General features: G+C 36.3%; 1 protein-coding gene and 1 pseudogene across 2 annotated transcripts; one reads left to right on the forward strand and one right to left on the reverse strand.

The window, feature by feature from the left end:
* Positions 1 to 12: 12 nt before the first annotated feature.
* Positions 13 to 67,711, reverse strand: LOC306652674 (uncharacterized protein; the record flags this gene model as incomplete). The annotated part of the gene is made up of 5 exons (XM_079125434.1): positions 66,848 to 67,711; positions 11,949 to 12,041; positions 11,750 to 11,816; positions 4,007 to 4,133; positions 13 to 1,063 (listed from the first exon to the last, which is right to left on the reverse strand). Coding segments are annotated over exons 4-5 (1,085 nt in total), but the record flags the coding sequence as incomplete, so codon positions are not given.
* On the forward strand, positions 21,855 to 34,886 carry LOC306652672 (PRELI domain containing protein 3B-like; annotated as a pseudogene). Its single transcript has 2 exons — positions 21,855 to 22,000; positions 34,285 to 34,886. The product of its transcript is annotated as a PRELI domain containing protein 3B-like (transcript).
* Positions 67,712 to 138,051: the final 70,340 nt, after the last annotated feature.

Genomic DNA, 138,051 nt, shown 5'->3' on the forward strand with positions numbered 1-138,051 from the left:
CATTGGTAGGGCTTCTCTCCAGTATGAATTCTCTGGTGTTGAGTAAGATGTGCTCTTCGATAGAAAGCTTTCCCACATTCTTTACATTTGTAGGGCTTCTCTCCAGTATGAATTCTCTGATGACAAGTAAGGTACCATTTGTCATTAAAAGCTTTGTTGCATGTTGTACATTTGAAGGGCTTCTCTCCTGTATGATTTATCTGGTGTTTAGTAAGTTGTGATCTTTGACAGAAAGCTTTGCCACATTCTTTACATTGGTATGGCTTCTCTCCAGTATGAATTCTCTGGTGTTGAGTAAGGCACGATCTTTGACAGAAAGCTTTGCCACATTCTTTACATTGATAGGGCTTCTCTCCATTGTGAATTCTCTGATGATGAATGAAGTGTGATTTGCGATTAAAAGCTTTGTTGCATGTTGTACATTTGAAGGGCTTCTCTCCTGTATGATTTCTCTGATGTTCAGTAAGTTGTGATCTTTGACAGAAAGCTTTGCCACATTCTTTACATTGGTATGGCTTCTCTCCAGTGTGAATTCTCTGGTGTTGAGTAAGGTATGATTTTTGATAGAAAGCTTTGCCACATTCTTCACATTGATAGGGCTTCTCTCCAGTGTGAATTCTCTGGTGTTGAGTAAGGTATGATCTTTGATAGAAAGCTTTGCCACATTCTTCACATTGATAAGGCTTCTCTCCAGTGTGAATTCTCTGGTGTTGAGTAAGGTATGATCTTCGATATAAAGCTTTGCCACATTCTGTAAATTGGTCAGGTTTCTTTCCATTATCATTTCTCTGATGGTGAATAAGGTCTGATTTTGCATTAAAAGTTTTGCCACATTTTTTACATTTGCACAACTTCTCTCCAGTATGAATTATCTGCTGGTGAATGAGGCATGTTTTTTGATAATATAATTTCTGTTGTTCACTCTCACTTAAAGTTTTCCATATTGTCCTGTGTTGTAAATAGTCAAGGTCACCCTTTCCATATTTTTCATTAATCACTTTTTGAAATATATGTCTTATGCCCTGGTCTGGTAAAAATTCATTGGTATTATGGGATGTCATTGCTGAAATAAATGAAAGTTTAAGAAAATTACTTAGTAGACTGGGATGAATATATTTTGTATATATAACAGGAAATTATAGCAGAGTTAGCAATGTCAGGACATCAGCAGTGTAGCAGACTAGTAATGCAAGGTAATCTTTACTTCAGAAACATGTTACATAAAAATGTACAGTCACAAATATGTTATAAAAATTACACAAATTATTGTAGAGAGCATAATATCAAAGATGACTATATTTCTAAGGAGAGCAATATAGTATAGGGAAGGAATGTATCTTTTATCAACCAAAGTCTTTCCTCCTTTCTTTCTTATATAGCATTGTGCAATTAGGAAAAAAAATCTATATGCTGCTCTCACTCTCAGTAGAATAAGGGAAATATAAAACATACACCAATATTTCTGGCTTCTTTGAAGATTGTGTGAAAACTGGTTTCTGTCTCCAAAGACACAGAGTTCTGGAAATAATGGGTAGATTTTGGATGATAATACAATGGATATTCAACAAGTTTTAAGAGGGTAGGAAATCTTAAGAAGAAATATAGGCAAAATTTTAAAGAGGAAAATATATATATGTGTCTAGAAAATTTTACATGAAAACAAATTTGAGAGACAATAAAACCCTTGCACAGCCTATGACAATATTACTTAGATGATGCCAATTATTTTCTGATCATCAGAGAATAATGTTAGAAATCAAAAGTGGAAAAGATGTTCAAAAATCCACACATCTGTGTCAATTGATTGAACAGTCTTGAACATAATCTTTTTCCAGAATTGAAAAATGAAATTAAAAGGCCTTGTACTTCTCAAAGTTATCTTGAGACTCCATGTAAATATCCCTAAAACTCCCAATGATATTATTTGCAAAGACAAAAAAAAAGAAAACTTATTCTGAAATTTTATGGAATCTCAAAATTTTATGGATATATCAAAAATATTCAAAATAAAAACAAAGTTGGGAGAATGTTGTTTCATGATTTGAGAACAGTAAAAGCTGTAAAATTTAACTGGTAATAGTGACATCAATTAAGACAGATGGACTTAGTGAATTCTGAATGTAACAGGGCCTCGCATATACAACAAATTAAGACATTTGAACACAAAATTTTATTACAGCATTAATCAACAGAACTACTATGAGGAAGCAAACCAAATATCACTTGAAATGAATGGATGGAGCAATTTGGAATATAGAAACCACAGAATATTTTTCAAGTTAAAAAGTAATAAATTTTTGCAAAATCTATAATCAGGATAAATCTTCAGTATATTATGTTAACAGAAATATGTCACTACCACAAAGAAAAACATGAAAGAACTCTACATATATAAGACAACTAAAATAAAAAAAAGCAAACATGCAAAAAACCTTCTGAACAGAAATGAGTAAGCCATTAATGATAGGACAAGACAGAAATAAGCACTCATTTACATGGAAATATACTTATTGATTTTTGAGGTGTAAGCATTCTATAGATATATTTTGTGACAATTTGAAATAATATTGCTGAACACTATGCATAATATAGTGGGAGAGAAAGTATTGTTTTGTGGTTTTGATCACAATTAAAATTTCAAACATATAAAAAAAGAATTGTAAAATGTTTGAAAGGTACCTTTAAAATACTATGGTCTTCATCCTATAAATAAGAACAAATTCATGAATTATATTTGGAGGGCATGCATATAATCCAGAATTACTATTGTAATTCTGAGGCAGGGAGGTAATAATTTCAATGCCATCCTCAATAACTTTGTGAGAACCTCTCTCCAAATAAAAATAGAAAGGGGCTGGTGATATAGCCCATTATTAGAGTACCCTTGGATCCTACCCCTATTACATTCACATATAAAAAAATACATTACTATGTACATACACAGGATAAAAAATCAATCTGGATAAAATATAAAATTCATTTAAATTGGTATACTATTTATACAAACAAGTAAAAGCATATAAAATTTTATTGGCAATAGAAACAAGAATCATGCATATTTTAATTCCAACAATTCCCTAGTTTGTGAAGTAATGGAAATTGTCATAAATTCATAAAATATGGACAAAAATAAAAGTGTTATGTGAAGTGAGGAAACCTCTTATACAAAATGAAATGTAGTCTATAAATTGAAAGAATAAAGGAAAGAAAAATTTAACCAACCATAGATATATTATTTACACTTTCATATAACTACAATCTGCAACTCTTACTACATACCAAAAAAGAGCATTTATTGTGAAACTTGACTTTCATTTTGCAGAAACTCCATAACAAGTATTTATTCATAAAGAGTACATGTAAGTGAATTTTAATGAATAAATATATGAATGATATTAAACTGCTTTAGGATATTAATTTATTAAAATGGCTTGACCTAGATTTCTCCAAAAATATCTACATTTTTACCTGGAGACCCACAAATAATAGAAAATATTTTAGATCATGTTGTCACTCACAAGCAAAAGGGAGTTGGGTGGTTAATTTAAATTAACTGGGACATCACTGTAGACACACAGAAGATTTTAAAGAATTTTAAAACATGTTAATCTTAGGGCAGTACATATTCAATGATAATGGGAGAAATAAACCTAAGTTTCTGAAATTTTTTTCTGCTAGATAACTTCTCCATAACTATTTAAAGTTTGGCTTCTTCCTTAAATTTTGGGCCTCTCAACTGTGTCTTCCTATAACTGTATGCTACAATATTTTATATCATTGAATCCATATTCTAAAGAGAAGGATAAATAACATACCAAGAAAAAGAGAGATTAAAGACTAACAGGAATGTCATTAACATTTTATTTATACCAAAAGTGCCCTGTTTTTCTTGAAAGCACAAATCTGAAACACATTCTTATAGAGAAGTTCCGAGAAGATATTCATCAAGGGAAGAAAATTAAATAATCATAATTAATTAAAAATTGTGAAGGGAAGTTATGCATACCCAGGAAGACCAAGTTGTTGTAATTCTCTAACATCACATCTGTATATAAGTTTTGTTGAGCTGGCTGAAGGCATTTCCACTCCTCTTCTGTGAAATCAATGGCCACATCCCTGAATGACAACAGTTCCTGAAATAAGAACAGGTACATAAATAATACAGAGGAGAAGGAAGCAGCCTAAATTTCATCTGACAGTGGCTGCAGACCATGGATCAACTGGAGGAGGCTTTCAAAGCATCAGGCCTTGGATTGCCCAGAGAACCTCTGTTGAAGAGGTGATTGTCTACTGTTAGCCTGCAGACCAACTGCAGACCACCAAGGGAACACCAGTTGCCTGCTGCTTGCCTGGAATTTCACTGCCACATTACCCACGGGATTCACTACACATAGCTGCCACAATTTTGAGACAATAGCCAGGAACTGTAGGACCTGTGGATGGACTGACAAAGCCCCATCTCCAACACCACTCAGCCCAATTGAATGCACTCTGCCACCAGGACTCCCAGACCAACTGATCACACCCCACCTCCAGGACCCCTGAACTACACAGACCATGCTGTGCTCCAGGACCCCTTCCCAACCAACCACACCCTGTCCCTAGGACACCCAGCCAACCACACCCATGCCCTGAGTGGCTGCTCCCCATTTGTCAACATACTTGCAAGCCAATGTGACTATCTTGGATTATCTCAGAAGTGGAAGCTTCCATCTTTAAGTGGGACAAATTCCATCCTGAGAAGCCTGCTGGAAACTGGAAACTCATTGTCATGTACCTCTCATGCAGCAGGCTACCAAAGAATGGGAAGTTTGAATAATACTTAACTGTTATACTGCAGGTCTTTTTTTTTTCCTTTTTGAAAAATTGTAAGTTTTTGTTTCTTTACTTTTCTTGTTCCGTTTTCCTTTTGTTTACCTGTTTCCTCAGAGTCTTTCTCTCACTTTTGTCATGCTAACAACCAACTTCTTTTGATTACACTTTCACACTTTCTACAATCTAGAACTTCTATATACTCTTTTCTTATCCCATTAACAGTTACATCCTACACCACTTTCCTTCCTCTTTATCCTCCATTAGAAACTGCAGGCCTTATTGCAAATCTTTCTCTTATACCATACATAATAATTGAACTCATCCTCTCTGTTCATTATGACAATATTGTTAATAACTTCAAAGGGGCTATTTGCTTTAGGGCTGCATACTATGTGTACTGGGTGCTGCTAATATTGATCTCCCCCTTAAAGAAGAGGTTTTGGAAACCTGTAGGGTTACTATAAACCTATAGGGGGGGAAACTGCAACACCAAAGATCTGTACTGCTAGAGGGGAAGATTCATGAACAAAATGAAAAAAACAAGGGAAGAAAATGTTCCAAACAAACCTGGATTCTACATTCAGAGAACCCAGTGACAGCATGGTAGAAAAGGATTTCAGAATATACATAATTAAAATGATTTATAAAGAAAAGGATGAAATAAAAGAGCAAATGCAGGTAATGGAATGATCACTCCAATAAGCAGTTGAAAGAGCAACTGCAGGAAAGAAAAGATCACTTCAACAAAGACATAGAGATTCTCAAAAAAAAAATGGAAATCCTTGAAATGAAGGAAAGAATAAACTAAATAAAAACTCAATGGAAAGCATCACCAACAGACTAGATCACTTGGAATAAAAACCTTCAGATAATGAAGACAAAATATTTAATCTTGAAAATAATGTTGACCAAATAGAGAAGATGGTAAGAAATCATGAACAGAACTGCCAAGAACTCTGGGACATCATGCAAAGACCAAATTTAAGAATTACTGGGACTGAGAAGGGCACAAACATACAAACCAAAGGAATGATCAACCTATTCAATGACTTGATATTAAAAAATTCCCCAAACTTGATGAATGAAATGGAAAATCAAATGCAAGAGGGTTATAGAACACCAAATGCACAAAATTACAACAGATCCACACCAAGGTACATTATAATAAATATGCCTCATATATAAAATAAAGATAGGATTTTGAAGGCTAAAAGAGAAAAGCATCAGATTACATATAGGGGGAAACCAACATGGATATCAGCAGATTTCTCAGCCTGGACTCTAATAGTTAGAAGGGCCTGGAACAACATGTGTCAAGCTCTAAAAGCAAGTGGTTGCAAACAAAAAATCTTATACCCAGAAAAAGTAACCTTAGATTTGAAGATGAAAAAAAATCATTCCATGATAAACAAAAGTTAAAAAAATTTACAAATAGAAAGCCCGTGCTACAGAACATTCTCAACAAAATATTCCATGTGGAGGAAATGGAAAACAGCAAGGTAGATCAGCAAAGGGAGGAACTACCTTAAAGGAAAGACCAATCAAAGGAGATAGCAACTCAAGTTAAAAACAAACCCAAATGACTGGGAATACAAATCATATCTTAATAAATTAGTAAACAATAAAATGACTAGGAATTTATTAGCAAATCATCCATCTCCATAGTTTGAAACAAATAAATTTTATAAAAGTAAGAGTAGAGAAAATAAAATCCTAAGCAAAAGAGTAAAATTAGAAGATATTAAAAATAAACATAATAAAGAATCACCAAAGTCAACTATGGTGCTTTTAAAAAGCAAATGAGCCAGATGTAGTGCAGTAAGCATGTATTCCAAACAACTCAGGAGGATTAGGCAGGAGGATCAAGAGTTCAAAGACAGCCTCAGTAACTTAGTGAATCACTTAGTAACTCAGAGAGACCCTGGTAAATTCAATAATTCAATAAGTAAAAATTATACCAATTATATACTATGTTATTGCATATATATGTATATATAATGATGTCTCATTTGAAGTGAATATATTCTGTGAAATTTATTGTAAGATGATTCTGTGATTTTCCAAGTACATGAGTATAATTACAAGTATCTAGTTAGGACAGATTAATACAAAGTGAGACCCTTTGATATATCCATTCCACTGTTGTACATCAAGTCTACCACTGACCAAAACACCATAATGCCACAATAGACTGATGTTAAAAAGTTAAAGCAATCAGTATAGATCACATGATAAAATTAGTACATGGTGGAACTCAAGACAAAACTCTTAATAAGTCTTTTGCTATTTAGACAGTTTCAAATCATAGAGATTGTAGTGTAGGAAAGAGGAAAAATGGTATTCTTTCCAAAGAAAAATGCTAGGATATGGGGATATTTGTATGATAGTAAAAATGCTATTGTATGCTTTACTAATAACACATAACCCATTTTCACATACTAAAAATAAATATAAGAATTATGAAAAGTGAACTATAAAAGAAAATATGAATATTCCAGAAGATGACATAAAATGTGAGATAGGATGCATATGGTGTTACAAAACCAAAATATCCAGTACTCTAGAGGCTAAGGCAGGAGGATCACAAGTCTATGACCAACCCAAGAAACTTATAAAAATGTGTCTGAAAATTAAATTTTAAAAAAGAGCTGAGGATATAGCTCAGTAATAGAACACCTGTTTCAATCCCCAATATCAAAAAGGGAAAAAGAACAACAAAAAAGTTATTTATTTTCAAATAATATTTTTAAATTCATAAATTGTATAATATTAAAATAAAAATTCCATTCATCAAATGATTCCATGAAATGGTACAAGGACAAATGACCTAATTACCTCATACATAATGAAACACTTATAAGAAGAAAACTACAGACTGCAAAAAGAAAAGCAGGCAAGAGACTTGAATATTCACTTTCAATAGGCCATGTATAAGTGTTCCATAATCATGAAAAACAAAAAAAAATCTTTAGAAACTAGGTAATGTAAAATAAAATCACATCATATACACAAAGTTAAATAGTATTGAATATGTGGAAGAAAGGCATTCTCATAAAGGGAAGATATAGTTTAAACTGCTATTATCCATGTGCAGAATTTTTTTTAATCAAACATACATGATACTCCACCACCAGAAACAGAGACTGAAATTGCAACAACTGTACATATGAAGACATAACCATATTCCTCCTGAGTTGAAACCCAGATGCATGGTTAAAGGGGATGTATATTTAGGAAGAAATAAATAATAAGTTGTTAAAAATAATGGTTCTAGAAGTTAGAAACATTTTTTTGTTATATTCAGTTTGACAAATACTAAAAAGCATCAAGCATATTTTATAAAGTTGTCACAGGAATGTTGTATTTCATATGTAAGAATATTTTAAAATGTGCAGAATGAGAAAATAAAAATACACAGAAGAACATCAAAGAACCAATTGCTCAACTTATGTATAGATGGTAAAACTATCATAAGGAAGACCATTACTCCAAGTCAACTATAATAATACCTCAATGAAATTAAAAAAGGGAACAATGCAAAAACATCCAAAATTCTCCAGGAAGTTTTTACTAATTATAATATATATAATTAGCCAAGAACTCTCAGAAATATAAAAGGAAATTACGAGCTATCATTACCTGATACTAATGTATGTTATACAATTATAATATTGTAGTAATATAAAGACTAAGAAATCACAATAGAGAAAATTAGATAGGTAAATCCATATGTATCTAAATATTATTTTTGTTGTTAAGTGCAATAAAAAGGCCCATATAAATACAATCATATCAAGAAAATTATTTAACGTGAATGAATAATACAATCCAACCAAAAGATAGATATTAGAACTAGAGGCTCAGACCACTGGTTGGGATTGTGTGCAGAATGTGTGCAACACTGGAATTATACCCTAGCACCACCCACCAGAAAGCAGAGATTAAGAGGAATGATTATAAAAATATAGCAAAATATGAACCTCCTGATTCTTGACCCACTCACAGATATGCCAAATCAATATTTACTCCTGTTTTGAATCTGTCTTAAACTTATAAATTAATTAGAGGCATATAAAGCAAAAAAACTACCATCAGATGAGTAGGAAAGGTTGGGTTATACAAGTATATTAGCATTCTTCGGGCAATGACCCTTATGACTGGAACAGGATATTTAAATCCACTGGTCCTCTGAGTAGAGGAAGACAGTTTGGGTCATAAATATAGCACATTTAATTCTAAATTTCCTGTAGTTTGAATTTTAATTTAACTGGTGCACAAAGAGAAAGAGAGTAGATATACATTAGTATAAAGATCATAGAAAAGGAGTGGTTTTCTAGGAAAATGTAAGAGTCCTGGGTTTTATTTCATGAGACCAGGGAAGAAGAGTTAAAACTCAAGGGTCCCAATTTTTTCTAAGACATTTGTCACCATAATCTGCAAAAGGCTGTTGCTAACAGTTGAGCTTCTTTCTATTCAGCACCAAGGAGTTAACAAGGGAAATACAGTCCATGACTGGCAGCCCAAATGGAAGTGAAGTACTCCATGAGCCCTCTCCCTCAGCTCACCTCACTAATAACTCCAGGACTAAGCAATTCTTTCTGTAAGGAATGTGTCTGAAACTCAAATTTTTCCATTCAATGGACTATATCCTAAACCTCCAGACTTTGGGAGCAATGACAAATTCACATGCGCATATCTCAGTATATCACAAAGAAGAGACTCCATATTGGTATGCAAACATTTCCATGAGCTAAAATCCCCACAAGAAGCTAAGAAAAAGAATTCAAAGAACAGATCCCTGTTTATTTCTAAAATAGGATCACATCACCTTCTTTCAGTGAGTATAAGACAGCCTCGATTCTAACAAACTTGCATCATAAATATAGTGCAACATTCAACTATAAGAGTTTCTGTGACTTGAGTGCAGCTGTTAAAATGGCTACTATCAAAAAATGAAAGAATAAAAAGTTCCCCAATTATATGGATATGGAAGAAAGAAACACTTTAAACTGCTAGAAATTAATTTAGTAAAACCAATTTTTAAAAAGTCTTGAAAGTTGAAAGTTCTTTAAAAACTAACAGAATAATAATTCTGGATGCATTTCCAAAGTATTTGAAATCAGTATGTTAAATAAATGGTTGCATTCTCATCTTCACTGTAACAGTATTCACAGTAGCCAAGGTCAGGAAAAAACTGAAGTACATTTTGGATGAAGGGTACCCCAGGAGATTTCTTCCAGCTTTAGGGCACTCAGCTACTTCCCTGAAAATCTATACTCCTTAAATTAAGTCTGCTATCTAACAAGATAAGGCCCAAGTACTGATATTCACTAGATTCTCAAGGGACATTAGATGTGCCAGCTGTGGGATCCTCATATCAGATAGTTCTGAAACACAGTACCAGGAAAATATCAGAAAGAAAAGGAGAACTTACTCACATAATTTCCATCAGGGGAACATTCAAGACAAAGATATTTTGACAAGGTATCTGGCCTTGGAGAGACAAAAGGAGAATACAAGCACATAGTTTTACAAAGGTCAAGTGATTTTTCTCTACTTTTCTATCATGTGAAATTCTCATAAATAATAAAAACAACTGTCTTTTTTCTATGGTACTGGGGATTTAACACAGGGATGTGTTAAATATGAGCTACATACCCAGTCTGTGTTTTAAAAAATTTGAGACAGGTGTTTCTAAGTTGCCTCTGCTCAACCTAAATTTTTGATGTTGATTTTGGAATTACAATCTTAGCCACCTGAGTCTCTAGGATTTTACACATTTTTCATTGCACCCAGCCAGAAAACCAATCCTATAGAAAGTTCTATACAGTTCTTGATAGAAAAAATAATGATAATTTTAAAAATAATGTGCTCATTTGAAATATAATAGAGAAAAATAATTGGTAATATTGAGGATAGGGGAAGTTGTTATTGAAAAGATGAACAGGGAGCTGAAATTTTAGGTTGGCACACACCTGTAATCCTAGCAATTTTATGAGTCTGGTCACAAGTTTAAGACCAGACTCAGCATCTGTTTCAAATTAAAAATAAGAAGTTCCATGGGTGTAGCTCAGTGGTAAGGAACCTCTGGGTTCAAAGCACAGTATCATCATCCCACAAAAAACAGAAAAATGAGCTCAGGAAGAAGGAAGACCTGAGAAATATACAGACTACAGATCACAACTCTCCTCAGGCAGGAAAACAATACATGGAGTTGTGATTCTGATGATCTTCTCTCTTCACAATCCACTACACAATCTGGGAATGTGCTGGAATACTGGCACATATGTGCTCAGATAGAAGTTCAGATAGTGGCTGAAAATATTCTGCAGAAAGATGACAGCCTACTGCTGATATATGCCCAACTTGAGTGGCAAGTGAGGACTCATGATTAAAGATCAACTCCTTATTTTGCAATTTGGCCTTAGACCTAACTGCCAGTCTGATATTTTTCTTCCTATGATGAAAGTCCTAAATGAGCAAGTGAACTTGGAATCAAGATAAATTTTGTTGACAGACATGGTGGAATACCCCTATAATCCCAACAGTTTGTAAGGCTCAGGTAGGTGGATTTCAAGTTCAAAGCCAACCTCAGCAACTTAGCAAGAACCTGTCACTAAATAAAATTTTAAAAGTTCTCAGAATGTGGCCTAGTGGTTAAGTGCCCCTGTGTTCAATTCTCAGTACAAAAAAAAAAAAAAATTGTGTCTAATTTAAAAGCCCAAACACCTCCACTACATCACATGACTCATACAGCTTTTCTTATTATTTTAGAACTTGGTTAGTGGCACTTATTAAATAAAAGCAGGATTTCTAAGGGTGTGTGTGTGTGTGTGTGGGTGTGTGTGTGTGTATAACTGTAATATATTTTGCTTGCTTTCTTGTATCTGGGTTGGAATGGACCATGGCCAGCATTTGGAGGGAGAAAACCTACCTCTGGTAGCTTTCTGCTTAAAGCTCCCTGCTTTCATTCAGGGCAGTGTCTCTCCAGATTTTTAAACCTTAGAAAAAATACAGATAAGAAATTGTATTTTTCACCTGAAAGAAAAGCAGGTAAGAGAATTGCCTGTACCTTTGTGCATATACAGAATAAGCACATACATTCCATATAAACAAAACCTTTTTTTTTATACCTGATTGTTTATGGGGATTCCTTTCTAGGACCAGGAAATCCTGGTTCAGTTTATAACACGGAATGACACCAGCCAGATATAATCTGAACCCTCCTGTACAAATCAGCCAAAAAAAAAAAAAAAAAAAAAAACCAGGTCTCTATGTCATTTTCTAAACATAGCTGATAGAGGGGCATGGAGCAGACAACCCTTTTATTAGGGACACAAAGTAAAAGCAGTTCAAGGAAACACAATTAGTTGTACCACCTTGAATGACCAGTGAATTGGAATTTGGAATTCAGACAAGGAAGATTCAAACTTTTATGTTGGGAATATAAATGACATTGATGCCTACAGTGAAAATGTTATTACATACTTTGAAAAGAAAATTCATGTGAATGGCAGATAATGATTAAACAATTAATTTCTGCAGTGTTTTCCAGGTGGTTTGTCAGCCATGGCCATACCACATACATGTATTACTAGCCTCCATGAAAAGCATTTTCCATCTGTGTTCTCTAAAATCATTTCCCATTATAGAGACAAGTAAACACAGGTTTCTGGATATTAAATGGCAACTCAGTTGCACAGAGACAGAACCATATAAAATTTCTTCAAAGCTCCTCAAAGGCTGATTTGCTCTGTTGTAGAGGATGTGTCTGAGGAAATATTTTCACTCCATTTTGAAGAGAGAACCTACAGAAGACATTCCAGGAACAACACAAATATTTTTTCCTACTTTCATGTTAAGTAACTCTTCAAAAACTGAGCTATCAACCTAGATTTTTTATGAGGTAAGTGTGTGGAGATTAAAGGGTGCAAAAAAGCACTTTGCATGTCCAGAGTCTGAGTATGACTAAGAAGAGAAATAAATCTAAAAGGCTCATAAATTTTAAAGAAAATATATGGAATTATTTCTAAAAATAAATGTCCATTTGTTGTTATCTCTACAACATATCATTTAGAAAACAATAGATTATAATGCATATTTCTTGGAATGCCAATACTTATCCTATATGATTTTGTATTAAAGCCCAAAATCCAGATAAGACAATGCATGATTCACTGTCCAAAACATTAAAAAAAAAATCTTCAAGGAAGGAGTGGATGATTTTGTGAATGTGTCATTCAACAATTTACTTAACAATGATGTTGAGGAAATATATTCATTTTCCTGCCGCCATAGGGAAGTGAGATTTTCCTTACTTATGTATACTGTTAGAATTTCAAAAGATAAGCCCTAGAGTTTCTTTGAAATAAGCTCCAAATATAAAACATACAAGATATCCACAATACAAACTCAGGGGAATAAAAATGTAATTTTTTATTAATTAAATGCAAAACCTTTCATTTACTTGAGATCCAATTCTATATTCCTTTTTGAATACATTTTCTTAACTTTGAAGCCAGAAACCACAAAAGAAATGAAGGAAAATGCCTTGAACTGCCAATTAATACAGGGGATGTCTATATCTAAATCTTCAATAATCATAAAAAATTTAAACTCTAAAGGAATATTCAAAATATTTAGAGAAATATAAAATTCCATCACAGACAAATAATATTGATGATGATAAAAAACACATGAATATTTATAAACTCTAGGAGTTTATTATTATTTGTGGAGACTTTTGTTATTAAAGATATATGTTGCTCACTCTCACAGAGACTTCCTAAAATTGCAGCATATGTGACCATGATAACAGGTAAGAACAAAACAGTATTCATCCAAACACCAACCATACAATCCCAGGGGCATGGTTTAAGTGAATATAAATTTTGGAAGAGATAAATAATTATCTAGGAAAAATGGTTACTGGGATCCAAATTTTTAGTTATAGTATATTCACTTTAAGAAATAGTATAAAACACCATGATTAAGTTTTATATGTGTGCAATATGCATGTGATATTTCATATGCATACATGTTTAGAAAGAAAATATGTAGAACTTATGAGAAAATAAATATGATCAGAAGCACATGAAACACTCACTTACATATCCCATGTGTAGATGATAAAACTCATCATTACAAGGAAGATAATTTTCCCCCAAATTTACCGATAATATACCCAGTAAAGTTGCTATGTGCCTATATGAATGTATCACAGTAAATACTACTTCTATGTGTATCTATAAAGCAGTGATGTATAAAACTATAAATAAATGGAAGAGAGAAGATAGGAGGAGAGGGAAAGAGAAACTACTGGGTAATGAAGTGGAGCAAACTATATTCCATGCTTATATGATTATGTCAAAATGAACCCAAATGTTATGTATAACTATAGTGCAATAATAAAAAAATCAACATGCTTTACTTTTAATTAAATAAGAAATCATATACTTCTAAAATTCATCCACAAAATTATATACAATTTTAGCCACGAAATTTATCAATTATAAGAGCAAAAGGAGGACAAATGGGAGCGCCGAAAAGGAGGCCGCTAAGCACAGCGCTGGGACTCAGAGCAACCACTGGGGCTCCGGCGGCTGCCCAGGGGAGGAGTGGCGAGGAGAGCTGTGTGGACTCAGAACACCGAGGACTGCCCTGAGGAGGAGGAGGAGGAACGTGGCCGCTTGGGTTCGGAGTGACTGCACCAGAGCTACAGGTGGTTGCCAGAGGAGAAGCTCCGCGGCGAGCTGTTTGGAATCAGAACGACTGCTTCTGAACACCGGGGCCTGCCCTGAGGACGAAGAGGAGGAGGAGCGTGGCCGCTTGGATTCGGAGTGACTACACCAGAGCTACAGGCGGTTGCCAGAGGAGGGGCTGTGTGGCGAGCTGTTTGGACACAGACCACTTCTGAACACAGGGGCCAGCCCGGAGGAGTAGGAGGAGGAGGAGGAGGAGCGTGGCGGGTCGTTTGGACTCACAGTGACTGCATTGGCGCTCCAGGCGGCTGCTCAGAGGAGAAGGTGAGTGGTGAGTTGTTTGGACTTAAAGTGACTGCTCCTGAACACAGGGGAGCTGCCTGAGGGAGAAGCGTGGTGGGTCGCTTGGTCTTGAGTGGCCGCACCAGAGCTCTGGGCGGTTGCCCAGAGGACCCATGCAGTGGGTCACGTGGATTCAGAGCCACTCAGAGCGACCATTCCTGAACACCCGGGGGGTTATCTGGAGAAGGAGGAGAAACGGGGAGGGTCACTTTGACTTGGAGTGATTGATTGCGCAGGGCTACAGGTGGTTGATGGGAGGTGGAGGCACGCAGTGAGTTTCTTGGACTCCTAGTGACCACACCGGAATACTGGGTGGCTGTCTGGAGGAAGAGGCGTGTGGCGGGTCTCTGGGACTCAGAGCGATTGTACGGGGACCCAGGTGGCTGCTCAGAGGAGGGGCTGCATAGCCAGGCGATTAGGTGCAGAGCAGGGTCCCAGGATCTAGGAGGCTTCTTGGTGGAAGAGACGCACAGAGACAGGCTTAGGGCAGAGCGAAGGTTCCAGGCCTGCGGGCAGATTCTCTGAGGAGGGGCAGCCTAAGGAGATTCATCTGCGAAGGGTGAGGCTCCCAGGCCCAGGAGGTAGGGCCGGGCCCCTGGGAAATTTGCAGACGAAGGCAGCCCAGCCCAGGCGGTAGCTGTAAATTGAGGGGAACCTCTAGGAGGGAACTGAGCAGCGAGACCTCCCCACCGGGTGAGTCTTCCCTGCCGGGTGAGGTTTCCCCACAAGGACGGTAAAACCAGAGACTCAGGCCCAAACAGGCCTTGCCTCAGCCTGCAGCCTAGGTCCCCTTTGGATGACCATTGGTCAACAAGTGGAGGCACCTCTGCCCACTAGCAGGGATTATACCCCACCTGAAGGCCACCACTGCTAGAGAGGCAGCTTCCTTGTGGAGCACCGCATTATCAACTTCCTCCAAGACTTAAGCCTACTGAAGGCTAAGGGGGGATATATATAGAAACCTTCAGGGACATTGTAAGTCAATAGAGGAAATCTACAATATCTCAGTGGTCCACTGAAACCTGAACAATATGAGAAAACAGGGAAAGAAAGTGCTGCAAACAAATCTAGATGTTACATCAATAAAAACCAATAACAGCATGGCAGAAGAAATGACAGAAAAGGAGTTCAGAATGTACATAATTAAAATGATCAGAGAAGCAAATGATGAGATGAAAGAGCAAATGAAAGCATTGAATGATCGCACCAATCGACAATTAAAAGAGCAAATACAGGAAGCAAAAGATCATTTCAATAAAGAGTTAGAGATATTGGAAAAAAAAAAAAACAGAAATCCTTGACATGAAGGAAACAATAAACAAAATTAAGAACTCCATAGAAAGCATATCCAATAGGATAGAACACCTGGAAGACAGAACCTCAGACATTGAAGACAAAATATTTAACCTTGAAAACAAAGTTGAACAAACAGAGAAGATGGTAAGAAATCATGAACAGAATCTACAAGAACTATGGGATATGATGAAAAGGCCAAATTTAAGAATTATTGGGATTGAGGAAGGCCTAGAGAAACAAGCCAAAGGAATGAACAATCTATTCAATGAAATAATATCAGAAAATTTCCCAAATCTGAAGAATGAAATGGAAAATCAAGTTCAAGAGGCTTATAGGACTCCAAATACACAAAATTACAACACACCCACACCAAGGCACATTATAATGAAAATACTTAACATACAAAATAAAGACAGAATTTTAAAGGCTGTGAGAGAAAAGAACGAAATTACATTCAGGGGGAAACCAATACGGATATCAGCAGATTTTTCAATCCAGACCCTAAAAGCTAGAAGGGCCTGGAACAACATTTTTCAAGCCCTGAAAGAAAATGGATGCCAACCAAGAATCTTATACTCAGCAAAACTTACCTTCAAATTTGATGATGAAATAAAATCCTTCCATGATAAACAAAAGCTAAAAGAATTTACAAAAAGAAAGCCAGCATTACAGAACATTCTCAGCAAAATATTCCATGAGGAAGAGATGAAAATGGGAGGAATTATCCTAAAGGAATTGTCAAATAAAGGAGGAAACAAGTTGTGTCAAACAAAGAAATATATAAAATTTAAAAAATGAACCAAATGACCGGGAAACCAAATCATATCTCTATAATAACCCTGAATGTTACTGGCCTGAATACATCAATCAAAAACATAGACTGGCAGATTGGATTAAAAAGAAAGATCCAACAATATGTTCCCTGCAAGAGACTCACCTCATAGAAAAAGATACCTATAGAATAAAGGTGAAAGCATGGGGAAAAACATACCATGCACATGGACTCAGCAAAAAAGCTGGAGTATCCATCCTCATTTCAGACAATGTGGACTTCAAGCCAAAGTTAGTCAGAAGGGATAAAGAAGGTCATTTCATACTGCTTAAGGGAAGCATAAATCAGCAAGATATAACAATCATAAACATCTATGCCCCAGTGGCTCATCCATATACGTCAAACAAATCCTTCTCAATTTCAGAAACCAAATAGACCATAACACAATAATACTAGGTGATTTGAACATGCCTCTCTCACCACTGGACAGATCTTCCAGACAAAAATTGAACAAAGAAACCATAGATCTCAATAACACAATCAATAATTTAGACTTAACGGACATTTATAGAATATACCATCCAACCAAGAGCGAATACACTTTCTTCTCAGCAGCATATGGATCCTTCTCTAAAATAGACCATATATTATGCCACAAAGCTAATGTTAGCAAATACAAGAAGATAGAGACACTACCACGTATTCTATCAGATCATAATGGATTGAAGTTAGAAATAAATGAAAGAGTAAAACACAGAAACTTGTCCAACATCTGGAGATTAAACAATATGCTATTATATGATGAATGGATAACAGAAGATATTAGGAAGGAAATTAAAAAATTCTTAGAGGTAAATGAGAACAAAGAAACATCATATCAAAATCTCTGGGACACTATGAAAGCAGTACTTAGAGGGAAATTTATTTCATCGAGCGCATTTAATAAAAGAAGTAAAACTCAACAAATAAACGACCTAACACTACAGCTCAAAGCGCTAGAAAAAGAAGAACAGAACAGCACCAAAAGTAGTAGAAGACAGGAAATAGTTAAACTCAAAGCTGAAATCAATGAAATTGAAACAAAAGAAACAATACAAAAAATTGACAAAATAAATAGTTGGTTCTACGAAAAAATAAACAAAATTGATAAACCTTTAGCCACACTAACAAAGAGAAGACGAGAGAAAACCCAAATCACTAAAATTCGGAATGAACAAGGAAATATCACAACAGACAGGATTGAAATACAAAACATAATTAGAAGCTATTTTGAAAATCTATACTCCAACAAAATAGAAAATTTCAAAGACATCAACAGGTTTCTAGAGACATATGAATTGCCTAAACTGAAGGAGGAGGACATAAACAATTTAAATAGACCAATTTCAAGTACTGAAATAGAAGAAGTCATCAAAAGCCTACCGGGACAAGATGGGTTCTCAGCCGAGTTCTACAAATCCTTTAAAGAAGAGCTAATTCCAATACTTCTCAAAGTATTCCATAAAATAGAAGAGGAGGGAACCCTCCCAAACTCACTCTATGAAGCCAATATCACACTGATACCTAAACCAGACATAGACTCATCAAAAAAAGAAAATTTGAGACCAATATCCTTAATGAACATCGACGCAAAAATTCTCAACAAAATTTTAGCAAATCCCATACAAAAACATATTAAAAAGATAGTGCACCATGATCAAGTGGGTTTCATCCCAGGGATGCAAGGTTGGTTCAACATCAGGAAATCAATAAACGTAATTCACCATATTAATAGACTTAAAGTCAAGAATCACATGATTATTTCAATAGATGCAGAAAAAGCATTTGATAAAATACAGCACCCCTTCATTCTCAAAACGCTAGAAAAAATAGGGATAGTGGGAACATTCCTTAACATTGTAAAGGCCATTTATGCTAAGCCCATGGCTAATATCATTCTAAATGGTGAAAAACTGAAAGCATTCCCCCTAAAAACTGGAACAAGGCAGGGATGCCCTCTTTCACCACTTCTATTCAACATCGTTCTTGAGACTCTGGCCAGAGCAATAAGTAGACAAACCAAAGAAATTAAAGGGATACGAATTGGAAAAGAAGAACTGAAACTATCCCTGTTCGCTGATGACATGATTATATATTTAGAGGAACCTGGAAATTCCACCAGAAAACTCTTAGAACTCATAAGTGAATTCAGTAAATTAGCAGGTTACACGATCAATGCCCATAAATCCAACACATTTTTATACATAAGTGATGAATCTTCAGAAAGAGAAATTAGGAAAACTACCCATTCTCAATAGCCTCGAAAAAAATAAAATACTTGGGAATCAATCTCACAAAAGAGGTGAAAGACCTCTACAAGGAGAACTATACAACACTAAAGAAAGAAATTAAAGAACACCTTAGAATATGGAAAGATCTTCCATGTTCTTGGATAGGAAGAATTAATATTGTCAAAATGTCCATACTACCTAAAGTGCTATACAAATTCAATGCAATTTCAATTAAAATGCCAATGACGTACCTTACAGAAATAGAGCAAGCAATTATGAAATTCATCTGGAAGAATAAGAAACCCAGAATAGCTAAAGCAATCCTTAGCAGGAAGAGTGAAACAGGGGGTATTGCAATACCAGATCTTCAACTCTACTACAAAGCAATAGTAACAAAAACGGCATGGTATTGGTACCAAAATAGAAAGGTAGATCAATGGTACAGAATAGAGGACACGGACACAAACCCAAATAAATTCAATTTTCTCATACTAGACAAAGGGGCCAAAAATATGCAATGGAGAAAAGATAGCCTCTTCAACAAATGGTGCTGGGAGAATTGGAAATCCATATGCAACAGAATGAAACTAAACCCATATCTCTCACCATGCACGAAACTAAACTCAAAATGGATTAAGGACCTTGGAATCAGACCAGAGACCCTGCAGATTATAGAAGAAAAAGTAGGTCCAAATCTTCACCTTGTTGGTCTAGGATCAGACTTCCTTAACAGGACTCCCATAGCACAAGAAATAAAAGCTAGAATCAACCACTGGGATAGATTCAAACTAAAAAGCTTTCTCTCAGCAAAGGAAACTATCAGCAATGCGAAGAAAGAGCCTACAGAGTGGGAGAATATCTTTGCCAATCATACTTCAAATAGAGCACTAATCTCCAGAATGTATAAAGAACTCAAAAAACTCTACTCCAAGAATTCAAATAATCCAATCAACAAATGGGCTAAGGAAATGAATAGACACTTCGCAGAAGATCTACAAGCAGTCAACAAACATATGAAAAAATGTACAACATCTCTAGTAATAAGAGAAATGCAAATCAAAACCACCCTAAGATTCCATCTCACCCCAATTAGAATGGCGATTATCAAGAATACGAGCAACAACAGGTGTTGGCAAGGATGTGGGGAAAAAGGTACACTCATACATTGCTGGTGGGGCTGAAAATTAGTGCAGCCACTCTGGAAAGCAGTGTGGAGATTCCTTAGAAAACTTGGAATGGACCCTCCATTTGACCCAGCTATCCCACTCCTTGGCCTATACCCAAAGGACTTAAAATCAGCATACTACAGAGATACAGCCACATCAATGTTCATAGCTGCTCAATTCACAATAGCCAGACTGTGGAACCAACCTAGATGCCCTTCAATTGATGAGTGGATAAAGAAAATGTGGTATATATATACAATGGAATATTACTCAGCCATAAAGAATGATAAAATTATGGCATTTGCAGGCAAATGGATGAAATTGGAGAATATCATGCTAAGTGAGATAAGCCCATCTCAAAAATCCAAAGGACGAATGATATCGCTAATAAGTGGAGGATGACACATAATGGGGGGGAGGGAAGGGTTAGTGTTAGGGTTAGATTTAGGGTTAGGGAGGGGGGCAAGTATGGAGGAAGGAATTACTGTATAGAGGGTAAAGAGGGGTGGGAGGGGTGGGAGGAAGGGAAAAAAATAACAGAATGAATCAAACAACATTACTCTATGTAAATTTATGATTACACAAATGGAATGCCTTTACACCATGTACAAACAGAGAAACAACATGTATCCCATTTTTTTACAATAAAAAAAGAAGAGCAAAAGGAGTACTTCTCATTACCTGATATTCATGTACCTTGTGAAACTACACTATTACAATAATAAACAAGGAATCATAATATAAACTAAATCCACATATGAATCCATATGTATGTAAAAATCATATACTTAATTGCAATAGAAAAGTCTAGACAAATCAAACCATACCAAAACAATCTCAGCAAATAAGCTAGACCCTGTTTGAAATAAAAAAATAAAAATTACTAGAGCTATATTTCAGTACTAAAGTATTCTGAGGATCAACTTCCAGCAACATACAAAAAAAAAAAAAAAGAAAGAAAGAAAAAGAAAAAGAAAAAAGAAAGGAAAAAAAAATTTGCCGGAGGAAACGTGGTCCTTACAGACCACAGCTGCTCTCCTGCAGGAAAATGGCATGTGGAGATTTGATTACAATACTGGGCCCCCCTGTCAATCACCAACATCTGAGAAAATGCTGGGCCACTGACACACAAATGTGTGATAGTATTTGAGAATGTCCTGTAAGGATAAGGAAGGCAGTGAGGGGTCTCTGCCACTGACATGTTCTCCATCTGGATGGCCAGTAAGACAAAAGGTGCACTGCCCCCAAAGGAGGGCTCAGGCCTGCAGACTCCAGAGACTGCAGAGAGTCCTGGTTTGCAGGTCTGGTTTCTGCCACAGCCAGTACTGCTATTCCAACAGCCTCCCTCCCCATGCTTGTCATGCCACTGCCCACTCACCATTTCTGGGTGTTCAGGAGCCAGTCCTTCTCCATAGGTACCTCCAGCCCCTGCACAGCAGAGCAACCTGAGGATCCTAAGCAGGAGAGTGAAGCCTAGAGCTGAATGGCCGATATGGTGGACTCAGGAGAAATGGAGAAGGCAGCAGAAGCCCACCCCCAATTCCCTGTCAGCATACAGGATTGGACAGTTCTAACTGCTCCTGATTGGGCAGGCCTTCTGACCAAGCCTCTGGGGTATGAGACCAGGGAGCCTTTCCTGTGAGTGATGGTGAATAATAGCCAATGCACATGAATAAGAACAGAATGATAGGTTCTTCGTTGCAGTTTTTTTCTTGAAATCTGGGAATTGCATCCCACAGCCTCAGGCTGCTATTTTAAGACAATATTTTCTTCCAGAAGTGGGATCTAGTCAAACCAGCAGAATATTTGAATTTAACCTGGTTCATGTTTCCATTTCAGTTTATGGATTATATACACCAGTATATTATTCAGGAATGAAAATAATATAATGGTAATTTATATAATATGTTATTTAACTATTCTGCTCTTTGTTCTTGTAGGAGACAGACTAAACTTTAAATGGAACAACACCTTAAGGCAACACTATCCACTGAAAACAACACCTAAGGTGCAAGGGTAATTTAAGTATTTCTAATACTCATATTGACAGCATAAAAAAGAAAGAGTTGGAATTGATATAAATAGCATAATGCAGCCTTTTGAGAATATTACCTTCATGTGATTTATAAAATACTACCAATGAAGAACATGTACTTTTGGAACTATACCCTCAAGTTTGACTACTCCAGCATACTTCATTTTACTGTAGTCACATGCCAGGTTTGAGGGATATGGGTCCCCTGATGTCAGGGACTTAAAGGGCCTGGTCTCTCACTTTAAATGCTAGTGTTGAGGGATAGAGTTCCCTAAAAATATTGCTCCTCAGGCCCAAAATTATAAGAAACAATAACCTAAGTGGGAGCAGGAAGTTCCAACCAAGAAGTGTCCAAAAGTAGATCATTCTTTCTCATTTCAATCTGACCACAGGATTTTCACATTTCAGACATCATACAGCAGAAAAATGAAGACGCCTAGGGGTTAGGGACCCTTAGCCTGCAATCTTCCACAGTCCTGATCCTGTTTTCTAAATACATGAAATGTAAATTTATATTACAATTTGAGGTTAGACCTATTGGCCAAGATTTAATATATGTTTTCTCCTGTTAATGTATTCCCACAATTAATAAGTATGTGCACTGGTACTCAAGATAAGCTGTACCTGATTCCAAAACCATAATATTTACACCGATCACAAAACTCTTGCAATATTTCTTATTCTCATCAGACTTTGAAATTGACAATAATTCAAAAAAGCAGGATATGTGATATATGTATATAAAATCCACTCCTGTGTATTACATAGCACAACAGAAAGAGAACATTCTCATATAACTGTATCATCTTGGGGTTCCCATTCTAGAGTCCAGGGTATCCTGATACAGTTTACCTCAAGGGCAAACACCAGCTAAAATTTATCTCAACATACCTTTACATATCAAAATATAGGTTGATGTTAAATGTGTGGAAAGTTAAATCAAGGTTTAATTATAAAACAGGCTGGTATAGAGGAATATAAAGGACCGCCAAGCCCTATGTTTCCAATACAAAGTGGGACATGCACTGTAGAATCATGCAGCAGAATTTTTATTGAGGGCATAGAGCAAATGTAGGTCAAGTAGGAACATACAATTATTGGAAGTACCATAAAATATCAAAGAAATTGAATCTGGATTTCAGACAAACAAGAGTTGGCATATTGTGTCTGGGCATGTGGATGATATGAGGACCCTGAAGAAAAGGTTATAAGATTTTGAAAAAAAAAAAAAGTGGCGATATGTCAGAAAATGTTTAAGCATTATCTTCACAGTAACTTCAAGGTGTTTTGACAGTTGTGGGAGCAACTAATATTAATTATTCCATGAACCCTTGATCCAAATGAATCCTCTAAAATCATCCAATTGTAGAGATAAGAAAACACAGGTTTCTAGATATCAAATGGTTTCTCAGCATCATATGTCAGATTAACAACTGCCCAGGACATAACTGTATGAAATTCCTTCTAAGATTCTTCAAGTCTGGTTTACTCCTGTTATAGGAAACATTTATCTAGAAAAATAATATTCCTTCTCCATTTTAAAGAAAGAGCCTAGCACAAACATCCCAGGAGGTCCGTTTGAATTGAGACACTATTGTTTGCCCTTTTTTCATGTTAAGGAAAGTCTTCAGTAAGAGGTCAACCCAAGTTCTACATTAGGGCAAATGATGTCCCCAAAAAAGAAAGAAAATCAAGCTCAGGAGGAAGGAAGAACTGAAAGCCCTATAGACCACATGTCATGCATGAAAACAATACATGGCATTGTGAATCTGATGATCATCTCATTTCACAATCCACTACACAATCTGGGAAGGTGCTGGAATGCTGCCACATATGTGCTCAGATAGGACTTCAAGTAGGGTCTGCAGATATTCTGCAGGGATAAGACAGGACTTCCAGAGTCTACTGCTGACATATGCCCCATTTGACTGTCCAGAGGGGATTCAGGGCTGACCTTCTCCAGAAGAGGACCCAGGACTGCGGACACTAGAGACTACCACAGAGATTCCAGTCTGAAATTGCCAGTTCTCACCATAATCAGTGCAGCCAGTTTTAAGCAGCCTTACCTCTCAGTTTCAAGATGCCACAGCACACTCACGTATTACTGGTTTTTGAGGGGACCAGTTTTCTTTCTATAAGATCTTCCAGCGTCTGCATGGTAAAGCAAACCTGGTCCCCTGAATATAAAAGAGGGAGCCTAGAGATGGATATCAACACTAGCAGGCTCCAGAGACAAAAGCCACACCAGAGTGTCAAAGCCTGCTCCTCTTTACTGCCTGTGTGCTGGATTAGACAATGCTTACTTAAGGGCTCCTGAGTGGACAGGGCTTATGTTTTAACATTATCAGACTCATTTTTGTGAGTTTTCTAAGAGGTGGTGACATCAAATGCATAAATGAATGAAGTCACAATGGCAAGTTCTTGCTGTAGCTTTGTTCTTTTCAGGTGCTGAGAATTGAAATCCAGAACCTCAGGCTGCAGTTAATTTAAGGCAAGATTTTCTTGGAGAAGTGGGGTCCATTCTAGCCAGGAAGACATTTGCATTTAACCTTACATATAAGGCCTTTCAATTTGTGGATTATATGTGTCTATATGTTATTCATGGTTGGAAATAGTAAAGTGACAATCCTATAAAATTTCATTTAACATCCCTGCTCTCTTTTGTGAGAAAACCGATTGAACATTAAACTGGGAAGGAATCCCCTAAGACAGTAATATTTAATGAATATAATATAAGAGTTTCAAGGGTAATTAAAATTTTCTAGTATTCACATAAAAATAAGTAGTAGAAATTGAGTTTAATGACATAACACAACATATCCATAATGTGAATATTACCATTATGTGACCAACAAAATATTATCAGTTTAGTATATGTATTTTTGGAACAGCACACTCTGAAAACTATGTCAAGCCTCCAGAATATCTCAGTTCACAGAAACATTTTCAAAATTTGATAACTATGATTCCCCTGATCTCAGGAAGATGAAGGTCCTGACCAATCTTTTGTAAGTTATAAGTGAAGGATTCAGTACTTTGCAGTAGTTGTGGCTCATGTGTTCAGATACAAAGCTTGGAGTCTATTATTTAAATGCATTAAAGGCAAACTTTTTTGCAATTTGGCCTTAGACCTAATGTCCAGTCTATGACTTTTTTTCTTCCTATGATGAAAGCCCCTCAATAAGCAAGTGGGTTTGGAATCAAGATGAATTGTGTTGGCAGGCATTGTGGCACACACCTGTAATCTCAGTAGCTTGGGAAGCTGAGGTAGGAGGATTGCAATTTCAAAGGCAGCCTCAGAAACTCAGCAAGACCTTGTTACTAAATAAAACATAAAAAGAGTTGGGGATGTGACTCAATGGTTAAGGGCCCCTGGGTGTTCAATCCCCAGTACACACACACACACACACACACACACACACACACACACACAAAGATTCTAATTTGAAATCCCAAATACAAATACCTCCAATATACCACATAACTCAAACAACCTTTCTTATTAATTTAGGACTTGGTTAGTGACACTTGTTCAAAAAAGGATTGTGTGTGTGTGTGTGTGTGTGTGTGTGTACATACTATATTATATATATACATATATATCATTTATAATTTATTTACATATATATATTGTTTGCTGTCTACTCTCTGGAATAGAATAGACCATGAGCAGCATTGGGTGGGAAAATGTTCACTTCTGGAAACTTTCTTGGTAAAACTTCCTGCTCTCAGGGCAGTATCTCTCCTGTTTTTTTGAACCTGAAAATAAAAGAAATATTGGTAAGGAATTGTATTCCTCACTTAAAAGAAATTCAGACAAGAGATTTCTCTGCACCTATGTCATATATATATATATATATATATATATATATATATATATATATGTATGCCTATATTTTTGTATATGTATATATATGAAATATATATATATATATATATATATATATATATGCACATTTCATATACCTGATTGGTTATGGGACTCCCTTTCCAGGACCTAGGGAAGTCCTGATTCAGATTATAACAAGGACAGGCACTAGCTAGAAATAATCTGAACCCTTCTTTACCAGTTAGCAAATAATAAAGATTTCTAAGTCTTTTCTATACATAGATTAACATGAGCGATAGAGGCATGGAGCAGAGAACTCTTACTAGGGACACAGAAAAAAAGACAAGGAGAAACAAAATCAGTTGAACTGCCAGGTTCCAATTGCCAAAGAATTGGAACCTGGAATTGAGACAAGGAAGATTCAACCCTTAATATTTGGTAATGTGGATGACAAGGGTGGCTAAAAACATGTATTAGTGGCTTACATAAGAGCATTATCCATCTGTGTCCTCTAAAATTATTCTCTTTTTAGAGATGAGACAGCTCAGGTTTCTGGACATTAAATGGCAACTCAGCAGCACCCAAAAACTACCCTGAGACAGAACTGCATGAAATCCCTTCAAAGTTCCTCAAAGGCTTGTTTGCTTCTGACATAGGGGATGTCAATCTGGAGAAATATTATTTTTTCTTCATTTTGAAGAGAGTGCCTAGAGAAGACATCCCAGGAGTAAAACAAATATTTTCTTTCTTTCATGTTAAGGAATTCTTCAGAAACATCTATCAACCCAGATAACTTATGAGGGTAAATGCTTGGAGATTACATAATGCAAAAAAAGCACAACACAGGCAGAGGGTCTGAGTATGACTCAGGAAATGAAGAAATCTATAAGGCTTATAAGAAATTTAAAAGAAAAATTGTGTAACTATTTCTAAAAAATAAAAGTCCTTTTGTTGATATTGTCATAATATATCATTCAGTAAACAACCCTTTATTCATATTTCCAGGATTTTCCAGTTCTTATCCTATATGATTTTGTATTAAACTCCAAAATCCAGATAATAAAATGCATAATTCACTGTCAAAAAATTCAAAAAAAAAAAAAAAGAAAAAAAAAAAACTGCCAGGAAGAAGAGTGAATGTTTCACTGAATGTGTCATCCAACAATTTACTTACAAATAATTTTAAGAAAATATATTCGTTTTCCTGCAGCCATAGGGAAGACAGATTTTTCTTATTTTTTTTCTGTTAGAATTTCCAAAGATACACCCTAGAATTCCATTTGAAATAAACAGAAAAGAAACCTGCATTATATGCTCAGAAGAAGAAAAAAGGCAATATTGGGAACATGAGGTGGAAAGAGGTTTACATTGCCTATGTAAGAGGTTCTCAGGGCCTGAACTGTGATACTGTGGTTAGGACACTAACCATACTTGGCTCAATCACTATGATAACCTAGCCCCCTTCCATCCTTAGCCACATTTCTTGCCTCTTACTTTTTCTGCCAATGAATTTCCAGCCCATTGTTTATAATCTCTGCACATGTTGTAAGCCCATTGGGTCCAACAACTGTCAGAGATATTCTGCCCATTGACTGCTTGATGATATAATCCTGCCCATGTTACAATAAAGTTGATCAAGTTCTCTGAAACTGATCTCCGGAGGTCTTTTTTCAACTTCATTTCCACACCCTCCTCAACTATTTGGTGGGTTTCAGCTGGACCAAGAGACCCCATGAGGCAAATAATTTTTTAAATAATTAATACCCTTTTTTTCTTGAAATCAAACTCTATCTGCCTTTTTGGATTCATTTTCATATCTTTGATGCCAGAAACTACAAAGAAATGCAAACAAGAGCCTTGAACTGCCAATTAATACAGGGGATATCTGTAAGTGTTCAATAATCATAAAAAATTCAACATCTTTAGAAATTAGAGAAATATAAAATAAAATTCCATCAGAACTAAATCAAATAGTATTGATAAAGATATAAAACAAGTGAATACTCATAAACTGGAGAAGAGTTTAAGTTATCTAATTGTGGAAAGTTTTGCTATTGAAGATATATCATACTCCCCATCACAGAGACTCACTGAAATGACAGCATATGTGACCATGATAATGTAAGGACACAGCAGTATTTATCCAAATGCTTGTAACCAAGGGAAATGGTACAAGAGAATGTACATCTTGGAAGAGATAAATAATAACTTCAGAGAAAAATGGGCACTAAGGGCCAGTCACATTTTGGTCACAGTATATCCAGTTTTTAAAATAGTATAAAACACCTTGTTTAATTTTATGAGGTGTAATATGCACTGGTATTTCACATGTATACATGTTCAGAAAGAAGGTACATAGATTTTATAAAACAATGAAAATCATCAGATGCTCATTAAAGACTCAATTACACATCCCATGTGTAGATGATGAAACTCATCATTACAAAAATGAAAAATTTCCCCAGAATTAAAATATAATATATTCCCACCAAATTTGCTATGTACCTATATGAATGAATCACAGTGAATTCTACCTTTATGTGTATCTATGAAGCAGTAATTTAAAAAATCTATAAATAAATGGAAGAGGGGGAAGGGATGAGGAGAAGGAAAGGGGAACTACTGGGTACTTAAGTGAAGAAAATTATATTCTGTGCTTGTATGATTATGTCAAAATGAATCCAAATTTTATGTATAACTATAATGCAATAATAAAAAATTAACATGCTTTTCTTTTAATAAAATAAGAAACCAAAGTATAAAGTTCTAAAATTCATCCACAAAGTTATGCATAACATTAGCCAAGAAATTTCACAATTGCAAGAGCAAAAGAAATACTTATCATACCTGACATTCATATATATTATGAAACTATACTATTACAATAAGGAATCACAATATAAACAAAATTCATATATAAATTCACATGTATGTAAAAATTATATACTTATATTGCAATATTAAAGTCCAGATAAATCAAACCATAAAAAGGCAATTTAGCAATTTAGCTAGATTCTGTATCAAAATAAAAATTAAAAGTACTAGGGATATAGCTCAGTGTTAAATCTTCCCTCGGTTCAACTTCCAGTAAGAAAAAGAAAGAAAAAAGGAAGTGAAGAAAAAGAAAGTAAAAATGAACAATAAGTTAGCTCAGGAGGAAGCAAGGTTCCTGTAGACCACAGCTCTTCTCCTGCAGGAAAATTATATGGGGATTTGATTATGATAATGATCCCACCAGTCAATCACCAGCATCTGGGAAGACCCGGCTGCAGGCACATACCTGCCAGATAGTATTTGAGGCAGGGCCTGAGGATGCCCTGTGAAGATAAGAATGGTGGCAAAGAATATCTTTCACTGACCTGCTGTCCACTTGAATGGCCAGTAGGACTGAGGGGTACTGCCCCAGAGGAGGGCTCAGGTCTGTAGCCTCCAGACACTGCCCAGAGTCCCCATCTGCTAGCTCCTGTTCCTGCCACAGCCAGTCCCACGGTTCCAACAGTCTCCCTCCCCCAGTCTCCCTCCCTAGGTTCCTGATGCCACTGCACACTCACCATTTCCTGGTGCCTAGGACACAGGCTTTTCCCTAGGGATCTTCAGCACCTGCACAGTAAAGTAAACCGAGAATCCAAGGGATGAGGGTGAAGCCTGTAGCCAAATGGCAAAAATGGTGGACTCAAAAGAAAAAGACCCCAGGCCAGATTGTGGAAACCAGCCCCTCCTCCCTGCTCTCACTAACTGCTCCTGATTGGACAGGGCTTCAGACCGCACCCCCTGAGTCTGAGTCAGTGAGTCTTTTTTTTTTTTTTTTGAGTGACAGGAAGTATTATCCAATCCAGGCATTAATAAAGCAAGAATGACAGGTTTGTTGGTTGCACCTTTTTTTTTTTTTTTTCTTTTGAAGTCAGGAAATTGCACCTCGGAGCCTCAGGCTCCTTCTGTTTTAAGGCAAGATTTTCTTCCCGAAGTGGGATCTAGCTCAGTCAGCAGAACATTTGCTTTTAACATTGCACATAAGGTCATTTCATTTTATGGGTTATATCCTGCTTATCAATCATGAATGAAATTAATATAATGAAAATTACTATAAAATTCCATTTGACTTTTCTGCTTTCTGTTCTTGTTTAGGAGACACACTGAACTTTGAACTGGGAAGTAACCCCCTAAAGCAACAATGTCCAATGCAAACAACACGGAAGGCACAAGGATAATTAAAATATTTCTAGTATTCACATTAATAACATAAAAAGAAACAGTTAAAATTAATATAAATAATATAACCTGGCACATCCAGAATATTATCTGTGACTAATAAAATACTGCTAATAAAGTATTTGTGTTTTGGGAACTACACCCTCAAGTTTGACTCTATCATAACTCAGTTCACAGAAGCTATATTCCAGATTTGAGAGCTATGAGTTCCCTGATGTCAGGGACTTAAAGGGCCTGTTCTCTTTGTATGCTAGAGTTGATGGATACAGTCTTCTACTAATATTTCTCCTCAGACTCCATAAGTAGGAGAGACAGTGTCCTGAGTGGGAACAGGAAACTCCAACCAGGAAGTGTCCAAAAGTTGATCATTATTTCCCACTTCACACTGGTCATAGGTTCTTTCCCAGATATCACACAGCATAAAAATGAAGGTGGGGGAGCCCAGGAGATTAAAATCACATAGCCTGCAATCTTCCACAGCCTTGACTCTATTGTTTAAATACATTAAATGCAAACTTATTTGGCAATTTGGACTTAGACCTGAAGGCCAGGCGTAATATCTGTTTCTTCTGGTGGACAAACTTCCACAACTTATAAGCAGGTGGGCTGGGACTCATGATGAACTGTGTCTGACTCCAAAGCCAAAATACCTCCATTATATCACAAGGCTTTTTCAATGTCTTATTATCATCAAAAAAGCAGGGTTTTCCTGGTTATGCTCCAGGCATCCCTTTTAGCATCTCATGATCTTTTTTAGAAATATCTCTTATGTATCTTATTTTAGAAATATCTCTTTTATAATACTTTTTAGCATATTGCTTTTGGTCTGTAATACCTGCTGATTGCATGAGAGATCCAATATATTTATTAATTTGACATTGGTTTAAGATATTTTGGTAGATTTTAAAATGTATGAAATAGAAAAGGATAAATATGATCATATCCAATTGTGTTATGTGTACAGTGAACCCAGTTTTGATTTTTAATAATGAAATGTTTTAATTTAATTGCAAAATGTATACATTTTTCTTATGACATGTGTAAAATGTATGGATAAACTTGTGACAAATAAGGTATCTGTTAGGGTGTGTGTGTGTGTGTGTGTGTGTGTGTGCAGGTGAAGTGCTCGATGGCTCATTGTGCATGCTTGGGATAGAGGAGGAAATACTACTTTCTCAATAGGGGGTTACTACTTACAAGGAATCTTGCCTGATATTCAAGAAAAGGCATCTGCCTTCACATCAACAACTGGACTTGGACTGGAAAACTTTTGGTAGCCTGGCCAAACTCATTGACAGAGAGACTGTAGCACAAGAATCAGGCCCAAATTATTATTTCCCTTGTCCCCAAGTTTTAATATGCCATGTGTCTTCCTCTCCCCCTTCTTTTTTTTTTTCTCTTTTTCCCTTCCTCACGTACTATAAAACAATCACTGTGCCTTTCTGATTAGCATTGGTGATCTATACCAGGGTTCCTGAACTTCAGCATGATTAATGTGAGAGACCAGATGCTTCTTTGTGTTGAGGGACTTCCCTGTTTATGATGATGTGTTTAGTAACATCCATGGTCCCTGCCTAATAGATAACCTAGCACTGACACCTGCAATTTTTGATAGTTAAAAATGTCCATAGAAAGACCCAATGTCCCCTTGATGTGACCACTGCCCTGACTGACAACTGAGGCAGACAGCTAGGTTCACACCTGCAGTGGAGTTTGCACAGATGTCTCTGTGACTACATGAGGTCTGCTCAGGAGTCTGCTACTGCTCACAGAGTCTGGATTAGCAGGCCTTGCAGTGGGTTTTAGTATACATCTGTTGTGAGAGAGTTATTGACCAAAGGCTACCAAATAAAACCCTGGTCAAGAGAGGCTCCATCTTAATATCATGGTGGATTATCATGGAGACCTTTCAGTGACAGCAAAAACCAGAAGTCAGCAGAGGTATCTGAGAATAATTTAAAGAGTAAAATGGTCTTCCCTGTTATTCCCTTTCAGCCTGTCCTTCACCTTGAAATAACTCCACGGTGAGAGAATGAGCCTATTGGTGTCAGGCCTGCATCCTACAGTTTTTTCTTTGTACATAAAATTCCAAGTCTTCCTGTGTCACTGTAGCCCCTAAATAGGAGGCAAAAAGTGTAAATGGCTTTATTTGTGACTGAAGAAGGAGTGAGCCTCAGCTTTTGTCAAATTTACCCCAACATTTGTTAAAGGCATATGTTTCTGCTTCCCAAAACATCTCACAGAATGGTACCATCTGATTCTGGAATCCAGTACAGAAGTTACTCTCAAAACCCCTGCTTGTCCATTCCCCTGTTGAGCTGAGGTTCTTTCTCTGTTCCTCAGTACAGTATTGATAGGTAAATTAATAAAACTGTTATGATTCAGATATGAAGTATCTCCCAAAAGCTCATGTGAGAGAATATGCAAGAGGTGAAATGATTGGGATATGAGAATCTTACCCTAATGAGTTAATCCTCTTGAACAAAATAACTGGGTTTTGTTTACAAACTCTTCTTTCCTATTCTCTCATAATGTAGGGGGCATTCAAAAATGTGGGATAGGGAGTTCTACCAGCAATCTCTCTGTGAGTGCATATAGACATTTCATTCTTTGCTTTCAGACTGAGGTTTTGTGTCTCCCTTTCCTCCATAGCAATTCTCAAGGAGCTAACTGCTTCTCTGGTGTTCTCTCACTGCTCCCTGCAGATAAGCTTTATAGCACTAATTATACTGTTCTGTAGATGTCATTCTCAGTTTGCTTATATACTGTGCAAGGCTGTGGCTTCCGAGGGAGGATAGAATAAGTCATTCTTCTATATGAGTTCATTGCTGAGTGAAATATATAAGTGCTGTCTGTTTAGCTAAATATTTCCCAAGGATAAGATCAAAAATGTTAGATTGGGACCACAGTGCTGGACAGTAGAATACTGAGTTTCAGATATTATCAGATTCAGTTGTAGCAAAAGTATAAAATGTTCAAGTATTCCACATAAATAAGAAGAGGGAGAAAAATAATGACAGAAACAGAAAAACCTGCTTTTAATCTAGTCTACAAGGAAGTAACTTTGATAGTTTCCATTATATTAATTTTTACATAAAATACTTTTACTTTAGACATGCAATAAATCTATTTCAGGATCTGCTAATTTACAGCAAGCAACTGTATACAGATAACAAAAATAACAACTTGCTATTAATCAGCATATAGCATTCAAAGCAAACAGGCATGAAAAAATGCATATTTGTGCAGCATTGAAACCATATGAACAATATACTGCAGGGCAGGGGGAGGGATGGAGGGAAAAACTGTATATGAAACATTAGAGTTCCCCAATGCTTTAAATGTAGTGCACTACAGCAAGAATGATAAGAATAGAAATAACAGATCTATATACCTACCTAATAAAAATTTGCTGCTAGGTCTTTCAGTGGTAAACCAGTTGAGTATCTTCTGTAATTATTGTGTAATGACAACTTACTGAACTCAGCCTTAAAACTCCCTAGATATAAATAATGAATAATCTGGTACTTTTCCTTTTATAATAAATTATGCTTACAAGTTTTATTATAAGCATATACAGTACTGATCAATGTTAAAAATTTTTGTATTTAGAAACATAAAACTATAGTTAATAAAATATTAAATATTTATATAAACACAACCTATTAGGAAACCTTTAGCTAGGAAAATACAAACATTTAAGGAATCTCAATTTGGGATATTCTCTCTTGGGGCCTGATGGCTTCTGCACACTATATAGCCCACTGGGTGCAAGTTGGGTGGGACAGTGCCGGGGTGACTCATTGTTCCCCAGCATAGCTGGTACAGGGCTTGGGCTGTCTGCACCAGGAAACTCTGGACCTTGGAGCATGTCTTCAACCACCCATAGGAAACAATTATTACAGCTGCAATGCACAAATATCAAAACCCTATGAACTTCAATGTAGTTGGAGTTGATATGCTGGACAGACATATAGATCCCTCTGGAAAGCTGTGCAGCCACAGACTTCTCATCATACAGTTGGTAATTCCTTCCTTCCCTGAAGTCTCTTATTGGTGCAGCAAGAATCAAAACAACTGCAAGAATATTCTGTAATTGATCCTGTAGAGAAAACAATGGAACTTAAAACTACTAATATTCCCTTACAAATATTTCAGGGGATGAGAGACTTACATAAAAATTACATCCTTAATATGCAGAAAAGACAGTTCTGATTCAGGAAGCCATCATCTCTGTGAAGGGAGTCAGCCTTAGTTACCTGGAAGGGTTGATGACAAGCATGATATCTTCCAATGCTTGTAAAGTCTAAGAAGCAATGGAATGGGTAATATATAAATTAAATGCTGAGATCAAAGAGTTGACAGCTTTGGCAAGAAGAAGCATAAGAATAATGATGGTGGTGGCAGCATTTGTAGAGAAAAGAAAAAGTCAAGATATATCAGGTCCCTAGGTTTTTCCAAGCAGACAATGTATTTTATTGTCATTAAAAACTAAAACAATATTTTAGGTAGAATTTTAAAAATAATCTGGAGTAAGACTATATGACTTTATATCCAAACAAAGATACAAGACTTCTAAAATTCAAGGAATCATCTGTGGTTAGTAAGCTTGAAATGACTAATTTTTAAAATTCTAGTATTTATGTAAAAATTTAACAATTTTTTTAAATAGTACTTGGGAAAATTGGTATTGACATTGACTCTCCTTAAAATATAATTTTAACACTTTTCAGATTTTGTAACTGTACCTGACTCTGGACCAACCTCAGAATCAAACAAGATCACTTTGGTAATACAGAATAGAATGGATGCATGAGGGAACTCACTATAAAAGGAGAAATCATATAGTTTTAAAATACATTAAACTATATAAAATAATCTTCTATCCTAGAAACCATTGTTTTGATATGGTACTTACTGATAATTTTGGAGTTAAAATTATTACTAAGTCTAAAATATGACTCCAACATAAATAATATGTTATTGTATTAAAGAGTACTGAATTGCTTTGCCAACGTTTTGTAACTTAACAAAGGTGTTACTTTCCTTGAATTTGATTTAGCATGTAGTACTCTGGGCTGGTTATGTTACAAAAAAAAAAATTCACTACGTAAGTTCTGCAGCACTCTTGGAACACTGAAACAGAACAGCTTTTCAGCTCTTTTAGCATTTCACATTTGCCTAACTTATAAATGGCCATTATCAAAATAGTGGTTTTGAAATTGCTAAGGCATGATATGTCAGGTTATTTGAATATAAATACTTATTGAGGTAATTGTGACTACAAAACATCTTTTTTTACATGGAGAGCCTTACATCATTTAAAATTGCTCAGATAATGTCTTCATGTGAACCATAAATCTTGAGTACTTGAAGTTTTACATTATAGGGTTCCATTGTGAAGTTGTGAGGGCATTTTGGGAGAAAAAATGAATACTGGAGGATGGGGAATGGCCCAAATTAACCACTGAGTGAAGTTCACTGCAGGGTTTTTTTTTTTTTTTTTGATTCATTATAAACAAATGGGGTAAAATTCCTCTGGTTGTACATGAAGTAGACTCATACCATTTGCGTAATCATATATGTACATAGGGTACTGATGTTTTTCTCAATCTGTCCACTGCAGGTTTTAATTATGAGATATCCTTATTTATTTTTCCAGAGTGGTTGTGATGTAAAAAACAATCCAAAAAATGTATTTTATTTAAAAATATAGGGCTGGGGATATAGCTCAGTTTGTAGAGTACTTGCCTGTGAAGCACAAGGCCCTGGGTTCAGTCCCTAGCATGGCAAAAAAAAAAAAAGAAAAAAAAAAAAAAAGAAAAAAAATACACATACACACATACATACATATAAACATTTAGGTATTGAAATAGTCTTAGAATTTTTGTATTATACAAATAAGATCAGTATTGATATATGGAAAGGAATATCACTGAGCAATATATAGTGCAGAAGAGACATTTCTGACACAGATTTCTGATAGTTCTTAAAGATATTGATCAATATCATTATTCAGCACAAATGTGATTCAATAATTGTGGCTCTACAAAATTTCTTAACTGAATGTTTCAATCTTAAATATTGTATACTGGTACATATAAATTTTACTTTCTTTTATTATCTCCACATACCCTTTTATGTAATACATTAGAACATTCTAACTCAGTCTGCAAGATAATCCCACTATAGTTTTGCTTTTCTTTTTTATTCCCTTCATCAGTTGAGGACTGAAGCACATGAAATATTATGGAATAGCTTATTTTAACAGAGTACTTCAGTCAGTCTCTTTGGTAAACAATAATGAATGCTATATTTTCACTTATAAAATAATTATAGATGCTTCATTAATTGTAACATGCATGTGTTAAAGATGAACTATTATTCAAAACATTCACATCATACTCTGGCAAAAGAATTTAAATCATTTGTGAACAAGTTATATCAAGATCATATATAGAATAATATAATACAGGAAAGAGAAATTCAAAAAAGAAAAACATACAACTGTAATGGTATTAGTTCTGAAACAGTCTATTATTATTTAACAAGATAGTCACCAAGCTGAGGATATTTTCTTTCATAAGTATATCAGCTCTCTATTTTCTCTGTGAAATTCATCATGTTTGATAAGTAGTAATTTAGGGAATAAGGACATTAAAATATTCATGCTGTGGCTCTTATAGTAGATCAGCCTGCTTCACTGCTTTAAGAACATTTTTGGATGTTTCCCAAATTTTACCTACCAAAAGAAACTCATCCAAAATAATATAGGCCTTCTCAAAATGAAAGATATCAAATTCACACACACACACTGCCAAAATACTTGACACATAATTACACATAACAATGGATTATTTCCAGGGAAATTACTTCATTGTTCTGATCTTCAGTAGCACAGAATAAAAGAGACTAGCATATTGTTTGCAAACCACTGAAGGAAACTGAACATTTTAGGTTTCCTTGATAATTAGACTGGACAAATTCTTATGATTTTTTTCTTCTCTTTGTCTGACAGTGGGACATATCATTTCTGCAGTCTAAACTTTCCCTGATAACTGAAAAACAACATAAACTGTATGGCATCTGCTGGCCACAGATATGGAGGAGCTCAGCAAGGGTGACTGAGGGGAAAGCCTTTTTGCCTTACCAAGGAAGAGAAGATGTGTTCCTGTGGGGAGGCAGATTTCAAGAGATGAAACATCTGGCACAGTGAATTGCAATAAAAATGAGGATGGGTTTATGTGGGAAATATATCTAATTAGAAAAACAGGAAGAAGTAAGAAAGAAGGACAGGACATTTTGATTTTATAGCATAGTACCAAAAAGTTTTGGGTATCATATGTGTTTAATTTCCACAAGAAGTTTCATGGATTTTTATACCATTTGAATATAAAAAGAGAGCTCTATAAACTTACTTCTTAGTGTGGCTGACCCTCTTTTTTCCTATTCCTAGCACAAAAGTAGAAACAACAATTGTGAACTCTGGACAAAGGAACAAAAGAAATCCTACCCAAAGGAATTAAAGAATCATTAAATCAGGTCATAGCACCGGACTGGGCTGGGCACAGGTTTTCTTTCATAATTTTTATGAAGACAGGCCCCAGGGTGGTGGAGTAAAAATATCTTAACAAAAACCTGTGGTCTGGCTACATGCAGATGTACAAAACAGATACATTTTCTAGGTAATGCAAAGTGAGGAGTAATGAAGAAAGGAGAAACCTGAGAGTGGGGGACCCAAGTTTTGTGGATACCTTCTCTGGCTAACATCTGATTGTAAACAAATTTAAGCTAACAGAACTGAGATCTGAAGATTCTTGAAGACAGAGTTTCTGATGATTGACCTAATGACAATTTAAATAATTTATAATGTTTAAGCTAGATCATGAAAAGAATATAGCAAAGTTGTCAGTGCATGTGTGGGGGATGTGTATAAAGCAGGTGATTAATGGAACTGGACATTGCCTTATAAAAACAAACACTGCCCTGTCATTGTGAAGTTACCATTTGAGTTTTGTCATTAATAATTTCAAACTGCCCTCCTGTTGTATGGTTTTCTCTAGAAGTGCTAAAAGTTCACCAAAAGGAGGGATGTTATCAGCATAGAGTAAAGTAATATGGATCAATAAAGCTGAGGTTAAGGAAAACCCAATAGCTAAAGGATTCTCAGTCAAGTTCCATCAGACCTTTAAAGAATAACTAATGCCAATTCTTCTCCAATGATTCCATGAAACAGAGCAGCAGAAAACACTGTCAAATTTATACTAGGAAGCAAGTACCACCCTGATACCAAAACCAAAGGAAACAAAACTTCAGAACGATATTCCTGACAAACATAGATGTAAAAATGTTTTATAAATTCTTGTTGAATGACATTGCAAAACATTAAAAAGATAATGCACCATGATCAAGTGAGTTTCATCCAAAGTATGCAAGGTTTCTAAAAAATATATGCCAGTCAGTAAATGTTATTCCTTTTCTGGCTCATACACAGGTAATGGTAGGTAGGTTGTGGTGGTGAGGCCTGAGGAAGAACAATATTCTTTAAGAGGACATCTTCTTCAACATGACTAACCTGTGTTGACTTTCTGTTCATTACACCATTGGAAGTCATTGGGGGTTAATGTGGTTCAGCACAGACTGAAGAAATCAAGATTCTTGCTGAAATCAGCAAAAGTATATGAAACTTAGAAAACTTTTTAAGAATTATTGTTACTTAGAAGCTGGTGTAATGGTGCAGACCTTTAATTCCAGCAACTGAGGAAGTTGAAGCAGGAGGATTTCATGTTCAAAGTTAGACTTGGCAATTTAGCAAGAACATGTCTCAAAATAAAACATGAAAGGGGAGGCACAAGTTGATGGATTAGAGTAAGATAGCATATCTCCTAGTTCAGCTATCCAGAACTCAAGCAGTGGTAATACTGTTTCTACCTGAGGCTTAAAGTGAAAAATCCTGAGACTGGAGGGGCAGTCTGTCCTAGCTGAATCAGAGACTCTTTGACTCATTAAATGCATCTAAAAACAAAAGAACCCAAATGTACAGAATTACAAGAGACCCACACAAAGACAAGTTATTATGAAAATCCTTAACATACAGAATAAGAATAGAATTTTAAAGAATTTCAGAGAAAATGACAGGTAACATTTAGAGGGAAACAAATCTGATCTTAGTTTATTTCTCAACTCAGATCCTCAATGATAGGAGGTCTTGAAATACTATGTACCAAGCTTTGAAAGAAAAGTGATGCCAACCAAGGATACTATTTTCAGAATAATTAAGTTTCAGAATTTACAATGAAAAAAAACCCATCCATATTAAACAAAAGTTAAAAGCACTGACAACTAGAAAACCTACACTACAAAAGAGACAATAAGATATTTCATGAAAAAGAAGTGAAAACCAGTGAAGGGAAGAACAACACTAGAAGAATAGTTAATTAAAGGAGAAACTAATTCAGATATAAAACCAGAAATAACTCAAATAACAGGAAATAAAATCATATCTCAATAATAACATTGAATTTAAATGGTATAAATCATCAGTTAAAAGACATAGACTGATTGGATTCAAAACCAAGACCCCAAAATATGCTCTCTCCAATAGGCTTTCCTCATAGGAAAATACTAAAGGTAAAATGATGGAAAAATATTATTTACATGGAACTGTTATACAAGGAGGGTTTTATATAATATATATATACACATATATATGTATGTATATATACATATATATACATATATATATATATTCTTACATCAAATGAAGTGGACGCAAAGCCAAAGTTAATCAAAAGGAAGGAAGAAGGTCATTTTATTCTGCTCCTGGGAATTAGACATCAACAGGACATAACAATTACAAATATTTATGCCTTAAAAAATGGAGCATCTACATACATCAAACAAATTCTTCACAATTTCAAGAATTAAACAGAACACAACACAATAATACTGGGTGAGTTTAATGCATATCTATCACCAATTGATAGATCTTCCAAACAAAACCTAAAGAAGCTTTGGAAATAAAAAATATAATTAATAATCTAGACATAAGCAACATATATTGAATATTTCATATATCAATGACTGAATACACTTTTTTGTCAGAAACACATGGATCCTTCCCTAAAATAGACCATATTTTAGGCCACAAAACTTCTCTTTGTAACCACAAAAAATTAGAAATAATATTTTGCATTATATCAGATAATAATAAAGTGAAATTAGAAATCAATGATAAAATAAAAAATAGAACATACCCTAAAAAGTGGATAATGAATAATAATGAATGGCTAATGGAATACTGAAGAAATCAGAGATGAAGTTAAAAAATTACTTAGAGGTAATTGAGAATAGTGATGCAACATACCAAAATCTCTGGGACACTATTAGGGCAGTTCTAAGAGGAAAGATTATCACAATTAGCTCATTCAATAAAAGAATAGAAAATCACCAAGTAATTAATGTAACATTACATCTAAAAGTCCAAGAAAAAGAACAAATCAACTCCCAAAACAGTAGAAGAGAGGAAATAATTAAAATCAGTGCTGAAATCAATGAAATTGAAACAAATAAAATTCAAAAGGCAATAAAAAGTTGGCTCTTTGAGCAAATTAATAAATTTGATAAACTATTAGTCATGCTAATGAAGAAAGAGAGAAAATTCAAGTAACTAAAATTCATAATGAAAATGAAGTAGCACCAGACACTACTGAAACTCAGATGATAGAAACTATATTGAAAATCTATACTTTAATAAGACAGAAAATCATGAAATCATCAAAAAATTTCTAGAGAAATATGAACTATCCAAATTAATGAAGGAGGTCACAGAAAATATAAACAGAACAATTTCAAGCAATGAAATTGAAGATGCCATCAAAAACTACCACAAAGAAAATCCCAGGACTGGATAGATTCTTAGCCAAGTTTTTCCAGACCTTCATAGAATGTGTTACATTAATATTTCTTAAATTATTAAATAAAATAGAAATGGAGAAAACACTTCCAAACTCATTCTATGAAACTAATATCACCCTGATAACAAAACCAGATAAAGATACAACAAGGAAAGAAAGACCAATTATCCTGATGAACATAGATGCAAAAATTGTAAATAAAATACTGGCAAAGAACATACTAAAGAGATAGAGCACCATGATCTAGTGAGGTTTGTTCCAGGAATGCAAGAATTGTTTAACATACATAAATCAATACACATAATTCATCACATCAACAGACTTAAATATAAAAATTACATAATTATCACAATAGATGCAGAAAAAGCATTTGACAAAATTCAGCATCTATTCATGCTTAAAACACCAAAAAAATTAGAAATATTCCTCAACATTGTAAATATTACATATGCTAAAACAAAGGTCACTATCATTCTAAATGAAAAAAAATAAATAAATAAAAGTATTCCTGATAGAAACTGGAACAAGACAGGAATGCACTTTTTTTACCACTTCTATTCAACATAGTCTTTGAAAGCCTATCCAGAGCAATTAAACAAAATAAAGAAATTAAAGGGATATGAATAGGAAATGGAAAACTTAAACTATCCCTATTTGCCAATGACATAATTCTAAATTTAGAAGACTCTAAAAACTGCACCAGAGCTTCAAGTATCCATTAACAAATTCAGAAAAGTAGTAGGATATAAAATTAATGCCATAAATCAATTGTGTTCCTATACACCCTTGATGAATCAGCTGAAAGCAAAATAAGGACACTAGTCATTCACAATAGCCTCAAAAAATACTTGGAAATAAATCTAACAAGAATCAAACTACCTCTACAATGAAATCTATAGAACAGTAAAGAATGTAATTAAAGAAAACCTTAGAAGATTGAAAGAGCTCCCATGTTCTTGGATAGGCAGAATTAATATATCAAAATGACACACAACCAAAAGCATTATAGAGATTTAATGAAACTGCTATAAAAATTCCAATGATTTTCTTCATAAAAATAGAAAAGGCAATTATGAAATTTATTTGGAAATACAAGAGGCCCTAAATAACTAAAGCAAGCCTTAGTTAGAAAACTGAAGTAGGAGACATCACAACATCAGACCTTAAGTTATACTACAGAGCTATAGTAATAATAAACAGCATGGTATTGGCACAAAAACAGACATGAAGACAAATGGAACAGAATAGTAGACACGGAGAAAAACCTATATATATGAAGTTATCTCATAATAAACAAAGGTGACAAAAACATATACTGGATAAAGATAGACTCTTCAACATATTGTGCTGGGATAACTGGAAACCCATGTGTACTACAATAAAATTTAAGCCCTATTCCTCAACCTGCACAAAACTCAACTCAACTTGGGTCAGGGACCTAGACATCAGATCAGAGATTCTTTGCCTACTAGCCAAAGATATAGGCCAAACTGTCCACCATATTGGCTTAGGAACCAACTTTCTCAACAAGATTTCTAAAGCACAAAAAGTAAAATAAAGAATGAATAAATGGGATGGCATCAAACTAAAAATCTTCATCACAACAAAGAAAACAAGAACATGAAAAGTCTACAGAATGAGACAAATCTTTGCCACCTTCACTACAGTCATAGCATTAATATCTAGAATATATAAAGACTCAAAAACTTAACACCAAAAAAATCAATAAAAAGGCAAGGAAACTTAGCAAGCACTTCACAGAAGAAATACAAATGGTCAACAAATATGTGAGAAAGGTTTAATGTCTTTAACATTTAGATGAATGCAAATTAAAACTACTGAGATTCCATCCCATTCCAGTCAGGATGGCAATTATCAAGAATATAATAATAAATGTTGGTGAGAATGTGGAGAAAAATGTTCACTCTTACATTGTTGGTGGGACTGCAAATTGGTGAAACCACTCTGGAAAGCACTATGGACATTCCTCAGAAAATATGGAATGGAACCACCATTTGACCCAGTTATCCCACTCCTCACTAGATATCCAAAAGTTTTAAAATCAGCATACTAGAGTGATGGAAATCACTTCACAAGAGCAAAGCTATGGAACCAAATTTTGTGCCCCTCAACAGATGAATGGATAAAGACAATATGGTTTGTATGCACAATGAAATATTACTCATCCATAAAGAAGAATGAGATTATGCTATTTGCTGGTAAATGGATGAATCACTATCATGCTAAGTGAAATAAGCCAGTCCCAAAAAATCATAGACCAAATATTCTCTCTGATATGTGGATGCTAACACACAATAAGGGGTGGGGAGGGAAAAACAGAAGTTCATTGGATTAGACAAAGAGGAACAAATATAAGGGAGTGGCATGGGAATAGGAAAGACATTAAAATGAATTTTATATAACTGTCCTATTTTCACATATGAATACATGACCAGTAAAATTCTACATCATGTACAACCACAATAGTATCCTAATTAGAATAAGCTATATTCCATGTATGTATAATATCTCAGAATATACTCAACTGCCATGTATATCTAAAAAGAACAAATAAAAATGAAGAAAGGAACCTGGGGGAGGGAAAAAGAAAACACTGGGAAATGATGTATATTTTTATATTGAATGCAGGTATGAATATGTAACAATAAATCTCATCATTATGTAAAACTATAATGTACTAATAAAAATATGGAAATAATTTAAAAGTGATTAGTAGTATACATAGCTAATCAGCAAATCATTTCTATGTTTAATCACCAGTACCAAAAATAATTTATATATATATTTTTTCATTTACATATATAAATTTATATGTAAATACATATATAAAAATATATACATATAAATTTATATATATATGACATATATATAACCAATGGAATAGAAAACACAGACAAATCCACATAGATACAGTGACCTGACATGTGATGAAACTACCAAAAATATATATTGGACAAAAGAGACTTTTAAGAAACAGTGCAGCCACTCTGGAAAGCAGTATGGAGAATCTGAAGAAAACTTGAAATGGACCCACCTTTTGACTTAGTTATCCCACTCCTTAGTTTATACCCAACAGACCTAAAATCAGCAAACTATAGTAACACAGCCACTTCAACGTTTATAGCAGCTCAGTTCACAATAGCTAGATTGTGGAACAAACCTAGATGCTCTTCAACAGATCAATGGATAAAGAAACTCTGATATATATATATATATATATATATATATATATATATATATATATAATGGAATACTATTCAGCCATAAAAATAATATTATGGCATTTGCAAATAAATGGATGGAATTGGAGAATATCATGCTAAGTGAAATAAGCAAAGCCCAAAAAACCAAAAGCTGAATGTTTTCTCTGATGAGTGGATAATGATATATAATGGGAGTGTGAGGTGTGAGGAATAAGAGAATAAGTGGGGTGTGAGGAATGAGAGAATAATGGGAGAACTTTAGAATATATAAAAGGAAATGAGAGGGAGGGGGTATAAAAAATGGTGGAATGAGACAGACATCATTCCTTATGTACATTTATGATTACACGAATGGTATGAATCTACATTGTGTACAACCATAGAAACAAAATGATGTACTCCATTTATGTACAATGAATCAAAATGCAGTCTGTTAAAAATTGAAAGCTAAATAAAAATAATAATAATAAAAATTAAAGAAAGAAATGGTGCTATGAAAACAGGATATTCATATGTAAAAAAAATAAAATAAAACTTGATCACTATTTCTCACCCTGCACAAAAACCAACACCAAGTGGATCAGAGACCTAGGAATAAAACCAGAAACTACAGTTGCTCAAAGAAAATGCAGGTCCAACACTCCAATATATTGACAAATGCATCAACTACCACACAAGAGATAAAATCAAGAATCAATAAGTAGGATGAAATAAAATTTCAAAACTTCTTCAACACAAAGAAAACAAGAATGTGAATAAAGAGCCTAGCAATGGAAGAAAAACTTTTTCACCTTCTCCTCAGATAGGGAATTAATATACAGAATATAAAAAGAACTGGAAACACCATGAACTCCCCCAATTACTGAATGGGAAAAAATTCTAAACACACATTGCTCATGAGAAGAAATATGAATGGCCAATATATATATGAAAAAATGTTCAACATCTCCAGCAATCAGGAAAATGCAAATCAAAACTGCATGGAGGAGAAAGTCTATTATTGTCCCCTTGCTCTTTTCCTATACTTCAATAAAACTACTACATTCCAAAAGAACTATATCAAAATTTTAACTCACTCCACTCACAATAGCAATTACCAAGAATAATGTGAATAATGTGAGGGATCCACATATCAGGGGGAAGCAAAATATAGGAGTTTATTGGATTAGATACAGGAGAATAAATGGAAAGGAGGGGATAGGAATAAGAATGACAGTAGAATGAATCAGACATAAACTTCTATGTTTCTATATGAACACACAGAAGAATAGGAAGTTATAGTGCACTCAGTTGTTCCACTCCTCTGTATATATCTAAAGATCTAAAATCAGCATACTATAAAGACACAGCCACTTCGGTGTTTAAAGCAACACAATTCACAATAACCAAATTCCAAAACCAGCCCACATACCCATCAACAGACTAATGCTTAAAGAAAATATGGTGTGTATAAACAATGGAGTTTTACTTAGTCATACAGAAGAATAAAATGATAGCACTTGATGGAAAATTGATGAAACTGAAGAACACAATTTTATGTGAAATAAACCGGAGTCAGAAAGTCAAGGGTAAAATGTTTTCCCTCATATGTGAATGCTTGACCAAATAATGGAAAAAGGGGAAATCCAATGAAAATAGAAGAGACAACTGTGGAGTAAAGGAATGGGTTATAGGGAAGGGGAGGGGGACAAAGAGAGGGATAAACAGTAAAATGAAACAAAACTCTCTCATGTACATAAATGAAAAAATCACAGTGAATTTCAATTTTATATCTATAATGCACTAATTTAAAAAGCTAAAAATAGAAGACAAATGAATAAAAGACAAACTCATTGTCCACTCTTTCACTCTTGCTTTTTTGATACCTCTATTTCTTCTCCTCTCCCTCATAAACAACACATCCTATGTTGCCTCTACATCAGCCTTATTCAACTTTTGAAATTGCTAACTTTTTTCTACTCTCTGATCCCTTCTTTCCTCTTAACTCTATTTTTAATTTCTCTTAACACTGATTTATAAAATGTCAGACCCTACCACTAATGCTATAGCAACAGTTAATACACAGAAATTCATAAATAATACCTATTATTTGAGTTTATGACAGACATAATTTATGAGTACCTATTATTTTAACTGAAATTGTTGAGCTCACCATTCTTGTTTACTATGTCAACCAACATTGTAGATGTCATAAAAGGAACTAAGTACTTAATTTAATCCCATATATTATTTATAAGGGTTTTTGCTTTTCTTTTACTCCCCTAATCTGTGAGGCACTGTAAACCTACAAAATCACTAAAAGCTTGCAGAGTAGAAGCCCTCTACTTCAAATCCGTTCTAATAGATGAGTAGATACATAAACAATATGAATAAGAAAGAGAAAACTTCCACAACAAAACAGAATGATTCACAGTAGACTCCATTGACATTGCAGTGCAGGAAATGTCAGTGATGAAATATAGAAAGTTAATAGATAAGATGATGTAAGAGATAAAAGATTATGTAAAGAGTGGAATCAGAGAGAAAATAAAAGAAGTGAAAGATCACTTTGAAAAGGGGATAGTGATTTTGAAGTAGAATCAACTGGAAATACTTGAAATGGAAGAATTAATATACCAAGTTAAAAATTCAAACAGAATCAACATGTGTCTCACTTGTTTAAAATTAAAATAATTTTAAAAAATTAATGGAAAGCATTACTAATAGACTAGATCATTTGAAAGATATATTTCAGGCAACAAACACAATAACATTATTTATTTTTAAATATTGTGTGATAGACCTTTATTTTATTCACTTATATGTGGTGCTGAGAATTGAACCCAGTGCCTTACACCTTCTAGCCATGTGCTCTACTACAACCCTAGCCCCATGATCTTGAAAATAAACTTGATCATGGAGAAAAAAAATATTAAGAGACCATGAACAGAATTTTCAAGAATTATGAGATAATAATAAAAGTTAAAATCTAGGCATTATAGGGGTTCAGAGGTACAAATTAAAGGAATGCACAATATTTTCAATAAAATAATAACAGGAAAACTCACAAATTTTAAAAATGAAATGAAAAATCAAATACAGGAGGCATACAGCACTCCAAATATACAAAATTGAAGAAAACCCATTTCGAGGCACCTTTCTGCCTAACCTACAGAAAAAAAAAAAAAAAAAAAAAAAAACAGAATTTTTAGAGGAGCTAGAGAAAAATGGTCACATTTAGAAATAGACCAATCTGGATTTCAGGTGATATTTCAACCCAGGCCATAAAAACTAGGAGGACTTGAAATCATTTAAACAAAGTTCCAAAAGAAAATGTATGCTATCCAAGAATACTATTCCCTGGAAAAATAAACTTCATATTTAAGGATGAAATAAAAACCTTTCATAATTTTTGATAAACACAAGTTTAAAGAATTCACAATGAGAAAGCTGGCACTACAAAATGTATTAAATGAATATTTCATGAACAAGAAATGGAGAACATATCAAAAGAAAATCTAATTCAATTTTAAAACTAGAAATAAAACAAAATGCCAGGAAATGAAATTCATCTTCCAGTAATAATGCTGAGTGTTAGTGTACTCAATTTATCACTCCAAAGACATAGGCTGGTAGGTTGGATTAAAAAACAACACCAAACAATATTCTGTCTCCAGTGTCTCACCTCATAGGCAAAGACATTCACAGACTGAAGGTAAAAGGATGGTAGAAACTTATCATTCACATGGATCTCATAAGCAAGCAGGTGTTTCTAGTCTCATACCTCATAAAGTGGGATTCGAGATAAAGTTAGTAATTTGGAGAATGGCCAGGTAGAATAATTACATTTGGATTATATTAATTTTATCATCATTGTTTTCTTGACTCATAACACTGACCCATTGGTAAGAGAGATTTGATGTAAATATGCTTCCAAGAATATGGCATAAAATTCCTTAAACAGAAAAGAAAAAACTATTTTTATTATTCTCACTGAAATAATGTACTAGAGAATTTAGAAAAAATATTGTTGAAAGTCCTCTGTTCTCTGAAAAACACAACTTTATGCTAACTCTTCAATTACTTGTGCAAATGGAAGGAATGTGTGGTTTTATTTTTTCAGGAAAAAATTGGGATAATTAAAATGTGGCTTATAACAAGAAAAATCAAGGACAATCTTTTGAGGCTGAGCCCTCCTTTTTGTATACAATTTAGCAAACTAGTGCAACATATCTAGCAAACCATCCTCAGTGCCTTTTTCCTCCTCACATAGGTTGTTCAAGGAAGAACAGCAAGACATCTGTGAAATTTATAATCTGGTAATATTCATTCATTTCTATATGTATTTATTCAACCAAGGTACTCAATGTTTGATGTACTTGGGATAAAGAAGTAAATAAAACATAGTCTCTGTTGTCTGGGAACATCATGTTCCAGTGGTACTAAGACCAGTTTGCATCAAAGTATTTAATGTTTCTCCCCATATCCCCCATAGAAGAGCTCTCACATATTTCAGGGAAAAAAAAAAAAAAAAAAAAAACATTCAAGGTGATGTCAAAACCTACTCCACTCAGACCAAGTGCAGAGTTGGTGCAGCAAAACAAGATTGGAAATGACAAAGATATTTGCTGTTTGTTCTTTATTTATAATAAACTTAAAGTAAAGAAACTTGTGCCAGACCTTAGTAATTTGGTATTTGGTTTTGGCCTACTCCCCCACCCATGTTCTGTCTCTCTGTCTCTCTGTCTCTCTGTCTCCCTCTCTCTCTCTTTCTCAGTGTCTGTCTCTCTGTTGCTTTTCATATGACATTAAAAGAAAAAGCTTACAATCTTGTCTTCAGGTTAATAAACCTGAGGCAGAGAGAACTCTATTTGTATTATTTGAGCACTGAACACATCATTGGCTATATTCTTGCAAATTTCTATTTACAACATGAAGACAGGCAAATTTGTGCAATTGGGGTAACACCACACCATTAACCCATATTTGCCTTGTAGAAGGCAACAAAAAACCTGTTACTTATATCATGTTTACATTGCTAAGAAAAGCAGTTTTACCTCAGTACTAGAGTTAGCTGATTATGGGGGCATCTCTGCCCTGCTCATGAACTTTCCCAGAGCTGACACACACCCTCACCTTTTTGTGCACATCACTGTCAAGTATGGCTCCAGCCACAGAAGATGCCATAATTGAACTGTAACTATGTGCCACATGATCAAGTATAAATGGGGGATGGAAAACAAAAGAACCAATCAACTATAATTGAGGTCCTTGGAAAATTTTAAGAAAATATTTGTACTCATGTCAATTTATTACCATACTTTTAAAGAGTGTTAGTAAGGGGCAAGATGGAGTTCTTCAAAGTACTCCTATGTTTTATTACCTCTTTCAGTAGAAATCTACCTACATACTTATGATTCAGATACGTCATCAGAAAGTTACATTTTCTTGGGTATAGTTATTAAGTTTTTATAATTCCAAAGTAAATTTGGTTGGATCAACCACTCAAAAAGTCAGATTTAGAAGGGGCTATCTCTGGTAATTAAAAAGGGGGTAAAAGAAACAAAATAGAGAAAAGTTTGGGGGTATAGCTCAGTTGGTAGCATATATGCCTTGCAAGCACAAGGCCCTGGGTTCAATCCCTAGCACCACAAATAAATAATAAAATAAAAATAAAAAGAGGGTAGTGATTGAACATGATGTTACATATCTATAATCCCAGTGACTCAAGTATCTGAGGCAGGAGGACTTCAAGTTTGAGGCCAGCCTCAACATCTCAGCAAGAACATGCCTCAAAATTAAAAAGAAATAGGACTGTATGTAGTTTATCAATAAACTGATCCTGGTTTCAATTCCCAGTACAAAAAATAATGAGAGAATGGCAAATGCTATGTTTTTAAATCTCAGTGAATATCAAACTAATGATCTAATTGAAGATAAAACATTATTATTCCTCAAACCTTTATTTGAAAGGTTATGTGTCATTATATCTCAATGAACTCTCCCAGATACCCAAGAACAAATTAAGAAATACAACAGTCCTTAGAATGATATGGATTCTTGTTCTGAATTATATTTATTAAATTGCAGTAATTAACTGAAATGCTTTTACCCTTCAAAATGAGAGCCCAGGTCATCAAAACTCTACAATTCATTGGCAATGAGATTCTATAAATTAAATTTGAGGTTAGACTCAAAGATTTAAGGAATTAAACCTATAGGGTCTGAAGCAATATTATTCAAATTTAAGTTTTTTTTTGAGATCAGAGATGTTTTATTATAAAAACTACAATGAAGTAATAAAAAAGAAAAAAATACTACCATTTGCCCAAGTTAGTTTTATCAACTGATAAACCTACTTTACCCTTTTCGCACATTTGTTTACAACATTCCCTTTACCTGGAATACCTTTTAATCTCCCATCTGAGCACTTTACTTCAAGATATGAACACTATTTCTCTCTCTTCAAAGTGTCAGTCTCTCCTTTTCACCTAGTCAATGTACATTAGTATTGTACCTGACTCTCAAACTATATGCTGCTTTTTGCAGAGAAAACAATTGAACAATGATTCCTTTTTTTTTATTGTAAACAAATGGGATATGTGTTGTTTCTCTGTTTGTACATGGCGTAAAGGCATACCATTTGTGTAATCATAAATTTACATAGAGTAATGTTGTTTGATTCATTCTGTTATTTTTTCCCTTCCCCCCACCCCTCCCACCCCTCTTTACCCTCTATACAGTACTTCCTTCCTCCATACTTGCCCCCCTCCGTAACCCTAACTCTAACCCTAACACTAACCCTTCCCTCCCCCCCATTATGTGTCATCCTCCACTTATTAGCGATATCATTCGTCCTTTGGCTTTTTGAGATTGGCTTATCTCACTTAGCATGATATTCTCCAATTTCATCCATTTGCCTGCAAATGCCATAATTTTATCATTCTTAATGGCTGAGTAATATTCCATTGTATATATATATATCACAGTTTCTTTATCTACTCATCAATTGAAGGGCATCTAGGTTGGTTCCACAGTCTGGCTATTGTGAATTGAGCAGCTATGAACATTGATGTGGCTGTGTCTCTGTAGTATGCTGATTTTAAGTCCTTTGGGTATAGGCCAAGGAGTGGGATAGCTGGGTCAAATGGAGGGTCCATTCCAAGTTTTCTAAGGAATCTCCACACTGCTTTCCAGAGTGGCTGCACTAATTTGCAGCCCCAACAGCAATGTATGAGTGTACCTTTCTCCCCAAATCCTCGCCAACACCTGTTGTTGCTTGTATTCTTGATAATCGCCATTCTAATTGGGGTGAGATGGAATCTTAGGGGGGTTTTGATTTGCATTTCTCTTATTACTAGAGATGTTGAACATTTTTCCATATGTTTGTTGATTGCTTGTAGATCTTCTTCTGTGAAGTGTCTATTCATTTCCTTAGCCCATTTGTCAACTGGATTATTTGAATTCTTGGAGTAAAGTTTTTTGAGTTCTTTATAGATTCTGGAGATTAGTGCTCTATCTGAAGTATGATTGGCAAAGATATTCTCCCATTCTGTAGGCTCCTTCTTCACATTGCTGATAGTTTCCTTTGCTGCGAGAAAGCTTTTTAGTTTGAATCTATCCCAGTGGTTGATTCTACCTTTTATTTCTTGTGCTATGGGAGTCCTGTTAAGGAAGTCTGATCCTAGACCAACAAGGTGAAGATTTGGACCTACTTTTTCTTCTATAATCTGCAGGGTCTCTGGTCTGATTTCGAGGTCCTTAATCCATTTTGAGTTTAGTTTCGTGCTTGGTGAGAGATATGGGTTTAGTTTCATTCTGTTGCATATGGATTTCTTACAATTTAGTACAACATTCAGACCTTCTTGATCAAAATTTCTATGCAATAGCTGCAAACTTTAGACAGAAATTTTAAGAAGTGTGGTGCTATGAAATGTTTACAAACATAGAAATTACTTTCTAAGGTTAAGACATGGGAGAAAAATCCAATTGTGTGGGGAAAAATAGGCATGGTGCATCTGTAACTTTGACATATATATTTGGCTAAGCATTCTGTATATAACTTGATTTTGTTTGAGGATTAAAGAGTAACTGAAACTGGTACATTCTAGATAAGATTCCTCTAGCTCAAGCCCTTTAGACCCCTTTAGTGATACTTTACTTCATAAGTCTAAACCAGGGTTTGTTTTGGAACATATGACCCCCATGAGGAAACAACTGATTTTTTAGAAATTATGTTGGTCCTATGAGCATCTGGCCACTCAGCTGGTATAGGTTTATTAAATTCTTCACCAGTTTTTCTTCATTTGTTTTCCATGTCACTGGTCCTGGGATGCAAGATAGGTCCTTTTCTACACCAGGATCTACTGAACCCAACCCCATGGAAGATGGAGCCTGAGGAAAGTGTACATAAACCTCTGCTATAGTCAAGATCTTTGACTTAAGAATATACAAATGTAGGGAATTTCCAAGAATATGGGGAACAAAATACAGTACACTTTAACTGTACAATTATAGATGTAACTTAAGTCAATGTGGGTAAGTGGTAAGAACCATAATGAATGCCAAATGTGGTTAAGGTAAAGGAAGCAGCAAATAGTCATTTCTAGTTCACTTTTAAAGTAAAGGCCTTAAGGGATGAGAGGAAGATGTATTTTTAAAATGGTTATGAAAATAGAATTTACATCTATGTCTACTTTTAGTTGTAAAACAAATGTTTGCTCATTATTGTATATTTTATAATTATGTCAAAAGCTTAATAAAAGTGTAGTTTTGTAAACTTTTATTTAATTAGGAAGTCAGTGAACTAGAAAGTCACCATAAGTAAGCTGTATGTTTTCATAAAAGTGTTCTGTATTTTCTTTGATTATTTAAAAATTCATGATTAAGTGGGTTTAATCCCAGGGATGCACAATTGATTCAATATACATAAATCAATAAATGTAATTCATCAAATAAATAGACTTAAAGACAGGAACCACAGATTATCTCAATAAATGGAAAAAATACAGTATCCATTCATCTTAAAAACACTAGAGGTCTGGGGATATAGATCAGTTGGTAGAGTGCCTGCCTTGCATGAACAAGGCCCTGGGTTCAATCCCCAGCAATGCAAAAGAAAAAAGAAAAAGAAACATCAGGGATAGAAGGACAATACCTCAACATTGTAAAAGTTATACACATCAAAACCCAGGCCAATATTCTAAATAGAGAAATACTGAAAGCATATTCTATAACAATTTGAACAAGAGAGGTATGCCCTCTTTTACCACTTCTACTCAACATAGTCCTTGAAACTCTAGTCAGAGAAATTAGACAAAGAAAGAAATTAAAGTGATATAAGTAGGAAAATAAGAGATCTAACTCTATTTGCTGATGACATGATCCTATATTTAGAAGACCCCAAAATTCTATATCCAAAGGAGATAAGATCAGTATACTGTCCCAGCAGCTTGGGAGGCAGAGGCAGGAGGAACAGGAGTTCAAAGACAGCCTCAACAATTTAACAAGGCCCAAGCAATTCTGCAAGACCTTGTCTCTAAATAAAATATTAAAAAGGTAGGTGAGGATGTGACTCTGTAGTTAAGTATTCCTTGGTTCAATCTCTCGCAAGAAAAGAAAAACATCAGTCTACTACAGTGATGTGGACACATCAATATTTATAGCAGCTCAGTTCACAATAGCTAAGCTATGGAACCAATCAAAGAGCCCTTCAACAGATGAATGGATAAAGAAAATGTGGTATAGATACACAATGGAATATTGCTCATATATAAAAAAGAATGACTTTCTGACATTTGCCAGTAAATGGATGGATCCTAGCATGGACAATCATGCTAACTAAAATAAGCCAAACCCCAAAATACAAAGATTGAATGTTCTCTCTGATATATGGATGCTAAAACACAAGAAAATAGTGGGAAAGAATAGTAATTAAGTAGATTAGACAAAGGGAAATGAAGGGAATGGGTATAGGAATAGAAAATACAGTGGAATAAATTGCACAACTTTCCTTACATATGTAAATACAACACAATGAATCACATCATGTATGACCACAAGACTGGAATGCCAATTAGAAATTGATATACTCCATGTTTCAATAAATATGTCACAATATCCTTATTGTTATGTATATCTAAAAAGACCAAATTAAGAAAGACAAACATCTGCCAGAAAGTTTCTAGAACTCATAAGTGAATTCTGCAAAATGCTATGAATCAATTATGCTATTATATATCACTGATGAATCAACTTTAAAGAGAAATTAGGAAATCTATCTCATTCACAATAATCTCAAAAATATACCTGGGAATTAATCTAACAAAAGAGGTGAAACTTCAATTAAAACTAGAGAACTCTATAGAAAAAAGTTGAAGAATTTAGAAGATGGAAAGATCTCCCATGTACTTGGATGGGCAGAATTAATATTCACCAAATGGCCACACTTCCAATAGCTTCCAAAAGATTTAATGCAATTCCTCTTAAAATTCCAATGGTGGGGCTGGGGTTGTAACTCAGTGGTAGAGCACCTGCACAGAATGTGTGAGGTACTGGGTTTGATTCTCAGTATCACATAAAAATAAATGAATAAAATAAAGTTCAATCAACATCAAAAAAAAGTCTATTGGCATTCTCCATAGAAATAGAAAAAAACCGTCATGAAATTCATTTGGGAAAATAACAAGCCCTGAAGGTAAAAGCAAATCTTAGCAAAAAAAAAAAAAAAAAAAAAAAAAAAGTGAAGCAAGAGGAATCACAATAACAGATGTTCAATTATGCTATATAGTTATAGTAACAAAAACAGCATGGCATTGGCACCAATACAGGGAAGAACACCAATGGAGTAGAATAGAAGGCACAGAGACAAAACCACATAAATAGAATAATCTCATACTGGACAAAGGCACCAAAAATATACATTGGAGAAAAGATATTATCTTCAAAACTGGTGCTGGAAAATCTGGAAATCCATGTGTAGTGAAATGAAATTTAACCCTTCTTTTTCACCCTGCAATTAACTGAACTCAGCATGGATGATAAACCTAGGTATTAGACCAGAGACCCTGCTTATACTGGAAGAAAATGAAGGCCCCACATGCCATCAAGTTGACTTAGTAACCAACTTCTTCAACAAGACACCTGAAGTGCAATAATTGAAATAAAAAATCAACAAATGGGATGACATTAAACTAAAAAGCTTCTTCACAGAGAAACAAACAAGAGCATGAAGAGAGACCCTATAAAATGGGAGAAAATCTTTACCATCTGAACCTCAGATATGGCACTAATTTTCTGAGTATGCAAAGAACTTAAAATGCTTAACAACACAAAAACAAATAATCAATAAGTGGGCAAAGAAACTAAACAGACACTTCTCAAAAGAAGAAATATGAATGGTCAACAAATATATAAAAAATGTTCAACATTTATTGCAATTACAGAAATGCAAATTAAAACTGCACTGAGATTTCACTTCACTCCTGTTAGAATGGCAATTACCAAGAATACAAGTAACAAAAAATATTGGTGAGAATGTGGGGGGAAAGGTACATTCACACATGTATTGCTGGTGGAATTGTCAATTGATGCAACCACTCTGGAAAGCAGTATGTAGATTCCTCAAAATAACTAGGAATAGCATCAACCATTCAATGCAGTTATCCCATTTCTTAGTACATATCCAAAGGAATTAAAATTAGCACACTTGTGACACAGCCACATTGATGTTAATAGCAGTGCACCTGACAATAGCTAAGCTATGGAACCAACCAGGGTGGCCTTCAAAAGATGAATGAATAAACAAAATGTGATATAACACACACACACACACACACACACACACACACACACACAATGGGGTATTACTCAGCCATAAATTAGAATGCCTTTATGACATTTGCCAGTAAATTGATGGATCTGGAGATTATAATGCTATGTAAAGTCAGCCAGTGTGCACAATCCAAAGGAATATCATGTTCTCTCCAACATGTGGAAGCTAACCCACAATAAGGGGGTAAAATAGAAGTTCAGTAGAGTAGACAATAAAGAATTGAGGAAAGGAAGAGTTATAAGCAAATCAAAGATGGTGGAATGAATCTGACATAATTTTCCTGTGTACATATATGAAAATTTCACAGTTAACCCCATCATCATGTACATCCACAAGAATGGGGTACTAATTAGAGTGCAATATATTCCTTACTTGTATAATTATGTCAAAATGGATTCTACTGTCCTGTATAACTAAAACATCTAAATTTTAAAAATAAAGTAAAAAAGATACACTCCATGTTTGTATTAATATGTCAAAACAGACTCTACTTTCATGAATAGCTAGAAAGAACAAAATACATTTTTTAAAAATTTAATTTGATTTTGTGCAAGGGGTGGCAGAAGTAAAGTTGAGAGTAGTAGAAGGAAAAATTAAAGCACATTTGACATATCTTATGATTGATGGTGACTTTTAAAGTCCAATGTGAACTTTGTGAAATTTTATGTATACCTTCTAGCTCTTTTCAGAAAGAAATATTACACATACTGAAACCAACCATGTACCTTGCTCCATAACTACATGATGGGATATGTAAAGATGGACTTCAACCTTTAAGACAATAGTACAATAACAGATTCACAGTTCACTTTTACTTCAAATCCATTTTTCAGTTTTTCTTTTAATTCTCTGCAAGACCTTATGTTAGCTAACTGCCTGAAGATGTACATTCAAGAGAACAGGCATTTGATTTCTTTGACTGTCAGAGGCCAATTTGAGAGCAGTGAGGCACCAGAGCCAGAGAGCTGACTACAAGTGTTCAAGTCAATTTTAAGAAAACACTATGGTGGTGATCAGGGACTTGTGCTGGAGATATATTGGTCAATTGATACAAAGTTTCAGCTAGATGAAAAGAAGGAGTTCAGGTGATTTCTTGTTTAACATGGTAACTATATTTAATAATAACATTATATATTTCAAAATTACTGAGAGTAGATTTTAAGTTTTCTCTAATTTCTTGTTTTTCTATTTGTATGTCTTCTACCTGCAGTGTTGAAAAAGAAAAGATTTTGGAGACAAAGAGTTTGTGAGATTTGAAAGCCAGTTATTTCATATGTAACCTTATATTCTGTGCTTACTTTTTCATTTTTAAGGTAACAATGTTTGTCGCTGCCCGTGGCGACAATTGTGCGGGTATTTATCTGAGGTGGACTGGAAATAAACTACTTCTATTCCTGTGCTGCTTCCTTGCTTGTTTGCTTATTCCCTAGCTTACTGAGGAAAAAGAGCTTGCTTGATTTTAGAGAAAGAGAGGCTTTGAGAGAAAGATAGGCTTTGCTTATAGAGAGACTTTGCTTATCAGGAAGTTTTTAGAGAAAGAGAGACTTCTACACTTATCAGAGATCTATTTCTTCTTAGAGTTGCGTCCCGTGTCCTGTGAACTAGGTGCTATCTATTTGAGGGCTAGTTGCTTCTTCTAGCTACTTCTTCTCTCCACTAGCTGCTTCCATGGGCTTAGCGTAGATGGCCTTCACAATGTTAAGGAATGTTCCCACTACCCCAATTTTCTCTAGTGTTTTGAGCATGAAGGGATGCTGTATTTTATCAAATGCTTTTCCTGCATCTATTGAAATAATCATGTGATTCTTAACTTTTAGTCTGTTGATATGGTGAATGACATTCATTGATTTCCAGATGTTGAACCAACCTTGCATCCGTCGGATAAAACCCACTTGATCATGGTGCACTATCTTTTTAATATATTTTTGTATGCGATTTGCTAAAATTTTGTTGAGAATTTTTGCATCGATGTTCATTAAGGATATTGGTCTGAAATTTTCTTTCCTCAATGTGTCTGTCTGGTTTAGGAATCAGGGTGATATTGGCTTCATAGAATCAGTTTGGGAGGGTTCCCTCCTCTTCTATTTTATGGAATACTTTGAGAAGTATTGGAATGAGCTCTTCTTTAAAGGTTTTGTAGAACTCTTGCTGAGAACCCATCTGGTCCCGGACTTTTCTTTGTTGGTATGCTTTTGATGACCTCTTCTATTTCATTGCTTGAAATTGATATATTTAAGTTGTGTATGTCCTCCTTGTTCAGTTTAGGTAATTCATATGTCTCTAGAAATTTGTTGATGTCTTCGAGGTTTTCTGTTTTGCTGTAGTATAGATTTTCAAAATAGCTTCTAATTATGTTTTATATTTCACTCGTGTCTGTTGTGATATTTCCTTGTTCATTCCGAATTTTAATAATTTGAGTTTTCTCCCTCTTTCTTTTTGTTAGTGTGGCTAAGGGTTTATCAATTTTGTTTATTTTTTCAAAGAACCAACTATTTATTTTGTTAATTTTTCCAATTGTTTCTTTGTTTCAATTTTGTTGATTTCAGCTCTGATTTCAAATATTTCATGTTGTCTACTACTTTTGGTGTTGGTCTGCTCTTCTTTTTCTAGGGCATTGACCTGTAGTGTTAAGTCGTTTATTTGTTGATTTCTACTTCTTTTGTTGAATGCGCCCCATGAAATAAATCTTCCTCTAAGTACTGCTTTCATAGAGTCCCAGAGATTTTGATATGTTGTGTCTTTGTTCTCGTTTACTTCTAAGAATTTTTGTATTTCCCTCCTATGTCTTCTGTTATCCATTCATCATATAATAGTGTATTATTTAATTTCCAGGTATTGGAGAAGTTTCTGTTTTTTATTCTGTCATTTATTTCTAATTTCAATCCAGTATGATCTGATAGAGTACAAGGTAGTATCTCTATCATCTTGTATTTGCTAACAGTAGCTTTGTGGCATAAGACATGGTCTATTTTAGAGAAGGATCCATGTGCTGCTGAGAAGAAAGTGTATTCGTTCTTTGTTGGATGGTATATTCTATATAAGTCGGTTAAGTCTAAATTGTTGATAGTGTTATTGAGATCTATGGTTTCTTTATTCAATTTTTTTTTGGATGATCTATCCAGCAGTGAGAGAAGTGTGTTAAAATCGCCTAGTATTATTGTGTTGTGGTCTATTTGATTTCTGGAATTGAGAAGGATTTGTTTGACATACATGGATGAGCCAATGTTCGGGGCATAGATATTTATGATTGTTATGTCTTGCTGATTTATGCTTCCCTTAAGCAGTATGTAATGCCCTTCTTTATCCCTTCTGACTAGTTTTGGCTTGAAGTCCACATTATCTGAAATTTTAGGATGGATACTGCAGCTTTTTGCTGTGTCCGTGTGTATGGTATGTTTTTTCCCATCCTTTCACCTTTAGTCTATGGGTATCTCTTTCTATGAGATGAGTCTCTTGCAGGCAGCAAATTGTTGGATTTTTCTTTCTAATCCATTCTGCCAGTCTATGTCTTTTGATTGATGAGTTCAGGCCATTAACATTCAGGGTTATTATTGTGATATGATTTGTATTCCCAGTCATTTGACTCTTTTTTGTTTTTTGACATGATTTGGTTTTCTCTTTATTTGGCTATTCCTTTAGGCCAGTTCCTCCCATTGCTGATTTGCATCATTGTTTTTCATCTCTTCCTCATGGAATATTTTGCTGAGAATGTTCTGTAATGCTGGCTTTCTTTTTGTAAATTCCTGTAGCTTTTGTTTATCATGGAAGTATCTTATTTCATCGTCAAATCTGAAAGTAAGTTTTGCTGGGTATAAGATTATTGGGTGGCATCCATTTTCTTTCAGGGCTTGGTAAATGTTGTTCCAGGCCCTTCTAGCTTTTAGGGTCTGGATTGAAAATCTGCTGATATTCTTATTGGTTTCCCCCTGAATGTAATTTGATCTTTTCTCTCGCGGCCTTTAAAATTTTGTCTTAATTTTGTGTGTTAGGTATTTTCATAATAATGTGCCTTGGTGTGGGTCTGTAGTAATTTTGTAAATTTGGAGTCCTATAAGCCTCTTGTACCTGGTTTTCCATTTCATTCTTCAGATTTGGGAAATTTTCTGATATTATTTCATTGAATAGATTGTTCATTCCTTTGGTTTGTTTCTCTAAGCCTTCCTCAATCCCAATAATTCTTAAATTTGGCCTTTTCATGATATCCCATAATTCTTGTAGATTCTGTTCATGATTTCTTACCATCTTTTCTGTTTGGTCAGCTTTGCTTTCAAGATTAAATATTTTGTCTTCAATATCTGAGGTTCTGTCTTCCAGGTGTTCTATCCTATTGGTTATGTTTTCTATGGAGTTTTTAACCTGGTTTATTGTTTCCTTCATTTCAAGGATTTCTGTTTGGTTTTTCTTCAATATCTCTAATTCTTTATTGAAATGATCTTTTGCTTCCCATATTTCCTCCTTTAACTGTTGATTGGTGCTATCATTTAATGCCTGCATTTGCTCTTTCATCTCCTCTTTTGCTTCCCTGATTGTTTTAATTATGTACTTTCTGAACTCCCTTTCTGACATTTCTTCTGCTCTGCTGTCATTGGATTTTATTGATATAGTATCTATGTTTGTTTGGGACATTTTCTTCCCTTTTTTTCTCATATTGGTCAGATGTCAGTGGGACTTTGTGTTATGGCAGAATTCTTCTATTGGCTTATAGTGTCCCTGTAGATTTCCAGTGTATCACCTTCCTGCCTTCAGTAGCCTGAAGTCTTGGAGTAACTTGATAATGCAGTGCTTCCAAGGAAAGCTGCCCCTAGCCCTCTACTGGTTCCAGTACTTGGAGCTGGCTGTGTGTGGAAAGGCTCTCACTGGGGGGCCTGCTCCAAGAAGCTAGCCTGGAAAGGTGCTTCCTGCCAGAGGGGGCCAGGTTGCTGGCTGCTTGGGGAAGTCCCTGGCTTTCCTGTCCTGGTCCCTGAAGCAACCTGGGGGCAGAAAATCGCTGCCCTGGTTCAGGGACTTGAAGCTTGGTTCTGTGCAGAAAGGCTCTCACTGGGGGTCCTGCTCCGAGATGCTGGAGGATCTGGCCCTGTAGGAGGAGCCCACCACTGGAGTGCACAGAGCTGCCTGAGGAAGACTCTAGCTGCTCTGCCCTACACTAATAAGCCACCCGAATCTGGGCCTGCCACCCGGGTAGCACTTCACCAGGTGGGGGAGACTCACCCCGTGGCTCTGTTTTAGTCTGAGTCTCTCAATGCCTCCCCTTCTTGAATCCTGGGTTCTGGAGCAACTGGAGATGCAGTCACCCTCTAGTCCACCATCTTGGATCACCTATTCTTGCTTCTAAAATATCTACTTTAGAATATGTTTATTACAGTGGCTGAAAGATGCAAAATTCTTATAGTGGTTCATGTCTCACAAAAAGAAAACCTATGAGGTTACATTATAATTATAATTATATTATAAATCATGGAGAAACTTATTATATGTTTCTTTTGGGAGATTTCACTGAATTGTTTACTTGAGTTTATCTCCCAAAATTTCACAGGCAAAAAGAAGTTTCTTTTACTGAAGAAAAACAACTTTATAAAGTGCTTTATGCCCACACATATATTTTACCATTATAGAAGATAGGACAAGCTATGTAAAAATGTTGAAACCTGAATTAGGCCACAATTAAATAGTGGGAAAAAAAAAAACAATGTGAGAAGAAGAAAGGTAAGAGAGAAAAAAAAAAAGAGGGCAAGATGAGGGAAAGAAGAGGTATTGTTTGTATTAAGCTCTTCTCCAGAAACAAGCAATGTTTATTATTTGATGTCTCACTCTAATACTGATAGTGGAGGTAAAGGACTAACTTTCTAGATTATTTTTCCCTTCCTTTACTACTGCAAAATCTCTCACATATCTTTCCAGTACACAATTTTAGAAAGTATGTTGAAGGCAGCATGGAAAGCCACAAATATGAGTGAGATTGGCCTGCTCACAGTGACTCATATGGGCAACAAAGACTGGTTTCAGTGAAGGGAGCAAGACTAGTGGTGGTGAAGATAAAAGCAGGTATAGGAGTAGATGAAACATCATCAGGGAGGAAGAAAGCCTCACAGGCAGTCAGAAGAAAGTAAGCCACATCTACTCAGTGGAAGGAGGGAAGTGAAACTGGCAATGAGCATCTGTCACAGTGCTTTACACTAAAAGTGAGAAAGGGCTTATGTGGGGAAAGGTGTTATTAGCAAAATAGGCAGAGTTAAGGGAAATGAAATAGGCATTATGCTTTTACCATACCATAGTGTCAAAACGTTTAAGTCCAACATGAAAGTTTATGGATTTTCACACCATTTAAATATAAAAAGAAAACACTTTAAAATTTACTTCTAAATTGGGCCACTACTCTTATTCCCTACCCCCTGCACAAAAGCACCGATAAAAATTAAAAACATTGGACAAAGGAATTAATTTTTCATGGTGCCACCAAAGAATGACTAAATTAAGATAGAGAATACAGGTAAAAGTTTAACACTTGGAAGAAGGCAATGGCATGGCACTGGGTGTGGGGTTTTTTCTTCATTCTTTTTTTAGCATGAGGAAAGAAAACGGTGGAGGGGGTGACAATTTTTTAAGAGAAACCATCAGTCTGGCTGGCTTGCAGAAATAGAAAATATAGACAGTGACAGCCACAGCTCATGGAAAGAGGGAATGCCAGAAAGAAGAAAATATAATAGTAGGAACCCTAAGTTTTGTGGACAACTTTTGCCTACATCTCTGGTTAACACCTATATCAGATATTTTTGGGCAGATTTAAACAACTTGCAATTAAGCTAGCAGAAGAGTGATCTGGAGATTTATGGAAAAGAAGTTCCTGATAACTTAACCATTAACAACTTCAGGAGTGTAAAATGTTTGAGGTGAGTTCAACAGAACATGATAAAGTTTTCCATGCAAGTTTGGGGAATATGTATTAAAAAGATTGAAAAAATTGGAAATTACCTTAGAAAAACATAGTTAAGGCAGCCCAGCCAATATGGAGTTGCCTTTTGAGTTTGGACATTATTGATTCCAAACTGCCTTTCTACTGCACAATTTCCTCTAGGAGTACTTAGAGTTCAGCAAGAGGTGAGATATTCTCAGATGTAGAGAAAATTAGGGAGGATCAAGCAATATATCGGCAAGAGGGTTCTTATCCTGATAAACATGGGATTTAAGTTGTGCATGGAGGCAAGAATAAAGATGTGATGGCACTAATGGATGGAGAAAGTGGCAGATCACAGCAGGTTGCAGTAAAAAGGAATCTGGGCTTCTAGAAAGAAAAACATAATGAACAGAAAATGAACAAAGGGCACAAGGAGCAGTTATAACCATTTGGTCCCCCAAAACTTAAAATTTTGAATTAATGTGGCATAGTAAAAAAAAAACAAAAACAAAAAACTCATACCTGCAGGGGTTCAGCCCTAGCAGGGTTCTGGGGTCCTAGGAGGATGGGAGGCATCAGCATGATGGAGAAACAGCACATTGAGACAACAAGTGTTCTGAGGCTAAATCTATCATTTATGTTTTCTACCAGCCTTTTTATAGATTTTTTTTTAGTAATGATTATATTATTTTTGGTTAGTTTAAAACAAGACAAACCTTCAAAAGTACAATCTATGCTTCTTCTCAAAGCACACATAATCTCTGTATGACAGTCCAGACCAAAACAATCTTATATCCCAGCTAGATTAAAACAACCTCATATCCCAGCTAATCTGACGGCACCATGATCTGGCAGCCTTCAACCTTCAGAACAAACACATCACTAGATTTTCTGAGAAACCACCCCCACCATGAACTCCAGTGTTTAACAGTGAGAAACTTTTACTATTATTAAAGGGAAAAGAAATCAAATTATAGTTAATATTTAGTCTATTCTAATATCATATAATGGCAGTCTACAATCTTATTCTGATTCTCAAAGAATTAGATGAAACATAGGAAAAGCACAAATTATATTTATGACTAAGCTAAATTATGCAAAATATCTCTAGAATCAACTATTAAAACTAAGAAAGCAACAAAGGCTAAACACCGCATCCAAGCTCAGAGGAATGCCTCTTTATCCATTTATTATTATACTAAGTAATCACAGGCTCCTTCAAACTCAAGCACAGCTATAATTGTTTATTTTCATATATTTTATCTATGTACAACTGCCAAATTTTCATTGTGCACTATATTCTGTCCCAATACAGTAAAACCTTCCCAATGTTTTTTCCAATAGGTTTCTAATGATATATTGATTATTAATATGAAAAAGCAACTACACATGGAGACATACCATGCCTATCATCCCCAAGAGGGAGGACGATCAACAGAACTGTGTCAAGTGTTGAGTCCTTTATTCCAACAGACTGTGTCAAGTGTTGGATCCTCTATTCCAACAGACCATGTCAAGTGTCAGAGTGGCAGGAAGTAGACACAGCACATACCAAAGTTCCAGTTATTTAAGAGACTTTGTTTTAGTATGAAAATAATAATGCTAACTAAATAATTTTAAAAGCTTTAAGGGAGGCTCTTTTAAAGGATCATACTGTGTAATGCCTAAATCAAATAAAAATAAAACTTTACAATGAATGGTGATTTGTCAGTTTTCCTTAAATTTGGATACAATTTTTCCACAAGATGGTGTCATTATAAATTAAAGTTAAAAGTAGTATGAGACACTTTTTCTTTAATACTACATCAATTGTGTCATAGGAAGACAAAATATTTTGGAATTTCATCTGGCATTCACATTATGTCCATAATTTGACATGTGGCAGAAAGTGAGTTGTCCTCAATGATCTCACAAGGTCTACACTTTCTCTCTTAAGCCCAGGTTTGCTTATTTGCAAAACACAATGACACTGTTCACTGGATCCTTTAGTTGGTTCAGAGTGAAAAAGGCAGATGTAGAAATTCTGTTTCTCTTTAAAATCACATTTATTTTTGTTTGTATTCATTTTGTTTTGTTTCTTTTGAAGTCATACTTGTATACTTTAAGGAAGAGCAAAAGTATGGTAAATTATGGGACTCTTTCATTGATGACCACCCTTACCATATAAGAATCCATACTGTGGGCTGGCTAAGAAACAGAGATTTCACACAGAATGTATATTAGATTATTCAGCTAAGAAGAGACTTCTCTACAAAGCACGTTAGTGCTCACATACTAACCAGTACAAGTATACAGGCAAGACTTCACTGTCTTCTGATACCTATCAATGGATAACTTCCTTTATATATTGTGAACATTTCAGGGAGCACACATGTAGTTGTATTTGAGCACAAAGAAGCACTTATAGTTTCTTGGACTCTGCTATGGGAAAGAGGTTAAAAGGAAAAGCTGAAGAAAAAAAGGGAGTGAATATATTGCTACTTACTGCCACTTATAGAGAAGCCATGCCTATTGCTTACTTATAAAACCATACTCTTAAACCTTCAGCTTTTCCTTTTAAAACACTAAAAAAAACAAAAGAAAAAGTACTTCACAGAAGAAGATCTACAAGCAATCAACAAACATATGGAAAAATGTTCAACATCTCTAGAAATAAGAGAAATGCAAATCAAAACCACCCTAAGATTCCATCTCACCCCAATTAGAATGGTGATTATCAAGAATACAAGCAACAACAGGTGTTGGTGAGGATGTGGGGAGAAACGTACACTCATACATTGCTGGTGGGGTTGCAAATTAGTGCAGCCACTCTGGAAAGCAGTGTGGAGACTCCTCAGAAAACTTGGAATGGAACCACCATTTGACCCAGCTATCCCACTCCTTGGCCTATACCCAAAGGACTTAAAATCAGCATACTACAGAGATACAACCACATCAATGTTCACAGCTCCTCAATTCACAATAGCAAGACTGTGGAACCAACCTAGATGCCCTTCAATTGATGAATGGATAAAGAAACTGTGGTATATATATATTTTCAATGAAATATTACTCAGCCAAAAAGAATGATAAAATTATGGCATTTTCAGGCAAATGGATGAAATTGGAGAATATCATGATAAGTGAGATAAGCCAATCTCAAAAAACCAAAGGACGAATGATCTCGCTGATAAGTGGATGATGACACATAATGGGGGGTGGGAGGGGTTAATGTTTGGGTTAGGGAGGGGGCAAGAATGGAGAAGGACTGTATAGAGGGCAAAAAGGGATTGGAGGGGTGGGGGAAGGGAAAAATAACAGAATGAATCAAACAACATTACCCTATGTAAATTTATGATTACACAAATGGTATGCCTTTACTCCATATACAAACAGAGAAACAACATGTATCCCATTTGTTTACAATAAAAAAAAAGAAAAAAGGAGCTCAGGAAGAGCAAAAGGAGCTAAAAAAAAAGTACTTCATCAGGATGAAAATTTGGATCCTTGTCTTTGTACTAAATGTGTGCTCAGGAAGGAAATCTTGTGCCAAGGGAAGGTTCTTGTAAAGGAGGAAAAGCAAAATCACCATTTGAATCCTGAGACCCAACCAGGTGCCTGGGTTTCAGGATGAATTGGCAATGCATTCTAGGGGGAACCTCTTCCATGAGGAAGAACTGTAGGAGTTTGGAAGTGGTGGTGCAGTACTTTTGATCTCTGTGTCACAGTGCAGTGTCTTGAAGAGTGCACATTTTTATTCCATAGGGATATTTGTGTGCTATAAAAGGGAAAAATCTATACATAGACTTTATGGTGGCTAGTACTGTGACTAAGTTTGTTGCGAACCAAAATGTACTGCCATTTACTATTTGGGTTTTACTGTAAGGAATCTGTTTGTTGCCTGAATTTCCACCTTATACACTCTTACAGTTGATGACAACTACCTAATGCAACAGTCCTTCCCACATACAATTATGAGGACTAAGTGTAGCTGAAGAAAAAAACAGTTCTTCAAAAATATCTTTTGTGGAATGAGTATTCGCATCAGTTTGTGAGCTGCATTAATGTTGGCTTTGTTTTCTCAGTGAAGAGCATTCAAAAGTGTTCTAGCTTCTTCTTATATAGGTAAGAAATCAATGCAGATGTGCCTGGTTTATGAATTCATATAAAATTTAATTATACTGTAAATACATTACTAAATTTTGCTAATAAGCCATATTCCAAAGTTTGGTTTCCCTGAATTCTTAAGGGCTTAGTATAGGATTATGTAAGTGCAAATGTAAATGCAGTCAATAATACTGACATATCTTAAATGTATCATAACACATCATATTAATCATATTTTTATAACAATAGAGAATCTCTCTGAAGAAATAATGTTGTTCAAGTACTTTCTTTACTTGTCAGTCTTCTAAATGTCACTCCTATTACTATAAGTGCTCATTTTGTGTTGTTTACATAACTTATAAGGAAAGCAATGAGACAATCTTCAATTTTCTCACCCCCTCAGTCAGCCTCAATATTACATCTTTTCCTCTAGAAAATGGTTTAAACTTGCTTCTGCCTCAGAAAAAAAGAAATAAAAAGCAAAGGCCAAAAGCAACCAGGAAGATTACGCTATTCATATTAGTGCTACTCAAGTCCATTATCCAATCAAAGCTTTTTTTTTTTTTTTGTCACTAGAGGCATCAATCATTTCATCCTCAGAACCTGCAGCCACCAAATATGTCAAATGTTATTTATAACAAAAATTCTACTATGGAGTAAATTCTTAAGTATACAATATCAATAGTATCTCTGATAATGACTTATCCAATAATAGGAGGGATAATATTTACAACTAAATTATTAAATACTACTTTGTATATAATTTATCACAGTCTCTTTAACATTAAGAATATCCAGCAGGGCTGGGGATATAGCTCAGTTGGTAGAGTGCTTGCCTTGCAAGCAAATGCCCTGGGTTCAATCCCCAGCACACACACACACACATACACACACACAAAAAGAATATCCAGCAAGGTAACTTACACTTATCCTTAGCACTGATAATGACATGTTGAAAACTTCACTTGCTTTATCTGAGTTCTTTCTATAGTATAAAAAAGAAATAAGTACAGCTATAAATAATGACTTTCAGACAGGTGAACAAATAATAATCAACCAATAGTCATTCAAGGACAAATCTTAATTTCAATTGTGAACAGTGGAAAGCATAGGACTTAAGAAGAACATAAGCCTTTGATTATAAGATACTCTCATTCCCTGATACATTATTTCACTTAATAAAATATGTATTTTTCTTATATGATTCACAAAATATAGGAGCTTAACTAAGTAAGAAGATAAAATATATTTTGAAGAGAGTACATGAAGGCTACTCCCAATAACACACCCACAACACTCAAAGATGTTCCTCTGCCTAATTTCCATTACTGTATTTCCATAATTCAATGTGAATAAGAAAAGGAGAAACCTATATTCTATTTCTTCCTGAATGCTCTTTTTATAGTGGGGAAGCTTATGTCTTTGTCTGTTATAAAAGCAGCTGAGGTAAAATCAAAATAAGAATTAGTAAAAAAAAAAAAGAATTAGTCACTAAATACATTTAAAGCATAATTGTTAACTGCTTATTTTCTATGTGTCTGTTACTGTGGTTCCCCAGATTTTTTGTTGTTGTCAAAATCTTTTGAGATTGAAAATTGAGAGTCCTAACAAAAGGTACTGAAATTTTTAGAAAACTAAGTTCCTTTTTTCCAATTGTCATTAAAAAGGTGAGCTTTACTAGCTATGTGCTAACCTAAATTGAAAATAGAAGGACAATCTGCAGCAAACGCAAAAAGAATTCTGAGTTATTTATAGAGATCACTGAATTCCCAAAGACTGTGCTTACAGTGCAATGCTACCAAAAATGTATAGGCTATGCACGTATGTTTTACATAAGTTAACTGTCAAATAAATCAGCAGTTAGGGCTCTGGACTTGACAGAGCTGACATGGCACATAAAAGCAGAATAAAGGGTCACAAAATGATATAAACACAAAGTATATAAAAACAAAGCAACATGAAACCCACTGATAATTTACATGATTTTTATAATATTTCTCCCATTTAGACTAATTACTTGACAAAACAAATTGCCTCCAAAAGTTGTTGATTAAGTGAATTTTAATTTTTATAAAAAGCATTTTAAATGCAGCAATTTCTAAAGTGTTCCTTGTAGGTCCAAAGATTATGCAAAAGTAACTCAGAGGCCAACCAACAGAGAAGACTTCAAGTGCCCAACCCAGAAACTGCCTTCTACCAGAGTAACAAAGGAATGTTACATACACAGCCTTAACTTGAAATATAAGTTTCATGGAAATTTGAAGAAACTCTTTCATGGAATCTATAGTGAAGAACCTATTTTCTGAATTACCTTGTTTCTGAGATAATTTTTCTTAACATTAGGTATATATTTTCATAGCAGTAATTACATGAAGTATCTTTTTCTCTGCAGGCCTTTCTGGGAGTGAAAAACAATTGCAATTCAGTAGAGAGAGTTCTTTGGGTAGTAAACAAATAATAAGAAAGACAAAAGTAGAAATATGAGTATTGTGTTCCATATTAGCAGAACTCATAAATTGTGCACAAAAAAAGCAAAAGATTACATGAAAATATTTTCCAAACATGCGTTCCTATTTGGGAAAATAACACTCTGGAAACAGCATTCCCTGAAAGACACTGTTGCCATTGAAACTCTATCAGAGAGCAAAATAGTGTCACTTCATTCTTGACTTATTCATGGTTTCAATGATAAAAGCAGAGTACCCCAACCTGCTCACAGCTCTTGTCAAAATTAGAGTGGTAGTTCAGGTTCCCTCACACACATATTTTCATACATAAAAGATGGGCCTAAAAAAACAAGGGATTTTTCCCTTGAATTCCATAACATAAACACCTGCCACAAAATCTTAATTGAGGTATGTGTGCTTTGTTTCTACTGAGCTATAGGAAAACTTTGTAGTCTCAAACAAGTATTTCCCTCAAACAATAGCATCTCAAACAAGTATTTCCCTCAAACAATAGCATCTGACTCCAGGAATGGGTTAGGACTTTTGCATAACCTTTTACTTATGTTGAAACATAACTCTTTTGCTTTACATATTTTCCACAAACAAAAGTATTCCATGTGATTTTGAGCTGCTGTAAAGTATAACAGTTGATAGTTTTATAAAAATATTGCCATCTTTTCCTTATTGATAACATCTTTGTTCTTGGAGCATAACTTCAGACAAAACATTATACATAATAACTTGTGTTAAAGATTTAATATTTATTTAACAATATGATTGGCATAAACAATTTAATCTGTTAAAATACCTCTCCCAGATCATCCACTTTTTTTTTATCTGCAAGTATTCAATCCCAAAGCCTCTCTCTTTTTTTTTTTGGAGTGAACTTTTTTTTTTTTTATTGTAAACAAATGGGATACATGTTGTTTCTCTGTTTGCACATGGTGTAAAGGCATACCATTTGTGTATTCATACATTTACATAGAGTAATGTTGTTTGATTCATTCTGTTATTTTTTCCCTTCCCCCCACCCCTCCCACCCCTCTTTACCCTCTATACAGTACTTTCTTCCTCCATACTTGCCCCCTCCCTAACCCTAACTCTAACCCTAACATTAACCCTTCCCTCCCCCCCTTTATGTGTCATCCTCCACTTATTAGCAATATCATTCATCCTTTGGCTTTTTGAGATTGGCTTATCTCACTTAGCATGATATTCTCCAATTTCATCCATTTGCCTGCAAATGCCATAATTTTGTCATTCTTTATGGCTGAGTAATATTCCATTGTGTATATATACCACAGTTTCTTTATCCACTCATCAATTGAAGGGCATCTAGGTTGGTTCCATAGTCTGGCTATTGTGAATTGAGCAGCTATGAACATTGATGTGGCTGTATCTCTGCAGTATGCTGATTTTAGGTCCTTTGGGTATAGGCCAGATTATAGAAGAAATAGTAGGTCCTGATCTTCAACATGTCGGGCTAGGACCAGACTTCCTTCACAGGACTCCCATAGCACAAGAAATAAAAGCAAGAATCAATAACTGGGATAGATTCAAACTAAAAAGCTTTCTCTCAGCAAAGGAAACTATCAGTAATGTGAAGAAAGAGCCTACAGAGTGGGAGAATATCTTTGCCAATCATACTTCAGATAGAGCACTAATCTCCAGAATCTATAAAGAACTCAAAAAACTCTACTCCAAGAATTCAAATAATCCAGTAGACAAATGGGCTAAGGAAATGAACAGACACTTCACAGAAGGAGATGTACAAGCAATCAATAAACATATGAAAAAATGTTCAACATCTCTAGTAATAAGAGAAATGCAAATCAAAACCACCCTAAGATTCCATCTCACCCCAATTAGAATGGCGATTATCAAAAATACAAGCAACAGATGTTGGCGAGGATGTGGGGAGAAAGGTACACTCGTACATTGCTGGTGGGGCTGCAAATTAGTGCACCCACTCTGGAAAGCAGTGTGGAGATTCCTTAGAAAGCCTCTCTCTTTTCTCTTCAAAAGGTCTCAGAGAAACATTCACATCAGTGATAAGGAAGACATAACAGAAAAGCAATATTTTTTCCAAGCAAAAATGCTAAATATTGAAATTAATACTAATTTCTCTTTTTCCATTTCATCTAGAATTTAGTTTTCATGCACACAATGATAAACATATACCCTGGAAAATGCATCTCCATCATGATATTTCTAAACACTTCCTTATAAAGCACATTCACTGTCTACCTGCCTACCTGCCTGTCTCTCTTTTTAGTTGTGGAGTTTTCTGCATTATGCAGGAATTTTGAATTTAATTTCCTGGCTTACAAACACCTAGACACAATTTTCATTGTCCCTGGTGAATATTTTGATGAGACTACATTTTGGGTAGTCTTTCTCTTTCTCCACAGTGATGTATCTAATGAAATGCAATGATAACCCAAAAGAACACAAATTCAGATGGCTTTTGCTTTGGTTTACTTTAAAATAAATTTATTTTGCTAAGATTTTCAGTATATTCATAAGCGATTTTTAAAGATACATGAATGACTCATCACATAGATTATGTTATGGAATAAAAGAGGCTTTGTAAAATTTCAGGACATGCCAGATGTAGTAACACATCCCTTTAATCCTAGTGACTCAGGAGGCTAAGGCAGGACCACAACTTTGAGTCCAGTCTCAATAATTAAGAACCCCAGCAAGTTAATTAAACCCTGTTTTTAAGTATATAAATAAACAAATAACAAATAAATAAAGGTTGTAGATATAGTGCAAGAGCACACTCTGGATTCAAACTATATCCCACCATTTTTTTTTTTTTTGTGGACATTAGGAGTGAGGGCTAACAATAATGGAATTAAAAATCCAGGTAATATGAGGCTTGAGAATAATAATAAGCTTTAGGCACATCTGCATGATGTTGTATCCTGAAAGCCTCCCTGTTTTCTTGAAGGGGTATTGCATCTTGCTTATAAGTACAAGAAGAAAACACATGATGCTTTACTAGATCAAACAAAGGAATGAACTCTTTTCATTTAGCTTTTCTTCATTAGTTGGGGAGAGGAAAATGGAAAGAAAGAGTGAAGGACTCTGGGTCCAACCCATGATCCTAAGTTGAGCACTTCAGTCTGTATACTCAATGATAGGGATATAATCAATCTTTGATTTTCGAGGTATTCCATAGAAAACATTATGTTTATGGAAACTGAATAGATATGTTAAAGAAACTTCAAGTGGTAGATTGGAGACTACAGAAAGAGATGGAAGGTATTACTTAAAGCTTTTAATTTACTTACTACATGTTAAAATTTAAAAATAACTATACTAAGAAAATACCTCTGAATGGAAGAGAACCATTTGTCCTTTTGCTCTGGAGAATTGCAATCAAAGAAAAGGGAAGAGAAAAATTAAACCACATAAATGCTAACACTAATATTTTGAAAATTGCTAATCTATATAAAATGAAAGCAAGGCTGTTCTTTTGATGTAGTTTTTCACATGAGCTGTAAACCTGACATAATCATGTTCTGGAGACCCTGACTAAACAATGCCTCCTAGGAAAAACTGCAGAGTCAATTTTAACTTTTGTTAAATTCCTTTGGATGGATCCAAGGGAGATCCATTTTTATTCATTCTTCATTTGAAATTGCTTTGTTTTAATTTTAAGAATATTTATAGGGCATGAAATGATAATATCTATAGAAATTTGCTATTGAACAGAAAATATGATATGGAAAATATAATGGAGAGAACATATGATGGGAAAATTATGATGGAAAAGAATAATGATACAAACCCATGTTTTTTTCAACATAGCCTCTAAATCCTCTGGCAGTGATTCGCCTTCTCTCTGGAAATCTAAGTTCTTTTTTCAGTAATTGTGAATATTCTTTATAAAATATTCACCAAGGAAATCTGAGGATGTCTACCCTGATTCTCATTTAAGAGAATCAATGTCAAATATTGAAGTCTAGTTCTCTTTTAACATCAGCCTCTAACTTTTCTGTTCATTTTCAGTCACTCTTAAAACATTATTTTTGAATGATGTTCCATTATGCAAATATCTGGAAACAATTCCCCATCAAGTTTGAGGTCCTGAAATAAACAAAGTAAGCACATATTCTTATTCTTTGTCAATTAATTTTCATTAGGCTGTTTTCTACTCTCAAGTTTCTGAATTAGAATGGTGTTTATTTTCTAAGTACAACCTGGTTAATTCTGAATGGGCTTCTCTGGACATAGGTAGGCCTTCTTTAGTACAAAGATATCTCATATTACTACCATCTACTTTATTGTGCTTTTCAGATATTACATCTGTTTCCTATTTGGAGGTTTGTAAAATCTGCCTCAAGCATATTTATTAGCTTCATTTTTAAAACAGCTCAAATGATTGCTACAACTTTTAGCAATAAAGAATTTTTAAATCAAGGTACATTTGTAAGATAACATTGTATACTTAATACAGTAAAATATAGTATGAGCATCTTTTATATGCAAAAGAAAGTCAAAACAATTGTGTGACTCACTTTAATGTGCTATTCACTTTATTGCACTGGACTGGAATCAAATCCACAGTAAATTTGAGGTATGCTTATAGTAGAGTCCACTGGGCTATTCCAGAAACCCTTGACACAGACAGCAATCAGAAATCAACTATATCATTTTCCACTGTCCCTACCTGAAAGACAATCTTCATGTATAGTAAGGGTAGTTGTACATGAAGTCATAAACTAGTTGTGCTGTATGAATGAGTATGCTAGCATGCTACATATGATCTTGAGGTTCACACAGTTCCAGGCTTAAATACATGGCCCTCCACTTAATAATAATTGAATTATTAAGTAAAATAAAAAAAACATAAAATAGCATGTGATAGGTCAGTAGTGCATTACAGAACTTAGTGGCAAGCCTGACATTTGTTAGAAGAATAACAGTTTGGGTTATTATAGTTATCTGACTTCAGGACTTTTCCCAGGCAGATTGGTGGTAATGGGAATAAAATAATTATAAAAACCCTTAAGTGCATGTGATGAACAGTAACTCTTGAGTGTAAAATGAACACTGGAGTTGGGGCAGACAGGTGTGCATTCGGTATGCTCACCATGAGTCAAAAGTCCTAACTGAACACATTCAGATTAAAAATATGAATATTGTGTGTTTATACATTTGCCACAATCTCAGGTATTAATATGACTTGGAAACTAGTTTCCAACCAAAATCTAAATTTGGATTTCACTGACACATTATACAGATACCAAATCAAAATTGGAGACACAATTCAGGAAAATGAGTATTTGGTAATATTCATTTTATTGGTGTACAAAAAACTATTTTGCTCAAAATATATATAGTAGAAACTATTCAAATATAATCATAATATTTTATAAAGTTTGCCCCAATAAAGGTCTGTTTTAAAACATTGAAAAGACTGATGAGGCCTAAAAACTCAGTGTGTAAAACAAGCAGCAATGCATTAGAAAAAGGGCATTTAGAGGAAGCAGTTTCCTAGAGATCCTACCACTCTATTTTATACTCATATTTCTAAGTTTCCTTTCTTCAAGTTGTTTTGGTATTTTAAACCCTTTTAAAATCACTATCAAAACCAAAGTGACTCCAAGAGTTTCTTATATTGACAGATGACTTTCATATGGATTTTAATCCAAAGGTCTATCGGAGAAACATAAGGTGCATGAGTGTTTTGGTTGGATGTGTGTTTCAAAGGTACTAAAACAAACTCAGAAAAAAATGTTTCAAAAACTATAGCAACAAAATTTGAATAAATCTTTCCTTTTTTCCCAGACCTTATTTCAGCTATGGAGTCAGGCAAATAGAGGAAAAGTAGCAGTTCTTACCTTAAAGTGACCAGGTAGTTCACTTTGGGCCAGTCCAAGACAAAGGATGTTACAGAATTGATTTTGTCTCCTTCCATTTCATCCACAACAGTGCACATACCTGTTAGTTTTATTTTGTTTTTTTTTTATTGAAGTTATTTCATCTAGAAAGATAAAAACAAAACAGGAATTGATATTTCATTTCTTAAATTTTACAGGAACTTCTGTGTTTGTTATGACAAGACATTTGCTAATAATAATGGTCAGAGAATATCTCATGGTGTTTATCTTCAGTGTCTAGCAGAGTAATATCTGGGGAACAATTTTAACTTCATACCTGTGTTTATGGCAGCTTTGTTTTTCAATTTTTTAACCTATCTATTTTCATTTTCTATATGCTGAGGATTTGGATCAAACACCCAATTGAAATTTACTGTGGTTATAAATATTCATAAATTATTTGCAACTTCCTTACTTTCAAACTCTTAAGTTGTTGGAATAACCATCATTTATTATAATATTTACAAATATTTCTCATGGCATATGTTCTAAAAATATTCAACTTAGAGAAATTTATCATACATTTTCAGCTCTATGGTTATAAGATTATCTAACCTTTACAAGAGTAGATTGTTTTAAATTTTACTTCTTATGATTTCATTGACCTTTACTCCCTATATTCTGGCAAAAAGCTGAAAAACTATGGCCTAAAACAGTCTAAACTAATTGGAAAAGAAAAAAGCAGAATAGAGCTGACACAATCATCTTTCATCTCTGAGAAACTCAAAAGTAACCTACTTGTTAAGATTATCAGTAAAACAGGTTTTTGAGAATCTCTGATATGAAAATCCGAATGGCTTTTGATTTTATGGGTAGTTCCAGTTTTCATGAAGGATCTGAGACTCAAAAGCTTAGAAGGCCCTGAGGTGGACAAATACTCAGGGAAGTCTGACACCTCCTATCATTCAGAACCATTTGAGTAAATGCTAAATGATAAAGGGAAATCACAGATAGCTTATGTAGAAAGAGCCCTAAAGCTCCTCTACTTCATGGAATGTTTAATGCCAAAAATTCTAAATGGAATTTATAAAATGAAAAGGGATTTTGGAGAAACTAAACATAGAGGCTTAACATAATTTCAATGCCTCCTTTGTTCCTCCCATAGGGTTCACTGACTTTCAATGTAAGATAAAAGTGCTTTGTAGAATAATGGCTCCTTTTTGTCTTGTAATAGTTTTACACCACTTTTATTGATCTGTAGCTTTTTTAAGAAACAGACTTGATTATCAATAAAAATCTTATTTCTTAATGAAATATAGGTAATAATGAAGGAAAACTAAAATTTCTTTGTGTGGACACTATTTTGCTATATTTGTTTTTTATTCAGGTCTCTGAATTAGATTTCATGTGCAGATGAGTATCTATTGATCTAGAAACAGTGATTACAATAATTCTTTCTCTAGATCAAAAAGTGTCAATGTTGCCACTTCCTGATGTCAAGAAAGGTAATTTTGGCATGTGTAACAATGTATTATGTTCTCCTCTACTAAAAATAATAGTTGATATTTACTGAAAACTTACCAGGTGCCACTTTGTAAAAGTCTGCAATATTATTTACTTTAACTCTCAGACATTTTATCCTTAAATAAATGGAGTCATAGAGAGACTAACTTGCCAAAAGTGAAACCACTTAAAAAAGCAGAGCTAGAATCTGAACAGGGAGAGGGTACACTTCTGAGCTTATTATGTTCTAACGTCCTAAGAATCTGCAGAAAGACTTGGAAATTGTGCTCCCTATAAAGCAAATGGATGGAAGTCACTTTCCATGAAATTCCCTTTAGTTTTTCTGTCTTAGGCCTACTTTTTGCAGTTACCCTAAAATACAAGTATTCCTGACATGATTATTTTTATTTTGGGGTTAGGCAGAAAAATTGTGAACAGTTATGGATACAAATGTAGAATGTCTAGTTCACAAGTACTAAAAACAGTATTCCAATAATCTTTATTCTAAAATGGACAGGCCTGGGGTCATAGTGTGCTTCCAATTTTTACTCTCAAACTCTAATAGTATTATACTGCAGAAATTAAAGAATATGAATCTAGTGTTTACTGGCTGCAACAGTATTGCTATTATTATCTGGAATTGTACTACACCAAAACAAATAAAATTCTAACATTTTATGTTGTATTATTACATTATAATTTTACATAAGTCATTCTCATTGTGACATATTCCCATATGCATGTATTACAATTTACTCTAATTAATTCCCTGGTACTTCCCCTTGTCCTCATTACTTCTCTTGCCCTGTTCCCCTTCCTCTTCTCTTCTGGTCTTTCTTTAATTTATTTACATTTTTTCCATTGGTGCACATATAAATGTGGGATTTACAATGCTATATTCACAATTAATACAGTATAATTTTTTCAGAACTATCCCCTAGTTCTTCCTTGTTCCTTCCCTACCCCCATCTCAACCTGCTAACTCTCCTCTACTGACTTGCCTATTTCCCTGAGATGTTCCCTTTTCATTCTTTGTTTTCTAACTTCTGTCTCTAATGGGAAACTGATGGAAATCAATACAATAACTCCCCAAAATTAATTACTTGTTTCTACATGTAGTTTATCACTTCCAAATTTTTAAGATGACAGGAATATTGGGAATTTTATCCTGGAAAAAATTCCAGTAAACTCAAAAAATGGTAGTTTTCCTCCCCTTTTTATATAGAGTGTTATATAGTTACATTTTGGAGTAGAAATCACAATATATGCCACAAATATCCAATCAAAATTCTAGTGAAAATTACTAATCAGAAGTTTGTTTAAAATCTCTCTTACCTACAGAGAATTCATGGCTTATCATTTGCTTATGGAATAAAATATGAAATAAGTGATCGTTTGCGTGGGTGTGAAGTGAGTAGTCATTTCTTTTCTGTTAATATCACATGGTTTTCCTATGACTATTAGAGTATAGAAAATATGCTAACATTGACTTCCTTCTTTTATTTATTTATTGTTTTTGCCATGCTGGGGATTGAACCCAGGGCCTTGTGCTTAGGAGGCAAGCACTTTGCCAACTGAGCTATCTCCCCAACACTCCTTCTAAAACTTTAATGTTTACAAAACTGATTCTGTTTTTAACATTAAAAGCCCTAATTTTGTTTGAAAATAACATACCTTTCTAACATATTGCCATTAAAGCCCATCTGTCTTTAATCCTTCTTCCAATTTAGTATGGAAAAGACTGATAATGAACTCAAAATTATTCTCAGAAATACTGTCAATATTCAGCACTAAATGGAGCAAATATATTATTTTAGCAATAAAAAATACAATGAAAACCTCTCTATTGAACTCATGAACTTTCACCTAGTTTAATTAAATAAATATGTAGCAGCTAGTCAATTATTTATCCCACTTGGCTTTATTTCTGTGAGCTCATCCTAATGACTGAAACAGTTTCTTAAGGAGACTGAAGAAGAGCTGATATGAGGAACATGTGTCTGCCACCAGCATTTTATGACTGAAAATCAATGGACTGAGTAATGAATACTAAGTGCTGACTCAGATTAGTTCAACAAACTAAATTATCCAGGACACCACCCAGTCTTTCATCCAAGTATGAAAAGGTAAAAGACACACATTTGCTATTTCAGGGGCTGTTTCTTTTTGATTGTTGTTCATTTTAGAAAAATATTGCTTTCTATTAAGATGATTTGTGAATATGAGTAAATGTTTGCTATGAGAATGGACATGTAGACAACATTCTGAAAATTTGTGGTCATAAATTTTGCAAGGTGGTAGCATTTGATAATTATTATTTCATCAAATAATTATATACTATTTTAAGGGTTTGGGGTTTTCATAAATAACTAATAATAAATAATAGATGACTTGTATTTTAAAATATCTCTAATAAACAAAATACTTATAACTTTCTATGAACTGATTATCTTTAAATCAATTGATATAGAGTTTGTGACTGCATAAAAACATTCAAGTGGCCCAAAGTGTCATGTCAAAAGCAGTATGTGGAAAACATATGGTGTTACTTTATTTGAGATGTAGAAGATCAAAATAAAAAGTCACCCACAGAAGAAGATTGTGAGCACATATTTTGCCTATATATATATAAAAATTGAAATTTTCCAGTGGAAAAGAGTATGCAAAAGAATTTTAGAAAAATAGATTACCAAAAAAACAAAAAACAAAAAAAAAACATTAGGATACTTGCAATATTCAGAACAATAGGCCACTTTAGGTAGGAAAGAAAGATTACTATTTTGAACATTACTATAATTGTTAAGAAAAAATTCAAAAAGATGAAGAAAAATGACTTCCTTCCTAACAACTGAATGTAAGTTACAAGTTAACAGACTTTGAGGTCCTAGAGAGTTCAGGGATTTTTGGATACTATATAAGTCTTGTCTTACTGGCCTCCAGGCTGAGCACAGGCTACACAATTGAGAAGAATGCAGTCAAGTAGAAGGAGTTAGTTTTTGAATTAAGCCTTCTTTTTAAACCCCATCTTTGCCAAGTCCCTATATACGATGAACATACTGAGACTCAGTGTTCAATATGTAGAACAACTTTTGCCTTAAGGGATTGTTAGAAAAATTAAAATGGACCTATCTTGTTCTCCTATTACAATACCTAGTCAGGAGGCTGAGGCAGGAGAATCACAAGTTTGAGAACAGCAAATGACACCTCATAGGACTCTCAGCAACTTAACAAGACCCTTTCTCAAAATAAAAAAAGGAAAAGAAAAACAAAGCTAAACCAAAAGACTGGAATGTAGCACCTGCATGCAATTCCCAGTACAAAAACAAACAAACAAAGAAAACCCAAACAAACAAAAACACAAAACTTGAACTATTCAATAAACCTTGTATTACAATTTTTACTCAATGAGTATTTAGTAGAAATTTTTTCTCATCAAAAGTAAAAATGAGCTGGGCACGGTGGTGTACACCTCTAATCCCAGCAGCTTGGGAGCCTGAGGCAGAAGGATTGTGAGTTGAAAGCTAACCTCAGCAATGTAGCAGGCCCTAAGCAACTAGGAAGACCCTGTCTCTAAATAAAATACAAAAAATAGCTGGGGTTGTGGCTCAGTGGTTAAGCACCCCTGGGTTCAATCCCAGATACAAAAAAAAAAAAAAAAAAGAAAAAGAAAGAAAAGAAAAAACAAAACAAAAAAAAAAAAAAAAAAAAGCAAGTAAAGATGAAGTTAGAAGTTAAAAAAAAAACTTACATTGTTGCAATTCGTGTAATTCGGAAGAATTCGGTTATAGGGGCAGCCAATTCCTTATTGATTTATAGAGTAGACTTTGAAATAAAATGGACCTATTTTCTAATGTGGACTCTACTAACTACTAAACTGGTAATCTAGGAGAAATCATTTAAGTCCTCTAAATATCAATTTTTCACATAATGAGAAAAAAATCTCTTTATACTTTTATTGTTTAATGTCTTCTGACTAATGACTAACATACTATAAGATTGCAATAAATGCTAATTTTATTTGTATTAAGACCATTCATATTAATTATGCTGTTTTGCCAAATTTGGACTTAGCCCTGCCTGTGACTTATATATGCCATGGCTTAATTTAGGTGTGAGGGTATTAATAGTAAAAATAAAGCTTTTACTCTTTCAAGTGACTAAATTCTCATTATGCAGAATGGATCTGTTAAAATATTCTTCCCTTCTTGATGTTTGAAAAATAACAAGAAGGAGAAATGAACTTTCCCCATAACAGAAAAATCTCACAGATCAGTTAGTCATATCAAGAATTATAGAACAAAGTTTTTATACAACTATAGCTTACAGTTGGTAAGAAATGTAAGACTATAATATTTTTAATTCAACAGCATTGTGTCATTAGTGGTCCCACAGTCAATTCTACACACAGTAATTTTTAGTGCTTCACCATAAACATTTTGAAATATAAAATTTTAGTTTTATAATTAACTTTATGAGAATATATAGTTTTCAAACAGTATGCTCTGAGGTAATTTGTTACAGTTCTTTCTCTCACTATCTGAATTGTTAACTCTTTGCACCCTTGTCTACAACACATGCGCTTTATCTTTTAGTGTAAATCTAGGCATACCCCAACCTAGATTCTAACATTACTATTTTATGATGCTAGCTTGTGCATATAAAACCAAGTATTTGGTCTTCAACTGATTCATTCATTTAATTTTTGGCATTTTATCCTGAACTGCAAAAAGCATTTCATATTCCTTTAAATACTGCAGCATGTCTATCACTAACTACTGTTTAATATTTCTTTTAGAATTTTTACATTGCTATAAATCTTCCACGAAGAAATGCACAAATAAACAAATCTGAAGTACATATTCACCAAGGTCTAGCAGATTTATTCCTCTGTGAACTCTAAACTCTGGCCAAAATATACATAATTATCATCAGTCCAAAACCTTCTCTTTTGCTTCATTTTCAGTTATTATTTAAACTAGCAAGGATGGTTTCCATGTGTTTGCTCCTGGATTATGTCTTCACTACAGACAGAACTACTAGGTAAAAAGCTCATCAATGCCAAATCCAAATTCATTCACACCTGATTATTTTAAAAATTAGGTCCAAGAAACAAAAAAATTAACCACTCACCTCCCACCTGCTTTGGGCACCTTGCATCTGCTGTCCAAAGAAAAGAGTGTGTGGTTAAGAGATCCCAAGCTACTACTCCCATTCGGATCTCTCTAACTCCTGCCATGCTACTAGCTGCATAACCTGAGCAAATAATTTACAGAGACACATCTTCTTGTTCTCTTCTTCTCTATGACTTCCCTTGAACTCTTCCCCTTTTGGATGATGGCTGCTTGTCATAATACTGTGGACAGTTTCAGGTTGTGAGGGATGTCCTTTCTTTACATTATTTCCTCTTTTTTCTTTTTGTACTAGGGATTGAACCCAAGGGCATTCTTAATTACGAAGGCACATCCCCAGTCCTTCTATTTTTTATATGAAGACAGGGTCTAAATAAGTTGCTTACAGCCTCATTAAGTTACTGAGGCAGGCTTCAAAAATGTCCTCCTGCCTAAGAATCTGCAGCTGCTAGGATTATAGACAAGTACCACCACACCCACTGGAAGATACTTTCTTATGCGGCCCTGTGCCATGGCTGTATCTCCATGCTCCATGAGCTTTCAAATCCCTCACACTCTTTACACCAGTCAATTTTAACTCCATCACTCCAAAAGCAATCACTGTTTTGATATTTTCTCAACTGATGATTTAACTGCCAGAATTTTATACAAAAGACACCAGAGTTTATATTTTTTTTATTTAAGATATACTTTAGTTATCATGCTTGGTTATTAATTTCTGTTTCATTTGTCAGTCATCCATTAAAGGACTTTACCAAATATTATTCAATGTATTATGCAATGTAATTTACCATAGTATATTTATTTTCCTATTGGTTGACTTCAAACTATGTTTTTTATCTATTGTAAATAAAATGTTACTAAATGTTATCTTTGTGACCTATATTTTCATTTCTCTTCAGTAAAATGTCAGAGTGGAATTGATGGAACTCAGATTTGATGTCAACGTTTAATTTCACAAACAAAAATAAAAAAATGCCCTCTTGTTTTCCAAAATGTTGGTACCATTTTATTCTCAGAAATACTACAGGGGATTTCCAGTTGCTCCATAATCTTGCCAACATGAGGTATTGTTAGCCTTTTGTATTTTGGTCAGTCTATTAGATGTATAACTGTATGTCACTAAGATTTTAATTTAAATTTCTCTGTTGACTGGTTTCTTTCTTATTATTACTAGTATTTTTTGTATCTTCATGTGTGAACAGTCTTCAAATCTTTTGCCCACTTCTAAAAAATGGGTTATATGTCTTTTTTATTATTGAGTTTACAAAACTTTTTACATATATTGTTTAGCAGATCTTTGCCAAATATTTATTTTGGAAAATACTGCCTGTAGGGGAGTCAAATAAATATGACTGTGGCTGTATACTTCAACTTAAAAATTCAATTTGAATATGACTTTTCTGGATAATTTTGTTGTTTTGCCATACAAAACCTCACTTATTTTTAATTTTTTTAAATTCTAGATGGATAACTTGCTTTTATTTTATTTACTTATTTATATTTATGCAGTGCTCACAATTAAACCCAGTGCCTCACACATGCTAGGCAAGTGCTCTGCCACTGAGCTACCACCCCAGCCCCAAAACCTCACTTATTTTAGGAAAAGTAAAGCAATCACATTGAGAAGTGTTTGTAGTGTTAGGTCTGCCTTAACATATCACAAGTATTTTATGCAAGCTCCTACCTCTGCTGTAAAAATCTAATCTTAACATTCACATTTTGAAAAAAATCAAATTTAATATACTTCCCACTTCAAACAAAAGTAAACCCAAGCCTTAACATAAAAGCATTAGATAGAATATATAAAACAAAGAATGGTGACATGAACAGTACTGACTTTTAAAGAGTAAAAAGAAACAAATTTTGTACTTAGAATTATATGGGAAATTAATTTTCAATTTTTAATCTTTTCACCTGCTGCTGTCAGCATTGGTATAAATATCTTAATAACATGATATAAAAATATTTAAAAGGCATGCAATTTTAAAGGAAACTTTTGACTCTATAGAGTATTAACATCTTTTACATTTCACTGTCAGCAAACAAAAACCAAAACAGAAATCCTGTAAATTAAATAGGCACATATTAACTGCTGTCCATCTTTACTGAAAGCACTGTAATTGAACATAAATATGATATAAGCCTAAAAGTGAAAAGATAGTTCAAATATTAAGAAGTTTAGGAGTTATAAAGTTTTCTTTCAGAATATAGGTGGTAAAATAGGAAGATGGGATGAGTGCTGGGAGGAAGACAAGAGTTCAGAAAGACTTCACAGAGAAGTCAGGAAAGATTTGAGTCTTTCCCAGAATTATGTTTTGGACAAAACAGAAAATATGCAGCATAAATATATCAAGTGATGTCCCAAAAAAAATCACAAAACTGCTTTTTAAAAAAAAAAAAAAAAAAAAATCAGACCTAGAACATAGGTTCCAAAGAACTAGTCTTTGGATCAGGCATAAACATTTGGACAGGAGTGGAAGTTTTAGTAGTATTTTTATGTGGTTTTACTCATAGAGAATAATCTTTGCCCATTTCTCCATTTTACTGCATGGAATTAATTAGAATTTAAATATCTGCTAAAAGAGCACTGAAAGCAGAAAAATATCAATGGTTTATGTTACAAACACCTACATTTCCTAATCTTTTCCTCTCTAAACTTATAAATCAACATGAAACCATCTTTTAATGAATATATTAGCAGAGTCCAACTAATAAATATACCATGGTTACTTGTGTCTTCATGAACTTATAGACTATGAATGTGCTGCTTAGCACTTAGTAATAAGTTTCCATTATGTTCTCTACTTATATTATGTCTGTATGCCAAGTTTTGTGCCAAGCTCCTAGTATGTGCCTTAATCACACTGTGCAGCATGGTGGGATCCAAGTCTTATTTCTGATACTTTGATCCCAGAATTGTGCCTAAAAGAATATTTACAAGATAATTATGTAAGCAACAAAAAAAATCTATCTACAAAATTAAATGGAGAACTCTACTTATTTGTACCACTCATAATCCACTTTGGACTACAACTATAGAGATCCTAGTATATTTTAGTTGGAGTTGGGGATGAGAAATTAAAAAAAAAAGGTTTTTCTCTTTGCTGGCTGGTGATTTCCACATCCTAAGTACCCAAGTGAAGGATAGGGTGAATTAAGTAACTACCACTTGTTGGAAGCAGAGCAATCTGCTGACTTGCTCTTGTTTTCTTTCTTTAGAATTATAGATAGACCTTCATACCCAAACTATACTTTTTGAAATTATTTTGTTAGTTCCCCTAAATAAAATAAGTGAAAAGGGAAGAATGCTAGAAAAACAAATATTTGATTTCATGCAATTTATTTCATAAGATCAAGAAATTTTTCAAATGTACAAAATTTCTGAAAAGTGAGAAAAGATAAAAAGTAGCATAAATTACCTAAGCCAGTTTTCTCTTTTGCCCAGGACAGTAGACTCTAACTCCAATTCATCCCTCTTTAACAATTGGACTGTGTGCACATATGCAAAAATACGTGCTATGATGTCCCACATTTTCAAAAATAATTTCTTAGATGTTGATAGGCCTTAATTTTATTAATTTATTTATATGTGCTGAGAATTGAACCCAGTGCCTCATAAATGCTAGGCCAAGTGCTCTACCACTGAGTCACAACCCCAACACCAAGTGGTTTTTGATTTTCAAATCCCCACATAGCTCAAATCTATCACTTTTTCTTTATAAAATACAAAACCTGAAATTTGTATACTTAACAAACATTTGCTGAACTGAAATTCAAACATTTGCTTAACTGAAATTCAAAATGAACTATAGAAAATCAAAAAACATGAAGGACTTACCCACTGAACATTAATTTCAGGAAGTCATAATATTTAATCCATTATATTAAATGTCTTTTTATCACTCTCAAAATTTTTCCTCCTCTCTATATTATCAAGATATTAATCAAGACTTTAACACATTTAATGATGAATATCTTAATTTCTATTTTACTCAGTATTTAGAACTGTTAGTAAAAATAGAATATTAATAATTAAATGTTCATACTTATTAAAGTATGAAACATTTAAAAGCTATGGCAGCAGCTGCTGGCACTGCTGGTGACACCAATGCCACCACCCCCAGTGCCACCATAGACCCCTAACTGGGACCTACAGGTCTATTGTCAAGGTGACTGCAGGTTGGATTGTATGTGGCTTACTCTACCTTGGGATACCAGCCAGGATCTTAAGATCCAAAATCAGGGTGCCATCACATTGCCACTATCTCTGCCCTCTTGGGATAGCCACCACCATCTGGAGATACCGGTCAGAACCTGAAGTTTCAATATCAATGTGTCAGGCTGGGGATATAGTTCAGTTGGTAGAGTGCTTGCCTTGCAAGCACAAGGCCCTGTGTTCAATCCCCAGCACCACAAAAGAAAAAAAAAAAAAAAGCAATAAATATCAATGTGTCTACAGGGTTGGTTGCACCTGAGAACTTCCTGCTGGGTGTGGTAGTGGCTGCCATCTTGCTGATTCTTCACATGGTCATTTCTTTTGTGTGAGCACATTGCTGGTAGTCTCTCTAGTTACAAACTAGAACAACATGGAGATATTGGACTGCAGTGTGGTGGAGCTTGGGCTTCACTGAAGCCCAGATCTGTGAGTTTGCAGCTGGGTCTCCAGGGGCCAGTCTGGGTCTAGCAATCTTGTGGAGGGTCAGAGACTAGAAGCTCTTTACCCTGGGGGGAGTGTACATTAGAGAAGCTGGAGAGAGCCAGGTTCTCCCCAGTTCCATGAGTCCTGAGGTGGGCAAGGATGGATGGGATTAGCCTCAATAAATCAGAAGATTGGAATGGGGAGTGAGGGCATCTTGCTATCAGCCTGCCCAGCCAGCTGGTTTGGCATCCCCCAGACCAGAGCTACCATCAAATTCTAGACATCCCCACCCATTGACTGAGAAAGGAAGCTGAGAATCTTTTGAAAGCCAATGGAAAAAATTATCAATTTTCCATCAAGATTTTTCTCTCTCTCACATCTCTAATTTTTGAAAGCAAGTTCTCTTCATGCACCAGTTTATTGAGAACAGAAAGGTTTGAAAAGTATATTACAGTTTTGTGTATTTTATACTTTTGCTTTTTTTTCTTTTTCTTTTTCTTTTATTTTGTACATATTCTTCCTCTTCCTGTACATATTTTGGCTGTCACCCTGGATTCTTTCTCTCTATTATCTTGCTAATACCCAACCATTATTAATTCCTCTTTCATTCTTTCTATAATTTTTTACTTGTCTCTTCTCTCCTACTTGTTTCTAAAGATCACATTCTACACCACTTCTGTTCTCTCTTTGACCACCATTTGAAATTGTGTACCTTTTTAGCAAACATACTGTTCATATTGCAAACAATAATTGAACTCATTATTTGTTTATTGTAACAAAACTTTAGAAGTCTTAAAGAGAGCTGTTTGGTTTAAGGATGTATATTGTTTCATTGGGTGCTATTAATATTGGTTTCCACATTAAAGGCAACATACTGGAAACCTTCAGAGACACTGTAAGTCTACGAAGTAGAAATTGTGCTCCCTCAGATCCATACTACTAGATGGGATGACACAAAAACAACATGAACTAAACAAGGGAACAAAAAAGTGCATCAAACAAACCAAAATGCTCCAATAATAAATTTTATTTACAAAACCATAGAAGAAATGCTAGAGAAGGAACTTAGAATATACACACTTAAACTGATTCATAACATAAAGGATGATGTAAGCAGTGAAATCAGAGATAAGTTCAAGGAGTTGAAATCTCTAGGATAAAAACTAGAGATTCTAAAAAGAAATCAATTGGAATTCCTTGAAATAGAGGAATCAACAAACCAAATTAAAAATTCAATGGAAAGTATCACCAAAAGACTAGACCAATAGGAAGACAGGTTATGAAAACAAAATATATAGACTTGACAATAAAGTGGGAAATGCATTAAGAAACCATGAACAGAACTTCCAAGAATTATGAGATAACATGAAAAGACCAAATTTAAAATTTATCAGGAAAGATGAAGGCATGGAGAAACAAATCAAAGGAATGCACAGTCTTCTCAGAAAATCCCTGAAACCTAAAGAATAAAATGAAAACTCAAATAAAGAGAGTTACAGGACCCAAATATACAAAATTACAACAGACTAACACCAAAGCACATGACTAACATAGAGAATAAAGAAAGAATTTTAAAGGATGTGACAAAAAATAAATCAAATTATGTATAGGGGAAAACCAATTCAGATCTCAGCTGATTTCTTAACCCAGAACCTGAAAGCTAGGAGGTCCTGGAATAATATATATCAAGCTTTGAAAGAAAATGGATGTCAACAAAGAATGTTATGTCTGGCAAAATTAAACTTCAGATTTGAAAATGAAATAAAAACCTTCCATGATAAACAAAAGTCAAAACAATCAACAACTACAAAGCCTGTACTACAGAACATTCTGAACAAAATATTCTATGAGGATAATATTCTTTAAAAAGTGAAAATCAGCAAAGGGAGGACTACACTAAAGGATTAGTTAATCAAAGAGGAAACTAAGTCAAATTAAAAACCAGAAATAAACCAATATGACCAGGAACACAAATTTTTTCTAAATAATAACTTTGTTAGTGGCCTACCCTCATCAATCAAAAGACATAGACTGGCAGATTGGATTAGAAAACAAGACCCAACAACATGGTATCTCCAAGAGACTCACCTCATAAGCAAAGACATCCAAAACCTGAAGGTGAAAGGATGGGAAAAAATATCACCCATGTATGTTGTACGTTTGTGTTTCAATCCTCATATCAGATAAAATGGACATTAAGCCAACATTAACCAGAAGGGACTAGGGATATTTCACAATGTTTAAGAAAATTATATATCAGTAAGTTGTAAGAATAATAAAGATTTATGACCCAAATAATGAAGCATCTATATACATCAAACAAATCCTTCTCAATTTCAAGAAGCAAATTGACCACACCACAATAACAATGGTTGAATTTAAAACACCTCTCTCACTACTGGACAGATCTTCCAAACAAGAATTAAACAGAACTATAAAGCTAGAACTAAATGACACAATCAATGATTTAGCTTTAATGGACATAGAATATTTCATCCATCAATGAGTAAATATACTCTCTTCTAAGCAGCACATAGATCATACCTTTAAATAGATCATATCTTATGCCACAAAGCAACTCTTTAGCAAATACACAAAAAAAGAGATAATGCCCTAAAATCTATCAGATCTTAATAGAATGAATTTAGAAATTGATTATGAAATAAGAAAAAAACAAAAATTTCTCTAAGACCTGCAGATTAAATAATATGCTACTGAATAATGAATGGATAGCAGAGGAAATCAGGGATGAAAATTTTAAAAAATAGAGGTAAATGAGAACATCAAACACTGTATTAAAATCTCTGGGACAGTATGAAGGCAGTGCTAAAAGGATAATTGAATTGAGTTCACTATTTAAAATAATAGAGTTAACAAATAAATGACCACACATTACATCTCAAAGTTCTAGAAAAAGAGGAACAAATCAACATGAAAAGCAGTAGAAGACAGTAAATAATTAAAATCAGAGCTAAAGTCAATAATATTGAAATAATAGAAACAATTCAAAAAGTTGGCAAAACAAAAGGTTGTTTCTTCAAATAAATAGATAAAATTGATAAACCCCTAGCCACACTAATAAAGAGAATGAGAAAGAACACTCAAATTAAAAATTGTGCTGAAAATGGAAATATCAGGATGAACATAACTGAAATACAGAAGACAATTAAGAACTATTTTAAAATTTACACTCCAATAAAATAGAAAGTCTTGAAGACATTGACAAATTTCTGGAAACATATGACCTCCCCAAACTGAATCAGAAGGACATATACAATTCATTTATTTATTTTAAAATTAAATATCTTTATTTTTACAGGCTGCATTTTGATTCATTGTACATAAATGCGGTACAACTTTTCATTTCTATGTCTGTTCATGATGTAGATTCACACCATTCATGTAACCATGCATGTACACATGGTAATGATGTTTCTCTCATTCCACTATCTTTCCTTCCCCCATCCCCTTGCCTCCCCTCATTTCCCTCTTATACAAACCAAAGTTTCTCCATTCTTTGCATAAACCCCTGGCATCCTCCATTATGTATCATCCATTTATCAGAGAAAATATTTGGCCTTTGTTTTTTTGAAATTGTTTTACTTCACTTAGCATGATATTCTCCAACTCCATGCATTTAAATGTGAATGCTATAATTTTATTATTCTTCATATCTGAATAATATTCCATTGTTTATATATACCACAATTTCTTTACCCATTTATCTATTGAAGGGCATCTAGGATGGTTCCACAATTGAGCTATTGTGAACTGAGCACCTGTAAACATTGATGTGGCTGTGTTACTGTAGTATGCTTATTTTAAACCATCAAAAACCTATCCATCAGTTTGTGTAGATACCTCAGTCAGTAGAGTGCTTGCCTTGTAAGCACAAGGTCTTGGGTTCGATCCCCAGCACCCAAAAAAAAAAAAAAAAAAAAAAAACTACCAATCAAGTAAAGTTCAGGACCAGATGGATTCTCTCAGTCAAGTTCCACAAGACCTTTGAAGAACAATTACCATCAATACTCTTCAAATTATTTCAGAAATAGAAAAAAATATCAATCTTTCCAAACTCATTCTATGAGGCTAGTATCACTGTGATGCCAAAACCAGACAAAGACACATCAAGGAAAGAAAATTTCAGAGCAACATCCCTGATGAACATAGATACAAAAGTTATCTATAAAATTCTGGAAAACTGCATACAAAAACATATTTAAAAATAGTGCACCACAATAAAGTGTGGTTCAATCCAGGGATGCAAGAATGTTTTAAAATATGTAAATAAATAAACATAATTCATCAAATTAATAGACTTAAAGACAAGAAACATATGATCATCTCAATGGATACAGAAAAAGCATTTGACAAAATATAGCATCCATTCATGTTAAAAAAGAAGAAAGAAAAACTAGGGATAGTAGAAACATACCTCAACATTATAAAAGGTACATATGCTAAACCCAAGGCCAACATCAATCCAGTTGAAGAAAAATTTAAAAGCATTCCCTCTAAAAATTGGAACAAGACAAGGATGCCTCTTTCACTACGTCTGTTCAACATGATTCTTGGAATTCTAGCCAGAGCAGAAGAATGAAATTAAAAGAATATGAATAGGAAAAGAACTCAAACTATCACAATTTGCCAATGACGTGATACTTTATAAGATCCAAAAAATTCCACAAGAAAACTTCTAGAACTAACAAATGTATTCAGAAAAGTAGAAGTATATAAAACCAATACCCACAAATCAAGCAAATTCCTATACATAATTGATGAATCCATGGAAAGAGAAATTAGAAAACCTACCCCATTCACAATAGCCTCAAAAAATATAAAACACATGAAAATCAATTTAACAAAAAAGGTTTAAGTCCTCTACATTAAGAACTACAGAGCACTAAAGAAAGAAATTAAAGAAAGTCATAGAAGATGGAAAGATCTTACCTGCTCCTGGGTAGGCAGAATTAATATTGTCAAAATGGTCATACTCCCAAAAGCATTACACAGATTTAATGCAATTCCCATTAAAATCCCAAAGACATTCTTCATAGAAACAGAAAAAGTAATCATGAAATTTATTTGGAAAACTATAAGCCAGGTGCAGTGGTGCATGCCAATAATTCTAGTGGCTTGGGTTGTTCAGGCAGAAGGATTGCAAGTTCATAGCCAGTCTCAGCAAAAGTGAGGTGCTAATCAACACAGCCCTGTCTCTAAACAAAATATAAAATAGGACTGGGGGTGTAGCTCAGTGTTCAAGTACCCCTGAGTTTAATACCCTATATCCTCCAGGCCAGAAAAGAGACCCAAAATGACCAAAACAATTCTTAGCAAAAAAAGTGAAGGAGGCAGCATCACAATACGAAACTTAAACCACACTACAGAGTCATAGTAACAGAAACAGCATGGTATTGGCCACCAAAACAGATATGTAGACTAATGGTACAGAATAGAAGACACAAAGATAAGCCCACATAAATATAGTTATCTCATACTGGACAAAGGTGTTAAAAACATATATTGGAGAAAAAAGCCTCTTCAACAAATGGTGCTAGGGAAACTTGAAATCCATATGTAACAAAATAAAATTTAACCCCTATCTCTCACCAGGTACAAAACTCAAAGTGGATCCAAACACTTAGGCACTAGAACAGAGACATGGTGCTAATAGAAGAAAGAGTAGGATCAAATCTTCACCAGGTCAGCTTAGGAACTGACTTTCTAATCAATACTTCTAAATTGCAAGAAGTAAAATCAAGAATAAATAAGTGGAATGGATTCAAACTTAAAAGCTTCTTCTCAGTAAAGGTAAAAATTAAAAAAAAATGAAGAGAGAGCCAACAGAATATGAGAAAATCCTTACCACATGTACATCTGATAGAGTATTAATCTTCAGGATATTTAAAGAACTCAAAAAACTTATTGCCAAAAAAGAAAAAAAAAATAACCCAATCAAAAATTGAGCTAGGGAACTGAACAGTTTATAGAAAAAATATAATTGATCCAACAAATATATGAAAAAGTACTCAACAGCTCTACCAATAAGAGAAATGCAAATCAAAATTATTCTAAGATTTCATGTCACTCCAATCAGAATTGCAATTATCAGGAATACAAGCAAAAAGAAATGTTAGGATGTTAGGTTAGGATGTGGGGGAAAAGGTACACTCATATATTGCTGGTGGGACTGCAAATTGGTGCAAGCATTATGGAAAGTGGTATGAACATTCCTCAGAAAGCTTGGGATGGAACTACCATTTGACCCAGTTATCCCACTCCTCAATATATACCCAAAAGGCTTAAAATCAGCATTGTATGATGACACAGCCACATCAATGTTAATAGCAGTTCAATTCACAATAGTTAAACTTTGGAATCAACCTAGATACTCTTCAACAGATGAAGAAACCATAGTACATGTACAGAATAGAATACTATTCTGCATTAAAGTAGAATAAAATCATGGCATTTGCTGACAAATGGATGGAGCTGGAAAATATGCTAAGCCAAATAAGTCAATCTTAAAGGCCAAACATTTTCTCTGACATGTGGAGGCTAATTCACAATGGGGTCAGAATGGGAAGAATAGCAGTACTTTGGATTAGGCAGAAGGGAGTGAATGGAGGGGGGGGATATGGGGGTAGAAAGAATAGTAGAAGGAATCAGATATTATTACCTTATGTGCATACATGACTACATGACTGGTGTGATTCTACATCATGTACAACAGGAAGAGTTATATACCCCATTTACACAGGATTTGTCAAATGCATTCTACTGTCATATAAACTAATTAGAACAAATAAAAATACAAAGCTATGCAAAATAAAATTTGGCAGGGCTGGAGTTGTGGCTCAGTGGTAGAGTGCTTGCCTAGCATGTGTGAGGCACTGGGTATGATTCTCAGCACCACATATAAATAAATAAAAATAAAGGTCCATTGACAACTAAAAATATATATAAATAAATAAATAAATAAAACTTGGCAGCTCAAATACAACCAAACCACATTTTAAGTCATTAATCACATAGCTAATCTGACATTATTCCCTTGTCAAAGCAGAAAGGATGCATTGCATTTGTGTTGCTGTAGTTGAGGAAGCACACATGGGATGATTTACTTTCCCTGTGAAAGTTTTAGTACAGTGCTAAAAAGTGCTTTCCTTGACCTTCAAGCAAAATTAATAGCTATGTTTACTGTTTTATGGACACTTTCTGGAAAGAGAGTTTAGTGGGAAAATGCTCTACTAATTCCATTATTTTAAAAAAATGATATGGTACACAAATACCACAACTTTATGAATATTGACAATAGAATACTTACATAGTATATTTGTGGCTAAATCTTTAAGCAGGTTTATATTACTTTGAATGGAAGTTTTATTTTCTTTTTTCCATTAAAACTTCTCCTCTGACATCAACTCTATGTTCAGAGAATTAATATTGTACAAAAAGAGATTAACTACATTTCAACTGCCTAGATAGATTTTCTCTTTTCTTTATCAATGTGGAATTTAAAAATGGATTTTTTTGAAAGATAATAAAGTACAAGAGATGGGAAACAGGTCCTTATCTCATCTGAAACTAAAGTCTAATGTGCCCAAAACATTAGCAGAAAAAATCAGAGTCCCTGCCTTTATGGAGCTTTCAATCTAATGAGACAAGACAAGTGTATGTGATGTTATTAGAGAATGCAAAATTTATTTATTTTTTTCTGTGTATATTACATGGTTTTTTAAATTTTTTTATTATTTTTCTATTTTATTGTAAACAAACGGGATATATGTTGTTTCTCTGTACATGGCGTAAAGGCATACTATTTTTGTAATCATAAATTTACATACAGTAATGTTGTTTGATTCATTCTGTTTTTTTCCCTTCCCCCCACCCCTCCCACCCCTCTTTTCCCTCTATACAGTACTTCCTTCCTCCATACTTGACCCCCTCCCTAACCCTAACTGTAACCCTAACACTAACCCTTCCCTCCCTCCATTATGTGTCATCATCCACTTATTAGTGATATCATTCTTCCTTTGGCTTTTTGAGATTGGCTTATCTCACTTAGCATGATATTCTCCAATTTCATCCATTTGCCTGCAAATGCCATAATTTTATCATTCTTTATGGCTGAGTAATATTCCATTGTATATATATACCACAGTTTCTTTATCCACTCATCAATTGAAGGGCATCTAGGTTGGTTCCACAGTCTGGCTATTGTGAATTGAGGATCTGTGAACATTGATGCGGCTGTATCTCTGTAGTATGCTGATTTTAAGTCCTTTGGGTATAGACCAAGGAATCGGATAGCTGGGTCAAATGGAGGGTCCAGTCCAAGCTTTCTGAGGAGTCTCCATACTGCTTTCCAGAGTGGCTGCATTAATTTGCAGCCTGACCAGCAATGTATGAGGGTACCTTCTCCCCACATCCCTGCCAACACCTGTTGTTGCTCGTATTCTTGATAATCGCCATTCTAATTGGGGTGAGATGGAATCTTAGGGTGGTTTTGATTTGCATTTCTCTTATTACTAGAGATGTTGAACATTTTTCCATATGTTTGTTGATTGCTTGTAGATCTTCTTCTGTGAAGTGTCTATTCATTTCCTTAGCCCATTTGTCAACTGGTTTATTTGAATTCTTGGAGTAGAGTTTTTTGAGTTCTTTATAGATTCTGGAGATTAGTGCTCTATCTGAAGTATGATTGGCAAAGATGTTCTCCCACTCTGTAGGCTCTTTCTTCACATTACTGATAGTTTCCATTGCTGAGAGAAAGCTTTTTAGTTTGAATCTATCCAAGTGGATGATTCTAGATTTTATTTCTTGTGCTATGGGAGTCCTGTTAAGGAAGTCTGGTCCTAAGCCGAAATGTTGAAGATCTGGACTTACTTTTTCTTCTATAATCTGCAGGGTCTCTGGTCTGATTCTGAGGTCTTTAATCCATTGTGAGTTTAGTTTTGTGCATGGTGAGAGGGTTTAGATTAGTTTAGTTTCATTCTGTTGCATATGGATTTCCAATTCTCCCAGCACCATTTGTTGAAGAGGCTATCTTTTCTCCATTGCATATTTTTGGCACCTTTGTCTAGTATGAGAAAATTGTATTTATTTGGGTTTTTGTCCCTGTCCTCTATTCTGTACTATTGATCTACCTTTCTGTTTTGGTACCAATACCAGGCCATTTTTGTTACTATTGCTTTGTAGTAGAGTTGAAGATCTGGTATTGCAATACCCCCTGTTTCACTCTTCCTGCTAAGGATTGCTTTAGCTAGTCTGGGTTTCTTATTTTTCCAGATGAATTTCATAATTGCTTGCTCTATTTCTGTAAGGTACGTCATTGGGATTTTAATTGGAATTGCATTGAATTTGTATAGCACTTTAGGTAGTATGGCCATTTTGACAATATTAATTCTTCCTATCCAAGAACATGGAAGATCTTTCCATATTCTAAGGTGTTCTTTAATTTCTTTCTTTAGTGTACTGTAGTTCTCTTTGTAGAGGTCTTTCACCTCTTTTGTGAGATTGATTCCCAAGTATTTTTTTTTCAAGGCTATTGTGAATGGGGTAGTTTTCCTAATTTCTCTTTCTGAAGATTCATCACTTATGTATAAAAATGCTTTGGATTTATGAGCATTGATCTTGTAACCTGCTACTTTACTGAATTCACTTATGAGTTCTAAGAGTTTTCTGGTGGAATTTCCAGGTTCCTCTAAATATATAATCATGTCATCAGCGAACAGGGATAGTATGAGTTCTTCTTTTCCAATTCTTATCACTTTAATTTCTTTGGTTTGTCTAATTGCTGTGGCGAGAGTCTCAAGAACAATGTTGAATAGAAGTGGTGAAAGAGGGCATCCCTGCCTTGTTCCAGTTTTTAGGGGGAATGCTTTCAGTTTTTTACAATTTAGAATGATATTAGCCATGGGATTAGCATAAATGGCCTATACAATGTTAAGGAATGTTCCCACTATCCCTATTTTTTCTAGTGTTTTGAGTATGAAGGGGTGCTGTATTTTATCAAATGCTTTTTCTGCATCGATTGAAATAATCATGTGATTCTTGACTTTAAGTCTATTGATATGGTGAATGACATTTATTGATTTCCTGATGTTGAACCAACCTTGCATCCCTGGGATGAAACCCACTTGAACATGGTGCACTATCTTTTTAATATGTTTTTGTATGCGATTCGCTAAAATTTTCTTGAGAATTTTTGCATTCATGTTCATTAAGGATATTGGCCTAAAATTTTCTTTCCTTGATGAGTCTCTGTCTGGCTCAGGTATCAGTGTGATATTGGCTTCATAGAATGAGTTTGGGAGGGTTCCCTCCTCTTCTATTTTATGAATACCTTGAGAAGTATTGGAATGAGCTCTTCTTTAAAGGTTTTGTAGAACTTGGCTGAGAACCCATCTGGTCCCGGGCTTTTCTTTGTTGGTAGGCTTTTGATGACTTCTATTTCAGTACTTGAAGTCGCTCTATTTAAATTGTGCATGTCCTCCTCGTTCAGTTTAGGAAATTCATATGTCTCTAGAAACCTGTTGATGTCTTCGAAATTTTCTACTTTGTTGGAGTATAGATTTTCAAAATAGCTTCTAATTATGTTTTGTATTTCAATCCTGTCTGTTGTGATATTTCCTTGTTCATTCCCAATTTTAGTGATTTGGGTTTTCTCTCGTCTTCTCTTTGTTAGTGTGGCTAAAGGTTTATCAATTTTGTTTATTTTTTCGAAGAACCAACTATTTATTTTGTCAATTTTTTGTATTGTTTCTTTTCTTTCAATTTCATTGATTTCAGCTCTGAGTTTAACTATTTCCTGTCTTCTACTGCTTTTGGTGCTGTTCTGTTCTTCTTTTTCTAGGGCTTTGAGCTGTAGTGTTAGGTCGTTTATTTGTTGAGTTTTACTTCTTTTATTAAATGCGCTCCATGAAATAAATTTCCCTCTAAGTACTGCTTTCATAGTGTCCCAGAGATTTTGATATGATGTTTCTTTGTTCTCATTTACCTCTAAGAATTTTTTAATTTCCTTCCTAGTATCTACTGTTATCCATTCATCATATAATAGCATATTGTTTAATCTCAAGATGTTGGAATAGTTTCTGTGTTTTACTCTTTCATTTATTTCTAACTTCAATCCATTATGATCTGATAGAATACAAGGTAGTGTGTCTATCTTCTTCTATTTGCTAACATTAGCTTTGTGGCATAATATATGGTCTATTTTAGAGAAGGATCCATGTGCTGCTGAGAAGAAAGTGTATTCGCTCTTGGTTGGATGGTATATTCTATAAATGTCTGTTAAGTCTAAATTATTGATTGGGTTATTGAGATCTATGATTTCTTTGTTCCATTTTTGTCTGGAAGATCTGTCCGGTGGTGAGAGAGGCGTGTTAAAATCAACTAGTATTATTGTGTTATGGTCTATTTGGTTTCTGAAATTGAGAAGGATTTGTTTGACATACATGGATGAGCCACTGTTTGGGGCATAGATGTTTATGATTGTTATATCTTGCTGATTTATGCTTCCCTTAAGCAGTATGAAATGACCTTCTTTATCCCTTCTGACTAACTTTGGCTTGAAGTCCACATTGTCTGAAATGAGGATGGATACTCCAGCTTTTTTGCTGAGTCCATGTGCATGGTATGTTTTTCCCCATCCTTTCACCATTAGTCTATGGGTATCTTTCTCTATGAGGTCAGTCTCTTGTAGGCAACATATTGTTGAATCATTCTTTTTAATCCAATCTGCCAGTCTATGTCTTTTGATTGATGAATTCAGGCCATTAACGTTCAGGGTTATTATTGAGATATGATTTGGTTTTCCGGTCATTTGGTTCATTTTTTAAATTTTATTTATTTATTTGTTTGACACAACTTGTTTCCTCCTTTATTTGACAATTCCTTTAGGAGAATTCCTCCCTTTGCTGTTTTGCTTCTTTGTTTTTCATCTCTTTCTCATGGAATATTTTGCTCAGAATGTTCTGTAATGCTGGCTTTCTTTTCGTAAATTCTTTTAGCTTTTGTTTATCATGGAAGGATTTTATTTCATTGTCAAATTTGTAGGTAAGTTTTGCTAGTTATAAGATTCTTGGTTGGCATCCATTTTCTTTCAGGGCTTGAAAAATGTTGTTCCAGGCTCTTCTAGCTTTTAGGTTCTGGATTGAAAAATCTGCTGATATCCGTATTAATTTCCCCCTGAATGTAATTTGGTTCTTTTCTCTCACAGCCTTTAAATTTCTGTCATTATTTTGTATGTTAGGTATTTTCATTATAATGTGCCTTGGTGTGGGTCTGTTGTAATTTTGTGTATTTGGAGTCCTATAAGCCTCTTGAACTTGATTTTCCATTTCATTCTTCAGATTTGGGAAATTTTTTGATAGTGTTTCATTGAATAGATTGTTCATTCTTTTGGTTTGTTTCTCTAGCTCTTCCACAATCCCAATAATTCTTAAATTTGGCCTTTTCATGATATCCCATAGTTCTTGTAGATTCGGTTCATGATTTCTTACCATCTTCTCTATTTGTTCAACTTTGTTTTCAAGGTTAAATATTTTGTCTTCAATGTCTGAGGTTCTGTCTTCCAGGTGTTCTATCCTACTGGATATGCTTTCTATGGAGTTCTTAATTTGGTTTATTGTTTCCTTCATGTCAAGATTTTCTGTTTGGTTTTTTTTTCAATATCTCTAACTCTTTATTGAAATGATCTTTTGCTTCCTGTATTTGCTCTTTTAATTGTCGATTGGTGGGATCATTCAATGCCTGCATTTTTCTTTCATCTCATCATTTGCTGACCTGATCATTTTAATTATGTACATTCTGAACTTCTTTTCTGTCCTTTCTTCTGCCATGCTGTCATTGGGTTTTATTGATGTAACATCTAGATTTGTTTGCGGCATTTTCTTTCCTTGTTTTCTCATATTTTTCAGGTATCAGTAGACTACTGAGATATTGTAGATTTCCTGTATTGACTTAAAATGTCCCTGAAGATTTCTATATATATATCCCCTCTTAGCCTTCAGCAGGCTGAAGTCTTGGAGGAAGTTGATAATGCAGTGCTCCACAAGGAAGCTGCCTCTCTAGGAGTGGTGACCTTCAGGTGGGGTATATTCCCTGCTAGTGGGCAGAGGTGCCTCCACTTGTTGACCAATGGACATCCAAAAGGGAACTAGGCTGTGGGCTGAGGCAAGGCCTGTTTGGGCCTGTGTCTCTGGTTTTACCGTCCTTGTGGGGAAACCTCACCTGGCAGGGAAGACTCACCCGGTGGGGAGGTCTCGTTGGTCAGTTTCCTCCTAGAGGTTCCCCTCAATTTACAGCTACCGCCTGGGCTGGGCTGCCTTCCTCTGCAAAGTTCCCATGGGTGTGGCCCTACCTCCTGGGCCTGGGAGCCTCACCCTTCACAGATGAATCTCCTTAGGCTGCCCCTCCTCAGAGAAGCTGCCTGCATTCCTGGAACCTTTGCTGCGCCCCTATGCGTGTCTCTGTGGGATTCTTCCACCAGGAAGCCTCCTAGTTCCTGGGACCCTGCTGTGCACCTAGTTCCCTGGCTATGTGGCCCCTCCTCTGAGCAGCCACCTGGGGCCCCATACAATAGCTCTGAGTCCCAGAGACCCGCCACACACCTCTTCCTCCAAACAGCTGCCCAGTATTCCAGTGCAGTCACTAGGAGTCCAAGCAACTCACTGTGTGCCTCCTCCCACCAACCACCCATAGCCCTGGGCAATCAATCACTCCGAGTCGAAATGACCCTCCCTGTTTCTCCTCCTCCTCCAGGTAACACCCCAGGTGTTCAGGAGCAGTCGCTCTGAGTGGCTGTGAATCCACGTGACCCACTGCATGCGTTCTCTGGGCAACCACCCAGAGCTCTGGTGCGGCCACTCAAGACCAAGGGACCCACCGCGCTTCTCCTCTAGGCAGCCCCCCTGTGTTCAGGAGCAGTCACTTTAAGTCCAAACAACTCACCACTCGCCTTCTCCTCTGAGCAGCCGCCTGGAGCTCTAGTGCAGTCACTGGGAGTCTAAACGCCCCACAGCGCTCCTCCTCCTCCTCCTCCTACTCCTCTGGGCAGGCCTCATTGTTCAGAAGTGGTCTGAGTCCAAACAGCTCGCCATGCAGCCCCTCCTCTGGCAACTGCCTGTAGCTCTGGTATAGCCACTCCGAATCCAAGCAGCCGTGCTCCTCCTTCTCTTCATCCTCAGGGCAGGCCCTGGTGTTCTGAGTCCACACAGCTCTCCTCGCCGCTCCTCCCCTGGGCAGCCGCCGGAGCCCCAGTGGTTGCTCGGAGTCCCAGCGCTGTGCTGAGCGGCCTCCTCTTCGATGCTCCCAGTTGTCTGAGTTCACTGCTCCAGCAGGTGGAGGGGTGTCTCGCCGGGCATCTCTACTTCACAAAGTTCCCTGCATTCTGGGACTACCGTCCCATCCAGGATGCCTCCCCAACGGGAGGGACTCACCCAGCTGCTTTGAGTTGGTCCCAAGTCTTTCAATATCTCCTCTTTTGAATCCTGAGTCCTGGAGCAACATGAAATGCAGCCACCCTCTATGCCGCCATCTTGAAAACCCCCCCAAAATTTAAACTATGTGCTGTGAGCTAGTATGAGGAAGTCACTGCCTTATAAACCAAAAATGAATCCTAGATTAATCCTAGTTAATCAATTAACTGCTAGTAATTATGTCTGGAGAGGGAGGAATAAGAGAACATGTGAATTACAGTAGGGTTAAGGAGTTTGGGATTGGAACATGAGTATAAACTCCTGAAAGCCAAGCTTTGCTCACTGCTGTTTGTAGAATTATCTGGGCATAGAAATTAATGAATGCTTGCTAAATTGTGATGACACATGTTCATATATTTTTTGTGATCTCAAAAACTCCCTTGTAGACAATTGTGGGCTTATTATGAAGGAGACAGATATCCTCAGAGTTAGTGACCAAGAAAAAAAAAATGAGGTGAGAGGTGCCTATCTCTGACATCTCACTACTTGATATTGTGTTTCTCTATATTAGAAAAGACTTCCTTAAAATTTCCATTGAAACACTAATTCACCTCAATAGGTGAAATGGTCATTGGAATGAGCACTTAACCTGTTTTTCCACTTCAAATTTAATTAATTAACAAATAATTCCTAAAACCGTTATTTTGTATTTTATTATTGGTAGCTCATTAATATTTAAACATATGAATGGCATAATGATAACATGGAACATAATTAACTCCAATTCAATCACCAGTTTTCCCCTTCCCTCCTCTCTTCTCCTCTACTGATCTTTCTTGTATTCATTTATACTTATTTTAAAATTAGTGCATTATGGATATACACAAAGGTTAAATTCACTGTGGTATACACATTTAAAATTTTGGTCAATATTTTATTTTTAAAATAATATCACTATGGTTAACCTTCTTCATATCTAATACTGATTGAAATTATTACATCCATGTACAGGCACTGCCTTGTGATAAAATAATAAGAAAGTTTTGTGCATAACCAAAAATGCCCATTTCAGAATTATGATTTACACTAGTTTCAATAAAGTTTGACTACATATGGGACATTCATGTTTGTGCATTATGTGATATGAAATTTACTTGTGAATCAGTTATAAAGCAAAGGAGCATATGTATGTAGTAGCTTTAAAAGTCTCTAGGATTATCATGAAATCCAGGTTTGATTAAATAACATCAGAACAAAAATTACCTTATCAATAATCAAAACACAATTCCAGTGCTAATAAATAGCCCCCACACATAAAAAAGCATTGTGACCTGAAAAACTCGTTATGTAACAGAAAGTCCTAAGCACATACCAAATGGGTATGGTATTTATCTTTAAAATAACTTCAGGTGTTTACTGAAAAACTTTACCTTTATTGGGCTGTTGTTGCAGAACTTTTTCCAGGATAAAAAATGGTGATTTTGTTTTCTGTTGAAAAAAAAAAAATACAAATGATGACTGGATGAATTGCAAGGAATGTAAATGCTGATTTTCAAATCAATTCAAATATTATGCATTATCTTTTAAGAAGTCTATATTTTCAGTAAGAATATAAAACTATAACATTTACAAAAGGATAGTTGACTGTCAAAAGTTGTATAGGCCATATTTCTATGGTCAGAGAATAGAGTTAAAGGTTCACTGGATTATCTGTGAAAGCACCATTGTTACCAATAACATTGCTTATCATGTGTCATGATCTATGCCAAAGGGCAAACACAGACTGTCTCTTTTGCACCCCAGAAAGTCAATGGCACTGCTTTCTCCATTTCTTAGGCTGGAAGAGGTTCCAAACTGGGGTTCCACAGCAGAAAGGACTTGGAGAGGTGAAGTATCTCCCCCACATGAAAAACTGCAATGCTGGAAGATTGAATTGACTTAACTAAGAAGGAGACAGTTTGTTCATTACATCTAAATTTTTGATAGATTCTTTTCACCTTCCAGCTTGGGCTTGATTCCAATGCCCTATCCTTTTTTTCTTTGTTCAAGAATATTTTTTTTAGCTTTAAAATCTGAAATTTTCCCATTTGTTAGTTTTCTGAGATTCTTATCCTGTCTCCTTTGACATTGAGCATCAGTCTAACTTCTTTTATGGTGTCCATTACTGGATTTAGCAGTTTTAGCTGTGCTTCCTCTAATTAGCAGACCCAAGATCCTAAACTAGATAATCCTTAGTACATGATTTCTCATTTTGACTTCTTGATATTCAAGTTCATGAAGAATTTGGAAAGTGTTCAATAGATAGCTAAAAATGATCTAAAATGTGGAGAAAAGAGCTTAAAAATTAAAACAATCTGAAATTTTCACTTGTATAAATAATGCATTCTAATTTAAGGAAGCACTATATTATGGAGAAAAATAAGCATCTACCAAGAAAGGTGAGAAAAAAGTAATGGAAACACTGTAGAATAAAAATCCAGTTTGAGGAGTGGACACTGAAAATTTGCTAGTAAATTCTGGCACATAACTTCAGAAGGTTCAGAAACCCCATGAAATTGATGCCTTATGATTTAAGAAAATTTTGGAAAGTGATACCCGTAAAACATGAGAGTGGATCATCAAAGAAGGGTGACCAATATTCCTTTGTAAAAGTGCTTTAAAAATATAATTTTTTTCATTGAAGCCAAATGCAAACAATCGTTTGTGTACATAATGACTACATATTTTTATCAGATGTACAAAAAAGGTCAAATGCTGATTATCTCTACCTCCTACAGCTGTATTCATATGAAAGAGTAGGTAATCAAATTACAGGAAGAATGCTGTTTCATTTGAGGTTCTATTATTTATTTGTACTTGAACTTACTCTTCCCCTAATGCCATATGCAACTCAAAATGCTTTGGTTACCTCTTTGAATCCCTACTTTTTGCCTACAAAATGAGAAAATTTTGACTACATTATTTATTATATCCTTTATATAAGATCCAATGATAACCTTGAAAACAACTAACTGACCTTTACTCAGACATTAAAATTTTAAGTTTAATTCTTGTTTATAACTATATGAAGTAAAACACATCAAAAGAAAATGAGATTAGATATGTAATAGTACAGACATGTAAGCACAGGTTGAGTTTATGCTTATACTAGTACCAACAATTTCAGAGTTCTGTGACAAAATTATGATTCTTTGCCTCATAAGAGTAGAGGACTAACTTCAATCAGTGTATATTCTCTGTTAGCTTAAAAATCACTATTCACCATACAATTGTATTATTTTTATAAAAATTCCTAACTTTTTGATGTTTATGTCTAGGTCAATTCATAAATAATGAATTCTGTATTAGAGAAGAACTTTGTAAAAATAATTTTTGTTTTAAAAAATGGTAAACTACCAGGTGCACACCTGTCATACAAGTGGATTGGGAGACTGAGGAAAGAGGATCAAAAGTTCAAAGCCAGGCTCAGGAACTTAGCAAGGCCTTAAACAACTTAGTGAGCACCCTGTATCAAAACTGAAAAATAAATAAATAAAAAGGGCTGGGGATGTGGCTCAGTAGTTAAATGTCCTTGAGTTCAATCCCTGCCCCTCCCATCTAAAATGGTAAACTAAATGTCACACAAATGATAACCAATTGATTTCTATTTGCAAATGATTTTCTTGATGAGTACATTCCATTTTCAGAGATCACACACAAGCAAACAGATCAGATATCTAAAAATAGGTTTTACATTAGTTATGCCATTTGTATGTTTCTGTCAAAACTAGATCAAGTCTGATTAGCATACCACTAATATGCAATGCTAATTGGGCTGCTTGTACTCTCACTTTGTTGTTTTCTATCTTAATTGGTCCTAGATAAAGGAAACAAAACTGAAACAAAACTATAAAATTGGCAAGGCTGTGTTCTCTGCAAGCTCCATAGATATAAACCAACATTCACAGTCTTGACATTAAATAGCTTTTTGTGACAGTTCATAAATTATAACATGTTATTATCAACTTAAGTTGAAGGGAAGAAAGTTTTTATAAACATATGTCATGGGTAAGCTGTATGTATGTGGTCCTGTAAGGAACAAGATGCCTCTATGTTAAAAAGAAGGGCCACCACTACTTGGGACAGAATGATCGGAACTGTCAAAGAATTCAGACATCCAAATGATTCACTGGAGATGATTTATTTTTCAATAGGGACCAGGTTTTTTCACTTCTCACCAATCAACTGAACACATCCCACTTTTTTTCTTACATCTTGTGGTTTTTCTCAACCACATCATGATGTAGGACAATCCTGAAGTTTCAGGGAATGATAAATTACTTCATGACCTCTTCATTTCAGAACTATAGCAATTACTGCACTATTCAGATTTCTGTGACTTGTGAATGACTACTGTAGGAATTATGATTGTTTTAATATAGAAGATTCAGAATACAAAATTAATAATTACTTTTCAGACAAATGCATCAACTTAAGGATTATGCTTAACATTTATTAAGAATTATAATTTGTTCTTTGTTAAAATATGAATCTTATTTCAAAATGTTAATATTTTTGTCAAGTTAAAATGTATGATTTCACTCACATATTAAGTATGAATAACTGGTTTCAAGAGTCCTTTCTTCACAGACAGGTTTAAAATATTAAAGATTACTGAATAGACAATTTCAGGTGGATTTCTCACACATCATTTTCTACAACAGAATTAACTGAGGCACACTAGTCAATAGTCAATGCACCCAACATCACTTTCAATATGGACCTAAAAGATTATTTGGAGAACATGTCAAGCTTTACAACATCAAACAAGGCTGAGGTACCAGCACGGATATCAGGTCAGGGTAAAGAGCTCATGAAATACATTTTGGAATATTTTGAAATAAGGCAGCTGAAAATGTGCCTTAAAATTTAAATAAATAGTTACCATAGGACCCAGATATTTCAAAAAAATGTAAAACTATAATATAAGATCATAATTCCATGAAGACCTGTATGTGAATGTACTCACCAGGTTGCACCAATAGCCCCCAACTGGAAATAATCCAAATGCTTACTGAAAGTTAAATGATAAACAATGCTTTAAAAGATAAACATTGCAAATATGAAAATCAAAAATTCTCCAAAATCTGAATCCTTATGACAAGTGACATGATGTTGCATGTGAAAAATTCCACACTTGACCTCATGGACAGGTTGCAATCCAAACACAAGTGCACAAAAATATATAAAATTACCTTCAGATTTTGTAGGAAAGATATATGTACAATACAAATTTAGGGGCTGGGGAGATAGCTCAGTTGGTAGAGTGCTTGTCTTGTAAGCACAGGCCCTGGGTTCCATCCTCAGCACCCAAAAATAAATAAATAAATAAATAAATAAATAAATAAATAAATAAATTTATTGACTTGAATGTCCTCCTTTTCCCTCTCTCCCAAAAAAAATTCAAAATTCTAATCTCTTCCCTTCTCAAATTCCAAGCATTTTAGATAAAGGATATTGAATCCTTCTATTCAGCACTGGAAGACACTACTGAAACACACAGAACATGGTTAAGTACGGAAATAAATACACCCAATGAAATGTCAGGTACAAAAGAAATATTAAGGGTAGTTTAACTTACACAAGTTCTTGATAATCTGAATTTCATATATACGGACAGCAGGAGAGGAAGAGTGGTTGCCTTAGAATGTGGAAACTGTTTCATAAGGGTATACTTATATCAAGCATACACCTACATAGGATAAATGTGTGCAGATTATTTTATTTTAAGTACACCTCAATGAAGCCATTAGAACATTTCAGCTATTTAAACAATCTTTCACTAAATGGAAAACTACTACCTTACAAATGGAGTGACATTTTAACATTTTTCCCTTTGACAGCATGTCATATTAGACTTGGTAAAAATGAAAAAGAAAACAAGGAAAATAAATTGGACCTTTCAAATATTGTGTTTACTAGAAAGCAATGCTTTAAAATCTATATAATGTACTAAATGTTAATTTACATTCCTAAATATATCCTTAAGACAGTAGATTCACAAGTATTTCACAATATTATCTTTCTCTCTCTTCCTCTCTCTCTCTCTCTCTCTCTCTCTCTCTCACACACACACACACACACACACACACACACACACACATTTCTTTCAATACTGAAAGAGAAAAGGACCAGGACAAATAGCAGTCTCAGTACATTCAAGTCTAATTCAGGGCTCCAGCTCACACTGTACCTTCACACATATAACTACATGGCTCAGCAATATAATGAAAGTCCTTTGGAGCTCATATACACTTCCATTCCTGGTGCTAAAATCTACTGCTCTTCTGTTGACCTTTAACACCCACCACACCAGTAGGAAGATGTATAAAAGACTGTAAAATCTGGACAAGTCAGAAAAGTGCCTAATCCTTGAGACATCTTATTATAGCAATACAATTCTTTCAAGAAGTAGGTGAACCATGTAATGGCAACTTATTTAGAAATTTTAAAGGACCACTCTAGCAGGAAATGAAAGTGGCCTAATGTGTCAAGGTCCTAGATTAGAGAATGGAGATACAAGTGGGTAGAAAAACCAAATGAATTCCTCAGAGAGAGTGACAGCACTGATCCCCAGCTGGCTATCCACATTTACTTGCTCAGGTAGCTATATCAAAGACACCTGATTCTGAGGGAAATGCTCCTGCTGTGCCATGACACAGATTTCAGCAAGAAACTCTACAATGTGAGTCCTACAGTCCTTCTCCCAGGTTTGACTGGAAACATCCATTGCTTAACCCACCTTCAGGACCTGGAGTGCAGGGAAAATCTTCACTTACTCAGCCTTGCTCACTCCACTGACCCCATCCTCACTGAGTCATTTGCAGAAGGCTCGACTGCTGCACCAGCAAATACAGGCCACTCTATTGTGACTTCCTCTTCCTTGATTTCTGCCTGATTTTCATTGCACTGCAGAGGGGTACCCTCATCTCCACTCCACATCCAAGGCTTGGGGATGTGGCTGCCAGCACCAGGATACCAAGGCTGCATTTATTTCCAAGCCCCAGAACATCCCCTGGAATTTTCTGCAATCCTGAAGACTAGCTATCCTGTTGCAGTAACCTTCTGAAGTCACTAGGCAGGTTTGTAGCAGTAGTCTCCAGAGGTCTCTAGAAGCTCCTTCCTTAACACCCCATCATGACCTACCAGTCCCACCTAGCAGACTCCAGGCAGACCTAAACTTTCATGTCCCTGTGGTATGCACCTTTAGCATCCCATGCCATTATTCCCTGTAACCCTGAGCAGCACTTGCCACGACTGGAATTGGTAGGTATTATCACTCTGAATGAGGCAGCACAGCATTCATCAGAAATTGCCAGAAAGGACCACACCTCAACTAACATTGAGAGGCAGAACCTGCTGAGCCTGCATTCTGCTAACTCTTACCTTCCTGATTGCTGGCTACCTCCTCCATACAGGGGCCACCAGTTCTGATGACTTTGGACCTCAACCAGCCAAGGCTAACCCTGTCACCCAGGTCTAGCACCTAGAGGGCCAGGTAAAAGTGACCCTCAAGACTGAGTGAGGTAACAGGCTGCAGATCAGAAAGAGGATGTAGAGCAGTGTGGCTACAGATAGGGTTCTGGTCAAATTAATTCTTAGTAAATATGAGGAACAAGGGATTCCAGGGATAAAATCCCTGGGAAAGGCAGTGGGCTGCTATGTGTCTAAGGGGTGAGTGAAGGTGGGAATTTCTGGGAAGAGAATGTGGAAGGAGCTCTGAATGTTAACTCCTCCAGGCATTTGGCAGCATCATTTGTCCAACTGTCACCTAATGCATGTGTCTCCATGGGGGTCCTGGCAACTGCCCAGGCCACAGTGGTGCCAGCACCCCCTTGATAAGAGTTAGACTATGCCTCTGGGTGGCTGGGGGTGAGAGTCATGCATTCAATATGCTCACTTTCTTGGTGCTGCTTCCTCCCACTATCCCAGCCTAGACATCCCTGTCAGGGTGTAGGAGCATCCCTGGTGCTTGTTCCTTTAGAGCCCATTGATGTGAGGGGCATAGGCTCCACAAAATGTGTCAGGCCTTGGTGGGGCTACACTGTCTATACACTTGGTGGGCTCAGAGGGCCCAGGTTATGGTGTATAACTGGCAACAATATTGACTGCTCTACTATGAATCTCAGTCTGCATGCAACAATGGTGCCTCTAGGACTATTATAGTGGGTGGTTACTGTAGGCAGGGAGATAGAGAAAGTGGTCACTGAGGGTACGACTTTGGGGTTTATCCCTGGCACCTCAAACCCTGCTTCTCATTTGCCATGAGGTAAGTAGCTTTCCTCTGCCATGCCCTTCCATCATGGTGTTCCACCTTATCTAGGGTAGAGAGCAACAAAGTCACTGACCATGAACTGAGAGGTAAGAAACCATAAGCTCAAAAGAAACTTTTGCTCCCCTAGGCTATTCTTGTCAGGCATTTTGGTCAAGAGATAAAAAGCTGACCAATACACCATCTTCATGGACAAGGATTTTTACAAAAATTGAAATATTGCCAACTCTATACTACCCCACCTAATTAAATACCATCTCAAGTTTAAAACCTTCATGAAAATGTCAGATGGTAAAAGTTACTGTTCAAAAGACATACCAACAAGACAATGCAGAACAGAATATGATATACTAAACAAAACAATATCTTTGACACCCAGGAACACTTAATTGCAACCCTCTGACACATGTCAAAATTTTGAATGTTTAAATTGTTTTAATGTGCCATATTTAATTTCTTAGGAGTATATTATATTATGCTGGAAATAACAAATCTATATGTCATATGATCACTTGAATTTCTGAAAGTTTCAGACCATTTCTCCCCAATTAAAATGGATAGCATAAATTCATCTAATAAAAAAATCTGATTCCATACCAAGAGATTTTCAGTATAGGGAGTTACAAATGAACATGATGATTCTCAACTATCTTTCTTGTGTTCCTCCACTCTGGCCATTCAGAACCTAAACAGTCCATTAGCAGACACTGCGAAGGTGGTGACAAAGAACTGAATAAAATTAAGGACAAAATGACAAAGATTTATTCTACTCTTAAAGAAACTAGAGTCAGATAAAAATTGGAGACAATAACTGGAAAATAATTTTGGCTTCCCCTGAACTTTTCCCCATAGCCTAGTTACTTGAGGACCAAGGTTATTCATTTCCTCTAGGGAAGAGAGATATATCTTAGAATGATATTTCATTCCTCACTGCCAAATAGAAAACTGGATTTTTAAAAATATCTATAGTGAGACAATAGTTTTGAAAGGCATGTGGCTCACATGCAAGAGCTGTGTACTTAACTGTGGAAAGCCATCCTTATCTAGTAGAATCAGATGAAGTTGAGACTCATGATGCAGAGGCCTGATTTCTTGTAACTGGCAGACACAGAGGTCTGTCCCAGATTGTTGGGAGGGTGGTACGTGGCACTGTGGGAGTTGTTCCCTGCCTGGTTATATGATAGTTTCCCTAAGGAAATGGCTCCCCTAACTCCACCACATCCTGTTCATCACAGAAGAAGCTCCCCCCAGTCTTGGCTCCCTTTACCTGTGTGATTGTAAATAAAGGAGAGTTGGGCTATTCCATGTTGTTAGAGACCAGAACTGGTATGGCCAGACCTGTCACAACCCCTCTCATTTAAAAAGAGCCTTGGTTCTTTTGTGTTTTTTGATTAGATAAGTTTATGGGTAATGGATTGATTTATAGCCAATATCATCCTCCTGCAGTTTATCTTCTTCTCATTCACATGAGATGTAGTTGAGAGACCCCTACACTTAACAGAGAAAAAAAATTAATGCTCTCACAAAGTTTCCTAACAGTGGCTAGGAAGCATGCTGAGTATAAGGAAAAAAGAATCTTGGAGACAGGGAAGGTACAAAAGTCTTTCCTAGACCAAATGAGAACTTGCAAGGGACCACAGAGACAGAATCAGCATTTAGATACCACTCTACAGGATATATTTATTTTCTCCTCCCCTAGATAGAAATGGGCTGGGCAAGAGGTGTTTGGGAAGTGACAGAAGAACAAAGTAAGACTGGAAAACTCCGGGCAGAGTATTTGTACCCAATTTCCTGTTTGGACCTCAACACAAAGACTGTATGTCCCATTAACAATATAGTCAAGTTCTGGAGAATAGGAATGTTGCATGGTACATTTAGATAGCAAATATCTGGATTTCTAATTAGTAAAAGGGTAACATTCAATTTGCTAAAAGTTTCAGTGGACATATTTTTAGGAATATGTGCTATGTCACAGATTTTTGAAATGACACAAAAATTTACATTAGATATAATTCCCCTGCAACTCTACTAGGAGAAAGAAGTCTGTACTATATTATACACAAATACTATATTTTAAATTGAGATAAAAAGAGGGTGAGATGCACTCCAAAGGAAAACCATTTCTTCCAAATGTGTACATGTAAATGCCTAAAGGGTATAACAAACAACCTGAAATGCATTGGACTATAATACTTTAGCTCAAATATCAAGTTTAAAATCTTAGCTCTATAGTTAGTCTCCTTTGATTAGTTACTGGAGTACTCATAATGATCTAAGCCTGAGGAAGATATGCAACTTTTCACTTCATCAATCACTTCCATTCTCACACTTGAGTAAACATTCTTCAGGATAGCTGTAAGGATTTCCTTCATTGTCAACAGGGGTTCCTTTTGATCACAGACACCATTTGGAATAATTAACAATGAAATATATTGCTTTCTGAATAAAGTTTATGGAATTAATGGAACCCTGTGTATGTAATATACTTGATAAAAATTTCACTTTGGAAAGTTAATGACATATCTAAGCCACAACTGTTTAAAATTACACAGCCTCAGCAACCTAGCAAGTCCCTGTCTCAGAAAATAAAAAGGATTAGGATATGGCTCAGTAGTTAAGCACCCCTTGTACTAAAAATAGAAATAAAACAAAGGACTCATATATCTTCTTACAATTTCTGAGATTCAAAGTCACCCTTTTAACTTTCCAGTCAAACAATACTATATAAATAAGGATTAAAAAATCATTAGAAAATAATTCTACCAATACACAAGGGCTTTATAAAAAGTAAAAGTTGCACACAAACTACAATATTCCCAAAGAAAACCAACAGTTACTGGAAACCTTCTCAAAGGCTACACAGAAAAATGGGGTTGGGAGGAGAAAAAATATGTTCACATATATAGAAATAAATGTTTTTTTCTTCATAATCAAATGATAGCTCCATATGTTATTTTGTATTTTGCAATATTTCACAAAGCATATAATATAGATCAACAACATCCTTTTCAACCGCTTCATTGTCTATTACAGCATAAATTAGCTATAACACTATAATGTGGCTATTTTGCTTACTGATGAGTATTTATTGTTTCTAAATCTTTGCTATCTAACTATTACAGCAAACGTTCTTATATGAATATTTCCCCAAACACACAAACTTTCATTGTGTCTACTCTTAGTCATACCTAAGTAATATTCTCATTCCCTTAGGAGAAAAGAAAAATGATCCATTTATTACCATTTCCACAGTTCCTCTTATACTGAGACTGAATACAATGGACTTTTTTGGCATTTGTCAAAAGTTTTACTTTGGCTGGGCACATGTCTGTAATCTCACTGGCTCAGGAGAATAAGGCAGGAGGATCACAGATTTGAAGCCAGCCTCAGCAACTTAAAAATACCATGTCTCAAAATAATAAATAAATAGGACTGGCAATATGGTTCCATTGTTAACCACCTTTGGGTTTAATCCCTGGTACAAAAAAAAAAAAAAAAAAGAAGTTTTACTCTGGTAGCTTATCTCTTAATCATAATGAAAATTAACAGTTTTAAAGAATCCTGAAATTTTCAATGAGAATAAATTATTATTTTATACATCTGTAAATGAGAGTCAGAAAACATCATAGCTACCAAGTGGAATATTCAAGAGTAGAAATCAGTTTCCTAGTTCCAGTCCACTCTCACTGGAACACACTCTACCCATTTCCTGGAGGAAAACATCAATGCCAAAAAGTCTTGCTAGAAAAACAGCAACTGGAACTACAGAAGTTCTTACAGCTGAGCTCCCCCAAGGACTCCCTTCCTGTCATGAAGAAAACCTTAGACTGTTTTATTTATTTACTTACTCACTTAGTCACAAGACAGTTAGGGTCTCCAAAGATGGCTATAGAAAAGTAAATCATGTAGCTCATTCTTAAAACACTTCAATTGAAATTGGAACAATGAGATAGAAAATTATATAATACCATCATTTAAATAGAAGAAAAATTATTATAGAGGCCAGGCATCTTTTGGTGTTCATGCTTTCCAAAGCCCAGTTTAAAATATTTGTAAAAAAGTTAATAAATTTTTGAAACTATTTTGCCTCAAATCATTGGGACCAACCAAGGAAAAAGACCATTGCAGCCCTTTGGAGGTTCAAAGCTGCAAAAAATAACATCTCACTAGATGAATCAGAAAAGTCATCAAGGAGTTAAGTGGTATAATATGTGGCCTTTGAAAGATAAATAGGGTACAAGATAGAATGCATTCCTGTGGTCTGCTGTTATCAGCACAATGGAAGGATGGTTAACTGACACAGGCAGTGAGGTGGATTGAAAAAATTAATTAGAATTTATAGAAATTAGAGACTCATTTTTTAGTGAAAAGCAGAGGCATACTGGATAACCCATTCTGGTAGAAACTGAATATGACCAAAAAATGGAGCCAGAACAGTCATTTATATGGGTAGGTTCATCAAAGAGATTCAGTGAAAACACTTCTTTAGGAAAAAAGGATGAAGATGGGAAAAACAAGTTGCTTGGGGCTTAGCAGGTACATCAGTGTCTACTACTTCTTGGCAGGATGGCATTTAGAAATCAAGGCTTCTTGAACAAGTCAGTTCAATGACAAACACAGAACTTCCCCTACCAAAAGAAATCATCTTGCAAATGGGCTTCCCTGGGCACCCCTAAACACAGCATTCCCAAAATAAACATTGCACTGTCCAGGGTCTCACATAGTTCAAAGCACTGATTTATCAACCACCTAGGACATATTCCTTTTCTCTCTCCCTTATGAAGTCACTTTCTAATTATAAAGAAACATTTGCATTTGTATGTATACACACATACAAAGAAGAAATGTACAAATCTAAAGAGTCTTATAGATGTAGATAAAAACATTAAGTAAAAAATACATAAATTATTGGGCACACACACCTGTAATCCCAGTGGCTCATGAGGCTGAAGCAGGAGGATCTCAAGTTCAAAGCCAGACTCAGCAATTTATCAAGGCCTTAAGCTACTCAGGGAGACCCTGTCTCTATATAAAATACAAAATGGGTGGGGAATGTGGCTCAGTGGATAAGTGCCCATGGGTTCAATCCCTGGTGCCCTCCCCAAAAATACATAAATTAAAAAGGCAAGAAAGAGCTAAAGGGACGTCCAGTCTGATTCAGAACAAGGAAACTGAAGAAGAGAAAGTTTGGTTAAAGAAAAAAAAAATATCACCCCACATGAACTCCTTCAGCATCTGTATGATGAAAGACAAACAGGGAAGCAGAATGTAATGATCCAATTTACACAGAGAAACTGAATGTTGGACTTGACTCCTACTGCCACCAATACCTTATGTGCAGGGGGATTTTGAAAGATTTATTTAAATGTATGTATTTGTTAACACACAGCTAGAACTAAAAAAAAAAAAAAAAACTCGGGTATTTAAATACGGTTTGCTGTATGTTAGAGAGTAAACAGCTATAGATCTTCATATCTACCTCTGAAGAGGAAAGAGGAAAAGTCTCTGGAAAGAGCTTTCACTTTGGCAATCAGTATTTCCACTCCTAACTGGTCATGAACTAGACTTTAATATCATACTCCATTGTGCAGGTCAGCCATACTTACCATCATCACCTAGGTTCCTGTGCCATAAGCCAGTAGAAATTTCAACTGTGTGAAATTTCATGCAATTTCTATCACTGGATGGGACCTCTACCTTCTCTGTTTTCAAAAACCACATATCCATCATTTAAACCAACTTGAATGTTCCTTTAAACTCTTGCAAACAAGCCAGACCTCCAAACTCATCTCTTATAATTGTCTTCCTCATTAAATATATTCTACCTCTTCTGAAATGCTGATGGAGCTTAGATTTCTTCAAACTTCAGCATCCGTGTACAACTTATTTCCTCTACTCAGGTGGAGCTCTTATCCTTCATTTTCTTTATTGACTAATTCCTACTTTTTCTTTGATCATACTTCAAATTACAAAATTATTCCAACAACATAAGTACATACATACCTGTTAATGGTTCCTTTTTCTGTGTTTTCAACAATACCACACTGCCAGACACAACTTAAAAATAATGTGTACTACAAATATGAGAGAATTTGAGAATCTGTCACTAGAGGAACAAAATTAAAATTGTAAAATAAAACCAATGCTGAAGTGCTGGGCTGCACCCAGGGGTCAAAAGCACTGTGTCTATTATTCAGCCAAAACACAGAATTTGTCTTTAGATACCATTTTAATGTTAAGTCAAGAACTGTCAACCAGCACTACTTGTTTGTAAACCCTCATCAAAGAACATTGCCTCAGTATGAATATATACAGGTAAGAATGCAGACAGTATGCCTGCAATCACTTAACTTTCATTGACAACATGCATGCATGCTTATTAATATTTTTCCCTTCCACTTTACGCATGACATAGTTCATACCAGAATAATTACTTGCTGATAATTGTTCAAGCAAACTGCTGTACAGGCAGAGTGCAGAGGTAAACTCTCTCTTAGATTATGTGCACTACAATTATTATGAAAATTCTATGCTCATGTTCAAGAGTTTTCAAAAGAAGGGAGAGAAATGTCATCAGCACAAAGAGTAATCCCCTCAAATTTAACTCTGCACGTCCTGTCATCTGATTCTTTTAACACTTTACTATTCTGAAATAAATCAGTGATAACCATAGACCCTGGCAAATGAAGTATTTCACAAACAGTAGTGATACATTAGATGTAATATAGTCAGAAACAAATTAATCTTCTGATGTAATTGAAAGATTATCATGAATAGGAAAAGAAGAACTCAAAATATCCCTATTTGCTGGTGACACGATTTTATACTTAGAGGAACCAGGAAATTCCACCACAAAGCTTTTAGAACTCATAAGTAAATTCAGTAAAGTAGCAGGTTATAAGATCAATGCTCATAAATCTAATGCATTTTTATACATAAGTGAAGAATCTTCAGAAAGAAGTTAGGAAAACAACCCCATTCACAACAGCCTCAAAAAAAAAATATTTGGGAATCAGTCTAACAAAGGAGGTGTAACACCTTTACAATGAGAACTACAGAACACTAAAGAAAGAAATGAAAGAAAACCTTAGAAGATGAAAATATCTCCCATGTTCTTGGATAGGCAGAATTAATATTGTCAAAAAGGCCATACTACACAAAGTGCTATACAGATTCAAAGCAATTAAAATTAAAATCCCAATGACACACCTTATAGAAATAGAGCAAGCAATCATGAAATTCATCTGGAAGAATAAGAAACCCAGAATATCTAAAGCAATTCTTAGCAGGAAAAGTGAAGCAGGGGGTATCGCAATAACAGAACTTCAACTATACTACACAGCAATAGTAACAAAAATGGCATGGTATTGGTACCAAAATAGACAGGTAGATCAATGGTACAGAATAGATGACATGGACACAAACCCAAATAAATACAATTTTCTCATACTAGACAAAGGGGCCAAAAACATGCAATGGAGAAAAGATAGCCTCTTCAACAAATGGTGCTGGGAAAACTGGAAATCCATATGCAGCAGAATGAAACTAAACCCCTATCTCTCACCCTGCACAAAACTCAACTCAAAATGGATCAAGAACCTTGGAATCAGATCAGAGACCCTTCATCTTATTGAAGAAAAAGTAGGTCCAAATCTTCACCTTGTTGGCTTAGGATCAGACTTCATTTACAGGACTCTCATAGCACATGAAATAAAAGCAAGAATCAATAAGTGGGATATATTCAAACTAAATAGCTTTCTCTCAGCAAAGGAACGTGAAAAGAGAGCCTACAGAGTGGGAGAAAATCTTTGCCATTCATACTTCAGATAGAGCACTAATTTCCAGAATCTATAAGAAACTAAAAAAACTCTACACCAAGAATACAAATAACCAAATCAACAAATGGGTTAAGGATATAAACAGACGCTTCACAGAAGATCTACAAGCTATAAATGAACATATGAAAAAAATGTGCACCATCTTTAGTAATAAGAGAAAAGCAAATCAAAACTGCACTAAGATTCCGTCTCACCCCAATTAGAATGGTGATTATCAAGAATACAAGCAAAAAGGGCTGGGGAGATAGCTCAGTTGGTAGAGTGCTTGCCTTGCAAGCAAAAGGCCCTGGGTTCAATCCCCAGCACCACAAAAAAAAAAAAAAAAAAAAAAAAAAAAAAAAAAGAATACAAGCAACAATAGTTGTTGGAGAGGATGTGGGGAAAAAGGTACACTCATACATTGCTGGTGGGGCTGCAAATTAGTGCAGCCACTCTGGAAAGCTGTGTAGAGATTCCTTAGAAAACATGAAATGGACCCACCATTTGACCCAGCTATCCCACTCCTCGGCCTATACCCAAAGGACTTAAAATCAGCATACTACAGAGATACAGCCACATCAATGTTCATAGCTGCTCAATTCACAATAGCCAGACTGTGGAACCCACCTAGATGTCCTTCAATTGATGAATGGATAAAGAAACTGTGGTATATATATTCAATGGAATATTACTCAGCTATAAAGAATAATAAAATTATAGCATTAGCTGGAAAATGGATGAAATTGGAGAATATCATGCTAAGTGAGATAAGCCAATCTCCAAAAACTAAAGGACGAATGATCTTGCTGGTAAGTGGATGAGGATACATAATGGGGAGTGGGAGGGGGGCAAGAATGGAGGAAGGAGGGTCTGTATAGTTGGAGAAGAGGGGTGGGAAGGGTGCGGGGAAGAAAAAATAACAGAATGAATCAAACACCATTATCCTATGTAAATGTATGATTATAAAAATGGTATGCTTTTACTCCATGTACAAACAGAGAAACAAGATGTATCCCAATTATTTATAATAAAAATAAATTTTAAAAAATTAAAGATTATCAATAAAAGCTGGAGAATTTCATAACTTTCTAATAAAAACTTTAGTATTAAATCTCAAATTATTTTAAACACAGAATACTATGTTAAAATGCCAATTCATAAAAATTAATACATAGAAAAAATTAAAATGACAGCAATAGAAATCTTATAGAAGGATAATTAGAATATCCAGTTTAAATCCTTTCAAAGCAACTATGAAAGCTGCTTTACTCATCTGCCATATTTCAATATAAATAAAAGAATATTAACGTAATGGTTGTCATCCATGGAGTACTATGAATCAGATATACTACAATGTCTCTCAATAATCCTATAAATTCTATAACAGCTATTAATTATCTTTCTCAGATGAGAAAATTAAAGCTAATCTGAAAGAGAGAAGATAGACTGCAAGTCAAAAAAGTCAGAGATAAGATTCAAACCAAGTAGTCTGATTCTAGAATTGATGTTTTTCCCCTGGCCTCATTGATAATTTCTCATTATTTACATTTTCATTATTTCTTTCCAAAACTTGTGCAGTAGAGTGCTTTGAAGAATTAAGACCTAATCCTTAAAGGTCTTTAAAACAAGATATGAAATTTACAATACCACGTTTTCCCACTATTGTTCAACAAACCTACTCTTTTTTTTTTTTTTTTCTCTCTTTTCAGTACTGGGGATCGAACTCAGGGCCTTGTGCTTGCAAGGCAAGCATGCTACCAGCTGAGCTACCTCCCCAGCTCAACAAACCTACTCTTAATGCTCATAAAATATCTAGTCTCTGGACTTCTACCAAATTGCCCTTTGACAGACTCCTACCTTTACTCTTTCCACTGCTCAACTTAGATTTTTTAAATCTAAATTCTTATTATAGGTTTTACTATACACTTTCTCTGTCCTGTTTATTTGACACTGATTTTTGAAAAGAAGCAGAATTTTAACAAATTTAAAGATGTGTTTGTCTTTTAAAATAAGTCATGAATCAGGTAGCATCTTTTCAAAAGAATTCAGAAAAGGTGATCCAATGAGCTAAGCAGAGGCTGTTGACTTTATAAGTAGAAAAGAGGTGAAGAAAACAAAAATAAGGATCAAAAAGTGGACTATTTTAGTTATGTATTTTTATAAGTAAATTAATTTCTTATTATGCCAGGTTAGGTTAACTGAGTCCCTTCTGATTGACTTCTTGAATCTCCTGTTTTTTGTTTTTCTGTTATTTAAACTGGACCATTTCAAAGTCCAGTTTCATTATGTAGCACCCAAAATAAGTTGCTCCATTCTCCTCTTGCTTGTTGGGGCCCAGAGCAGAAGCTCATTTAAAAATAATGGCCTCCTATAATTTTTTTCACAGTGCTTAGTCAAAAATTATAAAAGCTAGATAATAAAAACTAAATACAACAATCCTTTTCTATAGTTCTACCTTTTTTTGGCACTAGGGAAAGAACTTGTGGGTACTCGACCACTGTGCCACATCCACAGCCCTATTTTGTATTTTATTTAGAGATAGGGTCTCACTGAGTTACTTATTAGCACCTCACTTTTGCTGAGGCTGGCTTTGAACTCTAAATCCTCCAGTCTCAGCCTCACAAGCCACAGGGATTACAGGTATGTGCCACCATGCCTGGCTTGTAGTTCTACTTTTCATCAGTGATCATCATTGAAGGAAACTGCGTAATACACAACAGAATCCAATATGACTTAATATACTCTGAAATAAAAACTCAGCAACATAACCAAGGGATTGGAAAACAAAAGCACAGTGGGTCAAGTGGCATGTGCCACCCAATTTTGTATATAGGCTATTACAGGAACATAGTCACAGCCATTGGTTTACATAGAATCTGTGGTTGCTTTCACACAACAGCATGAGTGAATAGATGAAACAGACCATATGGCTCACAAAGATAAAATATTTACTATTTGGCTTTGCATATATTAAAAAAATTCTGACAACCAATGATATAACCTATAGTGCACCTCCACAAAAGTATCTCATGTCAATAGGAGAAAAATAAAATCCATTTATTTTCATCCCAAATCTATAGACATCAACCTAATTCCCTCTAGAAACCTGTTATTCTAAACTATTTTCTTTCCAAAATCTATCAGCTAATGCTTACCTACACCTACATGATTATACAAATATCTCCTGTAGTTACTGTACTCCCATGGAACTAACCTAGACTCAGGTCTTCATAACCAATCCTCTAGGTGATTGAATCAGTCTTTTTATTAGTATTCACTTCCTTCAACAAGGCGGTACCCAATAATAGAGTATCATACTAAAACATAGGTCATATTTTGTATACTTATTAAAAATGTTCCAAATTTGTAACAGAATGTAGCTTGAAACACTAAATGCATTCAATTTATACAAAAGTGACAGAAGAAAATGTAAATATTTAAATCTTGCAAATAAATAACTTCTTAATATGAACAGAGCTCTTAGGATTGTCTTCCAGAGACACTGCCCCATTTTTCTCTCCATCCCCCTGCAAAATGAAGAAAACTCTCATTTTTGTTTATTGTCATAGAACAAGCCACCCCAACACTTCATCATCTAAAATAGCAGTGGTTTTATTTGCTTGTGATTCTATTTTGGACAGGTAGTGTTGGGGGCTATGTTGTGTGGACAGCCCCAGGACGGTGCCTGGCAGCTAGCCAGAGGTTGCTTTGATCACATCAGCGGTGAGGAGGTTGATTAACATAAGCATACCCAGGTGATTTGTCATTGGCCATATTCAATTAAGTCCATGCAAACACCGCGTGCACAGGTGTTCCTGAGTGCTCCTGCTCGGGCCTGCTTGTTTTAACCTTTGCCGTGATAGGGCAGCTGGCTCCTTGCCAGATCTCAACTGGTGCAGCCCAGCCCTCTGCCTCCTGGAGGGAATATAAGCGGTCAGTAGGCAGAAGGCAGGAGCAGCAGCTAGCAGAAAGAAGAAGAAGCAGTAAGCAGAAGCAGCAGCTAGCAGAGAAGAGAAGCAGCTAGCCCTCAGATAGATAGCACCTAGTTCACAGGATGCAGGATGCACCTTCAAGAAGCAGCAGAACTTTAAGAAGAAATAGATCTCTGATAAGCGTAGAAGCCTCTCTTTCTCTAAAACCTTCCTCTAAGCAAAGTCTCTCTTCCTGATAAGCAAAGTTTCTCTTCCTCTAAGCAAAGCCTATCTTCCTCTAAAAGTCTCTCTTCCTCTATAAATTAGTGAATATAGGAAAGTAGTTTATTTTCAGTCCACCTCCGATAAATACCCGCACAATTGTTGTCACGGGCGGCAACAGGTAGGACCAAGCTCTGCGGGGTGGTGCTTACCTGGGGGAATTGGGGGATCAGCAAATGAAAACACTGGATGCCAGGTACATTTTTATTTCAAATAAATAAGAAGTAGTTTTTTTTTTAAATTTATTTTTATTGTAAACAAATGGGATACATGTTTCTCTGTACATGAATTAGAGGCATACCATTTGTGTAATCATGCATTTACATAGGGTAATAGTGTTTGATGTGTTCTGTTACTTTTTCCTTCCCCCACCCCTCCCACCCCTCTTTCCCCTCTATACAGTCCCTCCTTTCTACATTCTTGCCCCCATCCCACCCCCCATTATGTGTCATCATCCATTTATCAGTGAGATCATTCATCCTTTGGTTTTTTGAGACTGACTTATCTCACTTAGCATATTTTCCAATTTCATCCATTTGCCTGCAAATACCATAATTTTATTATTCTTTATGGCTGAGTAATATTCCATTGTATATATATACTACAATAAGAAGTAGGTTTTAGTATAAATATATCCCATGCAATAATTTATACTAAAAATTATTTGTTGTTCATCTGAAATTCAGTTTCACCTGGACAACCTGTATTTCTCTGGCAACCCAGCCTCACCGTGTTGGGCTGAGCAGGTGTGGTTCCCTGGGGACCCAGGTGTGTCAGGCAGTCTGTTCACTTTGTTGGCAGTTGGAGCTGTCACCAGACAGTTCCCTCCATGTCGTATCTCATCCTCAAGAAGGCCTGGGGTCCTGATGAGCATCTGAGAGGGCAAGAGTAGACATGGCACTGGCCCTTGAAGTCAGGACCAGAGGTCACAGGACATCTGTGGGTGAACAATTACCATTGCTGAAGATATAGCTGGCCTCTGCCCTTGGCCACTAGGAGGTGATCCCTCCATCTCTGCAGTGTTCTGCCTCATGGAGAATTTGGGGCCTGGACAGCCCAATGGTGTTATTTATGATGGGGGCTGTGGACACACCACATCAGTTCTGATGGCTATAGGAACTGGACACCCAAGGTCAGGCCCCTGCACCTTGTGATGGAGCCCAGCAGAAACTCTGGACTTCCCTGGGTGGCAGTGGTCTTGAGCATTCTCATGCTTGTAACTGCAAGGAAGTAATGGCACCCAGGATTTCATGGGAGGAATGACCAGAAGCTCCACATTTGGGTCCCACTCAACCCTCACCCTCTGTGTCCTGTCCCCTGGCTGGTTCTACTTTGTGTACTTGATGTAAACCTGTGGCAAGCACAGACGGTCCTTGGTAACTTTTGGGGATTGGTTCCAGGACAACACCCCCTCCCCAGGATACAAGAATACCAAAACCCATGGATGCTCAGGTCCTTTATATAAAAGGGCTTAGGGTTTGCATATAACTTGCGCACATTTTCCCATTTGTTAAAAGTCTTCTCTACGTTACTTAAAATACCTTATTTGATATAAATGCAATGTGCCTAGTCTCTGTACTGTATTGTTTAGGGAATAACAACGAGGGGAAGTGGGAAATACCAGCACATAGTCAGACCAGACACAATATTTTCTGAATACTTTTGACCCAAGTTTAGTTGAACCTGCAGATGTGGAACACCTGAGAATGAAGGCTTACTGTGTCCTGCTGTCCTGAGTTTTGTGAGCTGTTCTGGACAATGATTAAGCCCTAGTTGGTCACAGGAGCCCCTGAATTTTGGCCAGTTGGTCCCAACTGAGAGACACTCAGGGGACTCCTGAACTTAGAGCTGGTGTGACAAGTGAGGACAGTCTACTGGGGACTGTGTCATCACACTATGCAGCTGGCTAAGTTCCTACCATGTCACTTCTGCCAGACTCTATTGGTCAAAGCATGTCTGAAAGCCAGATCAGGTCTAGAGGCTGACCACATCTCTTCATGGGAGGCTTTGGAGTCACATGCAAAGGGACACCCATCCAGGGAGAAGGACGGGGGCCACTTTTACAATCGGTGTGGGGGAGTCATCCGCCAAGACTGCTGTGTCCAGAGACCCATGTCTTCATGAGGAGCCCCTCATAAACTGAGCAAAACTTCTTCACTCTGCTTCTCTAACACCTGGGTCGAACCAGGGACCTGGCACGTGGGTGGAGCCTGGCCATTGTGTGATGGTTGGGTGAACTTCAGTTAATGAATGTCTGAGAGTCAAGTTTCTTGCTTGGCTGCATGTCAGTGTCACTGGTGATCCTGGAGACTGCCTGGTGTTCACTGCACATAAAAGCTTGAATTCCTAATCTGGAGTCTGAGGTGAGGCCCAGGCCTCAGCATTTTTAGAAGTCTCCTGATGATCTCAGTTTTAAGTCAAGGTCAAGAACTGCTGACAGACAAATGTGGAGGATGTGGAGGAGCTGCAAATCTCAGATAAGTTTAGGCTGGATTCTAGGGGGCAAGTGTGGGAACCAAAGGAAGCTGTCAATCAAGACCTGAGACAGGTGTGAGAAGCACACAGGAGGACATGGTGGGGTTGGAAGCAAGACAAGGGCAGCACTTCTCCCTGCCAGACAGTGTGTCATGCTGCTCCAGCCACGCCGGGGCATGGTGGGGCCTCTGGAGAGCAAAGCTTAGAGAAACCTCACTTTTCACCCAGCCTTCTCAGTGCCTTGGCTCTGCCCAAACCCCCAGCTCAGGGTCCCTGGGCCATATTTGGTCTAAACTGACATTGTGGAGCCAGCTCAATCCCTCATGGTAAGACAGTTAAATTCCCAGGACTCTGGCAAACCAAATGCTTCCTGGGGCCATTATTTCATGGAAGCCTGAGGTTGCATAGAGCATAATAAAGATCATGTATCCTTCTGTCCCACCTCTGCAGTCTGAGCTCCCAACCATGGGTATCTCTGAAGTCCACGCAATGCAGACTCTAGATGGTTTGAAACAGCTCAGTGATTGATGATGTTGCCTTGGCTACTTGAAATCAACCCTGTTGGGAATATCTACACCATGGTAATTGGTAAACAGGTCTTCCCCTCCCCAGAGAGCCAGCTGTTAAAATTTGCCAGCACAGCCCTATGAGTAATAGTTAAAAAATAAAATAATGATGATGATGATGATGAAGATGATGAAGATGATATCAAAGCCAGCATTGGTCTCCTTATAAACACAGAGCCCACAACCAATCCTTCTTTGTAGGAAACTCATAAATGACTAGGTACCAATGCCCACGGAATGTTCAGCCTCAGCCTCCCTGTCCCCCACACTCCATCTTAATGCCTGTCTTCAGCCCTTAGGTTGACCAGGGTGCCAGCCTGCAGGCCTAAACTGCCCAGGGTTCTTGGGTCCCACCGGGTCCCACATCATGTATTCTTGAGCCAGACATCTCAGGATCCACACTCCCACATTGTGACCCTACCCAGCAGTGGAAGGGCTTGCCCAGCAGGTGCAGGGCTCTGGGTCCTACCCACAGTACTGCAAATGAAAAAATAAGTTCCCACACCAGCACTGACCAGAGCCCCAGCCCCTGCTTGCCTGGCAAGGGAGGTCAGAAATGTCTCTCCCTCTTCATGCAAATGGAACCAGGCTCAAAGAAGCTTTAAGCTCTTATACCCTGAAGGTTGGAGGCAAGCTATCAGAGCTCAGCTGGACCCCATTGCAAACCTCAGCACAAAGAACCCAGGACTCAACACTCCAGGAAAATTACAGCATCTAGGGGTGGTTTCTCAATGCTCAGTGGACACTCTGAGCACACAGCACCCTGGGTTACTAGCAACAGCCTCTCCTGTATACAAATGGCAACACAGCCCTGAGCACCAACAATCCCACCTGATGACCCCTGGGAGGGCTTCCCCATCAGTCAGCCCCCATGCTGAGCAAAGTTACCTCCCAGGTTTTGCAAAGTCAGAAGCAAAGTGCCAGCTCTTATCAGGAAGTTCCAAGAAGAATCTACCTCAATGCTCTCAGGTTATCACCACATTCGGCTCCTCAGAGTCAGAGAATGGAGGTTCCACCTGCTGTGCTGACCATGAACCTGCCCACAGTCCTTCTAGAACCTTCCCGGTGGCCCCCACCCACAGGGGCAGGGGAAGTCACTGTCACACTACAAACCTTTCTGCCGTCTGATTCTGACTTCACTGAAGAAAAATTTCTCAACTTTGTGTGTGAGAAGATTAATCTCCTTTCCCAATAATCCAAATTAGTATCCCTATTTTAAGGTATCTAACCTGAATTATAGCTCCAAAGTCCCTTTTGCCATATGCATAATTCAAGAGTCTCAGTTTTGATGATTTTCCAAAAAAGACTGACTGAACTCAGAAAAAAAAAAAAGAAACCTGTTATAGTCACAGTTATGGTTTCTCACAGTGAAAGGGCACAGGGAAAACCTGCTAGGGAAGAGGTCCAGGCAGGCCCAGGAAGCCACTGGATCTTCCCTTGTCCTCCCTCAGGGGAGTCATATGGACAGTGCTGATCACTGTGGTACACACATGTGACATCACAATGACTAATGCCAGCAGGAAACTTAACCCAGGAGTTCCACTGGATCTTGGTCACATAAACAAGTCTAGCCACACACAGGCCTCAAGAGCTCAGGCTGATACCCTGTGACCCCAGGCCCCTGACAAAGGTCACACTGAAGTATAGAATTCAGGTGGCTCAATCTCCCAGGTAAACAAAGACACTCAGTAGGTAGGTACTTCCAAGGGCTGAGAGATCCCTCCAGGAGCCATAGGCAAGGGCCAGACCTCTTTGGCCATGAGATGAATCCCCTATGCACAACAGGAGACTGACAGACTCATGGTTCCCAGGATTGGGACAGACTGGTGAGGTGCTGTTTAGCTAGCTGCAGGGAGGCTGTTCTTCCACGTGCTAGTGAAGCTGCAGTTCCTAAAATGTGTCCATGGAACCCGAGTCTCTCCAGGCAGTGAGGAAGACATGGGGTATACACTCAAACCCATGAGTTGTGTTTTTTTTGTTTTTTTTTTGTTTTTTTTTTTGGTACTGGGATTAAGCCCAGGGACACTTAACAACCGAGTCAGATCCCAGCCCTTTTTTATATTTCATATCTCACCAAGTTGCTTAGGGCCTTGATAAGTTGCTGAGACTGACTTTGAACTCACAATCCTGCCTCACACCCCTGAGCTGCTGAGATCATAGGCATGCACCATTGCACTCACCCGACTCCATGACTTTTTGATTGTGGCAACATGTAAGTCTCTGAGCCTCTCTGAACCTCAATTTCTTTTTCACTTTGTTTCCTAACTCAGAAGGTTATAGAACTAAATTAGGTAATGCACACAAAAGTCTTGGCCTTTCACATGCACTTTATAAGTGGTGACTTTTATTATAGCATTTAATTGTTAAGGACCTGAATGTCTTCACTAACCTTCCTCATTGGCTACCCCTCTCCCCTGGGTACTAAAGATTGAAGCTAGGCTGTAGCACTGAGTCATATCCCCAGCCTGCTTTTAAATTTTATTTTGAGACTAAGTTGCCCAGGCTGGCTTTGAACTTGCAATTCTCCTGCCTCAACCACCCAGCTCCCTTTGGCTTCTTGTTGTGGTTAACACCAGATACCAGGAGCCCCTGCAGCATCCTATAGGATGATTGTGATCTGGGCTCAGGGAACCTGCACGTGGCCAGGCTTGCAAATAAATGACAGTGAATGTTTCTCCCAACATTTCAAAGGCCCTAGATCAACTCAGGAGCTGAGAAGGTATCTGTCTGAACCAAGGACACCATGCTCAAAGTGACCCGACAGCATGCTTGCTGGTTCTCTTCCTCCCTCCCTTCATCCTCTCTCCCTCCGCCTTTGAGGGTGTTCCTTGTGCAGAAAAGAAAGCTGTCCCTGGGAGGATATGACCTGCAGCCCCACCAGTGGGGACCCACTCTCAAGTGCTGTTGTGCCCCACTCCTTTGCCACCCCTGACCTGGTGGGCATCTCTGACCAGCAGCTGTTGGCTGAGTGACCAGGAGGAAGTTCTGGGGTCTGGAAGGCACCCTGCTTCAGGGGCCCAGGTGGATGCCTCTTTCCATTTTTCCCCCTCCCGTGTTGGGAATGGACCCCAGGCCTGGCATGAGATAACCACCTTCTCTACACTCCATCTTTCTCTTCCTAAATTTGGAGCTGGCTAAGACACTTCTGCACTTCCAAAGTTCAACTGGGGTCCCAGCCACCTTGACTGCACCAGACTTAGGGCTCCCCTGCCCAGGACCCTCCCCAACACAGTTGGCCTTGGGGGCCTTTCTTTCCCTCCAAGGTTGACATCACCACCATTGCCCGACTGGCTGGGCCCTTGGGGTCTTTCTCCCAAGACTGTGCCCACCACCCTGGGTCAGGCTCCGCAAGCTCCTGTCTCTGCTGCCATCTAGTGGCCACGAGGCTCCCATGGGAAGAGCCACAGCAATGGGGAGGTCTGGAGTTCTGGGTGGGCTCTTTCCTGGGGACCCACTCCAGGCACCTCCCTAGTCTGGAAAGGGTCTTCTCTATGGAAGGAAACAATTTTCCAGAGATTTCAAGATGTCACTGTGGAGGTAGGAGGCATTTTTCTGGAGAAGGCTCAGACCACCATAGAGAAAAGCCCAAGGTGTGCCCTGCAGGAGCCGGAGGACCCGGCTCAGGGCCCCGGTTGGAGGTTGCCTCCTTGGTGGGGATTTATGGCAGGCACCCCATGGGCACCCTAACCTGGAGAAGCCTCAGTCTGGGCCTGGGCAGGTGCTGAGGAGCAGCAGGTTCTCCTGCAGGGCTGCAGTTTCCAGTCCACAGTGCTAGTCTTGTATTTTCAATCAAACACACCCAGGAAAGGAGATGGCTTTGACCCCATTCCCACAGAAAAGAAAGGCCCTGTGAGCTCACAAACTAATGGTGCACATGCTCATTCAAAATGCACTGAGCCAACACTCTTGGCCAAAAGCGGCCTGGATGCTAGGGCTGCCAAGATCAGTAAAATATGGCCCCTGTCCTTTGACAAACTGTCAGCTGGGCAGAGAAGACCTCCAGAGTGGGAGGGGGCAGGGGCATGGTTCTGGGGCGGTTTAGGATGGTCTGTAATAACAGGAGGCCCCCAAGGCCCAGCAGACTGAAGGAAACCAGTCCCAGTTCCTGGCTGGTGGAGAGGGGTCTGGCAGGTAAGCAGCTGCCCAGTCCTGGGCAGACCTATCGGGGACCTGGTTCACCAGGGCTTGGATCCTGACCCTTCACACACCCAGAAAATGGTAACCACCTCAGTCTGTCTTCCAGGCCTAAAGAAAGTAAATGTGAAGGCTGGTGTCCCAGGCCCCTTGTGTTCATCTCCTGGGCTGTCACAACAAGTGACCATACAGGGTGACTCACAGCAACAGAATGCGCTCATCCTCTCACATTTCTGGAGACCAGAAGCCTGAATCAAGGTGTAGGCAGGACTGTCTCCTTGCAGAGTCTGCAAGAAGAGAGAACCCTGCCTTCATCAGTCCAGGTTCAGTGTCCAGGCCTCACATGTGTCTCCCCCATCTCTGCCTGTCTTCTCATGCACACCATCTGCCCTGGCTGCACCTTCCTGCTGCTGCCTACGGTCTGCTTCAAGGTCAGGACAAAGGAGTTGGAACCCTTCAGCTGAGGGGAATGTCCCCATGAGCAGGAGATGCCATGTATGATGCCCTCATGGCCAGCCTCTGAGGGGCCAGTGTTCACATAATTGCTGTCAGTGGAAAAAAATCTTCTAGACAGCCAGATTTTCTTGGGTCCAGCAACCTTTTAAAAGTAGGCTAAGAAAAATTTCCCCCAGGTGTTCAGGGATGTGCTGGCCAGGGAAGACCCTGGATGACAGAGCAGGGTCAAAGTCCTGAGGGTCAGGTACATGTTAGCACCAAGAGAGGCAGGTCTCACCCCTACTAGGTGCCAGTCAGGGGGTGAGGCTTCTGGGGGAAGTGAGGTCTCAGCCATGATGGGGAAACCGAGGCACCCTCCGAACCACACAGGATTTTTTAACAACTGTCTTAGTTTTCTGTGGCAGGTGTGACAAAGTGCCACAAACTTGGGGGCTTTCACAGTGGAAGCATATTTGTTGACCATTCTGGAGGCCTAAAGTCCAAGATCGAGGCAGGGCCAAAAAGGAGGACCCACTCCAGGCCTCGCTTCTTATCTGGAGAAGGCCATCTTCTCCCTGACTCTTCACGCCCATGGGGGTGTGTTTTTGGGTCCATGCTTCCCTTTATATGACCCTATCTCAATTTCCTCTGAAGAGACCCCATTTCCAAATATAGCCTCAATCCACTGGTGCTGGGGATCCAGACATTGAGCCCTGCCTGTTGCAGGAGATGCATGACTCGTGGCTCCCAAGAAGCAGTGGCAGCCAGGAAGGTGCAGAGCCACCCAGCAGACTGAGCCCCTCACTGTCAGATGGGTGGACAGGTCGTGCATCCTCCCTGTGCAGCCCAAGGAGACTTGGGAAGTGCTGATCTGTGAGGATATTCCAGTCACATTCAATACACAGCACCAGAGGCCAGGAGGCCAGAAGGCCATGAGGCTTGGAGGCTGCAGGTCAGGCTGCACCAGGGATGGAGCCTGCAGAGCAGCAGGGCAGAGGTAGTGCAATCACCAGCCCCATGGGGCTCCTCCCTTCCACCACCCAGTGAAATCATTAAGCCCTGGTGTGGAAGCCTGTAGGAAATCAGGGGAAGGATTATCCCCCACAGCCCTTGGCTTGAGTGGCAAGGAAAGACAGGTCCCTTTCACCCCACCATGTGTCTCCAGTACAAGTTACTGTGGCTCCTGTGCATTTAAGTCCCGTGTGGAGCCAATCCTGTTGGCTGGGCAGGAAGTAGGTGGGAGAGGCAGATGCAGGGAAGAGGCAAGTTGCTGAGCACCACAGGAGCAGCTGGGTTCTCACACACCCCGCTCCAGTCTCAGGCATCACTGCTGCCGTGATGCTGTGTTTTTCTTTTCTTCTTTCTTTTTTTTTTTTTTTTTTTTTTTTTGACTTCTGGGGATTGAACCCAGAGGCACCTTACCACTAACCTACAATTCCCCCATGTTTAATTTTTTTTTTCATTTTGAGACAGAGTCTTGCCAAGTTGCTGAGGTTGGCCTCAAACTTGCAATCCTCCTGCCCCAGTCACTGGGGATACAGGAGTGCCCACTGCACCCAGTTGGCATTTATGTTTTCATTCACCCAGAACCAATGTTCTCTGCCAAGCTGGCCTTATGGCTCTGACTTTGCCAGCTCCTTTTCTTCTGGAGCCTTTTGACGTGGAATTGGGGGCCTGGAGGCCAATCCCTCTCTGTCCTTTTGCATACCTACCCCCAAACAGAGTAAAGGAGATTTCAGGAGCAGTGTGAAGGGTGACCAAGGGAAGCCATAGCGGGCAGGCAACCCCAGGGAGGTCTGACCTTCTGCATGGCATGGCCAGTGGAAAGGCACGTCGGGACTGGTCCAGGTAGTGATGTGAGCACACAGGTCAGGATGACCATGCCTCACAAGGCCAGCTGAAGCCTTTATCATCTTCATTGCCTAATTCCTTCTTCATTCATATCTTTGGTGCCATGCTGTGCCAGGCCCTCGTGGAGTCACTGGGGAAACAGTATCTTTTAAGAAACTCTTTTCTAAGACCCCTAAAGTGCAAGAACAAAATTAATAATCAATAAATGGGATGCAATCAGACTGAAAAGCTTCTTCACAGCTAAAGAAACAATTGAGAATATGAAGAGAGAGCCTACAAAATGGGGAAAATCTTTGCCACCTGCACTTCAAATAGAGTATTAATCTCCAGGATATACAAGACCTAAAAAATATCAACACCAAAAAACCCCAAATAACCCAATCAATAAAAGGACTAATGAATTGAGCACACACTTCACAGAAGAAGATATGCAATCAATCAAGAAATATATAAAAAAAAGTTCAACATCTCTAGCAATTAGGGAAATGCAAATCAAATCTACTCTAAGATTCCTTCTCACTCCAGTAAGAATGGCAATTTTCAAGAATACCAGCAACATAAGTGTTGGTGAGGATGTGGGGGAAAAGTCTAATTCATGCATTACTGGTGGGAATACAAATTGGTGCAGCCCCTCTGGAAAGCAGTATGGAAATTCCTCAGAAAACATGGAATGGAACCACAATTTGGTCCAATGATCCCACTCTGTAGCATATACCCAAAGGACTTAAAATCAGCATATGCCACATTTAAATCAATGTTTCCAGCAGCTCAATTCACAATAGCTAAGCTATGAAACAAACCTTGGATTCCTTCAAAAGATGAATGGATAAAGAAAATGTGGTATATATAACAATGGACTATTACTCAGCCATAAAGAATGAAATTATGACATTTGCTAATAAATGGATAGATCTGGATAATATCCTGCTAAGTGAAATAAGACAATCCCAAAAATCCAAAGTCTGAATATTCTCTCTGATACGCAGATGCTAGCACACAATAAGGGGAGGGGAATAGAAGTTCATTGGATTAGACAAAGTGAAATGAAAGGAAGGGAGGGGGATGGCAATAGGAAAGACAGTGGAATGAATCAGACATAACCTTCCTATGTTCATATATGAGTACACGACCAGTGTAACTCCACATCATGTATGACCACAAGGATTGGAAGCTATACTCAATGTATGTGTGAAGTTACATTTCAAATCATATACATACATGTGGGCATATAATGCTTCTGGTAATTATGAAAGTTCCCAGAGCTTCTAATTATGGATTTGTGGAAAAGAGATGTTAACAGTATAAAATAACTTAGATTTATTTGTAGGATTATGTTATTAAAATTACTAAACTTTCTTCTATGGGAATATTAGCATACACATTAATAATTAGTAAATTAGCATACCATTTATTATAAAAATAATTTTGTGGCATAATGTCTGTGTTAATATAAAAGAAATAAAAGGTACATTGATTCATTAAACTTTTAACCAAATAAAAAAAGTCATAATGGGAAGTTGAATTATTCACAAGGAAAGAAAAGTGAAAAATCTTTTGACTATGCTTTATACAAAGTGCTTTTAAGTAGCAACACATACTTAAAATAGAAAAAAAATTAATTTCAGTTATAACAAAATTAAAAAATTGTGCTGGCTCAATCCAAATTCAATCACGATGTGAGATCACTCTCATAATACAGCAAGAAAACAGTGGGAAAATAAACATAATAATATTTTGTCTTAAAACCATCCAAGTGCTCTGGATACAACCATATTTAGAAGAGAAGCAACTCCTTAATGTATGCAAATGAGCAGAGGCTTCAAGATAAAGGAAGATAGTGGAGCATATATGCCACAGAAGGAGAGAGTTTCCTGGGATGAATGACAGAAATTGAAAAGATTGGCTTTCAAATGTGGGTTTTAACCATTGTTTTTTTGCCTGTGTTCTTGCAGTGTGAATATGTTAATGAGAGATAATCTCATATATTCAATTTTGAAAAAAAAATCTTTACTGAATATGATATTCTAGACTGGTATTATTTCCAGGACTTAAATATGTCCTTTTGTTTTCTTTTTTCATCCTCTGAGATAAGAAGTTATATGCCATAGATTCACTAAATTACATTGTTTTTTACTCTGGCAGCATAACAGGATTTATTTTGTTTTTAGTTTTTATTTGCATGACTTTGATGGTTACAATTTCAATTCCTGTATTTACCCTGTCTAAGCTTCCATTAACATTTTCTTACATATGTGTTCTTTTTGTTGATTGTTCCAAAATCATATTTGGAACAATTTCTTAAATCTTTTCATCCCTCTCTTCTTATTCTAGAACTCTAACTGCATATATCTTGGGTTTTCCCTCATATTGTAACTAGTGTAGTTAATATTCTCATTCTATTTATTTCTGTCTTCAATTTGAACTTTGCGTGTGTGTGCGTGTGTGTGCACGTGCACTTGCGTATTTGAGTTCAGTGCCTTTTTATTCCTGATGTTTTTGGTTGACTGAAAAGTTTTTCAGATGAATTCTTGAATTCAGATGCCTTTCTCAATTCCAGAATTTCCATTTGGTTTGCTAGATTTACTCCATAGAATCAGAAATTCTGCTATGCCTTGGGTTTGCTCTCCTATGGTTACCCCACGTGTGCTATCAGCTTCAAATTCTTCTCATATCACCTTGTTCTTAGGTACAGGCTGATTGGTTATCTGGAAGATTTTCTCAAAATGTGCCTTCCCCTCAACTAAAAATTTCCCTTCGTACTATGCATCAGAGAGGGTCTCCCTCTACCCTATTGTTCTATCCCAACAATGTTCTGATGTGAATTGTTATTCAGTTCTTCCCATGTGTATTTCACAAATACCTGTTTTATTCCTGGCACAAGTATAGGGATGGTATTCTTTCTAGCTTTATATATCCTAGGCTAAATTGGAGACTCCCTCTGTTGACTATCATCTCTTCATTAAAGGAAGCATTTTTCTGTCTCTATACAAATTTTAATTTTTTATGTTCAACTTTTATTTTATAAAATTACAATCAAGATTAAAGTGTTTAATATGTTGTCCTAATGTGCTTTTTTCTTTCTTTCTTCTTTCAGGAAGTTGAGATGAAGCTAATCACAAGTAGGAGTAAATTGGACTGGATTAAAATGTTACTTATTTTTGCTTCAAGTCTGAATTGAATTTCAGCTAGGCCTTTGACCCAGGGCTTTAAATGAAACTGATACGCCTACATGTTTTCCACCTGCTAACCACAGATGCTTACTTAGCTATTTCTTATAGTCTATAACTTCATGAACATAATATTTATTGTATATCGACACTCTTCCAGATTCCAAACAGTCATACAAATGCTTTCATTAATAGTTTAGCTTGCTTCTCTCTTCCATGTTAGCTTCTAATGATAGAATTCAGGAGGAACAGGGGGGATTTACAATCCAATCTCCCAGTATCTTTGAAGCTCCATTGTCAAGAGAAATGGAGCCCTTTTATAGACTCTTGTTAATATTGATGGGCATTCTCAAGAGATGCAGTGTAGAATTGGGTGAAGAATACAGGCCACTCAGGTTATGAGTTGTTCTCATGTTTACCACAGAACTGAGAATTAATGGATTCTACTTTGTAGGGTAAGGAATGACACAAGAACCCCTTTTGCTAGAATGTTGGGGGCTGTGCCATGTTGGCGGTGCTGGGATGGCGCCTGATCACATCGACAGTGAGGAGGTTAATTGACATAAGCACACTCAGGTGATTTTCTCGTCCATGCACACAATGTATGCACATGTGTTCTAGAGCACTAATTGCCTGCTCGGAGTGTCTCACCTAATCTTTGTGTAAGAGGCGTGGCACTGCTCTCTGCCTCCTGGAGGTGATATAAGCATAGGCAGAGTGAGACAGCACAGCAGCCAGTAGCAGAAAAGCAGGAGAAGAAAGACACACGTGAGGCAGCAGCCAGAGGGAAAAACAGGTGGCAGCAGCTAGTAGGGAAAAGCAGCGGCAGCAGCCAGAAGAAAGAACACAGCAGCTAGTAGGGATGGACAGCAGCCATTAGCAGAAAAGCAGTAGAAGACACACGAAGGGAAAAGCAGCTAGGAAACACGTGACGGCAGCTAGTAGGGAAAAGTGGCACAGCAGCTGCGGAAGGCAGATCGCGGAATGGAGAACTGAGACGCATCACTAGGGCACAGGGTGGACGTACCCTTAGTTCACAGGATGCAGGACTTTAAGGTGTAGCAAGTCTCTTCCTCTAGGCTCTAAGCAAAGCCTGTCTTTCTCTCAAAGTTTCTCTCTTAAGCAAAGTTTCTTTCTCTCTGATAAGCAGGGTCTCTCTCTCTCTCTCCTCTCAAAGCAAGTAAACCTCATTTCCTCTATCCTCTATAAGTAAACAAGCAAGAAAGCAGTGCACTAAAGAGAAAGATAGAAGTGCGTCAGTTTCCACTCCACCACCCATAAGACCCGTGCAAGTTGTTGCTGCAGGTGGTGACAAATATCCACGGATTTTGGAATCGCAAAGAGCCAGCGACACTAGAACTCACAGCACAACAAGGAAATAGAGACATTAGGCATGTGGTATGTTGGTGGTGGATAGAAAAATGTCAAGAAAGAAAAAGGATTTTACAGTTTGCAAATGCTTCAGGTACACTTTTCCTGCTCAGTAAGTCCTATTACACAGTTGGATATTCTAGAACCACTTCTCTTTCGATATTCAGATTTTGGCCATGTTGGGTCTTCACATTTGCATTTTAGTAGAGCTTATGGGGTTTAAATTTCTGATATTGTGGTGCACTCTTGATTTGGAGAGCCAGGGTTTAGTGCTGCATTTCCCAAATTCAACTTGGTTATATTATAGGTAGTGGGTGTAGGTTTAGTGATGTAAGGAAAGCCTTTGCTAATGGTTCTTGTGTCAGAAAAATAGGAATAGCATATGGATAATCAGCTGTCACTTGCAAGCAACCAGGAAGACTCAGGAATTTGCAAGGGCATTAATGTCTTTACAAGGGGAATTAGAGTCAGTAATAATGGTTGATTACAGAATGAACTGGCAATTACTACTTCCTATATTTGTAGCGTATGATGAGGCTGAAGATACGTTGTGGAATTTACCATGAATGATGACAAGTTTCAAAGTATCTCTTCACCAAAGTTGGTTTACAGCACCAACACCCTTCTACTTTTCATACCCCCCAAATATTCATACTCTCCCATTTTGAATACTCAGCACTCCACTTTCTGCACTGTGTATATCAAATATGGTGTTAGGCACTGTGAAACTGTGCTCATCATGCCATCACCAGACTTTTATTTATTCACTGGCTTGTAGTCTGCATCTTCCTGTGGCTGACTAGAGGACTCTTGGCAATATCCCACAGGGTCTTTTGAGAGACAGGCATTAGTGTGGTCAAGAGATGAATCCTTGTGTAAACACAGATTGGCCAGACATTATGGCATCTCAAGATGAGTTGAGGTGCCCCTGGAAAAATCCCAGGAGGTACATTTTGAATGCAGTCTAGTTGTAAGTCAGCAGCCAAAGAGATGGGGCCTGGCAGGTGGAGTGAGCATAGAACATCTCTCCTTACATTTCAGGTATGTCCTGTCCTCCATCCAACATGCTGCATGAATGAATCCTTCCTCTCTTCATGAGCCATCAGAGGAGACACTCACCTTCACTTAGAAGACCCAATTCCCAGGTTCCAGCTGTGTCCTTGCCAGACTGTCTATGAAAGGAGGGGCAACGCGCCAGATGGGGTGTGATGTGTCCCAATTCAATAATCACCTAAGACACTGCACTGCATGCTCCCCTGACCTGAGCTCTCACCAGCCATCATTTGGTGTGGCTGCTAGGGCTCTAGGTTACTTTCCTGACTAGAAAAATCCAGGTGTGCCCAATCCTGGAGTAGCAAGTTCTGAGGGCAATGCTGCTGGGGCCAGTTCTAAGCTTGGTAACCCACGTGGCCCAAAGCACACCTTTGTCACAGCCTAGTCCCCTGGACCCTGTGGGGGCTATTTGGCTGCAGCATGAGCTGGGGGACTGGTGGGGTTAAAGGAGCACAGCGTCACCTAGGTCTGGGTGGAAGTGAGGTTTGTTGGGCTTCAGTAGGATCCCTTGTCCTGCCTGGACCTGAAGCAATATATCGTCAATGGGTCTCGACTCCACATACAGCCTGGTTCCTCATCACCTGAACCATAAGGTTAGAATCATTTTTTAGAACCACAAGCCTCTGACTCCTGATCCCTTTGTCTATCCTCTTATTGTCACAGCTTAGATGGCACTCCCCTTGAATCTTGGTCTGAAGTGGTCAGGAGCAGAAGCATCTCTGGTTGCCTTGGGAACCGTTACACCACCCTGTTAGATGCCCCTCCTCTGTGACCTCAGGTGGATTCTTCAGTGCAGGCCACTCCTCAAACTTCATGTTGCCCAAATCTCGGAAAAACCCTCTGGGAAGAGAAACCAAGTGCCATTTCCTAATGGATCCTGGAAACCCAGTGCCCTTCACAACTGACCTGCCTGATGCCTGCTGCTTCCCCTTTGATTACAGGAGCTCTCCTATCTTTTGCTTCCATGTCACAGAAGAGCTGGTAACCAAGTGAGGTGTTTTTCTCAGTGGAAGTGAATGAAACTGAATGAGTGAAAGATCAGGGATATGACTTTTTAGCCACTTATCTGACTGTAATAAATGCTGAGAGTAATAACTGCAAAGATAACAAGTGGAAGATTGAAATTGGATGAAGAAATGTGTTCTTTTTGCCACCATGTTTAGGTCCTAGGACCACAGGCCCCATGAGCCATCACCACTTGCATTTACCTGTTTATGTCTCCCAACAGCATCTGACTAAGTTGCTGAGGCATTCCCTCATTTAGGAAAACAGGCCTTGCCCAGGAGGAATACCTTCCACTGCCTCAACCTTGCCTGAGATTATGGGCAATATCCA

This window comes from Sciurus vulgaris (genome assembly GCF_902686455.1).
Source record: "Sciurus vulgaris genome assembly, contig: HiC_scaffold_441_arrow_ctg1, whole genome shotgun sequence".
NCBI lineage: Eukaryota > Metazoa > Chordata > Mammalia > Rodentia > Sciuridae > Sciurus > Sciurus vulgaris.